This window comes from Jaculus jaculus, chromosome 1, assembly GCF_020740685.1.
Source record: "Jaculus jaculus isolate mJacJac1 chromosome 1, mJacJac1.mat.Y.cur, whole genome shotgun sequence".
NCBI lineage: Eukaryota > Metazoa > Chordata > Mammalia > Rodentia > Dipodidae > Jaculus > Jaculus jaculus.
In genome coordinates, this window is record NC_059102.1 from 21958384 (window position 1) to 22097600 (window position 139217).

General features: G+C 44.4%; 2 protein-coding genes across 3 annotated transcripts; one reads left to right on the forward strand and one right to left on the reverse strand.

The window, feature by feature from the left end:
* Positions 1–8245: 8245 nt before the first annotated feature.
* LOC101602013 (guanylate cyclase 2G-like) lies at positions 8246–73991 on the forward strand. The gene is given in 26 exon segments (XM_045145753.1): positions 8246–8653; positions 9916–10159; positions 12708–12817; positions 14431–14616; positions 15927–16068; positions 17399–17440; positions 17443–17533; positions 18125–18150; positions 19153–19218; positions 19221–19315; positions 21535–21576; positions 21578–21673; positions 24788–24871; positions 25522–25626; positions 42758–42911; positions 44297–44452; positions 50797–50811; positions 51423–51427; positions 53653–53701; positions 53704–53809; positions 55657–55797; positions 57171–57363; positions 61012–61186; positions 71881–71888; positions 72703–72819; positions 73887–73991. Coding segments are annotated over 26 exon segments (2961 nt in total).
* Positions 73992–78771: 4780 nt separating this feature from the next.
* On the reverse strand, positions 78772–94672 carry Tectb (tectorin beta). 2 transcript variants are annotated; one of them, XM_004659341.3, is made up of 10 exons: positions 94597–94672; positions 93550–93740; positions 91769–91911; positions 91593–91665; positions 84903–85006; positions 84684–84767; positions 83253–83415; positions 81908–81980; positions 80447–80479; positions 78772–78821 (listed from the first exon to the last, which is right to left on the reverse strand). In XM_004659341.3, exons 1-10 carry the CDS (start codon positions 94670–94672, stop codon positions 78772–78774), a joined length of 990 nt encoding a protein of 329 aa, XP_004659398.1. The 2 variants fall into 2 exon arrangements, with proteins under 2 accessions (XP_004659398.1, XP_044999672.1); XM_045143737.1 differs by lacking the exon at positions 80447–80479 and having other exon boundaries at positions 78772–78850; positions 81904–81980.
* Positions 94673–139217: the final 44545 nt, after the last annotated feature.

Consider the following 139217-nt stretch of genomic DNA (forward strand, 5'->3'; position numbering starts at 1 on the left):
ATCCAACTATGCTTCTCACACTTGCACAGCAAGCACTCTTACCCTCTGAGCCATCTCTAGCCCTGCTTTCAGATATTTGTTATTTTGATTTCAAGGTGGGGGTCTCTCTGTAGCCCAGTCTGACCTGGAATTCACTATATGTAGTCTCAGGGTGGCCTTGAACTCACAGTGATCCTCCGACCTCTGCCTCCTGTGTGCTGAGATTAAAGGCGTGCACTACCATGCCTGGCTGCTTTCACTCTTTTAAACGCATCATCTGGAAAGTTTCAAATAATACATTGCATTATGTAATTTTTGGAGTGTGTTGACTCATTTAGAAGCCAAAGATCCTTTGTCTGAATGCCTATGGAATATAGGCAAAAGTTGGTGTTACCAAAATATTGTAATTGTCCCAGAGAAATTCTCTTTTATTTTTCCAAGGTCCAGTTAAAGCCTAATCATCCTCTGTAGTATGTCCCAGGTACATATGTCCATGTGTGCATACATTAGAAGCTGGTAAGGCAGACACCTGCAGAATCCAGAGCAGTGAGGATTTTACCTGCTCCTCTGGTTTCTGCAGCAGAGGGTTTGGTCCTTGGAGTTAACACAGTCTCCACACAACAGAATTTACGATCTCGACTGCAGCCATAGTCCTTTGTTATAAGACTGTGCTATTTATTGAGCATTGTTCCATACCAGACACCGTGCTCTGTATGCTGCGTCTATTACTTCCTTTAACTGTCACATAAGGTCATCCCCAGTTAATTACAGATGAGGAAATTGAGGGTTTAACTTAACTAATCCAAGAAAGTTTCAAGCCCATCCCATAGCCTGTACTCTGAACCGCTCTGTTACACTGCCTCCCACAGGAATTCTGGCCATGAGGAGCCTGGCTCCTTGTCACAGACAGGCAGGGACACTGATACTCCAAGGAGATTGCCCATGCCTTTCTCCACCTCAGGCCCTTAAGGATGCCATCTTAGCTTTTTTGGCCTTGGTCCCTAAGCTCATAGGATGGAGGTCAGGCAGAAGCCTTTAACACGAGCTGAGAGGAAGTGGCAGGAAATGGGAGGGCTCCTGGTGTCTCCAGACAAGAGGCAGAAAAGGGTGGGGGAACAAAAGGGACATCCTGCCTCGCTCTGAAGGACTGCCCAGCAGAGCAAAGGGCCAAACGACAAGTCCAATGACATAGCTCCTTGACTGGTACAGATGGAGAAATATATTTTCATGGGTAAAATGCATGTCATCACCAGAGCGTGACATAGTAGGAAACATTCTATTTGCTTAGTGTTTGTGATATTATGAGGGCTGGGAATTTGGCTCAGTGGTATAGTGCTTGCCTACCATATACAAGTCCAGAGGTTCAATGCCCAGTGCTGAATAACAACAATAATAATAAGTATATTGCAATTAACTACCTCACTGTTAATTATTAAGTAAGCTTGAATACCAAGTATCTGGAGCACACAGCTTTCCCTCCACCTCGCTAACTTCTATACGATGTTTCTCTAGACGCTCTGGCTTTAAGGGGCTGGGATGCAAGAAGTGGGACCAAAAGCTATGAACTAAATAGTCACTTGGGTATTTAGGCCAGACTAGCCAGTTAAACTTCAGATGCTACTGGTAGCTACAAGAAAACTTGATTATCAAAAGCAATGAGGAGACCTCGTAATTTTCAAAAGCATCCGCTTGGGTGTCACAGCCCCATTCCTGTGGAAACAGGCGCTGGCCATGCATAAACATGAGAGGGTGAAGTACCCAGTGTGCAGAAAGAGAAGCAAAGAGGGAAGGATGTCCTCCTTCTCAGATGGGTGCTTTCAGAACCACCCTCAGCCCAGGTCCGGCCCTGGACATCTGTCTTCCCAGAGCAGTGCACATGGCTACCTTTTAAAGGAGAGGCCTTTGAATCCTCAACGGTTTACTTTGTTGCAGATACACAATCTCCCCATTCAGTCTTCACCAGATTTGATTCCTGTGCCTCCCCGAACCCTTGCTGAGTAGAAAACATCCTTCGGAGACTGCATCTGTCTCAGCTACCAGCAAGGCTGGAGGGCACAGCAGAGAAGTCAGAGGTCGCCAGCTAGACAGGTAACAACAGCTGCTTGCCCGTGCTCCTGGCATGGTTAACACAAAGTCTGCTCTGCCTTCAGGTATGTCCCTGGGAGAAATCAGAAAGAGAACTTGAAACTTCCTCCACCCCCAGCAGGGCATCTCGTAGGACTTATTCAGCTAGGAAGCTGTGTTCTTAGGACAAGGAACTGGGAAGGTCAGAGGTGGCTCTCTTCCATCCCTACCCTGTTTCACAGAAAAGCAGACAAAAGCTTCATACAGCCCCTGTGACCAGGGAAGCCTGAAGCTGGACCTTTCCCCAGCACACACCAGGAGTGTATACATGCTGGCTGGGAAGGTGTACATGGCCCCCAGCCCATCACCCTCTGGCAATTGCACACCAGCCTTATTGTATCTTATTCAAAGCAAGCCAAATGCCTTTTTCGCCCCTCCTCTTTTTACTGGAGGTGAATTGAGAGCAGACTCATTGCATACCCTTCTTTTCCTTATAAATTTGACCAGACTACTTATTTTTTTTAAGAAATATTTTATTTATTTGCAAGCAGAAAGATGTTGGGAGAAGAGAGACAGACAGGCAGAGAGAATGGGTGAGCCAGGGCTTCCAGCTACTGGAAATGAACTCCAGATCCATGTATCACTTTTTACATCTGACTTTATGTGGGCACTGGGGAATCAAACTCAGGTCACTAGACATTGTGGGTAAGCACCCTAACCACTGAGCCATCACTCCAGCCCCCAGACTTCTGATTGGCCAAGGGAGGGGAAGAAGACATGTAGGAGAGAAGAATCGGCAGCCAGGGAGACGCTGGGCTTTTATCTAAAGCCCTACCGCCCTGGAGACTGCTAATCTTATCTGATCGCAGCTGCTGCACAGCTGTCCTCATATGTGGTTTATGGCCCACACTGGTATCTGGTTTATGGCCCAGGCTGATAACTGGTTTGTAGTCTAAGCTGGTCAGCACAGCAGAAATCATAAATCAGGTCTAGACCTTTTCTCTGAAAGAGCTCTTTCGGGAAACAGGGGCATGGATCACCGAGCTAACCTCCGTGACACACTCTGGATCTCTCCTGGTCAAGAGCAGACCACTTTTGTTTCCAAGTGTTAGTGGATGAAACGGTATGGCCTCTTTCCTCAACCGCTGTGGTTGACAACTAGTGGGCAGATGAATTTTCCAGGAAGGAGGAGGATTGGACAAATGAGGGACAACCATGGCAACCACTATCCCCACCACTCTTCCTAACCCGGACCTGACTTTAGGGCTTTCCACTCCAGGTGGTGGAGTCACACAGGTTAGACCTGTGACTAAGGCAACAGCCTTCCAGGTCAGGAGAGGCATTCACAGATAGCTTTGTCTCTAGCTAGTCCCCCTGCACCCTGGCAATGGAGAAATGAAAGGGCTGAAGTCAGCAGAGAATGCTTAAGACCCACAAAAGTGAACCAGGTGTCTAGAAGTATGAGAGCCCTGAGTGCCCCTGACCTGGTGAACTAAGGCTTACTTAAAAAATTAAGCTTAGCTTCCTTTGATTTTACCCACAAAGTTCAAGTCCATAAGGTTTGTTTGTTAATTAAAATGTCTACTTTATTTATTATTGTAAAGACAGTAACGTAAAAGTGCAAAAGTTAAACTAAGCAAGGAAAAATTATCTATAATTCTTAGCCCCTAAAATATTATTTTTGATGACTGCATGATATTCAATTATAAAATCACTACATACTATATTTATCCAGGCCCCTTCTGTTGCATATGAAGTTTGTGCCTAATTTTTGAGTGTTAGAAATGGAACCATCACTAAATCTGATTATCTTAATTTCTTTTGTTTAACATAAAATTCAGAAGTGGTATGTCTTTTGTTAAATAATATGTTTATATATGTAGTTGCAAGCATTGAGAGATAGAAGACAGAAAGACAGAGAGAATGGGCACAGCAGGGCTCCAGTTGCTCCAAATGACTTGAGATGCATGCGCCATTGTGCATCTATCTTTATGTAGGTACTAGAAAATCGAACTCCAGTCATTAGGCTTTGCAGGTAAGTGCCTTAACTCCTGAGATAGCTCTCCAGCCCAGAAATGGAATTTCTGAGTCAACAATGAACATATATGTATATATATTTTGGTTAGTTTGAGGTAGGGTTTTACTCTAGCCCAGCCTACCTGGAATTCACTAGGTAGTGTCAAGGTGACTTCGAACTCACAGCGATCCTCCTACCTCTGCCTCCCTAGTGCTGGGATTAAAGGTGTGTGCCACCACGCCCAGCTAACAATGAACATATATTTTTTAATTATTTATTTATTTATTTGAGAGCAACAGACACAGAGAGAAAGACAGATAGAGGGAGAGAGAGAGAATGGGCGCGCCAGGGCTTCCAGCCTCTGCAAACGAACTCCAGACACTTGCGCCCCCTTGTGCAGCTGGCTAACGTGGGCCCTGGGGAACCGAGCCTCGAACCGGGGTCCTTAGGCTTCACAGGCAAGCGCTTAACAGCTAAGCCATCTCTCCAGCCCCAGAGAACATATTTTTAAGGTTTGTGGATGAACACTGAAAAGTTGCTACTGATAGTCTATGTCTATGTCTGTTTTACACTCTCAATGTACCAGTTCCTTTTAAAAAAAAAATTTATGTGAGAGAGAGAGAGAGAGAGGAAGGGAGAGAAACTGGCACACCAGGGACTCAGCCGCTGCAATCGAACTCCAGACGCTTGCGCCACCTAGTGGGCATGTGCAACCTTGTGCCTGCCTCACCTTTGTGCATCTGGCTAATGTGGAATCTGGAGAGAAATTGAAGATGGGCCTTTAGGCTTTGCAAGCAAGTGCCTTAACCACGAAGCCATCTCTCTAGTCCCCCTTTTTAATTTTTTTTAAATTCTAGTTCCTTTTTCATCGCTGTCAACAAATACCCCACCAGAAGCAACTTAGAGAAGGAAAGTCTATGTTGGCTGGCAGTTCCAGAAGGTACAATCCATCATGACAGGGAAAGCGGTGGCAGGCCAGAGCTGTAGTCGAGCTGGTTACAGTGCGTCATTGTGTTCACAGTCAGAAAGCAGAAGACAAACAGCAAGTGGTGCCCAGCCACAGAGCCTCAAAGTCACCTTCCAGTGGGCCACTTTCTCCAGCAAGGCTACACCTCACAAACAGTCCATTATCTTTCCTAGAAACATCACCAGCTGAGAACCAAATGCTTTAACAGGTGCTCCTTTGGGGGATGTTTTCTACTCCAATCGCAGCACTCCCACAAAACAGCACTGATGGTCTCTTCTAGTTGGGGTCATGCTTCTTTGTAAGCACTTTAAAATTACAAAGTGCTTTTATGCTTATTATGGTTATTAATTTGTGTGCCTAAAAGCTCAACATGATACTAGATCTGAGGCTTGAAAGAGAATGGCACACTTACCTGGCTCTTTGAGCTAAAGTTTCGCAGGAAGAAGGTGACCCAAAGATACAAAGAACCAAGGAGTATCCAGAGCAGGAAGACACATTTGTGAGAGGACATAGTGAACAAAAAAGTGTTGACCCCAGAATCCTAGTTTTGAAAGAAAGTATGGTTTGTACGATGGAACGCCCATTAATGGCTGAGAGTGTTGTTATGTTCTCTTTGTGAAAATGGAGACAGTGAGTCCCAGGATTACTTGACTTTACACAGGGCTCCACACATCTCATGAACATCTGACCCTAAAGAATCCATGGGAGGCGTTGGACTCAGGATTTTGCAAGTTAACTCCAAGGCAAGAGAAAGAATCTGAAGCTTGGTACAAGTGGTTGTGGTGAATTTGGTTTTGAGAAAATTGATCCTCCTGTTCTTCACGTTTAGAAATTTACTTCTGCGTTATACCAGAGCTAAAGGTCTTTAAGGGCTAACCAATGAAGGAAGAGAAGCAGAGACTAGCTATTGGCTATTCCTTCCTTCCCCTCACTTCAGACTGTCAGAGAGTTCTCAATAAGGATAAGAGAACTGAGCTGGAGAAGTGGATCACTGGTTCAGGTGTTTTACTGCAAAACCTAACAGCCCCAGTACCCATGAAATGGCAGATGTACAAGTGTGCAAATATCTGCAGTTCATTTGCAGTGGCTAGTCTCCAACATGCCCACCCATTCTCTCTCTTTGTCTTTGTCTCTGTTTGCAAATATATATATATATATATATATATATATATATCAGAACTTATCCATTGCAAATTTCTAGAGCAAACTCTGGCTTACAGAGTCTGGAGTAAAGCCCTGGAATCTATATGTCTTACATATAGAAATGCAGTACCTTGGGCTGGAGAGATGGCTTAGTGGTTAAGGCAGTTGCCTGTGAAGCCCAAAGACTCAGGTTCCATTCTCCAGATCCCACATAAGCCAGATACAAAAGGTGGCACATGCATCTGCAGTTTGTTTGCAGTGGCTAGAGGCCCTGGTGTGCCCATTCTCTCTCTGTCCTTCTCTCTGTCCCTAATAAATAAATAAATTTAAAAAAAATTTAAAAAAGAAAAAGAAATGCAGCACTTTTTCATTGCTTGCAAAGTTACCCTACCAGAAGTTGCTTATGGAAGGAAAGGGTTTATTTTGGCTTACATTTTCAAGGGGAGGTTTCATCATGTCAGAGAAAGTGCAGTGTGAGCAAGAAGCAGCCTCACGCCCTCACATATCAGCAGCAGGGAGAAAGCAGCAAGAGTAAGGTAGCTGTACACACCCAATGGCACTGTGGTAATAAACCTCAAGGCCTGCCCCCAGCAACATGCCTCTCCCAATGTTCAATGTCCCAAAGACTCCAACAGCTGGCGATCAAGGATGAGGCTTAATCACAAACACATGATAGCTAGGGTGGACATTTTTCATTCAAACCACCACAAGAAGGGTGTAGATCAAGCTTTGAGAATCATAGCAAGTCTCCCATGCCCGATCATGAGATGAGTGTGAGGTGCTAGCCCTTTCCAAAAGGAAGACACAATGGAAGATGAGAAATTGACTGGTGAGATACACCTGGGTAATGGCTGGGCCATCTTAAGTGAGGATAGCAGTGGCTCAAGAGCCATTGCCATCTCTGTGACATGTCAGACAATTCAGAACTGCCTAAGGTACCTTGCCCTGGCCACTGTAGATAGACAGTTAATACCCATTCGTTACCAGTCAATCCATGATCCTCTAAGCCTGGCTGAGGGGTGTTGTACACAGTTTCACATTGTTGGGATAAACATCCAGACCAGGCACAGTTTTGGGGAGGAAGGGATTATTTTCAGGCTTACAGATCCAGAGGTTAAATTCCATCATTGGCAAAAGGAACTGCTTCCATACATCCACGTAGGGAGAAACAACCGAACAGCCAGTAGAAACCAAAGGCAGCAAGCGCTAAGGGTCATCAAGCAGCAGGGATCCCACCAGAGCTCAGATCTCTCTGCATGCTTGTGGGCTGGAATGCAGACCCACTCCCAAACATACCTTAGGGCTGGACCCCAAGATCTGCTCCCAAGGATGCCTCCCCAAGCCAGGCCCTGGAGACCCAAGTTACAAGCTTTAATGAAACACCTGAGTCTATGAGGAACATACATTGAAACTTACCTTTGGGACAGAGGACATACTTCCACAATAATGAATTTAGTTATTCTGAAAAATTCTGCAACACAAATAGAGCAGGTAATAATAATTATTACTGCCGTGATCATCGTTATATCGACTATTGTCATCACCATTGTCATGATCAAGCCTAATATTGATAGAGTGGCTCTTTGCCCAGGGCTTGAGCCACCGTCAGCACTTGTGTGGTGTCTTTTCATCCTCACCGTATCACTCTGGGAAGATTTCTACCATATACCTTCACTTTATAGATCAGGACTTAAGGACACAGAGAGGGGAAGGAGCACATTGCAGAGTGCACAGCTAACATGCATGCAGACTTCTAGTTCAGGCTGTCTTATTACATGAGTAACCTCTGTGCTTCCCACTGCTGAAGTGGGGACAGAGGGTCCTGTGACCTGCCCAGTAACAGGAAGGTTATCAGTAGCATTACCAAATTAATATCCAGGGACTTGGCGACTTGCCAACTTGGCGGCTTCTGCAAGGCTGCTGCTTCTGGATTGTTAGAGCAGGCTCACAAAGACAGGATTTCAGTTAATTAGTGACACTGAAGAGAAAACAAGTTGGGGTCCTCAGGGATTCTGCACTAGCGTATAAGTTCCTGGCACGAGTGGTCAGGAGGCCGAGCCCGCCAGGGTTCTGCAATGGTGCAACGTCAGGTGCCGCCCATGGCTCCCAGAACTCGTCCCGAGGTCCGTCTAGCATCTGGGCTCTGCCGTGGGGCTGAGTGCCATGCTGGCCACCCAACACCGACTCTGATAGTGTTCGCCAGTGTGCTGGTAACCTGGCTCGAGGCCGCTACGCTCACTGTAGGATCGCATGCCCCCTGGAACGTCTCTCATCCACACAGCGTACAAAGGCTGGGGTCAGGGCTCCAGATTGCTCTGGACAAGCTCGACCCAGAGCCAGTGGGCATCAAGAACTTCAGCGGGGAGCTCACCTACACCAACTCAGCATGCGGTGCCAAGGAATCCCTTGCAAATTTCATCGACCTGGTCCAAAGAGAACAGATTCCTGCCCTGTTTGGAGCAGCATGTCCGGAAGCAGCAGAGGTAGGCTATGTAGCTTTCTAAAAACGTGGGCTGAGTTTGTACTGGAAGGGGTCATCACACATCTCACACCGCTGATTTCGTTATTCTCTTGACAAGAGTCACACTTTTATAGCAACTGATGCCTGGGTATTGGGTACTATTTTTTTGAGATGTCATTATACTGTGTAATAACATTCTTTAAAGAAAGCCTCTCCCCACCCCCCCCAAAAAAAAACTTCAGTCCATCTACCCTATTCCTGCCTATTGTTTGAACTTGGGGGTGGGGTACGTAGACTGTTATGACTCTTACATTGTCAACCACATGGCTTAGGAAACTTCAGATGAAAACAAGTGTGTGGTTGTAAATATAACATTATCAATTGTTGAAGAAGGTTTTCCTTTGCCATGTAGAACCCATTGTTCAGGAACGATGCTGGCAAGTTGGAAAGAACCAAGTATGACCTTGCTATGAGCTGCAGCCAGCAAATGCGGACATAGGTCCCAGGAATTGAACTCAGGTCCTCAGACTTGCAAGGCGGGTACTCTACCAACTGAGCCGTCTCCCCAGTCTCGAGGACATTTTTTTTTCACTTCTAGAGCTGTTGTTATAAATCTTAGTGAATATAGGCCACAGACTTCTTTAAGATAAACGTCTCCACAGTTATTTAAAAAGTGCAGGATCTTAAAGAGCACGCATAAGAAGTGAGCACGAAGCAACTTGAGGAGGAAGGAGAATGAGCAGCTGCAAGTGTCGGTCTGGAAACGACTGTTTGAATTCTGCCCCCGCTTTACTGTCTCCTACCGTGTAACTTACATCCCCGAGGCTCCGGGTGCTCTCTGTCAAAATTGGAGTAGTTGGTGTACCTACCTCATGGGAATACCATCAACGTTGAGATGGAATATGTAAGCCCCTAATAACATGCTTAGCACATAATACATGTTCGATAAATTCCCAAATTTATTATCTTTGCCCTCTGAGGTTTTGCATTTGCAAATTGGATTCAAGACACTGTCAGCAACATTCTAAAAGAGAAGATCCTATGTGACCCCTATACTACCTGAGGATGTGGATGCTTGATAGCAAGGTTTGAATGATGTATAGACTCCATATGTGAAGACATCCTTTTAAACTGTTTCTGAATGCTTTATACATCTATTTATTTATTTGGGAGAAATGGGGAAAGAGAGAGAGAGAGAGAGAATGGATGTGCCAAGGCCTCCAGTGCCTGCAAACGAACTTCAGACGTGCGCACCGTCTTGTGCATCTGGCTCTACGTCTTGTGCCACCCAAGCAGGTAATTGGGGACGTGCTTCAGAAGAGCCTCCGGTACCTGGGCTGGGAACGCATTGGGATGCTTGGAGGCTCCTCTGGCTTTTCCCTCTGGGGTGGAGTGGATGTGCTGTGGAGGATTGTGGAGGACGAACTCCAGTTCCGCTTCACCATCACTGCCAGCGTGAGATACACCAACAGTAACAGCCCAGACCTCCTGCAGGAAGATCTCAGAAACGTGTCAACCACTGCCAGGGGTAAGTAGGCAACAATGTTCTTTTGGTTACATTTGGAGATTGTTTAGAAGCAACAAGAGTAAGAAATCTTCATTTTAAGATTCATTTTCCTATGAATATAAAAATCAGATGGCAGAGCTGGAGAGATAGCTTAGTAGTTAAGGCACTTGCCTGCAAAGCATAATGACCAGGGTTCAGTTCCCTAGTACCCATGTAGAGCCAGATGCACAATGTGGCACATGCACCTGGAGTTTATTTGCAGTGGCTGGAGGCCCTGGCATGCCCATTCTCTCTCTTTCTCTCTCTCTCTCTCTGCTTGTAAATAAATATTCAAAAAAATCAGATGGAGAGGGGTACAAAATCAATGATATATACAAGCAATTTCATTCTTGTTTGACATCATTAACTCTCTTCTGGTTTGGTCTGATATAAAAATCTCAGATTATATGGTGTTGGGATGCACATTCTAGAAGCATAGCCCAAGTTTGGCCTTTTTTAGTTGCTCAAAGCCTGGGCTCTAGAGACAGACACAACCTAGTTTTGACTCCAGCCCCTCTCCTAGAAATCAAGAACCGTAACCCTTCTGTGCCATGAGTGGAAACTTTTACCTTATCTGAAGGTAGGGTCCTGACAAGGGCTTAGCCCTGTGTTTGGACAGGTATTTAGCCAATATACGATAGCAATTATTTTTGTGGTGCTGCTTAGAAGGCCTAGACTAGTCGCTACCCACTTTTTGTTCTTCACAGCCTTGTGACACTGAGGTTTTCCAAATCGTTGTCCCAGAATGGCCATCCTTTTCCCAGCGCGCTCACTCTTCCAGACTCAGCCCAGAGTCCCACGGAGCTGCTCCCCTCCTCCATTCGGGTCACACCCTCCTTTTCCGCAGCGATCAGTGTTAACCTTCCTGCATGTACACGATCTGTTTATGACTTCCTGTTGCAGTTTGAATATGAAATGCCCTCCCCAGACTCATGTGTTAGGTGCCTGGTCCCCCAAAGGGTGATCATCTTTTGGAAGGTCCTGGAAACTTTAAAGACGTGGGATGGTGCGGGAGGGGATTGTGCCTTTGAAGGCTATGCCTGGCTCCCAGTCTCCCCGTCACTCTCTGCCTGCTGCTTGTCATGATAGGAACCATCTCCTCCTCCACACGCCTGCCCTGTCATAATGATGCTCTGCCTCATCAGGGCCCAAGTGACCATGAGCTGAACTCTCTGAAATTGCCAGCCAAAATTAATCTTTCCTCCTTATGTGTTCTCACATGCATTTTAGTAACAGCAATGAAAATAAAATAGCTCGTGCACCCTCTAGGGGTATGGACCCTCCTCTCCTATTCCCAACTACCTCCACCGTGGAGAGCATAGCGCCTGGCACATCCTTAGAGCTCACCTAATTATATCATATTATGCTATACTATATTATATATCAGATTACCATTACCTTATTTAAAAACTAATCCATCACCTCAGTTGTGCAACCTCCAAAAGGATGGTGACAGGATGGAATGGAAGAGAGGTGCCTGGGCTACCTCCACACCCCAACTCCGAAGATCTGAACGCCCTTCACTGTGCGTCTCCTTTGACCTCCTCCTCAGTGATGCGTCACCAGTCACATCCCTGTTCTCCCTCTGTGTGTGCACGAGGCGTGTATGTGCGTGCGTACAGGGGCCTGTGTGTCACAGCACACATGCAGAGGTCAGAGGACAACTTTGGGTGTCATTCTTGTCTGCCTTCCTCCTTGTCTGAGGCAGGCTTGCTCATTTCATCACTCACAACTTTGCTCCCCAGGCTAGCTGGCCCACAGGCTTCCAGGTGATGCTCCTGCCTCCACTTGGCTCTTGTGCCAGGCTTGCTGAGGTTCGAGCACATGGGAGGGCAGCACGGGGGCTGGGAATGCAAGCTCAGGTTCCCACGCTTGCAAGCACTTGATGCATTGAGCCACCACCCCAGCCACAGCCAGGACATTGTTCTGATCTCTCCATCCACTAAATGAATGAAACGAAGGCACAGAAATAATCTCAATGTTTTTGGGCTTGTGCATTTTGTGGTGGTGGGGAACTATAGCAAAGACTGGTTTCTGAAGGACAAAGGCAAATAAAAATTAAAAAAATACAAAGCTTGTATATTGCATATTCTGTTAAGGAAGTATACTGCCCAGCAGTAGTTTAAGCATTCCAATTCACGAAGAATGTTCAAGGAAATAACAAGTTTGTGTGTCTTATTTGGAGTGGCTAGACTTTTAAAAAACATTTTAATCTATTTAGGTGTGTGTGAGGGAGAGAAGGGAGCAGAGAGAAGAGAGAATGGGCACACTAGGGCTTCTAGCCACTGCAAGCAAACTCCAGATGCCTGTGCCACCATGTGCATCTGGCCTGTGTAGGTTCAGGGGAATTGAACCTGGGTCCTTAGGCTTCTTAGGCTTCACAGGCAAACTCCTTAGCCACTGAGCTATTTCTCCAGCCCTAGGCTAGACTTTTAAAAGAACTTGTGTATATGAGCATGTGTGTGTGACCTCCTCCTCCAACACACATGCAAACATGCATGGCTGGCTGACTTTGTTTTCTTTCTTACAGCCATCATCTTAATCTGCAGTTCAGACAATGCAAAAAGTATTCTGCTTGCTGCAGAGAACCTGGGACTCAACACTGGAGAATTTGTCTTCATCCTCTTACAGCAGCTGGAGGTGAGCATTGACCGTTTCAGTGGCTCTGGAGGGAGAAGTGGTAAGAACGTAGTGTGCTAAGTACCAGCATGCGTGTGGGCATCACATCCTCACCACACTCCTCATGGGCAGCACATTTGACTGCGGTAGCAGTAACCGTCTCACTGCTGGCACAAAACGCCTGACCAGAAGTAACTCATGGAAGGGAAGGTTTTTTTTTTTTTTTTTCCCACCTTACAGTTTCAAGGGGAGCATTTATCATGGAAGAGACAACATGGTAGGAACAGACAACTGGGCATCACGTTTTGTTGGTCAGCAGGGAGGAAATGGCAAGAATGAACCGGCTGGTACTGACCAAATGGGGGTGTCCTATAAAAGCCCAAAGCCGGGCTGGAGAGATGGCTTAGCGGTTAAGCACTTGCCTGTGAAGCCTAAGGACCCCGGTTCGAGGCTCGGTTCCCCAGGTCCCACGTTAGCCAGATGCACAAGGGGGTGCATGTGCCTGGAGTTCGTTTGCAGAGGCGGGAAGCCCTGGTGCGCCCATTCTCTCTCTCTCCCTCTATCTGTCTTTCTCTCTGTGTCTGTCGCTCTCAAATAAATAAATAATTTTTTTAAAAAAGCCCAAATCCCACCCCTAGTGACACACCTCCAGCAAGGCTCCCCCGAAACTCCATCAGCTGCAGAGAGAGAGAGAGAGAGAGGGAGAGAGAGAATGGGTGTATTAGGTCCTCTAATCACTGAAAAGCACATGAACTCCAGATATATGCACCACCTTATGCATCTGGCTTTACGTGGGTGCTGGGGAATTGAACCTGGGTCCCTTGGCTTTGCCTGCAAGAGCCTTTACTGCTAAGCCATTTCTCTGCTCCTGGAAAGTTATCATTCTAATCATATCTACCTTTCAAGACTATTGAAAATACCCACCTTTTAAGGGATACTGGGAATGTGGGGCAGCGACGCTTGTGAATCATGTAACTTTGTTCCCATTAGCCCTTGTGGTATTTGCTACTTCAGCCATTTACATTGTTAACAAAGACCCAAACTACCTCAGAACTCTTCCACTGGGCAAGAATTTTGGTCTCTCTAGACCATTGAGAGATTTCAACATGGACACAGGGAGATGGCTGTGGAAGAAACAGAAGTGAGAGGTGCTTTTCTGGAGGCTCCCTCACAGGGGTCTCAGCCGCCAGGTGGGATGACAGCTCTTCCTCAGCTCTGTCTCCTCACCTGGAGGGCACAGCTGTCAGGCTCTAGAGCTGGGTAACTTCACCCAAGGCCTGGCCTAACCATATGGATAATAGTTAACCTCTCTCTATCTCTTAACCAAATAAATAAAACATTTTTTGAAAAGAAAAGAATTAAAACTTCCCAATTCAAGTCTTAAATAAAGCAAGCAAGATACTTTAACTAAGATCTCAGCACCTCTAGCTGCCAAGCTGGGGTTCCAGACTGTGTCTTTTGCCTTTCACCTTAACCGCTAAGCCTTCTCTCCAGCCCCCCGCTGGTATGCTAGCTAGAAAACATGGGGGGCTTGGTATCCCAGGCCTCTGGAATCATCGTTTCCAACCTTAAATGCAGTTATACTGCTTGGGTCAGTTCTTACAGAATGGTGACATTGGTCCATTGCTTTTTAGGACAGCTTTTGGAAGGAGTTCTTGACAGATCAACAGAAGACATACTTCCCAAAAATCTATGAGTCCGTGCTTCTCATTGCCCTCAGTTCCTATGGAGAAGGCACTGGAGATGACAACTTCCGGAGACAGGTCTGCCAAAGGCTGAGGGGCCCACCCTTCCACGGCCCCATTTCCTCAGAGAAGCAGGTCTGATGGTGGCTTCTCTACTGTGTCCTTTCTCCCCTTCTTTCACCATATTTGGTTTGCAAATACATTTCTTTCACTCTCTTCTTCCTACCCCCAACACCCCCCACATACTTCCTTAATCTTCTACACCCCCAGATAAACAGTAGTTTGATGCCCTTTGTGAAATCTATTGAAACAATCACAGAGAGGGGCAGAGGTTATGGGGTGAAAAGCCTTTGAAGTCAGAATCCTGACCTCCCAGCCCATTTCTGCTACTTGTTAGCTGTGAGAACTTGAAGTGAAATGAATTCCCTAATATCCCTACAGCTCTTTTCTTTCTTTCTTTCTTTTTTTTTTTTGGCCTATAAAAGGGAACTGTTAATGATATGTGGCACTGAGTGTCTGATAACATACTATATAGAAGGAGAAATACAGATGCCACTGGGTACTCCGACCATGTCGTTTTCTTTGCCAGGATGATGATGGCAGGACTGAGAACCGGGATGGGCATCCAGAGATGTGGAGCCAGGAGAATTACCACCAGCAAGGGGGCTGGGTCAGGATAGGCAGGAAAGCAGCCATCAGCCAGTAAAAAAGTCTCAGCGTGTGTAGACAAGGAGCGAAGGGGCTCCCACTGTGAATCGTTCAGAGAGACAGCACTGGCTGGAGGCAGAGATAGTCCCAGTGTGGGCCACACTGAGCCCTCCAATGGCAACTGGTAGTAGGAGATCGATCATGAATGAGGGGTCGGATTGCAGCTCCTAACCCACAGAAGGAGAGGATCATTTGTTGGATGTGTGGAGAACAATTTACAATCATTAGCTTGGTGCCAGCTGCTGGAGCAGAAAGGTGCTTGGCACCTTAGTAGGCACTTGCCCTCTCCTTGACTAAACCAAAAGGTACTGAAGACTCACTATGGGCCATCACTCTCATAATCGATTGTTGACCTCACCTAGCTGTCCTCTGATTCATGGCTGGTTTTGTCCCCATGTGATGAGTGAGTGAGCTGAGATTGGAGTGGTTCACGGAAGTTTCCTGAAGCTCATAGCCAGGAAATAGCAGCACATTCTGGCTCCTAACTCTCACCTAAGCCATGCTCCCTCCCAGTGACAGCCTGCAGAGCTGCCCATATCCTATGGGGTCATGTAATATAATTGGAAAAGCAAAGCCAGGAAGGTAATGTGTTCACTGACAGCAGAGGTTGGGGTATGAGGTGGTCTCCCCGCTCCTCTCAGTGGATCGTCCCGTTCTTAGAGGACGGAGGGAGATTCCTGCTAGCTGGGTGATGGAGCTGCGGGCTCTGCACTCCGTGTTCGCTCCCCTTGTTGTAGGTGAGCCCCCACTCTGCCTACCTCCATGATGCCCTCCTGCTGAACGCACAGACCGTGGAGGACATGATCACATCCGGGAGAGATTTCCGGGATGGGCGGCGGCTGATCAGCACTCTGAAAGCCAATCACACCACACTGCAGGGTAAGGGGGTCTCTGATCTCAGACTTTGATGTGCTGTGCAGGCGTTAAAGACCCCCTAAAGGTCCTGCTCCACTCGGTGCTATAGAGTTATCACCCTGTGGAGAGTCTGGTTTTCCATAAGCTGCTCAGAGGCTGCCCACACAAGGGGAGGAAGCCTCTGGAATCTAATCCTCTTTCCCCTGGGAAGTCTCTTCCATAGCTGCTTCTAATGGCATCCACCCAGAAGGGGAGTCCTACTGCTGGACTGTGGTGTCCTGGGAAGAACAGAGCAGCGGTAGGAACAGTAGCCCTGGGCCGCGTCCCAACTCTGCCTCCCTTGGCTCTGAAAGGCATATTTGGAGGCCTGTCTGCAGGCCACACTTGTTGGGGGTGGCTGCCTCCTTTGCTGGGTTAACCAGAAGTAGGTGTGTGAGGCTAAGAGACCACAGAGTGGAGTACATGGTAGGTGCTTCACAAATAGTAACATCGTGTCCTGTCCACGGTGCTTTTTCTCAAAGCAGGGCTGGTGGTTTGGGCTGAGGAGGCGTTGCACTTTATTTCCTGTTCTGAAGTCCCAGATGTGGTCTTCGATGCCCAATGCACGGTGTTTAGCACATCCCAAGCAAAGACAGAGAACCGATGGGCTAGGATTGTGCCAAAGCGGCCCCACATAGCATAGTCAGGGTTAGGGCCCAGCCTCAGCCCAAGCCCTGCATACCTGCGTCCTGGGGCATGTAGAGGGCCGTAGCCGGTATGGCAGGGACTGGAGGAGGCAGCTGTCCATCCTTCAGCCCCAGCCAAGTGCTGCCCTGTGGCCATCCGACCTCCGTTGTCACGCTTTCTTTCTGACTCCCAGTGAGCATAAAGCTGAGGTGGTGGCGCACGCCTTTAATCTCAGTACTCGGGAGGCAGAGGTAGGAGGGCCGTTGAGAGTTCAAGGCCACCCTGAGACTTCATAGTGGATTCCAGGTCAGCCTGAGCTAGAGTGAGACCCTACCTAGAAAAACCAAAAGATTTAAAAAAAAAAAAAAGCTGAGGTTTCATGAGCAATGAGCGGAACTGTCTTAACTTTTGTTTTCAATACTGAATGGGCCCCGCCATGTGGGTCTACCAAAAGACATCTGTCTGCCTGTCATCATCTGCTCTCTGTTGCCCTTGAGCACTACCAGGATGCCAGGTCTAGACTGTCTTCTTCCCGGTGCTGTGCCTGTTATCCCATCTCAAGCATCCCTGAAACGTCCAAACCTGGCCTGTGCATTCGACGAGGAAGCCACTCTCTGAGAGTCCAGTGGTTGTCATTGCTGGACACAATGCTGCTGGGCCCATCACTTTGTGCAATCTCTCTCTCCAGGAACCAGGGGTTCTGTATTCATGGATTCTCGGGATGAAAGACACATGATTACTCGGTCTATGCACTACAGAAATCTGGAAACACGTCCATTTTCCTTCCTTTTCTTCATTATGACAGTGTTCAGAAAATAATCAGGTATCACAGGCCATGCTGCAAGTTTGGCTCATACCATAGGAAGTGTCCCTGGAGGAGGTGGGGACCAGGAGCTTGGGAATTCAGCTCCTGAATTCTCCTCCAAAGAGTCAGGTGCTTTCTGAACTGGTTCAGTTTGAGACTTTAGGGTGCGGTCATTAGCGGGGCAAGCTGGGTCATGGGTGTGTGGGAATTTGCAGGTTCTACAGGGATCACAGGAACACTGCCCCAGGGGAACCACACCTCTGTAGACCACACCTCTAATGGCTCAGCTGGGTCCTAGCCTCATGGGCTGGGGTCTCTATGAAAGCCCTGAGCCCTGTAGGTGATGGAGTGGGGAGCGTCCTGCAGGACGGGGTGCACATTCAGTAAAAGTGCTCACCTATCAAGTCTGATTCCCAGAGTCCTGTTCTGTCCTAGGCTCTTGGTACCCAGGATTCCCTCGCAAAACCTCTGACTTTGTCTCTCAAGTACAAACCAATGAGAAAACTAAAAGAAAACTGAACACTTGATCCAGTTTCCACTTGCTTCCACTGTCACCATCCAAATTCAAATTCCATTTGAGCCTTTTTTTTGTCCTTCCTCACTTTTCAGGAAACTTAATGTACCAAATGAGCCAAGTACAGGAAACAAAACAAACCAACAAAATACTACAGCAAAGCAGGTCATAAGAGTCACAGGAAGGGGCCTAGTCCATGCAGGGGAAGATGATTGGGTGTATAAAGTATCAAGGTGCTTGCCATGCAGTGAGATTCATCTATATCAACAAGGGAAAAATTCCAGGGAAAATTGGCACATGATCTTTATAAATCGAGAGACATATGATGCAGACAAGTAGAATCAATGGGCCAAATATTGACCTTTGTCTCTTTTTTTAAGACCCTTGAGGAATTTCTCCAATGTCACTTGGCCCCACAGCTCTCCCCCTGCAGACAGGTCTGTCTGTGGGTTTCACAAGGAGCTCTGCAAAGCTGACCCTACTTTAACAAGCAAGTATCTCTCAACAGCAGTTCATTTGGATCCAGAACATCTTCTGGGGAGGTGGGGGTGCTTCCCTGTGTTTCGTAGCAAGTTGAGCAGCACCCCCATGAGGTGTCAATAGCCACCCTCACTTGTAACAACCCAAAGTAGTTCTAGACTTCGCCAGTATCCCCTAGAGGGCAACATTATCCACTTTCCTTGTGGAGGACTATCGCTGGGAAATGTGGCTCCTGAGTTTTCAGTCTTAGGAACTTCCTTTCGAGGGAGACAGAAACAGGCTGGGCAGGGAAGTATGGCTGGGTAGTTAGGAGCCTGGCCCTGGAATTGGGTGGATCATGTCTAAAGAACAGCTCTACTGGAAGTGAACAGCAAACAAAAGTTGTGATGGTGTGAGAACCCATTGGTATTTTCCTGTTGTGTGAGTTTCTATATAAAAAAGGAGGTGAGTATAGTTGCCATGAAAACATGAGCCAACCCCAGAAGGATTCCTGGAAGACGTTAAGTCTGAAGGGATTCAGTGCGTCCTAACCTGGACCACACCCGGGCAACCTTTGAAGGATCTGTTTAGAAGGGCCAGACTGGGTCCAGATGTGCTCACACCTGCTCCAGGACAGCCTGAGTAATGGCCTTCCTGCCTCCAGCGACAGCTGCTGACATTCTCACAGTGCTGCTCCTGAGTCTGGCCTCAGGAGCCACCACCGTAGGTGTGGTTTGATGATGCTGAGAGGAAAACTGCAGAGGCCTCCTAAAGACACCTGGTGGCAGATCAGTTACGATAGCATCACCATTCTGCCTCAGAATAAGGTGAGTCCTCACGTGACCTACGTCTGGGTTCCTGGTGAAATGTGGAAGAACTTTCACATAGGAACTGCCAAGAGCAAGGGGCTGACATATTGGTAATGAGAGCACTTAAGAAGGAGTCTTGAAACCTGAGTGAATTTTAGGTCTCCTGCTTTGCTGGGTACATTCCTGAGAATTTCACTTCACCACCCTGAGACTTGGTTTCTACTTAGAAATGACCAGTGATAGTCTTAAAGTGTCCTCAGCTCTGTTATACTGTGGGTTACAAATATTAAGGATGTCCCTGGATGCATTTAATTATCTTCGAATCTGCATTCGTTCCTTTAAAAAAATATTTTATTTACTTCTTTATTTGAGAGAGAAAAAGAGGCAGAAAGAATGAGACAAAAACATGCATGCACCAGGGCCTCTAGCCACTGAAAACAAACTCCAGACATATGTACCACCTTGTGCATGTGTGGGCACTGGGGAATCAAACCTAGGTCCTTGGGCTTTTCAGGAAAGCATCTTAACCCTAAGCCATCTCTTCAGCCCTGAATTCATTCTTTAATCTACTGACAACTGGTACAAAAGTTTCGCCTGCATAGCAAACACTTAATGGCCATCTACTGTAGGCCAAGGTCAGTGCAGGGCTTGTGGATATTCTAGAGGAAGGCAGGTACTCAGAGTGTTGGTCTCCTCGGTGAGATGGAACCCCTACAGATGGAAGAACTACCACTGTCAACATCATGAAGGCTTCTGAGAACAGGGGACATTAAGAAAGAGTGAGGGGCTGGAGAGATGGCTCAGTGGTTAAGCGCTTGCCTGTGATGCCTGAGGACCCCGGTTCGAGGCTTGATTCCCCAGGACCCACGTTAGCCAGATGCACAAGGGGGCGCATGCATCTGGAATTTGTTAGCAGTGGCTGGAAGGCCCTGGCATGCCCATTTCCTCTCTCTCTCTCTCTCTCTCCCTCTTTTGCTGTCTGTTGCTCTCAAATAAATAAATAAGAATAAACAAAAAATTTAAGACAAAAAGAAAGAGTGAGATCGCAGCCAGGCATGGTGGCACATGTCTTTAATCCCAGCACTCAGGAGGCAGAGGTAGGAGAATTGCCGTGAGTTCGAGGACACCCTGATACTACATAGTGAATTCCAGGACAGCCTGAGCTAGAGTGAAACCCTACCTCGAAAACAAAGCAAAACAAAGAGATTGCTAGTAGGGGCAAGGAGAGAAACCACATGGGCTATGTCAGGGTATGGGGTGCTGGAGGCTGGGCAGTGCAGCTGGCACCAAGTCTGTGAGGCTTCAGTGTTTTAAGGCTAGGAGATTGGGGTTCATTCATTACTCATTTCCAAATGTCCCTGGGACTTGAAAGGATCCTCCAAGCTCAAGAGAAAGAAAAGCACACACATAAGGAACCAGGGGGAAAAAAATAAACCATACTCAAAAAATAGTTAACACAAAAGAGTAAAGGAAAACCTGGAAGAACTACAAAGCAAAAAGAATGGCAAGAATACATGCACACCTTTCAATGGCCTCAGATCCCCAAACGAAGACACAGATTTGCAGACTGCGTTAGAAAGGAGGATCCTACTATTAATTGCCTCCAGGAAATCCACCTTTCCATAAAAGACAGACACTGTCTTAGTGTGAAAGTTTGGAAAACGGTGTTTCAAGCAAATGGGCTTAGAAAACAAGCAGGTGTCACTATCCTAATATCTGACAGGATAGACGTCAATCCAAATGTCTCTGGGGATTTAAGCTTCTCTATCTCTCTCTTCCCTTTCCACAACTTAGCTTTATTCAGATTTACATGGTTAGTACACTAGGTTTCCATTAAAGTTTTCTTTGTAAAGCAGGGTTGCTGTGCTTTGAAGATGCCCTCAAGATGTTGGGAAAGGTGCTGGAGGTACTAAATGTGTGCCAATGGTATTAAATATAAAAGTCACTGAGGTTCCTTAAGGGAAATTACTCTGAACCCATCTCTAGTTAAATGCCACATTTAGAACTTGAATATGGGTAGTCTGACCTTTGAAACTGGGCTCATAACCAACCCCATTCATGGTGGCACATAGGCCAAGAGGGAGGCATATAGCAAGTAGGCACACGCTCTTTGGGTCGGGAAGATCAGAGTTCGAAGTCCAGCTCTCCCAGATATTGACTGTGCGGCCCTGGAACTCACCTTCTTCATCCACGTGGCCGTGCTGCTGGGAACGCCTGACCTGCGTCTTGTCTTGCAGCCTCCCTAGCGAGGCACGCCGGTTTCAAGAGGCAACGTTAGCAAACGCGTCTTCCATGGAGATCGCAGCAGATGGCAGCTCCTTTGCTAAGAGCCAGCAGGGTGGAGAGCTCTTGTACGCCCCAGCAGGGCTTTACCAGGTACCTCTGCGTCCAGACAGCCGCATGGACCTGTCAATTCTGTTGGGCAGGGTGTTCAGAATATGATGACATTCTGTAGGAGAACTCTAAGTTTTGTTGTGTGTGTGTGTCTTACCTTGCTGCACCTTTAATTTTGAGAACTGAAATACTTGTTAAAAATTCAAGTAAGCTGGGCGTTGTGGCACACGCCTTTAATCCCAGCACTCGGGAGGTAGAGGTAGGAGGATCTCTGTGAGTTCGAGGCCATCCTGAGACTACATAGTGAATTCCAGTTTGGCCTGTGCTAGAATGAGACCCTACCTTGAAAAAAAATTCAAATAAATGTGTCCAAATATTACATGTAATGAGATCTTTTAAACAACTATTGTGTCCCTGAGGAAGTAAATGTTAAACCCAATTTAAATTTAATTAGCCTCAGGTGGCTAGGGGCAATGTTAATGGACATCTCAGTCCAAGGCTATGGATAATTTTTATTTATTTATTTTATTGACAACTTCCATGATTGTAAACAATGTCCTATGGTAATTCCCTCTCTCCCCCTCACTGTACTCTGAAACTCTACTCTCCATCATATTCCCACCCCCCACAATCAGCCTTTCTTTTATTTTGATGTCATCATCTTTCCCTCCTATTATGATGGTCTTGTGTACGTAGTGGCAGGAGTTCTGAGTTCATGGATATCCAGGTCATGTTGTATCTGCAGGGGCACGTTGTAAGGAGTCCTGCCCTTCCTTTGGCTCTTACATTCTTTCTGCCACCCTGAGCCTTGGAAGGTGTGATAGAGATACTGCAGTGCTGAGCACTCCTCTGTCACTTCTTCTCAGCACCATAGTGCCTCCTGAGTCATCCCATGGTCACCGCCATCTCAAAAGAGAAGGTTCTCTAACCACAAGTGAGAGGAGCGTCAATATATGGGTGTGAACATTAGAAGTGCCAACTGGGCAGTGTGGTGTGCATAGTACACACATTTAATTCCTAGGTTTTAAATGATTCATTCATGGCAGCTACTAAAGCACAGACATTACTTCTGCCTATCTGTTCTCACCTTCCCAGACATGAAATTGCCTGTGCTTAGCAATTCCTTAGAAATTCAAGCTCCCTGAGGGAAAGTTATATAAAGAAAAATCCCAAATATTTATTCTTTTAGGTAGAGGTTCTGAAGGGTGGAGGTAGAAAGAGCCAAGCAAGGGAAGTGTTTGATCATCATTCTAAAGTGAGGTTAGGAGAGATCCAAACCAGCTCAATCCCTGTGCAAGCAAACTTATTTCTTAGTCTCCACTTAGTTGAATTTGCAAACAGCAGAAATCTCCTGGCATATTATCAAACACCTTAGGACCACCTTTCATGAAAAATTTTATGTCACGTTTTTCTGGTCATTTAGAGAAGAAAGTCAGCAGCCTGCAGCACTGTATTGTTTGACTGAACTCCCTAAAGTGCGTCCTCTCCCTGCCCTCAAACCCCACCAGTGATTCCTCACCTGTGGTGCTTACACATCAGTGTCCAGAGTCTTTAACGAAGGACTCAAGTCTACTGAGTACTTGGTCCCAGTCTTCTTTCAGAAGCTTATACTTTCCTGCCCTAAATCCTCTGATCATCTAATTGTTCTCGCTGGTTATGTCATGTATGTTTCACCTGACAATGCCCTGCCCATTTGGCCTTCCCCACCCCAGTGGAAATCTCATCCTTCAGAGACCAGCATAGGAGTTACCTCTTCCAAAAGTCCTTTCCCTAATCCCATGGGCATCCCTTCCTCCATGGTGATCCCATCACCAACGAGTCCTTTGTGGTCACTGTTCCACTGAAAGTAGAGAGCATCTGGGGTTGATGCTTAACCCCCTTCACCTGGACTTCTTTCTCGCCCATTTTCTAGCTTTACTTCTACTCATGTTTTCCTGTTGACCAATTTAGTGATTCTAACAGCAGACTCCGTAGGGACAACAATAATGTATTCCAGTTATGGCAAACTTAACATGGGCCAGCCATTGAGCTTCCAGTGATATATATATATATATATATATATATATATATATATATATATATATATATATATATATATATTCTATCTATCTATCTATATATATATTACAACCATTGCCTTTGTAATTTATTTCTGGAGATGTCTCATACCATCATTGATATTTATGGACAAGAATATCTTTCATTATTGACAAAATAAAGAATATAGACTCATATCCACCTTGGTTAGAGCTACAGGATAATACTGTGAAGCAATTAACAATCTTGGGAAAATATTTTAAAACTATGTCAAAATATAGTTTTTTTATTTTTAAAAAATATTTATATATTTATTTGACAGAGAGAAAGAGGGAGAAATAGAAGGAGAGAGAGAATGGGTGTGCCAGGGCTCTAGCCACTGCAAAAGAACTCCAGATGCATGCACCCCCTTGTGCATCTGGCTTGTGTGGGTCCTGGGGAATTGAACCTGGGTCCTTCAGCTTTGCAGACAAATGCCTTAAGTGTTAAGCCATAACTCTAGCCCTTATTTTTATTAGATATGGACATATTTTGTATGTAAACATCACACTTTAGTACCATCCTTTCTCTCATCCCTGCCCCTTTTCTGAAGATGCCTTCCTCATTGGGGATGCAGGTCAACCCCAAGGGGATTGCAGGTCATTAGTGCCACATATTTTAGTGGATGTAATCTTCTAACAACCTTATGAGTTTGGTGGGTTTTTTAATTCCCATTTTTCAGATGATGAAATGGAGTCTTGGAGAAGTTAAGTCTCATGGTCACAATGGTCTTGAACTATGCATCTGACTCCAGACTCATGACCTCAACTCACTGTTTCCTTGTGGTAATAGGCCATTTTTACACTTGGGGTGTACTTCTTCACATGTGCCACCCCAGAAGGTTACCCAGCCTCAGGGATCCTATCTGGAAGTAGGCTCATCATTCCAACCTTAGTGGGATGTGATGCCAGTTAAAATGAGGTCTCACTGCTGAGCAGTACCCTTCCTCTCTAAGGGCTGATGAGGCTGATGAGGACAAGGCTGAATGCTCTTGTCCACAGTTGATGTGCCAGTGTTCTAGATCCCCTCCTTGTAGCTATTTCTGGGGTTAAGAGCATTTCAATTTGTGTCTGGTTTCAGGGAAACCACGTCGCCATCCGCTATGTTGGTGAGCAAGCAGAAGCCTGGGTTAGGAAGCCAACTCTGCTTCAAGAAGTCTGGCTGGTGAGGCTCCCCTCTATCCTGCCTCTGCCCCATGTCCGCTGTGAGGGACAGACTCCACCCCAAAGAAGCAATGGTGGGGGGCTGCTTCTCAAGTTGGCCCACCAATACAACATCCAAGGCTTTGGATCACAGACCTGTGGCTGGAGACAGACATTTGAAGCGTGGCTCCCTTTTAGGTCTACCTCCCCACTCCCTTAGCTACTTCTGGTCTTAATTTTGAACCTTCACCCTCTCTGTGGTGGATATCAACCTGTCCTGAACTTGAACTTTGGAAAAGGTCTGACTTCTTGTTCTGTCCCAATCACCACTTGGGATGCCTGCCTTGACATCAACAGCCACAGCAGGGAAGCAGGGTTGGGCCTGTTTGTTGTGATGTGGCTCAGATACTTCTCATGGCTAAAGTTAGCCTTTGATAATTCCTCTTGTTTACTTGCGGGAGCCAGACTTCCCTGCTCCACCACTTACCATTCAAATGTTGTTCAATAACTACTTCACCTTTTAGTCCTCTTCTCCCTTGTCTGGAAGCTAGCAGTGAGTCTCACAAGGTCTTAAGGACAATCTGGAAGTATGTAAATATGAAAAGCATATAGTATTGTCCCTGGCTCAAAGTCATTCTCTACACATGTGTTGTAATTACTTACTATTTCCAGATGTGTGAGCTGAAGCACGAAAACATTGTCCCCTTCTTTGGTATTTGCACAGAACCACCTGACATTTGCATTGTCACCAATTATTGCAAAAAAGGAAGCCTGAAGGTAAGCAAAATATTACGTCTTACCTCAGACTTCATTAGTGCCTGCTAATAAGGAACTTTATCAATGCTTTCTCTGGTTCATCCAAGGGCAGTTCCTTTTTAAATGTAATTGTAATTATCTTGGGCTGCCTGCTGGGAGATCATATTAACAGTAGGATTGCCGAGTATCTGGTTTCCTTTGTTCTCGGTGGGAGCTGGAAGAGCTTAGTTTCTTCTAAGATGTCACCACTGCTCCTGAATTTGGTTCTTGGATCCAATGCTTCCCATGTGTTGAAGTTACCTTTGCATTGCTGGGATACAATCCCAGACCAGAAGCAGATGATGCAAGGAAAGGGTTTATTATGGCTTACAGTCTTGAGGGCAAATTTAATCATGCTGTGGCAGAGCAGAGGTTGGGCATCACATCTTGCCACAGCAGCTCGGAAGTAGCAGCAAGAGTGAGCTGGCTAAGACAAAAAAGGCTGCCTATAATACCCGAAAGCCTTCCCCAAGCAACATACCTTCTCCAGAAAGGCTCCATCTCCCAAACTGTCACCAGCTAGGAACTCGGTAAGAGGCTTAATTACAAATACGTAAGACTATGGGGAACATTTGACATTCAAATGACCATACCCTCATATGTGGCCATCATTTCAATGTTAGAAATTAAAAAAAAAAAAAAAACCTCAAGATTGTCTCTTCTTCTTTTCTTTCTTTTTTGTTTGTTTTGTTTTTTTGAGGTAGGGTTTCACTCTAGCTGAGGCTCTCCTAGAATTCACTATGTAGTCTCAGGGTGGCCTTGAACTCATGGCAATCCTCCTACCTCTGCCTCCTACTAAACCTCTGGATTGAAATTCTTCTCTTTCTACTATACCCTGAATTCTTATGTTTGATCGTTCCATAGTGTCCCAGATATCTTGAAATTTCCATTCATATCTTGCTATTAGCTTGTCTTTCTCTTTGTTGGACTGTATTAGATCTGCCACTGATCTTCTAGTTTAGGTATTCTGTTCTTTCCTTCATCTACTCTATTGGTGAGACTTTCCCCAGACTTTTTTTATTTGGCTGACTGTGCTTTCCAGAGCTAGAATTTCTGCCTGGTGTTTCTTTAGTATTTCTAATTCCTTACTCATATCTTGTAATGACCTCCTTATTTCATTAAGCTGGTTTCCTGTGTTCTCTTGGAATTACTTCATGAGTTTGTTTTCTTCTTTAATTCCTTTGTTTTCTTCTTTGAGTCCTTTGAGTATAGATAAAATTATTGTTTTTTGAAATATTTATCAGGCATTTCATCTAAAACAGTCTCATTGGGGGCCATTTCTGATGGATTTATAGTTTTTGGTGGGATTGTATTACAGTGTTGTGAATTTTGCATCCTGAGTCAATTTGATGTTTTGGTTTTCTAATAATTTGTGGTACTTTTAGATTTGGAAGTCCAACTTTGTATGCTTTCAGAGTAGGAAGTTAAGGTGCCTCATGTAGCTATTGTGCTCCAAACCAGCTGCAGAAGTAATCCTAGTGTTGAGTTTGCCTGCTATCCAAGTGTCCCAGTGGGTTGGGTAGAGCACTGTACTGGCAGATTCTAAATTTCAACTGAGCAATATACACAATCAGTAAAAGCCAGTGCAGGGTTCGCAAGTGTGGGGATTGACAGAAACAGATAGCCGTACAAAGCCACAGACCCTAAGGGTATGTGTTGCTCTACACCCTTAATCCTGTCAGCTGGAAGGCTGAGATTTCTGTTCTAAAATGAGTTCCAATTCAGCTTGGTTATGAATCAGACCCTGCCTCCAATAATAACAAAAGAAAAAGACCAAGGCCCTAAGAGTCTGAAAGCATTAAAAACAATAGACAACCACCAAATACAGCTTAATTGAGAATAGTAAACTCAACCAAGAGTATGTAACCCATAACTTGCTCTGACATAGAAAGAGAGATTAGCACTTCCAGTGCAGGCCTATGTACCTCCCTTTTTATTAGTCGGCCTCATTACCTTTTGGGTTGGCTTCAAATCACCCCAATGCTGAGTGCCCACCTTGATCCCTCCATGTTGGGCTGTGAATCTGGTGATCTGATCAGCTGTGCTCTGACACTGGGAGCTGAATGCGTCCTCTGGAGGTTTGGGGGTCTGATGGTTGGGGGATGGGAGAGTGCAGGAAGCCTGGAGTTGTTTGGGAACTACTCAGCTCGCGGTCATGCCTGAGTCCAGCTGACTCACCTTCAGGTTTCTTGATTTTTCAAGGAGACTGTCGAAGTTGGAAAACCTCCTTGTTTGGTGTCTGCTCCTGCAGCTGGGCACCAACTGGGCACTCAGATCCACATCGGTCCCATGGCTCAGGTCTGCAAGCTCCTCAGTGGAATTCTGGCCGATTTTCTCCTTCTCCACTCTGGTGGGACAAAACTTACCCACTTTCACTTTTCAGATGAAGAGTGTATTTTGCTGTGGTTTTGCTCACATCCCTCCTAGGCTGGATTAGTGTGATCCTATGTCACCATCTTATCTGGAAGTCCCCCACAAAGACTTTTGGCCATCACGCACCAATCCTTAAAACAAGCCTTCACATCATGTCTATTGGACCAAACTCTCCTCTGTACCACATATCAGAGAGCTTTTTGTGCCAAAAGCTTTTCACACCAAGAGGTAAAGTTAGGTTATTGAATATTTTGTTTGGGTTTTATTAGATTCTGGGCATGGAAGGCATAGAAGAAGGAGACTCGTTTTCTTGTCCCCAAGGAGTTCAAACAATGGGGTGAGTCTGGAAATGGCCTTGGAAAGTAAAACTGTCTTCCTGAGTGGGGGATGGACATTGTTTTCTAAGAGAAGTCCTGATGGATTCTGAGGAAGAAGGACAGTTTGGTATAAAGTTGTCTTAAGGGTTTGAATCCTGACTCTCATGTCCTGGCCTTAACCACTCTGAGCCTCAATCTGTCTGGGTATAAAATAAAAATAATTCCAGTGTCCATGTCATAAAGTGGCTGTGAGAACTAGGGTATGTAAGAAACTTACTATCATAGCTACTCCATAATGGATATCCAATTAATGTCTCTTGTTATTAATAGCATGACTGCTAGTACTACCATGGATAACCCCATTATTAGTACTAAAAAAGTACACTTTCTTATTGAATTTGTTCAAGAATTCTAAGGGCTATAGCAGCTACCACCTACCTATTCTAGTGAACACTGGAAATGTAGATAGTCCAAATTTAGATATGTTACAAGAATGAACTTCACATGCCTTTTGAAGACTTAGTTTCAAAAAGACATAAACCATCTCATAGTTAATTTAATGTTGAGTGTATCTTAAAATAATACAATTTTTGGCAGGAGAGACAGCTTAACAGTCAAGATGCTTGCCTGAGAAGGCTAAGGATCCAAGTTTGAATCCCCAGAACCCATGTAAGCCAGATGCACATGGTGGCACGTGCATCTGGAATTTGTTTGCAGTGGCTGGAGGCCATGGCATGTCCATTCTCTCTCTCTCTCCTTCTCTCCAATAAATAAATATTTAAAAATATAATAATGTAATTTCAAATACTTTATGTCAAATACACTATATTATAAAAATAAACTTCATGATTGGGCATCTGCGTGAGAAGGGAAATTCTTAGTAGCAGAGGCCAGTAAGTTAAAAAGGAGATATAAAGGGAAGAGACAGGAAGGGAGGAGGGTACTTAATAGGGTGATATTGTATATATGTAAGTACAATGATTGAGATGGGGAGGTAATATGATGGAGAATGGAATTTCAAAGGGGAAAGTGCTGGGGGGGAGGGAGGGAATTACCATGGGATTTTTTTTATAATCATGTAAAATGTTAATAAAAATTAAAAAATTTAAAAAATGAAACAAAATACCAAAAAAAAAATAAACTTCACCTTTTTTAGCTTATATAACATGAAAACGTTTAAATGCACATGCAGGGCTGGAGAAATGACTCAGTTGGTAAAGTGCTTGCTATGCAAGCCTAAGGATCTGAGTTCAGATCCCCAGCATACTTATAAATGCCAGGCATGGCTATACATGCTCATAATCTCAGTTCTGGGAGGCAGAGGCAAGTAGATTCCTGTTGTTTTGTGAATACTGGGTTTGATGAAAGCCTTTCTCTAAAAATGCGGTAGATAGCCATACAGGGGGACACCTGACACACATGCACCTGCACATACACCTGCACACTCATGTTCCCACACACATGCGTGCACGCCACATAGTCATACACATGCAAAAAAGTATACAACTTGCATCATCTATTTTTGGACAGTGATCTTAATTAGCTGTTGTCAATTTATTTTAACTCAAATATTAGTATTACTATTTACTCCTTTTTCAAGAGAAAGTAAGTGAGGCTTAGTCAGGTAAAGCCACTTGTCCCTATTGGGATTTGTGGCCTATCTCAAAGGCTGTCCTTATCCCATGTTATACTCCCTGCTAAGCACCAAAGAACACAAATTTGGCATCCAGAGGTAGGAGCCTCAAGGCCTTGCAGAAATTTCCAGTAGGACAAGAAATACGAGTAGCAGTCAGGTGGTAGGACTGTCTGGTGTGCATGATGTCTGGCCCATGAATCATGAACACTCTCCTAGTGCGCTTGTTGTTCTCTGACAATATTAATTACCTCACATAGTTTCATTAAGACAGAAAATGAAGCAAACATGTATGCTGCTTTTGGAGAAGACTGCATTCCTAGCATCCTAAAGCATGAAGGTTTTGCCCTCATGGCATGAGCTCCCATAATATCCCAGAGTGTAACACGTCTCTTGCCTGGAGGGGTGGGTGGGGGACTAGAACTAGCAAGAGCAGAAGACAACAGAAAGTGTTGGGTATGTTGGTGAGGTGACACTCAGAGAGGTGCCGGTGAGGTCAGGGAGAATCTGGATTGGATGCAGGTCTTACCAGACTGTGAGCTTGGACATCAGCCCACTGGAAACAAATGTGATCCAACTTGACCTTCTCCAAAGCACAAAGTCCCAATGATAATACAACATGACACTGTCTCCTGATCTTCAGGTGGTGGTGGCGGGGGCGGGGTGTATTTATTCTCCTAGCGATTTATTATTTTCTGTATTAGTCCACATTTCCTGAGGGCTCTGGCTAAAGCAAGAGGAAGACTCAGCCTGTCAGCACTTGAACTGGTGGCCCAAGAGGCTCAAGGTAAATGGAACCTGCTAGTTCATGTAATAATCTTTCCAAGATGTCCTTCCTCTGGCCTCCTTGCTGTGCCATCCAATGTCCTTCTGCACTGATCCTGATATCTGGCTCCCTTTCCCCTTTTCCACTGGTTCTGAGTCTAATTAGATTTGGGTTGCTCTTGAGTAATGTGCAAGGGTATGTGTGTGTGTGGCTCCCTTCCCCACTCCCCATAGCAACTTCCCAGAGCCCAGGAATTAGAAAACCTACTGGCTTAGAAGTGGCTAGGCTTTGAAAACTCAGCTCTGTTCCTGACTTCTTGTGAGCACTATGAAATCCTGTTTTCTTATGTTGAAACAGAGAATAAAACTTAGCCATGTATGCTGGCATACACCTTTAATACCAGCACTAAGGAGGCCAAGGTAGGAGGAGCATTATGTGTTCAAGGCTAGCATGAGACTACATAGTGAATTCCAGGTCAGCCTGAGCTAGAATGACACCTGTAGCAGACAGCTTCAGGTTTGCTGAGATGAACTTTCAGACCAGACACAGTTATGGAGGAAGGGATATTTATTGAAGCTTACAGATCCAGGGTAAGTTCCATAAATGGCAGAAGAAGCTGGCCTGCCTTCACAGGTCCAAGCAGAGAGAGAGAAGTACTAGCCTAAAGCCAAAAGTCACACAACACACTTCAGGAACTCCAGCTAGGCACACTTTGCATATCTTTAGATTGAAATTTGAAACCCACCACCACACCTTAAGATCCACCCAGTGACACTGCCTCCAGCCAGGTGGCTGTAGATGCAAACTACAAACAATAGAGAACTGAATATATTGGGGGACATCTATTCAAACTTCCACAACACCCTACTTTGAAAAACAACAACAACAAAAATAGTAACCTGGGGTTAAAGAGATGGCTCAGTGGTTAAAGGCATTTGTTTGCAAAGCCTGCTGCCCAGGGTTCAATTACCCAGTACCCACATAAAGCCAGATGCACAAAGTGTCACGTGCATCTGGAGTTTGTTTGTAGTAGTAAAAGCCCTTGAGGTGCCCACTCTTTTTTGAACACACACACACACACACTTAAAAGAAAATAGTAACCTGTTACAGCAAAGGCTAAATGTTATAAAATATATGGCGTACATAGTACAAAGTGCTAAAAGCATTTCTTTGTCCATGATAACTCGATATCGCAGTGTGAATTCCCATGCAAGCCTCTGTAGCTCACAACCTGCCCCTTTCAAGCTTCTTTCCTTAGCAGTGGCAGAGCTGGGCAGGGGCATGGGATGGAAGTGGAAGGCAGGGCTCCCAGCCCCACTCCATCACTTGTAACTAGGTAACCAGGGCATGTTTATTTCTCTTCCTATCTTTGCTCACCTGTGTGATAAGGTTGAGGGCAATACCACCCTGACCTCAAGGGTCCCTAGGAGGATTTCATGAGTTGGTTTAAATTAAGGGACTTGGGCTGGCACCTCGAAGAAGCTAACACCAAAAAAAAAAAAAAAAAAAAAAAAATCCAATGGGACTCTTGAGAGAGGCACAGTCATTTGTCACTGTCACTCTGACACCTGTTGTGTGAGGCATGTGTGAGGGAACCATACTGCCAGGCAGATGTGGGTATGCATGCTCCACAGTAGACTTGCATCTGGAAATGCTATTCCTGGGGCTATTGCTTTGATCTTAGCTCCTGAAAAGGAGCAATTCTGCAATTCTTGTTAAATAATATACAGAGCTTTTACAGCAGTAACTGAAATTCCAAGCAGCTGGGTAAATATTTTTCAATTCCTTCTCAGGGATGCCTTAAAGAGTGGTTAGGAAAGCACAAGTTAGGACAACTAGCCTTCTCCCCCAAACCCTGCATTGTTATGGCAACTGTGAAGCGCACTGGAGCCTTGCCTCATGACCTTCATCTCTGCACTACATTTGCCTTGGGAAATTACAAACAGAAACATCCATTTCTCTACCATGCTTAAAATATTATATGTATTTGTGTGTGGGGGGGTGCATGGTCATGGAGCCTCTTGTATGCCACGGGGAAGACCTGCAAGCCTTAGGGTTCTTCTGACTCTAGCTCCATCACCATAGGTGCTTTGAGGTGACAAATAAGTCCATCTAAAAGCATTTTTATTTATACATTGGATATGTATATGTGTGTGTGTATGGATAGATAGATAGACAAATACATAGATACATAGATAGAGACAGAGAGAGCAAGAATTCAGTGGGGGGCATGAGAATGAATGGTTGTGGCAGAGCATCTTTCCACTGCAAATGAACTCCATATGCATATGCCACTTTGTGCATTTCCCTTTACATGGGTACTAGGGAATTGAACCCAGGTCATCAGACTTTGGAAGCAAATGCCTTTAACTGCAGAGCCATCTCTCCAGCCCATAAGTCCATTTTTATATGGGTGATAAGGATCTTAACTCTGGTTGGCAGGCTTTCAGAGAAATCACTTTAACTACTGAGTCATCTTCCCAACACTGGATATATTTATTTTCTAATTTTTTCCCTCCTATAGTGAGTATTTCCCTTCTCAGCCCCAGACAATTCTTTTTTAAAATTTTTTTTTCTTTTCACAATTTTTATTACCATTTTCTATGATAATAAAAAATACCCCATGGTAATACCCTCCCTCACCCCCCTACACTTTCCCCTTTGAAATTCCATTCTCTATCATATTACCTCCCATCTCAATCATTGTACTTATATATATACAATACCAACCTATTAAGTATCCTCCTCCCTTCCTGTCTCTTCCCTTTATATCTCCTTTTTAACTTACTGGCCTCTGCTACTGTGTTTTTTCCTACTCAAGCAGAAGTCCAATCATCTGCAACTAGGATCCACATATGAGGGGAACATGTGGCGCTTGGCTTTCTGGGCCTGGGTTACCTCACTTAGTATAATCCTTTCCAGATCCATCCACTTTTCTGCAAATTTCATAACTTCATTTTTCTTTACTGCTGAGTAGAACTCCAATGTATAAATGTGACACATCTTCATTAGCCACTCATCAGTTGAGGGACATCTAGGCTGGTTCCATTTCCCAGCTATTATACATTGAGCAGCAATAAACATGGTTGAGCACATGCTTCTAAGGAAATGAGATGAGTCCTTAGGATATATGCCTAGGAGGGCTATAGCTGGGTTATATGGTAGATCAATCTTTACCTGTTTTAGGAACCTCCACACTGATATTCACAATGGCTGGACCAGATTGCATTCCCACCAGCAGTGTAGAAGGGTTCCTCTTTTTCCACATCCCCGCCAGCATTTATGATCATTTGTTTTCATGATGGTAGCCAATCTGACAGGAGTGAGATGGAATCTCAATGTAGTTTTAATTTGCATTTCCTTGATGACTAGTGACGTAGAACATTTTTTAGATGCTTATATGCCATTTGTATTTCTTCCTCTGAGAACTCTCTATTTAGCTCCATAGCCCATTTTTTGATTGGCTTGGTTGATTCCTTATTAGTTAACTTTTTAAGTTCTTTGTATATCCTAGATATTAATCCTCTATCAGATATATAGCTGGTGAAGATTTTTTCCCATTCTGTAGGTTGCCTCTTCACTTTATTCACAGTGTCCTTTGCAGTGCAAAATCTTTGTAATTTCATGAGGTCCCAGTGATTAATCTGTGGTTTTATTGCCTGAGCAATTGGGGTTGTATTCAGAAAGTCTTTGCCAAGACCAATATGTTGAAGGGTTTCCCCTGCTTTTTCCTCTAGCAGTTTTAGAGTTTCAGGTCTGATGTTAAGGTCTTTAATACATTTGGACTTAATTCTTGTGCATGGAGAGAGAGAAGAATCTAGTATAGATTAAAATCAGGTATACCACCAGCCTTATTTTTGTTGATCAGTAATATTTTAGATATTTTAGGTTTTTTGTGATTCCAAATGAATTTTTGGGTTGTTTTTTTCTATTTCTGTGAAGAATGCCTTTGGAATTTTGATAGGGATTGCATTAATGTGTAGATTGCTTTAGGTAAGATTGCCATTTTCAAAGTATTGATTCTTCCAATCCAGGAACAAGGGATGATTCTCCACTCTCTAGTGTCTTCTGCAATTCTTGCTTGAGTGTTTTAAAGTTCTCATTGCAGAGATTCTTTACTTCCTTGGTTAGGTTTATTCCAAGGTACTTTATTATTATTAATTTTTTTTATGCAATTGTGAATTGGAGTGATTCTCTGATTTCATCCTCTGTGTGTTTGTTGTTAGCATATATGAAGGCTACTGATTTCTGTGTATTTATTTTGTATCCTGCTACATGGCTGTAGGTTTTTATCAGCTCTAACAGTTTGCTAGTAGAGTTTTTAGGGTCCTTTATGTATAGAATCATGTCATCTGCAAATAATGATAACTTGATCTCTTCCTTTCCAATTTGTATCCCTTTTATGTGTGTCTCTTGCCTTATTGCTATGGCTAAGACTTCCAAAACTATATTAAATAAAAGTGGGGACAGTGGACACCCTTGTCTTGTTCTTTATTTTAGTGGAAAAGCTTCCAGTTTTTCCCCATTTAGTAATATGTTGGCTGTAGGCTTGTCATAAATAGCCTTTATTATATTGAGATATGTTCCTTCTATTCCCAGTCTCTGTAGGACTTTTATCATGAAGGGATGTTGGATTTTGTCAAATGCTTTCTCTGTGTCTAATGAGATGATCATGTGATTTTTGTCCTTCAACCCATTTATGTAATGTATTACATTTATAGATTCGCGTATGTTGAACCATCCCTGCGTCTCTGGGATTAAGCCTACTTGGTCAGTGTGAATGATCTTTTTGATATATTCTTGTATTCTGTTTGCCAATATTGTGTTGAGAATTTTTGCATCTATGTTCATGAGGGAGATTGGTCTGTAATTTTCTTTTTTTGTTCTATCTTTGGCTGGTTTTGGTACAGGGTGATGCTGGCTTCATAGAAGGAATTTGGTAGAATTCCTTCTTTTTCTATTTCCTGGAAAAGCTTAAGAAACAATGGTGTTAGCGCTTCCTTGAAGGTCTGGTAAAATTCAGTAGTGAATCCATCTGGGCCTGGGCTTTTTTAGCTGGGCGATTATTGATAACTGTTCGAATCTCCATGCTTGTTATATGTCTATTTAAGTGATTAATCTCATCTTGATTTAATTTTGGTAGGTCATATAAATCAAGGAAATTATCCATTTCTTTCAGATCTTCATACTTTGTGGAGTATATGCTTCTATAGTATGTCCCTATGATTTTTTGAATTTCTCTGGAATCTATTGTGATGTTACCTTTTTCATCTCTGATTTAATTAATTTGTGTCTCTTCTCTCTTTCTTTTGGTCAGATTTGCTAAGGGTTTATCAATATTTTTTATCCTTTCAAAGAACCAAATCTTTGTTTCATTAATTCTTTGGATTGTTTGTATTGTTTCTATTTCATTAATTTCTGCCCTAATTTTTATTATTTCTTCCCGTCTACTGATTTTTGGTTTGCCTTGTTCTTTTTCTAAGGCTTTAAGGTGAAGCATTAGGTTGTTTACTTGCAACCTTTCTAATTTCTTAATATAGGCACTTAAGGCTATAAATTTATGTCTTAGATCTGCCTTGATTGTGTCCCAGAGGTTTTGGTATGTTGTGTTCTCATTATCATTTGACTCTATAAATTTTTTTATTTCCTTCTTGATTTCTTCATTGACCCATTCATAATTTAGTAGTGTATTGTTTAGTTTCCATGATTTTGTGTATGCTCTATAGCCTTTCTTGCTACTGATTTGTAGTTTAATTCCATTGTGGTCAGATAGAATGCTAGGAATTATTTCAATTTTCCTGAATTTGTTAAGATTTGCTTTGTGTCCTAATATGTGGTCTATTTTAGAGAATGTCCCATGTTCTGCTGAAAAGAATGTATATTCTGCAGAATTTGGATGAAATTTCCTGTATGTATCTGTTAGGTCCATTCCTTCTATGACCTCATTTAGTCCAGATGCCTCTCTTTTTATTTTTTCCCAGGATGACCTATCAATTGATGAGAGTGGGGTGTTAAAGTCACCCACCACCACTGTGCTTGGTGTTATCTGTGACCTTAGTTCTAATAGTGTTTGTTTGATGAATTTGAGAGCCCCCATGTTAGGTGCATTTATGTTTAGAATTGTAATACCTCATGTTGGAGTGTGCCCTTAATCAATAAAAAGTGACCTTCCTTATCTTTCTTAACTAATGTTGGACTGAAGTCTACCTTGTCAATATTAGGATAGTAACCCTTGCTAGTTTTCTAGGCCCATTTGCTTGGATCACTGTTTTCCAACCTTTCACCCTAAGATAATGTCTATCCTTTGTTGAAAGGTGAGTGTGGTGGTTTGATTCAGGTCCCCCATAAACTTAGGTGTTCCGAATGCTAGGTTCCCAGCTGATGGATATTTGGGAATTAATGCCTCCTGGAGGGAGTGTATTGTTGGGAGCGGGCTTATGGGCTTTATAGCCAGTTTTCCCATGCCAGTGTTTGGCACACCGCCCTGTTGCTGTGGTCCACCTTATGTTGGCCAGGGGGTGATGTCTACCTTCTGCTCATGTCATTGTTTTCCCCTGCCATCGTGGAGCTTCCTCTTGAGCCTCTAAGCCAAAATAAATCTCTTTTTCCCAGAAGCTGCTCTTGGTTGGGTGATTTCTACCAGCAATGCGAACCGGACTGCAACAGTAAAGTGGTACCAGAAGTGGAGTTGCTGCTAGACACCTAACTATGTGGTTTCAGCCTTTTGGAGCTGATTTTCAAGAGGAATGTGGAAGGAGTTCAAACCTTGGTCTAAGAGATGCCTTGCAGTGCTGTAAGTACAGCTTGATGGACTGTTCTGGTCGGAGCTGCAAGACCTGAATGCAGTAACAACTATGGACTGTGAGGTTTGGTTCATGAGGGTGAGAAAGAGCTTTGCCTGGACTGGGCTAGCAGTTTGTGTGAAAAGCTTACTCTTATGCCCATGTCCTGAGAAGTTGTGCAGGGTTGCTTTGCATAGAAATGAACTGGTGTGTGCAAAGGGATATGGCACAGAAAGAAAAATTTCTGGGTGAACTGTTGCCTGTTCAGCTGCAACTGAGAGATTACAACCTTTGAGAGTAGGCTAGCTGACCTGCGCTGGGGCAACAAGAAGAATGTAGACTCTTTTGAAGGGGCCTGAGTGCTCAAGGTGTCCTGTTCTTCAAAGTCTGCTTAATCCCCACTGGATTAACAAATTGGCACCCTACCTGGTATTGTGGAGTATAAGAAATGCTGAAAAGAGGGTCATTGAGTTTGCAACACAGTCTTGTGTTTTGGAAATGGCCATGGGCAGTGTGAAGTGGGTTTGGTGGTTGCCTGCATAGAGACCCCATGGGGCCATGAGGATGAACCGTGGCTTGCAGTGGAGACCCAGTGGAGATGCTGGGACCATGAGATGGCTTCCAAGGAGCTGCCGCCCTGATGAAGTTTTCCAGGACTGTGAGTAGCCTAGCTGGAGGGGCGGAATTGGAATGCCAGAGACTTGTTGCTGGTTAGAATTATCAGACTTGAAGATTTGTCACTGGCTAGAGTTGCTGGATTTGAAGCTAGAGTTTGATGTTTGCCCTGGTTGTTTTAAATCTTGTATTGGTTGAATGTTTCTTTGCTATTCCATCTTTTGCAGTGTGAATATTTATTCTGTACCATTATGGGTTTTTTGAGGTTATTTTTTGGTATTATGGCTCAGTTAAAAGAACTTGGACTATGGGGATGTATGAACATCATTGGGATTGATAAAATCTATGGGGACTTTTAAAGTCAGACTGAATGCATTGTATTTTACATCATGTATGGGTATCAGTTTATGGGGACCAGGGGCGGAATGTGGTGATTTGATTCAGGTGTCCCCCATAAACTTAGGTGTTCTGAATGCTAGGTTCCCAGCTGATGGATATTTGGGAAATATTGCCTCCTGGAGGGAGTGTATTGTTGGGGGCGGGCTTATGGGCTTTATAGCCAGTTTCCCCATGCCAGTGTTTGGCACACCCTCCTGTTGCTGTGGTCCATCTTATGTTGGCCAGGGGGTGATGTCCACCCTCTGCTCATGCCATCGTTTTCCCCTGCCATTGTGGAGCTTCCCCTTGAGCCTCTAAGCCAAAATAAATCTCTTTTTCCCCGAAGCTGCTCTTGGTTGGGTGATTTCTACCAGCAATGTGAACCGGACTGCAACAGTGAGTTTCTTGGAAACAACAAATTGTAGGATCCTGCTTTTTAACCCAGTCTGCAAACCTATGTCTTTTGGTTGGGGCATTGAGGCCGTTGATATTAAGAGATATTATTGAAAGGTGTGTATTTATGTTTGCCATTTTGTGTGTGTGTGTGGTTCTGGTTCTACCTTTGCTCTCTTGTGTTAATTAGTATTTTAATATTGCTTGTTTTTTACAGGTTACTTATATGTGTGCTTTTCCTTTTCTTCAGCATGGAGGATCCTATCAAGTATTTTCTGTAGAGCTGGTTTTGTCTTCAAATACTCCTTTAACCTGCTTTTGTCATGGAATGTCCTTATTTCTCCATCTATTTGAATGGATAGCTTTTCAGGATAAAATAACCTTGGTTGACAGTTGTTATCTTTCAGAACTTGGAATACATCACTCCAAGCCCTTCTAGCTTTTAATGTTTGTGTTGAATAATCTGCTGTAATCCTGATGGGCTTGCCTTTGTAGGTAACTTGATTTTTCTCTCTAGCTGCTTTCAATATTTTTTCGTTGGTTTGTGTGTTTGGAAGTTTGATTATAATATGGCAAGGAGAGGTTCTTTCCAGGTTTTGTCTGGCTGGGGTTCTAAAGGCTTCCTGTATTTGCATTGGCACCTCTTTCCCAATTTGGGGGAAGTTTTCTTCTATGATTTTGTTGAAGATGCCTACTATGCCTTTGGAGTGGAATTCTTTTCCTTCTACTATGCCCTGAATTCTTATATTTGATCTTTTCATAGTGCCCTGAATATCTTGAAATACCCACTCATACTTTTCTATAAGTTTGTCTTTCTCTTTGTTGGCCTGTATTAGATCTGCCACCTGGTCTTCTAGCTTAGATATTCTGTCCTCTCCTTCATCCATTCTACTGGTGAGATTTTCTACAGAGTATTTTATTTCATTAACTGTGTTCTTCATTGCTAGTAATTCTGACTGGTTTTCCTTTATTATTTATATTTCCTTGTTTATGTCTTGTATTGCCTTCTTTATTTCATTAAATTGGTGTCCTGCACATTCTTTGATTCCTTTGATTTCCTCTTTGATTTCTTCTTTGATTCCTTTGATTTGTTCTTTGAATTCTTTGAACATGTTTACAATCATTCTTTTGACATGTTTCTCAGGCATTTCCTCTAACTCGTTCTCACTAGAGGTCATTTCTCATGCATTAATACTTTTAGGTGGATTTATATTGTCTTGCTTTTTAGTGTTTCTTTTTTTTAAAAAAAATATTTATTTATTTATTTATTTGAGAGCGTCAGACACAGAGAGAAAAACAGATAGAGGGAGAGAGAGAGAATGGGCGCACCAGGGCTTCCAGCCTCTGCAAACAAACTCCAGACGCGTGCGCCCCCTTGTGCATCTGGCTAATGTGGGACCTGGGGAACCGAGCCTCGAACCGGGCTTCTTAGACTTCACAGGCAAGCGCTTAACCGCTAAGCCATCTCTCCAGCCCTTTAGTGTTTCTTGTGTTATAATGTATATATTTTTGCATCTTGGATTAAGTTAATGCTTGGATTTTCTAGCTAGCTGGGTATTCTTAGCTGTATCAATTGATTTGATGTTATATATCTTCAGGGTAGGAGCTTAAAGTGTTAGGTGTGGCTCTTAAGACTCTCAGAGTATCTACAAAGGTGCTCCTAGGAGTTGAGTTTCCCTGCTATGGGAGTACTCAAGTAGGCTGAGTGAAATAAAATACAGGTAGATTCTAAAATTTAACTAAACACTGTATACATTCAATCAAAAACAGCACCGAGTATTTATTCAAGAGTAGTTATTATAACAACCAGATCCTTTATCAACAAAGAGGTTACGATTTCTGGTCTGTTGAGGGATCCAAGTCAGCTTGTGACCAAGTGAGACCCTTCCCTGGTGCAATCCCAGTTACCTTTTTGGATGATTTTTGGTCAAAAGTTGATGGCTGGGTCATTGGGCTGCTGTTCTGATTTCTTGAGCTGGGTACTGGCTTTTCCTGTGGGGCAAACCGAGCCTGGCAACTGTGGCCCTGCAGATTGGCACCCCTGCTGCTGGAACCACTACTGCTGCTGCTGAAGCTGCCGCTGCTGGATCTAACGCCGCTGCTGCTAAAGCTGCCGCTGCTTCTAAAACTGCTGCTGCTGGGTCCATCTCTGTTGCTGCCACTGCTGCTGCTGCTGCTGTAGCTGCCACTGCTGCCTCTGAAGCTGCTGCTGCTGGATCGGCTGCTGCTGCTGCTAAAGCTGCTGCTACTGGATCCGCCGCTTCTGCGGCTGCTGTTGCCAGTGCTGGAGCCGGACTCTGCTCCTGCTTGGGTCCCAATGTCGGCTCAAATTGGCGTGGCAGGGTCCTGGGATGCTGCCTTGTTCGCTGGAGCTGGGTACAGGTGGTGGGGGTGGGTAGGGATCTGCAGCTGCTCTAGTTCTCTCACTGTTCCACGTGTTCTTCTACCTTGTGATCTGCTCCTCCGTTGTTCACTGCTGCTCTCCCTTCATGTTTCTAGAGTTTGCAGAGAGCTCCGGTGTGAGTGGAAGCTCCCCTCATCCGGCTTTTCCTGTGGCTCGAGCTGATCCTGGTGGCTTTTGCCGGCCTGTGCGGGCTCTGGATGCTCAGGATCTCTCCTACTTCTCTGCTGCTGTTTCAATTTCCTATACACCTCACTTTTTAGTATAAGTGTGTATTTTGCTGAGTTGTTTTTTTTTTTTTTTTTTTTTGGTTTTTTTCCCCCCTAGGCTGCTTTGGCGTGGTACCTACGCCACCATCTTATCTGGATTTCCCCTGTTTCTTCCCCAGACAATTCTTGAATCCCTTCCCTGTCCATTGAAAGCCCCCTGCCCACTGGAGCAAAACCCTCTGCCCCCTTCCTAAAGGGGAGTTTTCCCTGCTCTGATGAGTCACCTCCTGTAGCAAGTGACTTCATGTCAAGGACTCTCTCCCTCATTCTGAGCAGCCTTCTGCTTCCAGGTTTTAAGCACCCAAGCTTGGCCTGAACTGTGTGCGCCCTGCAACTAACATAGGCTCTTGAAATGACTCTGAAGTAGTGTGTATTGATTTATTTATTTCGTTTTGAAGTCCTAGGAAATTCTAATAGGCAGCCAAGGTTGGGGTCAGCTGAGCAGGACAGGGTGTTGCAGACAGAGTCTCCTGTGCACATGAATCCCTGGGACTCTTGCTAAAACGCACAGTCAGACCCTGTCCATCTGGGCTGGAGCCTGGAATTCTGCACTTCTGCCAGGCTCCTAGGTCATCCTTTAAATAGCAGGTTTCTCAGCCATCTTACCTCACAAAGGGGAAATGACGGTCCACCAAGGTGAAGAAACTTGCTTGAAGGGACTCAGTGGCAAAGTGTAGACTTGAGCATATGTCTTCTGACATAAGTGTTCTTTCTGCTGTCTTTGTATAACAACATACGACCTCTGAAAATTCAGAGGAAGATAAGAATTTGCCAACATTCCTCATTTTATTGTTTCTTCCTGAAAGCTACTCTGACAGGACTATTCAGCACATGATTGTATATGATCTGTGCTATGTGGATAATAGCATTCTTTTTTTTTCAACTATTTTATTAATTTATGAGAGTGAGGAAGATGAGTGTGCCAGGACCTGTTGCCGCTGTACAAACAAATTCCAGATGTATGTTCCACTTTGTGCATGTGGCTAGACATGGGTACTGGGGTATTGAACCTGGGCCATCATGCTTTGCAAGCAAGTGTCTTTAACCACTGAGCACTCTCTCCAGCCCCAATAGTCTTAATTGCATAGTGTTGCTTCTATAATGTGGGCATTCTTTGTCATATTAACATATATATGCACAATTTTATTTATACTTTTCATATTTATACAATTTTTTGCATGTGCAGGGCATGATGTTCCTCCATGGGAGCCCACTGTGGTCTCATGGCAACCTGAAACCTTCCAAGTGCATGGTAGATGGTTGCATGCAAGTGAAGCTGTCGGGCTTTGGGTTGTGGGAGCTCAAGTATGGTCAGACATGCAGAACCATCGATGACTCAGGTAACTCTGGGCTAAGATGTCAAAGATCTCTTGGCCATTTTTCTTCCTAATACCATTTTGTGTGGGAAAGCCTTCCTTTCCATCTTATGGAATGAGGCTGTTCAATTCACTCAAAAAGAACTTGAAAAAATGGCCCTCCCTGTGGCCTGAGCCAATGGTGCCTGTTCTGGGTCGGGATACTACTTCTCCTCCTAGCTTGGCCACCTGAAGCTTCCACTGCCCTTCTCTTTAGTCCTCGGTGTCCCTCCTCATACTTGCATCCTGTTTTCTCAGTGTACTACAGGAGTTCTGTCTTAAAGCTTAAAGCTGCTTAAAGATTTTCTGCTGGCAACCCCTTTCTACTCAAGACATTTTTAAGTTTTTGAAAAATTTATTACAGAGACAGAGAGAGAGATAGAGATAGGGAATGGGTGTGCCAGGGCCTCTAGTCACTGCCAATGAACTCCAGATGCATATTCCATCATGTGCATCTGGTTAACGTGGGTCCTGGGCAATCGAACCTGAGTCCTTGGGGCTTTTGGTGCCTGTTTTAAGGAAGAGATTTTGGAAACCTGTTGGCAGCCACTCCTGATTTCACATTGCCTCGTAGATTTTCCTTTAAGAATTATCATTTATAATTACATAACCCTACACACATCATTGTAAAAAAAAAAGAAAAATATAAAATATCCAGGATATATAAATCTGTATCAACAGAATCCATATTGGTGTTCGCCAGGAACTATAGGGAGACCAGAAAAAGTCCTTCATGGGTAGGGGGTTTCCTTTAGAGTGGTAAAAATATTTGGAGCTAAAAAGAGGTAGTATAAAGCCACATTTCCAGTGTGCTAAATGCCACTGAATTGTTCACTTTAATAGTTAGTTAATTCTATGGTATGTGAACAAGATTACTTTAGTATCTTATTTTTTTATTTTTATTTATTGTTTTTCAAAGAGAGAGAGAGAGAGAGAGAGAGAGAGAGAGAGAGAGAGAGAATGAGAGTGAGAGAGCAAGTGCAGGGCCTCTAGCCTCCTTAAATGAACTCCAGATATATGTGTCCCTTTGTGCGTCTGGCTTTACATGGGTACTGGGGAATTGAACCTAGGTCATTAGTCTTTGCAGGCAACTACCTTAACTGCTGATCCATCTTTCCAGCCTCATCAATCTCTTAACTCTGAACACAGAAAATGGAAAAGAACATGGGAGCCACCTGTCGTAGCCTGCATTCGCTTGATGGAGGTCATCCTTCCTGGTTGGTGTCTCCGCAGTCCCTCACAGGGACCCTGAGAGCTCTTCCAGTGGGACACTCCCAGAACCGACCTCTCATGATGCTCTCATGACAGGGGGAAGCCAAAGGCGTTTGCTTTGTAGTTCTCTGTCCACACCGCGTTCCCTTGTCTTACAGAGCTCTACTGGACAGCCCCAGAGCTGTTGCAACTTCCCGAGCTGCCTTGGTGAGGTACCCCTAAGGGAGATGTTTACAGCTTCGCAGTTCTCATGACAGATCTACTCCACCAGCAGGCCTGTGGCCCCTTTGAAGACATAGACGAGGCCCCAGATGGTAAAGCTGGGGCTCTCTACTTGGAGGCTGTGGTGGTGGTGTGGGTAGCGTCACTATTCAGTGTTTCATCAATTTATTATTTATTCTATTTTTTCATTGTAATCATATTGCTATTTTTAAAAATTATTTTATTTTTACTTACATATTTGGCAGAGAAAGAGGAAGAGAGAGGGGGACAGAGTGAGAGAATGGGTGCACCAGGGCCTCCAGCCACTGTAAATGAATTCCAGACACGTGTACCCCCTTGTGCATCTGGCTAACATGGGTCGTGGGAATTGAACCTGGGTCCTTTGGCTTTGCAGGCAAATGCCTGACCACTAAGCCATTCCTCCAGCTCTCATATTATTCTTTATATTAGGAAATTGCATTTTGGTCAAAAAAAATCCGGGGGCTTAAAATTATACTACTCCCCCCCCCCCATATGCTGGAATGATACTGTAGGAAAACAGCTAGCTTCTCAGAATCCTCCCCTGGCTTCCCATCCAGGGGCGGTTTTAGATCCTTCCCGTGGCTTATAAAACCACCAGAGGTCTCTAAAACCCTGGCCTCTATGGCCTTTGGGATTTCTTTGCTATGACTGCCACAACCATTACTGTAAAGTCAATGGCTTCAAACAGCAGAAATCATTCCTGTGGAGATCTGGAGGTCAGAAGCCCACAATCAATACACCAGCTGAGCTCAGCTCCCCACAGAAGCCCCAGGGAATGTTCTGTTCTTGCCTCTTGCAGCTTCGGGAGATGGCTCAGCATTCCTGCGCTTGCATCCAGCCACATGGTGTCAGTCTCTGCACCTGTCCTCGCATTGCCTCCTCCACTCGGTGTTTGTCCTTGTGCCTCTCGTAAAATCACCTGTCACTGGATTGGACCACCCAGGTAACCCAAGAGGATACCCTCAACCCAAGACTCTTAGCAGTGTTTTTTTTTTTGTTTGTTTGTCTTTTTTTTTTTTTTAATACTAAGACCACTTTCAAAATAAGGTAACTTTGACATATTCTGTGGATTAGGACTGACTATGGCTCTCTGGAGATTATCATTCAGGCCACCAGACCTTCCTTATTCCATCTCTTTTGGCTGAGGCTTTGCAGTTGTACTGGCCACCCCCATTTACCTTTGCAGTGCCCAGCGCTCTCACCCCAGGCCAACGTTGTTTCTTCTTTCTGGACATGCCCTGCCTCAGATCCCCACATACAAATCTCATACTTTCTTAGGAACTGGTAAATGGTTACTATAGTCCATATATTATTGATTGATACACATTTTGATTGTTTCCCATTTTTCTCTGTTACACATTGCATTTTTTTTAAATTTTTTTTTTTTTTTAATTTGAGAGCGACAGACATAGAGAGAAAGACAGATAGAGGGAGAGAGAGAGAATGGGCGCGCCAGGGCTTCCAGCCTCTGCAAACGAACTCCAGACGCGTGCGCCCCCTTGTGCATCTGGCTAACGTGGGACCTGGGGAACCGAGCCTCAAACCAGGGTCCTTAGGCTTCACAGGCAAGTGCTTAACCACTAAGCCATCCCTCCAGCCCACACATTGCATTTTTATTTACATGGTGAATATTTCTTCAGAGTAGGTTGATAGCTATGAGATTGAAAAGATAGAAATATTCCAAGTATCTTGAAAATTTGTGATAAGCTGGTTAATTTCACTCACAAACAAAGGTTATATTTCAGGTTTGATTTCTTTTTCCCCCGTTTCTCTAAACAAATGTGAATGCCTGCCTCTCCATCCCAGGAACTTAGTGTTGTTGGGCTTGTGTGCAGCCAAGTATTTGGGTTACTTTTTAGAGAATTTATTTTTATTTATTTATTTGAGATAGGGAGAGAGAGAGAGAGAGAGAGAGAGAGAAGCAGGTAGAGAAAGAATGGGTCAGGACCTCCAGCAGCTGCAAACAAACTCCAAATGTATGTGCCACCTTGTGCATCTGGCTTACCTGGGTCTTGAGCAGTCGAACCTAGGTCCTTTCTTTGGCTTTATAGGCAAGCACCTTAACCACCTAGCAAACTCTACAGCCCTTGTTTTTTTTTTAATTTTTTTGTTTATTTTTATTTATGTATCTGAGAGCAGCAGACAGAGAGAGAAAGAGGCAGATAGATAGACAGAATGAGTGCGCCAGGGCTTCCAGCCACTGCAAATGAACTCCAGATGCATGCACCACTTTGTGCATCTGGCTTACATGGGTCCTGGGGAATACAGCCTCAAACTGGGGTCCTTCGGCTTCACAGGCAAGCGCTTAACCACGAAGCCGTTTCTCCAGCCCTGGTTTGTTTTTTAAATAGGATCTTGCAATGCAGGCCAGGCAGGCCTTGGAGTTGTGCTCTTATGGCCTCAGCCTCCCGAGTGCTGGTTTCATATGCAAATGCTGCCACGTGCACGTGAAAGCCAGATGTTGATACCGGGTCTCTCCCTGAATCACTTTCCATCTTATTTCTTGAGACAGGGTCTGTCACTGAACTTAGAGCTCACTGATTTGGCTAGATGAGCTGGCCATCAGGCCCCATATATGTTCCTATGTCCACCTCCACACTACGTGTGTGCTGTGCCACACCCGACAGATGTGTGGGTTTTCAGGATCCAAACTCAGGTTCTTGTGCTTGTCTGATAAGAAACTTCTCTTGCTGATGGGCGCGGTTTTAGCCCACCCTGGGTTGGTTTTAACCAAAATGACCCCATAGCCTCAGGCATTTTTTTATGAGACAGAGAGATAGGGAGAGAGAAGGGAGGGAGGGATAATTGGTATGCCGGGGCCTCCAGCCACTGCAACCAAAATCCAGACGTGCACCACCCTGTGTGCACGTGTGACCTTGCACCTGTATCACCTGGTGTGTCTGGCTTACTTGGGATCTGGGAAGTCAAACATGGGTCCTCAGGCTTCTCAGGCAAGTGCCTTAAGCCCTAAGCCATCTTTCCAGACCCCCAGGTATTTTTTTTTTTTTAAATGAAGCTTCCTACTTAGTCTCCAGCAGGCAGAGCCCTGCTGAAGAGGGTGAGTCCAGCCTTGTGTGTTTGGAGTGAGCTTGTGCTTGCCGGTGCTGGCTGTTGCGTCTCTGCTATGGATGTATGATGAAGTATGACAGCTTATTCTGCCATGGTGGAGCTTCCCCTGTAATCTGTAAGCCTGAAACAAACCTTTTCCTCCCACAAGTTGCTTCCGGTTTGGTGTTTGTCCCAGCAATGAGAAGGGGACAGAAACACATTCCTACAGTCCTATCTCAAGCTTCAGTTTTAGACCATCATACAAAACTCTGATGACTTTTATAGCCAGGAGCCTCTGTGAGTATATGAGTTGTTTTAAACCAGATTCTAGGCTCTAAGCAGTGGAAATGGTGATGAGACTCCCTTAATAAAGATAACTAGGGATCCAGGTGCATCTGAGTTTGGAGCTGAGCCAATACACACATATCCCAGGCTGAGACAAAGTGTGAACCTCCTACAGTCCCTGAAAGCCCAGCTCCCATCTGTTTTTTTTTTTTTTCTTCCCCCAATGGGGTCTGAGTGTGCTGTGGGAGAAGTCCAGGGTAATCAACATGTTCCTTCTCATTGAACCATCACGGGGTGGTCATATGGGCTGTGTGGACACAGCCCTGCGACCAGGAAGAAGATAGTGTGTACTTAATTTATGGGCAAACACAGGTCTTCTATTAACTTCCCATACTTCCCTGCAAATAAACCTTGTTCCAGGAGCTGAGTAAATATTAATCTCCTGAACAACGTAGAGGTTCTTAAACTCTAGTGGGAATCAGAAGCCTCTGGAAGCTTGCTAAAACACAGAATAGTCCTCATTCCTCTCACGGTTTCTGACTCTGAGGTCCGGGTGAGGCAAGAGAATACATACTTCCATCAAGTCCCCAGGCGAGTCGCAGCATGAGAAGGACTAGTCTTGGTCCTCATCATCCTTGGCGCAGCAGCACCAATTCCACCTGGGAACTTACCAGAAGTGCAGTTTCAGGCTCCTGTTTACAAGTGTTTGTGGATGCACATGAGGGGGGTACATAAAGAAATCTGTATGTGTTTCAACCCCTCCTCATGCCCCAGGTGAGTGTTGTGCCCATTGCAAAGACAAAGACCCACAGCTTAAAATGGCCAGTTCCCTGATGGAGTTTATGGGATGGAAATGGCCGGCCCTTGTCCTTGGAGGTGCAGACCTGTACTCTAGATCTGCTCTCAGAATTCCTTATCATCTTATTGACTTTACTCCTGAGGCATTTCTTAGAGCTAAATTAAGGGCAGCAGGAGATGCTATACAGTCTTTCTGTCACTGCTTTTGAGGACATTGTTCTCCTTATTTTAAGCTGCTTCATTTGAGAGGTAAAACACAATTGCTCAAGGTAGATGCATGTGTGTGGTGTGCCCGCCAGTGCCTGTTCATATGTTTGTGGGTGCACATGTGTGTGCAGGTGCATGTGTGGCAGAGGTCTGTATTGGGTGTCTTCCTCAATTGCTCCCCATTTTATTTTTTATTGTGTGTGTATGTGTACATATGGTGTGTACACGTGTGTGCATATGTGTACATAGACCAGAGGAGAATGCTGGCTGTCATCCTCTATCACTCTCCCACTTTGTTTCCTTGAGGCAGTGTGCTGGTTTGAATCAGATGCCCCCTGTAAACTCATGTGTTCTGAATGCTGGGTCCTCAGCTGATGGTGACTTGAGAGGAGGGGACTTGCTGGAGCAGGTGTGTCACTGGGGGTGGACCTTGAGGATTATTAGCCCCTAGCTTGCCAGTGTTAGTGGGCCTCCCTCTCCTACTGCTGTTTCCACCTGCTGTGGCAGAGGTGATGTGCAGCCTCTGCCCATGCCATGCTTTCCCCTGCCGTCATAAAGCTTCCCCTAAGGCCTAAGCTGAAGGCAAAACCTTTCCTCTCATCAGTTGCTTTTGCTTTTGGTCAGGTGCTTTGTCCTAGCAAGGAGAAAGTAAGACAGAGTGTCACACTTCAGGTTTTTAAAAATTATTTATTTGAGAGATCAAGAGAGAAAACAGCTGACAGAGAGAGAGATAGAGAGAGAAAGAGAGAGAGAGAAAGAGAGAGAGAGAATAGGCACACCGGGGCCTCTATCCACTGCAAATGAACTCCAGATGCATGCGCCCCCTTCTGCATCTTACATGGGTCCTGGGGAATTGAACTGAGGTCCTTTGCAGGCAAACACCTTAACCACTAAGCCATCTCTCCAGCCCCTTTCAGAATATATTAGGCATTAAATTTAGACTTAAGGTCCTATTTTAAATATAATTTTATAACTTGTATTTTTATTATATTAGGTCATACTTTATTTATTTATTTATTTATTTATTTATGATTTCCTAACATCCCTTTTCTGTCTCAGCATCCCATCTTGGATACCAGATTGCAGTTAGTTGACTCCTAATTGTCTCTAGGAAAACTCCTGAGACTTCCATGTTTTGTGTGTGTGTGTGTGTGTGTGTGTGTGTGTGTGCATGCGTGTGGTATACATGTAAGTGGGGTATACTGGTTTATGTGTGGGAGGCATATGTCATGTGCTCACCTATGGCCAGGTGTATTTGCCTACTTAGCTAGTGCCCAGTGCACCATGTTGGTGCCCACTCCACACTCTTCTGCCAGTTCTTGTTTGAAGCTAGAGGCTCTTACCGATCCCAGCGCTTGCCATTTTTTACCATGACTCCAGCAATTTCTGGGTGTCTCCCGGCAGGGCTGGGGTTTCAGCCGTACACAGTCATGCCAGCATTTGGACTCCAGAGGCCTTAGGCCCCCTCAGGCCTGCATGCTTGCACAGGAAGTACATTTAACTTCTCGGCCATTTCTTCAGCCTGGACTTTCCTTTTTTGATGATTTTTGAAACTTTTGAGAGTCCTAGTGAGATATTTTATAGAATGTTTCTAATTCTGGAATGTCTGATTTTTCCTCCTTTTCTTATGATTATGCTAGAACTGTGGGTGTTTAGGAGGAACTTTGTGGAGGTAGATTGTCACTTTGTCCCATAACAAGGCACAGATGATGAACAGGACTATGAAGGTTGTAACTGACCTCAGTCACCCACTGAAGCAGCCGTATCTCCACTGTAAAGTTCCTCTTGCTTTCCCCTCTCATAGTGGAAGGAAATCACTGTGTGAAGTCCATATGAAAAGGGGAATTCCGGGGCTGTAAAGATGGCTCAGCTGTTAAGGTCTGGCCTGCAAAGCCTAACAACCTGGGTTCAATTTTCCGGTACCCACATAAAGCCAGATGAACAAAGTGGTGCATTCATCTGCATGTAGTTCATTCCCAGTGGCTAGTTGCCCTGGCATGCCCATACTGTCTGTCTCTCTCTGCTTGCAAATAAAATTTTAAAAAAGTCAAAAATTAAAAATGGTGAATTCCTGCAGAAATTATCCACTGTGGTGGGTTTATCTACTTGCCTCCATTTACCTATTTCTTCAATTATTTATTCTGATCAGAATAGACTTGTGGGAATTGTCTACTTCCCTTCATTGTGTTGCTCAAATGTTTCCATTTCTGGCCATTCAGTTTCTTTGACGGGGGAAGGCTGGGGAGATGGCTCAGTGTGAAAAGTTGATAATGTCTGGAGGACCTGAGTTCAGACTTCCGGCTCTCGAGGACGACGGGATGCCTGGTGGGGTGCCTCGGTCATAGCAGCACCGGAGAGGTGGAAACGGGACGATATCTAGACCTTGCTGGCTGGTTTATCCTAATTGGACAGTTCTGGAGTCATGGAGAAGTCCTGTCTCATAAAAAGAAGGTGGAGAATCAAAGAGAAGGACAATGTTGACCCTTGGCATCCACATATGCATGCACACTTGTGAACACCCAGCCACCCACATGTGCACTCATACACATGCAAACATACACAACACATGCAAAAATAAAATAAAATAAAACTACTTCAGCTGATGGGACATGGGAAGTGTCATGTTCTGCTTCATTTTCGGGCACTTTCCTACCTTCTGGTACTACCAATGATCCAGGTTCTTCTTGTGCATCCTAGCACTAGTTAAAGTTTCCCATAAGCCCTGGCTTCTTTTCTTAGGGAGTGGCATTAGGAACTTGGACCTGGACTAGGTATGCTTCTTGCTCCTAGAGTGCTGTTTCCAGGCCTTCTCCAGTGGACAAGACAGGAAGATGCACGTGTGCATACCTACCCATACGCACGCGTGTGTCACTAAACATACATGGATGCATCTACATCTACATTAAGCTAGTGATCTCATGCTGACATTGCCAGCTCTAATTTGTCACCACCTTGCTTCATTCTAGATACCTCCTTGCTTATGTGTTTACCTTCCTGCCCAACAGCAAGAGAATCTGGGCTCTTGCGGTCCACTTACGTTTTTGCTCAATCCCTCAGGCACAGTCGTTGTGCTTGCGAACCTGTGCCTCACGTGAAGCGATTGGAGTGGACTGATTATGAGGAGCCCTCTTTATCTTCCTGTCCTTATTCAGAAGTCACTCAGGCCCATGTGCTTCACCTCTCCTCCTCGATGAAGTTTTTTTTACATATGTGTTGCATAGTTAGATCCTTTCTTCACAGTCTACATCCCCATTCCAGCTTCTCTGACTTCTTCGTTGACACTTGTTTCAGGTTTTTCTTCCTTAAAACTCCACTGTGCTGCCAGGCATGGTGGCACATACCTATAATCCCAGTACTTGGGTGGGTCAATAGGATCACTATGAGTTCAGAGCCAGCCTGGGCTACAGAGTGACTCTGCCTCAAAAACCAGCCAAGCAAGCAAGCAACCAACCAAACAAACAAAAGAACTCCACTCACTATGCTATAAAGTTCTCTCTGGGTTTTATCAAATGCACAGTGTCATGTGACCACCATTTATAGTGTCATATAGAGTATGACATCCACCGTACTCTGTGCTTCACCTACTCAGTCCCCGCTTAAACTCTTGGTCGCTCGGGGCTATTTTCCATCTTCATAATTTTGCTTTCTCCAGACTTTGTTAACACAATACACACACATCCTTTGTAATTTTGCTTTCTCCAGACTTTATTAACACAATACACATACACATCCTTTACATGATGGCTTCTCTTACTTAGTAATATGCATCTTAAGATCCATCCATGCTGAGCACTGGTGAGATGTTCTCATGGATAAAGTGCTTGCTGTGAAAGCACAAGGACCTGAGTTCGGGTCCCCAGAACTCACATAGAATGCAGAGCATGGTGGCATGTGCTTGCAGTTCCAGGGCTGGAGAAGCAGAGATGGGGAGTCCTTGGTGCTTACTGGCTGGGCTGTCTAGCTGCATCTGTGAACCCTAGATATAGCAAGAGACCCATGCTCAAAGGTAAAGAAGGGAGATAATGAAGGAGATGCCTGACATAACCTCTGGCTTCCACACGCATGTACACAAATGTACTCACTTACCCTCATGAACCAGCACACACACACACACACACACACACACACACACACACACACACCTCTCTCACACACACATCAAACACACACATCACACATACAAACTCACACACACACATACACACATCTCACACACACAGACACACACATACATACACATATGCACACACAACACACACATCACACACATACATCACACACATACACACACATGCACATACACACAACACACACACATGCACACATCACACACACCCATGCACACACATCACACACACACATCACAGACAGAGATTTATCTATGTTGTTATAACGTAGTATTTTTATATTAAAATAGGCATGCATTATTCTCAAAATACTATTTTACTTATAAAATTTGGGTAGCGGAATGCTTAACAAATGTTGATGGAAAATCCAGTAAGAGTGAAAGGAGGTAAGGTGATAAAAGCGGACAGACAGTCTCTTTTATTTGTTGGGGCACTTTCATGTCACATAGCACATATGTTTGCATAAAGCTCTCCTTGGGCATTTCACTATGGAATGATTACCATTTGCATCTTATAGATGTGTATTTACTTCTAGAAAAGTTCTATGTTGAAAAAGCCTTGATTTAGAAATGATGGATCATGGTCTGCATCTGTGTTTCCAGTAGACTGTTTTCATTGTCTAGAAAAATTCAGGATATCTATTAAAATAGGTAGATTTTTCTGGAATGGAATTTGTTCTGTTTATTTAAAAACTCAGGTTACATTAAGAGCACCATTACTGTGTAGATGGATGAGTGCTAGGGGCAAAAGGAGCCATTAGCTTATCTACACCCCAAATGAATTTCAGGAATCATCAGTCGGATCAGAGCCTCCGCAGCACTGGTCCACTGCGGCCCTCGCTGTCTGAGGAGAAAGGCAGCGGAAAGCTGTGGCTCTGGTGAGGGCATGCTGGGATGAGTCTCCAGAGAAAAGGCCCACGTTCCCTGCCATCAAGAAGATGTTACGAGAAGCAAGTCCCAAGGGGTGAGTTAGATGTACAGGACATGCTTCCCTCTAGTCACTTAATGTTTAGAAACTGGAAGTTAATGGCCGTGTGTGGCTGTCTTCTCTAACGTCTGCTATGTGCGAGGGACCGTGAGACATGCTGGTTAAGCGTGTGACAAAGTCTCCCTTTGTTTCATCAGAGTGGGTCTGCTTGCTTGGTCCGTGTTGGAAATCACTGTCAAGGCTCTCTTTCCTTGGAAGTTTTGACACGACCATACCATCCTTTCAAATCATTCTTCCAAGTATCATGACTAATCAGTTGAGGTCAGACTAAAGGGCAACCATGATTTAAATTATTATTATTAATTTATTAACCTATTCTATAGAACTAAGGATTGAACCAGGACCTCAGGCATTCTAGGTAAAAATGCTATTCCTGCTGGGTGTGGCGGCACACGCCTTTAATCACAGCACTCAGGAGGCTGAGGTAAGAGGCTTGCTGGGAGTTCAAGGCCAGCCTGAGATTAATTCCAGGTCAGCCTAAGGCTAAAGCAAGACCGTACCTTGAAAAACAAACAAACAAGCAAACACCCCCCCCCAAAAAAATATGGAAAAAAAGAAAGGAAAGACAAAAGGATGCTATTCCTGAGTTCCCCCACCCACCTGAGAGGAGGTTGTTGACTGTGGTAGCTTACATGCACTTCTCAAGTCATTTTCTCAATAGCAGCTTCTTTCACACTAGGCTAATGACGTCATTTCTGATGCAGTGTGTGTGGTGATACCAGGTCAGAGGTAAGTGTGGGTTGGCGGAAACACACTTGTTGGCCTAGAAGTGTCTATATCTAATTTAACCATTAAACTAAACTTTTCAGTCTTTTTTTTTTAAAAAAAAATATGTATTTCTTTACTTAATTGAGAGAGGGATACAGAGAGAGAAAGAAGGTATGGGAACACCAGGGCCTCCTGCCACTGCCGGTGAACTCCAGGCACATTGTTGCTTTGCCCATCTGGCTTTACGTGGGTATTGTGGAATCAAACACCAGGCTTTGCAAGTAGACCCATTTAACCGCTGAGCCATCTCTCCAGCCCCAGATTTCTATTCTGAACATAATTGGCTGATATTCTGTATTTCCCAGATCATAATAGTTTTCAAATTTCTGGTGTTATATATTTTTAGTTGGTAAGTGATATTTTTATTTGGGGTATAAAATACGATGTTTCAAAGTCTGTCCAGTTTGTGAAATGATTGAATCAAGCTAATTAACATCCTGTTATATCTCAAGCCAATTGATATGTCCTGGCTATTAACTCACAAAATATGGTTTCAATCTTAAGACAAACCTATTTCTTATGTGAGCCTTGGCCTTCTCATCTAAAATACAAGGAGTGCAGATGATCTCTCAGAAGGTACTTGTAGAAAAAAAACCGTCCATGTGTGGAAGTGCCTTGTGATGGATAATATGAAAAGAACCACTCAGCCTGCATTGTTTTTTTCAGTTGGCCATGACCATCCAGCAATGGAGCATGCTGGGAAGTGAGGCAAGGGCTGCCAAAGGTTTCCATTGCTGAGTGCCTGCTTGGTGCTAGAATTACCCCCCTAGGCATTTCATACGCATCAATTCCTCAAATTCTCAGAAAAACCCATGCAAGGTGCACACAGTTCTCATGTTTCAGATGAGTAAGCGAACTGAGGGTCGGAGAAGCTCAGGGCTCGGTGGCTGCGCTCTTGCCATCTGGTCTCCCTGTTACTGTCATTGTACTGCTGTCCACTGGCAAACTCTCAGTAGGAAACCTTGAGGGCAAGACATGCGTTCTTGGCATGCGAACTTGGAAGTTTTCCTCCATCATTCTTGGAAGAAAATGTTAACGATTGTGCTGTTTTCAAGCTGTGTGAGCGTCCTGGATAATATGATGTGCAAACTGGAAGTGTATGCCAATCACCTGGAGGAAATCGTGGAAGAGAGGACCTGCCAGCTGGTGGCAGAGAAGAGGAAGGTTGAAAAGCTTCTGTCCACAATGTTGCCCAGGTATGCCACAGCTTTGCAGGACGGGACAAAGAAGCCCAGGGAAGAACAGCATGTCTAAGAGGTTTCATGTGGAGGGAATATTATCACTGTTCCTTTTCTAAGACACCAAGCTCTTCTAAAAGGGATCAAGCATTGTATAAGACACAGAGAGAGGACTGGAGAGATAGCTTAGTGGTTAAGGCACTTGTCTGCAAAGCCAAAGGATCCAGGTTTAATTCCTCAGGACCCATGTAAGCCACATGCACATGGTGGCACATGCTTCTGGAGTTTGTTTTCAGTGGCTGGAGGCCCTGATGTGCCCATTCTCTCTCTCTCTCTCTCTTTCCCTCTCTTTCTCAAATAAATAAAAATAAGAATTTTTTTAAAAAAAGTAAGAGAGACACTTGGCCCATCTTATTAAGGGACATGGAGGCAACCCCAGAATGCACAGGAACTGAGAATACCTATGGGGTTAGGGTTAGGGTTAGGGTTAGGGTTAGGGGTATGGAAGGTGGTGGATGCAGCAGCATCTGACCACTAGATGGCAGGCTAGTTTCATCAGCCCAGCTACGGACCACACGACAGCGCTTGTACCTCTGAAAATTTTGTATAGTACACTATGTAACCAGGATATCAGATTCAAGTTAGTTCATTGTTGTTATTCTAGCACCTGCATACTCTCTACACTAATATTATATACTTGCGTGCCATCCAAAGATAAAGCAGTGAAGTGGAGATTTAAGAGTGTTAAGGTTGAAGTAAAAAATATTGATTTGAGTTGCTGAATGCTCACATTTACATCCTTTACCATCAAAATCTATGAGAAATTGAGAAACTGAGATGTCTTCAGTGAGAAAATCCTTTTTGGGGGCTGAAGAGATTGCTTAGTGGTAAAGATGCTTGCCTGCAAAGCCTAAGGACCCACATTCGTCTCCCCAGTTCCCACAGAAGCCAGCTTAGGTGGCAAGGTGACGCAAGCACACAGGGTGGTGCACGGAGGTCGAGCGCAGTGGCTGGAGGCCCTGGCACGCCAACTCTCTCTCACTCATATATATACACGTGTGTGTGTGTGTGTGTGTGTGTATAAAGGCCGGTCTGCTGAGCTTGCCTCAAAAAGAAAAATTTTAAAAGGAAAAATAAGAAAATTCTTCAGTGCAAAAGTAGTTATATGACAAGCCCATAACATGTACACTACCACCTTTAAAAATATCTCTTTCAAGGAAATGCGAGGGAAATGGATGCCTGTCAAAGGCAGTCCTCTAGCTGGTAAATTTTGTTAAGCAAGCACCTATGTTATTAAGCTAAAGGATATGCAGGAATTTGCAGGTATCTGGGGAGATGAGATGAATAAAATTCTGTCAAAACAGAAAAAAGACATTTCTGTCTGGTTTCAGCTTTGTTGGAGAGCAGCTCATAGTCGGGAGGTGTGTGGAACCAGAACATTTCGAGTCCGTGACGATTTTTTTCTCAGACATTGTGGGGTTCACAAAACTGTGTTCTCTCAGCTCCCCATTGCAAGTGGTGAGGGTCCTCCACAACCTGTACAGCTTCTTTGATCACATCATACAGGCCTACGACGTGTACAAGGTGAGCCACATGCTGCTGGGAAGCGCTCCTCGTCAGGTGCTCCTGGGTGTGACTGAAGATGGACCTTCCCGGAATATTGCAGCACATTTCACCTTGGCATTCCGTCTCAATTCACGGCAGAATCTCAACATTTTATTATTCCTGTTGGTCTTCTTGGACAGGGGTTTAATTAGTCACAGGTGTATGTGCTTGTCAAGAGTTACCATGTGAAGACCATTTCCTCTCAATATCTCATAGTAAATAAGTTTCTGCACAGGTATTGACCAGTACTGGCCAGTGTCCCCCTTCTCTTCTGGGTGTGTTTTTCCTCTGGATTCCAAGAGGCTCCTACCTGTTGCCTTTGAATCCACTGGGAATTTTATTTTAGTTGTTAAGATCTTTGACAATCCATGGTAAAAGTAACTTCCCCAAATTTAGGCTGTTTGAGAGGAGATGGCAGTATGACTTGCTTGGTGAGGCTTAAGGAAACCTGTTGAATATATGGTCACCCAGCATGACAAAGAGTTTGGGGAAGACAGCAGAAGCAGAAACAATGTGGCTTTGTTTGGGTGTTGATGTAGATGGCTGCTGTGTGTGTTCTCTCAATGATCTAATAGGTTGGGTCACAGCTCCAGGGACAATACTGTGTCCCCGCGGCCACACATACTGGATGAGCAGCCACAAATGCACCCCTGTGCTCACAGCTCCAGGACTCCGCTCTGTCAGTGCCCTGCAACTAGCAAGATTTAAAGGACAGTGTGGTCACATCCCTTGGTGGTAGGCCATCAATATTTATTTGTCATTTTCCCACACAGAGAACGCCTTGGTTCCAGGTGAAAATGTTATAGTCCACATAAAGAATTATGGACCACCATGTTACTTTAATATATATAATATATTAACACCATATATATATGTGTGTGTGTGTGTGTGTGTGTGTGTGTGTGTGTGTGTGTATAATTTATTTATTTGAGAGGGGGTTGCAGATAGAGACAGAGAGAATGGGCAAGCCAGGGCCTCTAGCCACTGCAAATGAACTCCCTACACATGTACCACCTTGTGAATCTGGCTTTATGTGGGTACTGGGGAGTCAAACCTGGGTCCTTCAGCTTCATGGGCAAGTGCCTTAAATGCTAAGCCATCTCTCCAGCCCCACCACATTTCTTTTTTTTTTAAATTTTTTTTTTGTTCATTTTTTATTTATTTATTTGAGAGCGACAGACACAGAGAGAAAGACAGGTAGAGGGAGAGAGAGAGAATGGGCGCACCAGGGCTTCCAGCCACTGCAAACGAACTCCATACGCATGCGCCCCCTTGTGCATCTGGCTAACGTGGGACCTGGGGAACTGAGCCTCGAACCGGGGTCCTTAGGCTTCACAGGCAAGCGCTTAACCGCTAAGCCATCTCTCCAGCCCCCCACCACATTTCTTAAGTGAATTAAAAATCCCTTTTTTAACCTGGTTACCCAGAGGGGCTGATGCCAGAAAGAACTCTGGGGGAAGAAGCTCAGGGGTAGAACATTATAAAGACCCCTCCCCCCCAAAAAAAATCATAATATCAGTGCCAGAAGTAGGTTAGGATAACCTTGGAACAGCCATTATTTTGATTACACACCAGCAGTTGTTTAGTTCATATATCCTGGAGTTGCCTTGGGTTTATACATCGGGCTATGTTTGGGATCATAGAAAGTCCTTAATGTGCTGCCAATGCAGATGTGGCCTTTCAGGGGAGTTAGAGCATTAGCAGCTGAAAGCACCCATGCAGGGACAAAATGGAGTCAGGGTGTAATCAAAACAAGGCGGCATTACCTCAGCTATTTGTTGTGGTCAGGTTCACATTGCTGGCAGATATCACCCAACCAAGAGCAGCTTTTGGGGAAAAAAAAGAGGGTTTATTTTGGCTTACAGGTTCAAGGGGCAGCTCCATGATAATAGGGGGAAATGATGGCATGAGCAGAGGGTGGACATTACCACCCCCACCAACATCAGGTGGACAATAGCAACAGGAGAGTGTGCCACACACTGGCAAGGGGACAATGGCTAGAACCCCCATAAGCCCACCCCCAACAATGCACTCCTTCCAGGAAGCGTCAATCCCCAAATCTCCATCAGCTGGGAACCTAGCATTTAGAACGTCTAAGTTCACGGGGACACCTGAAACAAACCACCACGCTATTCCAAAAGAACGGATGGCATGGGTCGGATGGCATGGGTCGCCTCCAAGAGCACACTGCCGCACCTCAGCCTGGCAGCACCTGCTTTGCCCAGGACAGCATGCTCTGGGACTTCTCCCCCTGGAGCCTCCGTCTAGGTGACACTTCTCATGTGCCAGTCTTACATCTGGTACCTCCTTCTAAAGGATGTTATCTGGTGAGGAGAGGTGACCTACAACCAGGGTAGATTTGTTGAATAGTTAACATTTTAAAAATAATTTTGGGGTAACCAGGACAGAGATGTTCCTATAGAATGACAGTGTTCCTACCTCCTGACTAATCCAGTGACTTTGCATGTCAGCCTTGGCTTCCACTAGCTACAGTTGTGTTTACCAGGGGCTAGCCCCAAGCTTCTATTAATTGGTTCCTTTTATTTTATTTTATGTCTTTCTTGTGTTTGGTGGTGTGCATGCATGTGTGTATGTATGTAGGTGCATATATGTTTGAAAATGTGTGTGTGCCTGTGTATGCATTCATTGGAGATCTGGGGTTAGAACCAGAGGTCTTCTTCAGTTGTTTTCCACTTTATTCTTTGAGACAGGGTCTCTTTCTGAACCTGGAGCTCACTGGGCTAGACCATCTAGCCAGCGAGCACCAGAGAGTCCCTTTCTGCACCTTCCCAGTATTGGGATTACAGAAAGCACCACCATGCCTGGAAGTGAATGTGGGTTCTGGAGTTCTGAACTCTAACCTACACCCACCAGTGATTACTTTTCTATTGCAAATGAAAGATCAAGTGCTAGGCTGGAGAGATGGCTTAGCGGTTAAGTGCTTGCCTGTGAAGCCAAAGGGCCCCAGTTCGAGGCTTGATTCCCCAGGACCCAAGAAAGCCAGATGCACAAGGGGGCGCACGCGTCTGGAGTTCCTTTGCAGTGGCTGGAAGCCCTGACGCGCCTATTCTCCCCCCTCTCCCACTCTCTCTTTCTCTCTCTCTCTGCCTCTTTCTCTCTCAAGTAAATAAATAATAAAGAAAGAAAGAAAGAAAGAAAGATCAAATGCTGGTTTTATGAGGAGGACATGGGGAAAAGAGGACAGATCACAAAGATATAAACATTTATATAAGTATAGGTCAAGGCCTTGCATAGGGCAAGGAAATTTCAGGTTGGGTAAGATGAAGTCCACTCGAGGGAGTCACCTGCTGCTTCCACATTTGCTCCATCAGCACACTGCTGCCCTTTGCACAGCAGCAGATCTTGGGCTGGGAAGAGACAGTCCCTACTAGCAGAACTCAGGGGCAGAAGCGGTCTCCGTGGGGGTGAGGAAGGCTCTGTGGAAGAATCAAGGAAAGAGCAGAAACTCGGGGAAATGCTGGGACTCGGGTGGGGTAGAGGTTAGCAAGTGTGAAGCTTGGCGGCAGGGGAGTGGCCTTGTTGTCCCTCCTCGCATCCTGCCCCTCGCTGGGCTTTCCTCATAGAAAATGAAGGACACTTCTTTTTTTCTTTCTGTATCATTTTCAGGTGGAAACCATTGGTGATGCATACTTGGTGGCCAGTGGGCTTCCCATCCGCAACAGGACCCAACGTGTGAATGACATTGCCACCGTGTCGCTGCACTTACTCAGCGCCACCATCAACTTCCAGACTGGGCACATGCCCACGGAGAAGCTCCAACTCCAGATTGGCCTCCACACAGGTCGTCAGGACTGACGGCAGCATGTAGAATAGAAGAGGGACTCCTGGCTTTACGGGATGGTGTCCCCAATACACGATCTCAGGCAAACAGAGTTAGTAACTGAGTGTCCTCACAGGGCGATCTCTGACTGCAGAAGTGACTTAAAGAAGGCTGAAAGGGGAGCTCACCTTCGTCAGGGAACGTTTACTGTCAAGGTTATAGGTAAAACATCGAAGTAGTAGGTAACCAATTAGAGAACTTAAGAAAGCATACCTGGGATTGTTTATAAAGATGAATCATCAAAGGGTTTTACACTGGAAAGAGAGTATATATCTGTGGACAGAGCAGGGCAGAGCTAGACTTGCTGATTCCAGAAGCATGCACAGGCAACAGAGATTAATAAGGTAGCCGAGGGGCTGGAGAGATGGCTTAGCGGTTAAGCGCTTGCCTGTGAAGCCTAAGGACCCCGGTTCGAGGCTCGGTTCCCCAGGTCCCACATTAGCCAGATGCACAAGGGGGCGCACACGTCTGGAGTTCGCTTGCAGTGGCTGGAAGCCCTGGCGCGCCCATTCTCTCTCTCTCCCTCTATCTCTCTTTCTCCCTGTGTCTGTCACTCTCAAATAAATAAATAAATAAATGAACAAAAAATATATATATTAAAAAAAAAAAGAATACCATTGTCCACAGGAGACTACTCACCAGCTGTGTCGACAGGGCTTTTGAACTATGCTGTGTCTTCAGAGCCATTTTAGCATGCATGGCTTCCTCCTTATTTCTTTTTGTTCTTCTTTTTGGGTTTTGTGTGTGTGTAAGCATGTACACATGTGTATGAGTTCATGCAGAAGCCAGAGGACCACCATGGGTGCTGTCCTCGGGGATCACACAGCATTTTTGAGAGGAGATCACTCAGTGGATTAGAACTTTACTACTAGCTTACACTGGCAGGTCAGCAAGCCCCAGGCATCCTCTGTCTGTGCCTCCTCACTGGAATTGTAAGCATATGTTGCTTTACTTAGGCTATTTTTTTTGGCATGTGTATGTGTGTGATATACATACATACATACATACATATATATATGCTCATATATGTGTGAAAGCATGAGTGTTGGGGGTCCACATGTCTGTGTGAAGGTTGGAGGTCAATGTTGGCTGTCTTCTTCGATTTCTATCCACTATGATTTTTTTAAATTTAATTTATTAGCTTTCTTTTCAGCAAATACAGGCAGTTTGATCTACCCCCTCCCATTAGGCCCTCCTTGTTAATGAAAATGGGTTGTGCATTGTGGAGTTAGCCCCCAGTTATTGGTATGATAAATGTCTCTGCAAATCATGACCCAACATGTGACTCTGACATTCTTTCCGCCCCCTCTTCCGCAAGATTTCCCTGAGCCATGTTGGGTTCATTTTTGGTTTGCTTCAGTGCTGAGGTGTTGGGGGCCTCTGAGGCTCTGGCTCTCTGATTTGGTAGGAGTTGATTTTTCTCTGCGTTGATCTCCTTCCCCTTTGTGCTGGTATCCGGTTCACAGGAAAACATCACCCTTGCTAATTTCGCCAGTTGTCCTTAGTTTCAGTTGGGCCCCTTTTGAGGTATGTTGGGGCAGCTCTCTTCTTAGGATCTGCATCTATCTGGAAAAGAGAAGCAGATTCTCCAACGGAGAGTAAGTTAGCACCCGGAAAATTGAGATAACACTTACTTTTTTGATAGACAGTTTGATAGGTGTAGGCTCTCTTATACCCTGTGATTGATGGTAGCTTGATATTGTAGAGTGGGCTTGTGTTTGGGTATGGTTCTGACTTGTTTCCCAGCTCCAGCTATGGGTCTAGTACCACTGCGTGGATCAGTTAGCCAAATCAAGAGCAATTGATTCCTCACCATGGCTGTGTACCACTATTGCACTTGTGTGGGCATCACATCCGGTTATTTGTTGCTAATTAGGTTAAACAATGTGTTGCTTGGATAGATCTTGGTCATTTCCCCCAGTCGCCTATGTAGCGCCTTCTGGCACTAGACACACTGACTGTCCGGGGACTGACTCTCTCCTGGCTTCCAGCCATGTCATTCCATTTTACGCATCAGCTGCGTATGGAGTCTTCAGCAATAGTGTCTTACCATTGGCCTTTGGTGGGTCATCAAGTACTCTGACAGAAGTCTGTCATTGTTTTGGGAAACCTCGTAGGTTTCTCTGACCAAAAGCTCATTGTGGATGGTAGGCCCAAGCTGGAAGTGGGGGTTACAGGTCAGTGTCCACTAAGAAATTGAGGAGAAAGATAACTAATATACAAGAGTTAGAGAGGAGAGAGATAGAGGGGAGAGGGGGAGAGGGAGGGAGGGAAGATGCAGGAGATTTAGGTCAGTCTTGATCCTACCCTCTCCAGTGTCTTGTGGTTCAGGTGTTTCCTGTAAGGGTCTAGTGAAGGTTCAGCCATTTGCTCTGTCTTTTAGGAAGTAGAATTTTATGGTACCATTGCCGTTTGGGTCCGGATTACTGTTTTCCACCCTTTGATTCCCTCCCCGCCCTCCCATCCATCTTATTGTCTAGTCCATGAGGTGCTTTCTGGGTATGTAAGGCATCTTGGGCAGATTCAGGTTAGGTGTTGCAGATGAGTGAGACTATGTGTCGATTTTTTTTCTGTGATTGGGTAAGTTCGCTGAGAATGATCTGTTCCAGGTTCAACCATTTTTCCTCAAATTTCTTTATGTCGTTTTTTCTTACTGCTGTATAGAATTCCATTGTGTAGATATACCACATCTTTGTTATCCATTCTTCTAATGATGGAGATCTGGGTTGATTCCAGCTTTTAGCTATTACGAATTGAGCTGCTACGAACATGGTTGAGCAAATCTCTCTGGCTTTTGGTTTGAAGATTTTAGGGTAGATGCCCAGTAATGGTATAACTAGGTCTGTTGGTATTTCTATAGCCAGCTTTTTCAGGAGTCTCTATATTGCTTTCCAAAGTGGTTGTACCATCCTGCATTCCCACCAACAGTGAATGAGTGTCCCTGCTTCACCACATCCTTGCCAGCATTTATTTTCATTTGACCTTTTGATGTTGGCTATCCTTATTGGGGTAAGGTAGAATCTCATAGTTGTTTTAATTTGCATTTCTCTGATGATTAGGGATGATGAACATTTTCTTAGGTGTGTGTTTGCCATTTGTATCTCTTCCTTTGTGAATTGCCTGTTTAACTCTGTGCCCCATTTTGTGAGTGGGGTATTTGTCTTCTTATTGTTTAGACTTTTGAGTTCTTTGTAAATTCTAGAGATAAGGCCTCTATCAGTTGGATAACCTGCAAATATTTTCTCCTATTCTGTGGGTATTCTATTGGCTTTGCTTATTATATGCTTGTCTGTAAAGAAACACTTCAGCTTCATATGATCCCAATGGTTGAGTGACTGTTTAAGAACTTGAGCCACTGGGGTTTTATTCAGGAAGTCTTTTTCCATTCCTATATCATGGAAAGTACTTCCTAAATTTTCTTCCAGTAGTTTTCAAGTTTCTGGTCTTATGTTGAGGTTTTTGATCCATTTGGATTTGAGTGTTGTGCATGGGGAAATGTGTGGATCAAGTTTTAGTTTCCTGCATGTGGTTATCCAGTTTGTCCAGCACCATTTGTTGAAGATGCTATCTTTTTTCCAGCCTATATTGTTTGGGCCTTTGTCGAATATCAAGTAGCTATAGTTGCTTGGCCCAAAATCTGGGTCCTCAAGTCTATTCCATTGGTCTATACTCCTGTTTTTATGCCAGTACCATGCTGTTTTTATTACTATGGCTTTGTAATATAGCTTTATATCGGGTATGGTGATGCCACCAGAGGTATTTGTTTTGCTGAGGATATGTTTGGATATGCGAGGCCTTCTGCCTTTCCATATGAACTTTGAGATCATTTTTTCTATCTCTGTGAAGAACACTGTAGGGATTTTAATTGGAATTGCGTTAAATCTATATATTGCCTTTGGTAGGATTGTCATCTTCACAATGTTAATTCTGCCTATCCAGGAGCATGGGAGGTCTTTCCATCTTTTCAAGTCCTCCTCAATTTCTTTTTTGAGAGTTTTTATATTTTCGTTGTATAGATCTTTTACTTCCTTGGTTAACGTTATTCCAAGGTATTTTATTTTTTTTGTTGCTATTGAAAATGGGACTATGTCCTTTATTTCTTTTTCTGTGTCTTTGTCATTTGCATACAGAAATGCTACCGATTTTTGTGCATTGGTTTTGTATCCTGCTACTTTGCTATAGGAGTTAATCACCTTCAGGAGTTTTGGGCTGCAGTCTCTTGGGTCTCTTACATATACAATCATGTCATCAGCAAATAGAGCTAACTTAACTTCTTCCTTTCCAAATTGTATCCCTTTTATTTCCTTCTCCTGCCTTATTGCTTGGGCTAGGACTTCCAGAACTATGTTGAAAAGCAGAGGTGAGAGAGGACATCCCTGTCTTGTTCCTGATCTCAATGGGAATTCCTCCAGTCTCTCTCCATTAAGTATTATTTGGGCCTTTGGAGCTTTGTATATTTCCTTTATTATGGTAAGATGTGAACCGGCCATGCCGATTCTCTCCAATGTTTTGATCATGAAGTTATGTTGTATCTTGTCAAAGGCCTTTTCTGCATCTATCGAAATGATCATGTGATTTTTATGTTTAAGCTTGTTTATGTGGTGTATTACATTGACAGATTTTTGTATGTTGCACCACCCTTGTGTTCCTGGGATAAATCCTACTTGGTCAAGGTGGATAATGCTTTTGATGTGTTGTTGGATTCGGTTTGCTAGTATTTTGTTGAGGATCTTTGTGTCTATGTTCATTAGGGAAATAGGCCGATAGTTTTCTTTTCTTGTGGCATCTCTGCCTGATTTTGGGACTAGGGTGATACTAGCTTCATAGAAGGAGTTGGGAAGCTTTCCCTGTTCTGCAATTGTGTGGCACAGTTTTAGGAAGATTGGTTTGAGTTCTTCCATGAAGGTTTGATAAAATTCGGCTGGGAATCCATCTGGTCCTGGACTCTTCTTTTTTGGGAGGTTTTTTATTACTTTTTCAATCTCCATGAGTGTGATGGGTTCATTGAGGTGGTTGATCTGCTCTGAGTTTAGCTTTGGTAGATGATATGCATCCAGGAATTTATCCATCTCCTCCACATTTTCCAGTTTTGTGGAGTAGAGGTTTTTGAAATAAGTCCTGATGATTCTGCCGATTTCACTTATGTCTGTTGTGATCTCTCCTTTTTCATTTTGAATTTTGTTAATTTGGAGTCTCTCCTTTTTTTGCTTGATCAAATTGGCCAGAGGTTTGTCAATCTTGTTTATTTTTTCAAAGAACCAGCTCTTTGTTTTGTCAATTGCCTTAATTGTTTCCTTGGATTCCAATTCATTAATTTCTGCTCTGATTTTAATTATTTCTTTCCTTCTGGAGCTCTTTGGGTTGGGTTTTTCTTGTTTTTCCAATGCCTTTAGGTGGATGGTTAGGCTATTGATTTGGGATCTTTCTGTCTTTTTTATGAAGGCATTGAGTGCTATGAATTTTCCCCTGAGGACTGCCTTCATTGTGTCCCATAAGTTTTGGTATGATGTGTTCTCATTGTCATTCAATTCCCGGAATTTTTCAATTTCATTTTTTATTTCATCCACTATCCATTTATTGTTTAAGAGTGTGCTATTCAGTTTCCAGTTACCGTTGGGGTTCTTGATGGTTTTTTGGTTGTTGATTTCTAGGAATATAGCATTATGATCTGATATCATGCAGGGAATTATGTCGATTTTCCTAAATATGTGGAGGCTATCTTTGTGACCCAGTATATGGTCTATTTTAGAGAATGTTCCATGGGCTGCTGAGAAGAATGTGTAGTCTGTGGATTTGGGATGGAAAGTTCTGTAGATGTCTGTTAGGTCTAAGTGCTCTATAGTTTTGTTGAGCTCTCTTACTTCCCTGTTGAGCTTCTGTTTGGATGATCTGTGTATTACTGATAATGGTGTGTTAAAGTCCCCAGCTATGATGGTGTTGGTAGTTATTTCTGTTTTATTGTCAAGTAGGTTTTGTTTTATGAACTGTGGTGCCCCTGTGTTTGGTGCATACAGATTTATGATTGTAATATCCTCTTGATGGATTGTTTCCTTTATAAGTAGGAAGTAGCCTTCTTTGTCTTTTTTGATTGTTTTTGGTTTGAAGTCAACTTTATCTGATATTTATATAGCTACACCTGCTTATTTCTTATTCCCATTTGCCTGGAATATTGTTTTCTACCCTTTCACCCTGAGAAGGTTTCTGTCTTTAGTGGTAAGGTGGGTTTCTTGAAGGCAGCAGATTGAGGGGTCTAATTTTTTGATCCACCCTGTTAGCCTGTGTCTCTTGATGGGTGAATTAAGGCCATTAATGTTTAGGGTGATGACTGTGAGATTTGATTTGATCCCTGTCATGTTGTGGTGGTAGAGGTGTGTTGGCATTTTCACAGAGTTTAATTTTTTTTTTTTTCTATCTACTCTGGGTTTGGTTGCTGTGATCTTCTTCTTGTAGGCATTTGTGTTTGGTTATTTGTTTCTTCTTTGTGGAGAATTTCCTGGAGTACTTTCTGTAGGTTTGGTTTTGTGTTCATATAATTGTAAAGCTGAGTTTTGTCATGGAAAGTTTTCCTTTCACCATCTATTATAAGGGAGACTTTTGCCGGGTAGAGTAGTTTGGGTTGAAAGCCATAGTTTCTTAGAGTTTGGAGAGTTTCATTCCAATCCCTTCTAGCTTTCAGGGTTTCCATTGAGAAGTCTGAAGTAATTCTGATGGGGTTTCCTTTGAAAGTGGTGTGCTGTTTTTCCCTAGCTGCATTTAGGATTTTTTCCTTGGTGTCAATGTTTAGAGTCTTAATGATAATATGTCTTGGGGAGTTTCTCCTGTGCTCTAGTCGGTTAGGAGTTCTGTTTGCTTCTTGAATCTTGATGGGCCTTTCTTTTAAGAGACGGGGGAAGTTTTCTTCAATTATTGTGTTGACTAGGTTCTCCATGCCTTTGGTCTGAAATTCTTCTCCTTCTGGTATTCCAATGATTCTGATATTAGGACGTTTAAGTGTATCCCACAATTTTCTCATGTTCTGTTCACAGGAACTTTTGAACTTATTGAAATTCTTGGACTCTCGAATTGTTTCTTCCATCCTGTCTTCCAGATCAGAATTTCTATTTTCCACTTCGCTGACTCTATTCTTGAGAGCCTCTAGTGAGTTTTGGACTTGTTCAATTAAGTTTGCATTTTCTACTACTTTCCTATGTATCACTTCCATTGCTTTGTCCAGCTCCCTTTTTATCTCATTTTCTGATTTTCTTGATGATTCTTGGAAATCATCCTTGCATTTCTTTATATTTTCATTTAGTGTGGCCAGCTGATTTTTAAGGTCCTCTTTTTTTACACTCTTCCTCAACTCTCTTAGCTCTCTTTGAATTCCTTCCAGTGTCTTATCATATTGCTCTAGCTTAGTGATGGTAGCATCCATACGATTATCTATCCTTTGTAGCTTTCCTGTCAGTTCTAGCAGTAGTTTGGTCAGGGTTGCATTGTTCGTTGCTTCCACTTGATGTTCTCATCCTAAACACTCTTCTATGTTTTGGTTAGTTGTGATCCTTGTTGGACTGGGTGATCTGTCTAGATTTTCTTCCATTTTATTTTTTGTGTTATTTCTTTTGCGCTGTGGTCTACCCATGTCAGTGTATGGGCAGGTAGGTGGGTGGAGCAGCCTGGGATCTAGCTTAATGCGAATCCAAGGCAGCCTGGGACCATTGCAAGCAGACTGGGTTTTTGCTCACTCTTGCCAAAGCCACCTATCTATAGCCTGACAGGGGCACCAAAGTTGCCTAAATTCTTACCCAGTAATGCACCTAAGCTGCCTGCCTTTGAGCTTGAAAGGGGACTGAGGTAGCAAGCCCTGAAGGTGCCCAGACTCTGGCTTGGTACACTGGGGTCTGTAAACAGTCTGTGCTCTCCTGCCTCAGGGGAATGGGGGGGGTGGGTGGCGATGTACAGGTAGGGGATGGCACCTGCGCTGGCGCTAGTGACTCAGTGTGGACTTGTGTGGCTCTTGCTGTGGGAGTGGGCCCATTGCACATGCAATTGTAGTGCAGAGGCAGATGATGTGGGTACGGAATCAGGACACAGCAGAGGCTGACCAGCGGCAAGTGATGTGAGCACAGCCGCAGGGGATCTGGCAGCCACCTATTCACGGCAGGGGTGGTCCCCACAGGCCTGCGAACCGAGCACCACGTGGCTGGTCTACTCGCAGGATCAGAGAATGAGGTAGGAGGTCTCAGCTTCAGTGCAGCAGGCTGGCAGGCGTGACTGGTGGGTGCCCGATCAGAGCACAGCCACGCGGGACGTGTGGAGGGTGCGTGGGCAGGTGAGCGGACGGGGGGCGCAGGGTGCGATGGGGTGTATGGAGCAAGTGGGGCATACGGCGGGGGGGGGGGGGGGGGGGGGGGCGTGGGGCACACCGGGGCACCGGGCAATCAGGAGCAGGGGGTGTGGGGCGCGCAGAGTGGGTGGGGCCGGAGGCGCCGGGGCAGGCGGGGGGGGGGGGGGGGGGCTGGGGGCGCCGCGGGGCACATGGGGTTGGGGCATGCTGGATGCCCCGGGGCGCATGGGGGTGGGGGCGCTGGGCGCGCGGGGGGCGGTGCGTGGTGGGGCTGCTAGGAGCACAGGATGTGTGCTCCTAGCGCATGGGGGTGGGGGCGGGACGCTGCGGGACGCCACGGGGTGCTCTGGACTCGCAGGGGTGGGGGTCAGGGGCGGGTCGCGCGGGGGAAGGGGTCGTGGGTCGGGCGGGGGGTGTGGAGCACGCTGAGGTAAGAGGGCGCAGGACTCCGCAGGGTGCTCTGGATGCGGGGGGGGGGGTGCGTGAGCATCTTGGGGCGCGCGGGGTCACGGGGTCGCGGGGCACGCCTGGGCGCTCGGGGTGCGCCTGTCGCGTGTGAATAGGGAGCGTGGGGCGCGTGGAGGGGTGGGGCTCAGCGGGGTGGGGGGCTCGAGGCGCGCGGGGGGGGGGTGGGCGCCGGGGTCTCGGGGCACGCGTGGGGTGTGGGGGGTGCAGGGCACGCCTGCTGCGTGTGGATAGGGAGCGTGGGGCGCGTGGGGGGGAGGGGCGTGCGGGCGTGGGGCCTGGGGGTTGTGGGGCGCGCAGGGCCACCGGGGTGCTGGGCCGCGCCAATGCGGCGGGTCGCGGGGTGGCGGGGCGTGGGTCGCGGGGGGGGGGGGTGTGCTTCCCTCTTTTACCCCAATCTGTGCCCTCCCTCTTGCAAAAAATTTCTAATTTCCCTTGAATACTTGCCTTTTTTTCCTTGTTGTCTGTAGTGCAGCTAGGCGGTCACCATCTTGACCAGAAGTCCTAGGCTAAACTCCACTATGATTTTTGAGGTGGGCTTTTTCTTTAAACCCAGAGCTCACCAGTGCAGCTAGAGTAGCCAGGCCCCACAGGCCGGGGGGATTCTCCTTCCTCTGCCTCTCCAGCACTGCCAAGCTGGCATTGTGTGGGTGCTGTTCTGGAGACATGACATTCGGGTCCTTGTACTTCCAAGTGCTTTGCCAACCTGAGCCATCTCTGCAGCCCTACAGCTGGCTCGTTAAACATGGATTCTGGGGACCACAGTTAGGTCTTCATGCTTGCCAGGCAAACTCTGTCATTTCCATCCTTGAAATCTTTTCTATGTATACAAGGCCAGAAAGCAAATGTTTTAGGCTTCAGGGGCCATAAAGCCTCTGCTGCAACAACTTAATTATGCCATTCAGTCTCAAAAGGAACCTTAGGGCTAGAAGGATGGCTTAGCGGTTAAGGTGTTTGCCTGCAAAGGCAAAGGACCCTGGCTCAGGACCCACATTAGCCAGATGCTCAAGGGAGCACATGCATCTGGAGTTCATTTACAGTGACTGGAGGCCCTGGTATGTCCATTATTGCTCTCCCTCTTTCTCTGTCAAATAAATAAATAAAAATAATATATATATATGTACGTATATATATAATATTATTTTATTATTATATATATTATAAATTATAAATATATATTTTTTTAAATAAAGGATCCTTAGTGTGGGTGTGGTGGCATACTCCTTTAATCCCAGCACTCCGGAGGTTGATGTAAGAGGATTGCTGTGAGCTCGAGGTCACCCTGAGACTACATAGTGAATTTCAGGTTAGCCTGGGCTAGAGCAAAACCCTACTTTGAAAAACCAGAAGAAAATCAAAAAAGAATCAGCAACCTTAGAAATATGTGCATGAATGGCATGACATTAAATAAAATTAAAATAAAGCTTTATTTGCAGATATGACTAGTGGGCTGACTCTGGACTGTAGGTGGTAATATTCCCACCCTTGAGATATTCTCAGTAGTACAGAGGACATCCATGACCATTAACTATAGGAGACATCACACTAATTTGCTGCCTAGTAATTTTATTGCATTAGCTGTAGCGAAACTGATCTATGACATTTGTCAGTTGAGGCAAAGAAACAAGATTTCCTCAGTGATTTCAAGTTTCAAAGAATTTAGATTAACTTTGGAGATTTTTTTCCACATAGAGTAGAGAAACACACACAAACAATTATACTGTCTATTTAACTAAATCAATAAAGTTGTAAACACAGATTGAAATCCATCTGTACCTGTTTGAAAAGGATGTTCAAATAAATGTAGAAGCTGGCTGCTTACATAGGCTCTAAACCTGATTCTAGATGTATTTCTGGTTGTAATCAGCATTTTCGGTAATATGCCTGTAGTAGACAGCTTCAGGTTCACTGAGATGAGCGTCCAGACCAGGAACAGTTATGGAGGAAGGAATTTATTGAAGTTCACAGATCCAGGGAAAGTTCCATAATGACAAAAAAAGCTGGCCTGCTTTCACAGGACCAAACACAGAGAGAGAAGCACAAACCTAAAAGCCAAAAGCCACACAGCACAGCACACTTGAGGGATTCCAGTTAGGCACACTTTGCATATCTTTAGATTGAAAACTCAAACCCACCACCGCACCTTAAGATCTGCCCAGTGACACTGCCTCCAGCCAGGTGCAACTAGATGCAGATGCAAACTACAAGCTAATAAAACACTGAATATATTGGGGGTCATCTATTCAAACCACCACAATGCCCCAGCTTGTCTTGGAATGCCTGAGGAACCCCGTGAATCTAGTGAGCAACTTAGATGGCCATCTTGTTTACTGAAAGTAGTTCTTCCCTGTGTTTCTGGACTAAATATGATAAATTGTGAGTAGCACCCAACAGCATCTGATCAATGCCTGGATGGTAGACTTCCGATAACTATTTGTGCTTTAAAGATTATTTATTTATTTATTTTTATTTGAGACAGATTTTTATCTAGACTAGGTTGGCCTCCAATTTGCTATGTAGCAAAATCTGGCCTTAAACTCCCAAGTGCTGAGATTATAGGCATGTGCTTCCATGTCTGACTGTGTGCTTCATTTAATGAGAGGTTCTAGGGATCAAAGAATCAAAGAAGAGTAGTTACCTTCTCCAAGGAAGCCCCCACTTGCTGACTCCCCCAGTGACAAGATGCTAGCTAGACAATTCCTCATCTCTGGCAGCTCTCTGGATCCACATTTCTCAGAGCGCTGCAGGGGCCCTCAGGGCAGCAGCAGGGTACCATTTACAAAAAAGAGGCACAATTCCAGTCAAGGTAAGTCCAGGCCAACTGTCCTGTGATTTGGGCTCTTGATGGACGTGTTGAAGAGTGGGTAGGATGAATGAATCTCAGGGGACACCTCAATAAACCCAGGGAGTGGAATTCTGAAGCCCTCTTTGCCAAATGGTCAGGTGTGGATGTCCAGTAGGAAGCATATCACCTATACCAAAGCCTCTTAAGGAATGCCTCCTTCCTCTTGCCTCCAAAGGCCAGTCAGCTTCCACCCCAGAGCAGTTTCTCACATGAAGCACCAGTGAACCCCACCCCAGGAATTATCATGCCCACTTTTCCTTTGTGTCCCTTCACTGGGGCTAAAGTGACCATTGATTTGGCCTTGGAGCTCCTCATCTGTATATATTCAGACTAGCTCTTCCTCTTCCTTCTGTCTTTTTCTCTCCAGCCTCTATCACTGAAATACCCGGATGATACACTCTGATTGCTCCCTCAGACTTCCCTTTCCTGAGGAGAGGGAGGGGAGAAGAGGAGCATGGGTGTTCTTGTGATGTTCTCAGGAACAGTGGGTGATCACGATGACACTGGGCAGGGGAGTGGCCTCCCTTCCTATGCTTGTTGAACCTAGCTCTGAGTACCGCACCCCTTCAAGTTACTTCCGGTAGAAGGAAAGTCCTTCTGGAAGGCAGCAGTGTAGACCTTGCCTGGCAGCCTAGTCTATCCCTTCATAGCTGTCTGATTTAGGAACTTGATTTTGTCATCTGAAAAATGGGCATAGTGATAATACTCGCTGTGAGGAGTCAATGTAAACATATACATGAGGTGCTTTATCTGGTGTTCAACTCACACTAAGCATTTAATAGATTTCAATATTTTAAAAATATTTTTTGCTACAAATTTAGTCTCTGTGGCTTTCCCTATCAAACCATGGCTGACTGTTCATGTGGGCTATTAGCATAGCCCAAGAATGTCATCAGGCTTTCATCTGTAAGGAGGACTTTACTTCATAGCAGTGGCCACTGCTGTTCAGGAAAGCATGGTGGACACAACCAGTCTTCCCAGGCAGCCTCCCCTTTGTGACTCACCAGTTTTTCCTCCACCTCCCACAGGGCAAGGGAGATCAAACGACTTTCTGGTTGAAAGGCAAAGAAGGCTTCACAATACCCTTCCCAGAGTTTACTGAGAAAGACGCTAATGTCCTGGAGAGCTTGTGAGGTGGGTGTGTTTTCTCCAGATGTTTGTATAGCTGTGTGAAAGTCTGTAGGGATCCATCTTTGGGATGCAGCCAATGCCCCACTGAAGAGATGCTGTTCTGGGAAACTGAGTGAGTCTTCCACTAGAGGATGCTGTTTAACTTAACACTTCTTTCTGCCATGGCCTTTGCTCCTAGCCTGTTATATGGAGCGGACATTGGATGAGGTGGATATGGTGAACTCCTTTCCTGAAAACCACCAGTCAGCCTGTCCTGACTGGCAGAGATTTACAGCCTAGCTCATGAATTTGTAGCAAACCCATTTCATTCTGGGAGAGGAGAAGGGAACGATAAGGCCTGGGTCACAGCCCATCTCCCCTTTCTCCTGCAAGACAATTAACCTTATCCTCTGGTGCTTATTTCTCCTCTCAGCTAACCATCCCACCAGGAATAAAAACCCAAATTAAAAGGCCCCTTCAGTATGTGCTCAGGACAAAAGTCCTGAGGTGTGAACCATCCTAGAAGCCTAGCGGAGTGAGATTATTACAGGCAGACATGCCTTGGTAGGGCTGGAAAGCCTGATTCTGAGCCCTGACTTCCTGTGAGCACAACAGATAATGACCTGTCATCACTTTATTGTCTAATTTATTTCCTCTACACTGAACAACATCCCTTGTACTCATGGCTTGAATTTTAAAATGGAATTTTCCATCCACTTATAAAAAGTTTAACTAAACATCATTCCAACATACAAAGATGATCCTGTCTATCCATTCCTGTAATGACTATTTTCCCCTCTTCACACACACACAAACATAGTTCTGTGTTGTTTCCTTCAGGAAATCTTGGGATATACTCCCTGCCCCACTAATATGCTTACAGTGTTTCTTTCTTTACTCCTTACAACTCCTCTCTCTACACAGATTCCATCAGATGACCCCTGAAGGTGGGAGAGCGGTGGAATGAAGCACTGCTTTTGAGACCTCGTCCTGTTGAACTTCCCACAACTGAGAACCAATGAGACCAGTGAGATTGTAATTGTTGCCGGGAAGATCTGTGGAGATATTTTTGAGTACTATACTGGGAAACAAGCTACCATTTGATTTACTGAGGGACTTTCATACCAAATTTTGTAGTAGGCTTGGTAGAATTCTCACCTTTCTATAGGAAATACAATGGTAAATCAGGGCCAAGGACAATGCTTCCCAAGTAAGCCCATCTTGATTGAGGGTCTATGTATTCCCTTCTGCAGTATTTCACTTCTTTCCGAAGGTGGATGAGTTGTTCCTGTGACCTCTGATTGTATAATTCTGTTTTCTGGGACATACACTGCTTCTCTCAGAAGCCCTCTGCATCAAAGACTGATAGCTTCAGGCAGGTGTTTAAAAAGGAAGGCAGAAGTGCTTGCGCTGGGGACTTTGCTGCTTCCACTCCAGTATCAAGACAATGGACGGGAATTTGTCTTCTTAGGCTCCATGCCTTTTTGCCTTCTTTAGCATCATACTTCCTATAGCCCAAATGCTTTGCTCAACCATGGAAAGAAAAAAGTCAAACTCTGTCATGAAACTTCTCACATGAATGGGCTAGTCTCCATCCATCCATCCATCCATCCATCCATCCATCCATCCATCCATTCCTCCACATATCCATCCATCCATTTGAACATTTCATTAAATTGAGAAGCATTTAGTAAGCTTATAGTTTGCACTAACTACTGCAATGGGGTATGAAAGAAAATGAAACTTCCCTTGATCTTTAGCATATAGTTTAATTGGAATAAGGAAACATTACGAAGTAGTCATAGAGGGCTGGAAAAATAGCTCAGTGGTTAAAGTACTTGCCTGCAAAGGCTAAGGGCCCAGGTTCTATTCCCCAGTACCCATGTAAAGCCAGATGTATAAGGTGGAACATGTGTCTGGAGTTCATTTGCAGTGGCTAGAGGCCCTGGCGTACCCATTCTCTCTTTCTATCTGCCTCTCTCTCTCTCTTTCCCTACTTCTCTTGCTCTCTTCCTCTCTCAAATAATCAAATAAAATATTTTTAGAAAGTAGTTTAATCCCAGCACTTGGGACGTAGAGGCAGGAGGATGACCATGAGTTTGAGGCAACACTGGAAATACAGAGAGAATTCCAGGTCAGCCTGGGCTAGAGTAAAACCCTACCTCATCCTCCCCCCCCCAAAAAAAAACCCCAAAATAAAAGTAGTCATATAATATTAAGGACTAGAAGAGCTATCAGCAAAAGTGAAAAACAGGTAACTCAATATTGTCATATTAAAAGGACATTAGAAAGCAATACACAGCTTCAGAGATGGCATTGTATAAAATCACTGTGTAGTATTATCCCACCTCCATATTTGTGTTAGAATGTGTGCTTGTTTCTACCCCTAGCCCATGTGCTTTATCTGGGTCATATTCACATAATAAAGACTCTGTGTTGATGGTACAATGGGAAGCGTAACTGCCTCCCAGATAATAAAGATTCTGTTACTTCTGCCCCCTCCACTGACCATGGTAACACAAACATTTGGTATCCAGATATGTGCATACACACAAAACATATACACACATACAATGCTTGCACACACACACACACACACATAAATATAGGGAGAGAGAGAGAATATATGCATATGTGTGTGTGTGGGGGGGGAAACAGTGAGAAGGAGATTGAAAGCGGATATTAGTGTAAGGATTACAACCAGGAATTTTAATGAGTATTTTCCTAAAACCTATATCCATTGTTGAATGTTTTTTTTTTTCCTATGTAAGCCAAGGAGACCTAAAGAGTGCCTTTCTCTTCTCTGAAAGTGTGTTATATGTTAGCACTAATGAGAATTTACGTTAGGTAGTGCAGTGAGTGTACTTGCTCTTAATCCCTGAATAGAGGCATCACAGAGCAGAAAAGATAACCAGCCACAGAGGGGCCATTAGTTTACCTAAAGCCCAAACACACCCAGTTGCTGGCAAGAGACTTTAGAGCTTCCTAGGCAGCAATGACCCAGGGCATTTCTCTCTCCACGCAGCTTTCCTTCCTTTGCCTCTTTGCTTGGGAACAGTAGGGCTAGGTGCTGACGTGAACCGGGCGGACAGGATGGTCAAAAGCCTGCAGGATGCATGTGATTCTCTGAAGCTCCAAGCAGAAGCCCCCGGAAGGTTGAGGAAGTGGCTTTCAGCATGATATAGCAACAATATAAACGGTACTCATAGATTATTCACTTTAAGGCATTTTATTTATTCCGTAGCACCAGGTAGAGATACAAAGTCGTAAATCATAATGATAAAATTTAACTACAACATTGTTTTGCTCTGTCAAAGTCTTTGGAATTATGTTCTAAGTATGCTATTTTTTTAAAGAATTTTGACTGAACCAATAAAACTTGTCTTCTGACTGAGAACCATCTGAATTTACATTAAGAGAAGGTCCTAAACTGATTGGAGAACTACCTTAGAGATCATATTTAGACTTCACAGAATCATCTTCCCCTAGCCTAAGGCTAAACATGTCCTTTGCGTCTTCCTAGATTAGTAGCTAATTCAGGGCTCACTGAAGCAAGCTGTAAGAGAACCACCAAACTGCAGACTTCAAGACTTTTCAAGTACACTAAGTACAGAGGGATAATTGGAAGTGTTTCAAATGACAAGCCCAGAAATTAAATCTGTGTATGACTAATGGGTAGATCCTATCACACTCACCAGTTTTCCACTAGGGTTGTTTTATTCTGTTTATGTTTTGTTGACAAATGTAAGTCATCAACACTGGCATACTTGGAGCACTGTGGTGGCCAGATATAAGGGCATCTTATCATGTGACTTCATTGGCTAGCTTTTCTGAGATCTTTTTGTTCCAAACTCATGATCATATTAATGAGACAGACTGGCTTGAATGTTTTTAATAAAGGTGAAATGAATTGCCATTGTAGACATGAAAATTTCTAAGAGCCAATGAGAAGGGACAGTGAGATCATCGAGTGTCACAAGGTATCTGGTAGGATGTGTCATAGAGCTCAGCGAACCTGCACTAAGGAGGTCCTTTCATTGTCATGTTGCAAGGACATTTCATTGAGACAGCACCACATTATTGTGGTAAATGAATGTGAGTTTTATTCCTCCTGCAGCCTACCTCCTATTTATTTTGTAATATTGTTTTGATTCTAGAAGTTTATATCAGTTACAAGAATACAAGAATAGGAAGTTTATACCTACCTAATGTTTATGCATATTTAAGCAACCCTCTACTAAAAGCAAATTAAATTAGTACTAGGGGCTCTCAAAAATCCATTCCCTGTCTATTAGAAAGGTTTGAAAAAAAAGCATTTCACTTAGAGTTCCACATTGTTGTGTGAAGATTGGAAGCCTCTGCCTGGGGGCTCAGTTCTGGTCCTTGGATAGAATTACACAGTCTCGGTGAAAGAGTCCCTGTTGAGCAAAGTGGGTTGTGTGGTCTGTATTGGGCATCGATTTTTGTGGTTGTGGCTTACGTTCTCCTCAGAATGCTCAGCTGTGTGTGTGCATGCGTGTGTGTGTGTTTCAAAGTGATAGTAATTTTCAGACTCCTCCCCAGTTTCAAGGGAGGGACTATCAGAATCTACTGCTTCCCCCCCCCCACCCCCAGGAAGTAACAAGAGGAAGTGGGCCACCAAATGAAACCAATCACTGAATTCACACATATTTGGCAAAGCGCTATCCTCTGCTCCCCTACAATGGAGTCTTGTTTGTCCTTTTTGGTAGCACAAGAAACAAGAGTTTGTTGTCATCATTAGGAGGACCTTGCAGAGACTTGCTGCAGCTGTCTGGCTAGCTCCTATAGCACAGCACAGATCCCCAGCATCACGAGGAGGTGGTAGAGAACATCTGTGAAATAGAACAGGCGGGAAACAGCACTGAGAAGGGTTGTGCAAGGTCAAGGACACCTCATTTAGAATTCACTCAGTAAGAGCATGCACCCAAGGGTCTTAAGAGGGCTGTTGTAAACCCCCAACATTTTATTCACAATCATTTCTGGCGGGTTCCACAGCTCACTTTCGCCAGTACAAAGAGCCAAACACAAAAACCTAGATTGGGGACCTTTGTTAAACAGGCACCTGAACTCGGGCCAGATAGCGATGTCATATTTCACTGTAACACTTTGGAGGGAGAACTTCCCTTTAAAATGAGAAACCAGGGCTGGAGAGATGGCTTAGCAGGCAAATGCTTACCTGTGAAGCCTAAGGACCCCAGTTTGAGGCTCGATTCCCTAGGACCCACGTTAGCCAGATGCACAAGGGGGTGCACGTGTCTGGAGTTTGTTTGCAGTGGCTGGAGGCCCTGGCGTGCCCATTCTCTCTCCTCTCTCTCTGTCTGTCTTTCTCTCTGCCTCTTTCTCTCTCTGTCTGTCGCTCTCAAATAAATAAATAAGAATAATTAAAAAATTAAAATGAGAAGCTAGCATTGCATTTAAGAGTTGAGAACAAAGTCTACATCTGTGAGTTTGTAAATCAGTGGAAGTGTGTTACCCTCATTTCCTTTCATAATTACTTTCATCTCTCCAGTGAGATCTCGGGTCTTAACTGAGCCGATTTTTTCACCAGGGGCTTCCGTTGATGCTCTCCAAATTCTGTCCCTTCTGTCCCCATGTTTCACACATACTGGGAAGGGCAGGGACCTTGCTTGTCTTGCTCACTTCATGGTTTGGAGGACTTGCTTATAGTTAAGTAATTCAGACAATTCGGGGCAGTTATTAGCCCAGCCTTGCAGAGGAAACTGAGGTGTGGAGAGAGGTGAGGCCTCAGGGTCACTCCATTAATGGATAGCAGCAAAGCCATAACAGGCTCTCGAATTAGGATGGATGGACAGGACATTGAAAATCATGTTCTCCAAATGCAGGAATCCCACTGAAGCCACCTGGTGATGGCTCTGACCAGACACTGTTGTAGGTCTGATTCTGGTGTATGCACTTGAACCCCAGCTCTTCCCGCTAGGCTCAAGGGCCGGTTGGAGAGAGGCCTCGTTACCTCTGTCCCTCTCTGCCCCACACAGGTGAGTTTTAAAGTGTACATTTCAATTAAAAGTTTTGCTGCATCTAAAGTAAGTGTGTGTGTATGTGTGCATGTGCTTGAGAGTGGGCACATGCATGTGTATGCGTACGTATGCAAGCCAGAGATCGATGTCGGCTGTCTTCCTCAGACACTTTCCATCTTAACATTGGAGGCAGGATCTCTTGCTGAACGAAGAACTCACCATGTCAGCTAGACTAGCTTGCCCCAGCCCAAGGGTCCTTCTGACTCTGCCTCCCCAGTGCTGGGATTACAGGCACATGCTGCCATGCTCGGCTTTTGTGTGGGTGCTGGGGATCCGAACTCAGGTCGTCATGCTTTCAGGGCAAGCACTTTACCCGCTGAGCCACCTCTCCAGCGACCGCTACTAAGCTTCTTTAACATACATATTCACTTTACCAAAGCATCGCCCCACTGACATTTCCAGAAGCCCCTCTTCCTTACCTGAAAAGCTGTAGAACCTGGAGAATCCCCTACCTGGAGTGAACAAAGACAGAACGCAGGTTTAAGAAAATGATGAAAGGACCCGTCTCAGAGGCGTGTCTCTGAGATGCAGACCTGACCGCATCCCACCCCTGATCACACCATGACCTGACGCCTGTGGGGCAAAGTTTCTATTGAGGTGTCCAAGACTTCCTCACACATTTTCTCCTTGGCTTTCGAAGGTGAGAGTTGGTAAACTTGTTGGAAAAGACTAGATATTAAACACTTTAAGCTTTTCAGGAGACCCTACAGTCTTTTTTTTTCTTTTTTGGACACAATTCCGTGTTATATAGCCCAGTCTGGCCAGAAACGTGTTCTCTTTCTTCCTCAGCCACCTGAGTGCTGGGATTACAGGTGTGTGCCACCATATTGTCTCAGTTGCCACGAGTCCACATTCTCATTGTAGCATGAAGACCCCTGTGGACAATACAACCTAAACGAACAGTGTCTCTGTGTTCCAATAAAACTTTATAGGTATTAGAATTTGAATTTCATCTGATTCTTATGTGCCATGAGGTTCTCTTTTCGTTTTTGGAACCACGTAAAAACGTGCAAAGCCTTTGTTAGTTGCAGGCCACAGAAAATCAGGAGGCCACCTGGGGACTTGGTCTGGGCTGTGGTTTGCTAATTGTACCCCAACATACAGAGGCTGGAGTTCCTAGGCTCCCCACAGACCTGGTCACCCATCCTTCGGGTCATCTTAGTTTTCTGACAGAGAAGACTTCTGTCCCTGTGCTGGGTTGTTGTCATACGCCCCTATGACGCCCTGCTCATCCCCACTCCTTACCAACCATCTCCCTTTTGCTTAATGTCTGTGTCTCTGTCTGTGTTAGGTGGTAAGTTCCTTTTTTTTCTTTCTTTCTTTCTTTTTTTTTTTTTTTGGTTTTTCGAGGTAGGGTCTCACTCTAGTTCAGGCTGACCTGGAATTCACTATGTAGTCTCAGGGTGGCCTCGAACTCATGGCGATCCTCCTACCTCTGCCTCCCGAGTGCTGGGATTAAAGGCGTGCGCCACCACACCCGGTTTAGATGGTAAGTGCTTGAGGACAATTCCCCACAGGTCCTAGTCCTTCATTTCCAAACCTTCAGTGCCTAGTGGAGGCCAGGAGGCGGGTGCTTAGTAGACTGGCTGAGATGTACCGGACGTTCCTAAAACATGCTTCTCTGCTCCCATTGCTCCCTGCACACTCAGTTTGGAAGCCCAGTACTTGAGATTTGGGCCCAGGTGAGACTTCTCAGGGTAGTCAGCGAACCTCGCCGCCTTGTGTCCACACGAGCTGCCCTACCCCTGCTGGAGGACGCGAGGGTACTTGAGGGCTGTGTGCGCAGGCACGCCTGGTTTGACAGTTCCATCAAAATGCTCAAGCCGCCGCGCCTGTGCACACAGCCCGGAGGGCACCTGACGGCCGGGGAACAGGCTTACTCGGCAGAGTCAGCTCCACCACAAGGACGCCCCCTGTCTGGTCCCGCAGCAGGCGCTTCCGTTTGTCACAGGTCTGAAGAGGGAGGTGGCATGAGAAGTGAAAGCAGAGGAAAGAAGAGAACAAATGAGATTGCATGGAGTCCCAAGTCCCCTGACATCCCATCCCGGTTACCCGCACGTACATATACGGGCAAGCCTAGAGCTGATTGACGCCCCCAGGCTGGAAAGGTCTTGCTGGAAGAGTTCATTGTCATTGCGGTGGGAGGAAGGGCCACTGTGCCTTTTGATCGGAGGAGGACTTTCACGACAGTTATTCTTATCACAATGATTTGAGAAGCAAACACTTGTAAAATGTGTTTGGCTCCCTTTTCTTTTCTTTAAATGTAGCATCAATGCACATCCTTTGATGAACTGCAACATATTTCTCTCCTCCCATCCCTGTACCGCCTGGCTCCTTTCTTTTTCTTCTTTCCTCTCTGTGCTCATCTATGCCTGTTTTGAGGCCAAATGAATTGATGCAAGTAGAGATGGTAACCTCATGTCCCCCGGTTCCTGTAAGCTGTGAGGGCTGACAGCCACTCTGGAGCCTCTGAAAACTCCAGTCCAAGTAGACCAGAGAGGACCACAGTTTGGAAGTCAGCACCCTTCAGTCTCAGCACCTTCCAAACCATCGGATGGCTTACCAGCACAGGGCGTCAGCCTTCCCCCTCACCGCCCAGTCACACTGGATCCGGAATTTTGACAGCAATTTTCGGGACAGTGTCCAATCAAGACTAACCCAGGGGCTGGGGAGATGGCTCAGTGGAGCAAGGGTGAGGACTGGAGGTGGACTAAATAGAGCCATTGAGGAAGATCCCTGAAGTCAGCCTCTGGGCTGCATGTGCACGTATTTGCACACTCCCGCACACACGTAAGTCTACATGAATATGAACACATGCTTGCATTTCATACACCTGCACACACATACACTTCCAAAAAAAATAAACAAAAATCACTCTCATTTTTGAATTTTTTTTCCAGTCTTTGGATTTCTTGCATACTCTTAGCTCTGCAAAGCATTTACATGACATTCAGTCACTGTTTTCATTTTACCTTACCCTGATCTCTGAAAGGGGCCATTGGCACTAATTGCCATTGCTGAAAGGTGAGACCAGGCCAAGTGGTGTCGGGTCTGGTGGGGTAGGTTGGGAGGCAGGATGGACAGGCCCCGGGCTCCTGCCCATGCACCTAGCTAGGCCCTTTCTTTCAGGAATCCCACTGCACACACTCATACCTCCCAATTCAAGTCCGAATTTCCCACTATCAGACTCTTTAAACAATCTCCTCCCGGAGACAGATGGCTCACCACTGGGCAGGAGAGCTTCTCACTGTCACAGATGAATGTCTCGCAGTGCAACCAAACCTTGGAGAGTTTAGGGATGTTCTGGAACCGGAAGGCATTGAATTGGAAGGTTGCCCTGTGATCCTTCCCATTCTCATGCACGAGGACTGTCTCATCAGTGGGGCAGCTGATGTACATTGGGGAGGGAAGAGAGAGCAAAATGTCACAGGAGAAGCCTGAGGCAAGTTTACACACAGCAATACTCCACTAGGTTCAGATGTGGCCCTCTGCTCTTCTGAAGAACTTTGATGGGATAAGTGCCTCACTTGCTCTTTACAAGTATAAGGACAGTGTGAGGGGCTATGGGCTGGTTATGACTGTCTCTGTCCTAAGGTACAATAAGGAGGGAGGGAGTTATGAGAAGCCACATATCTAGTAACTAACACCTCTGTCCTAAAGAACTGAAATCTCTCTTCAGGACTGAACTATAGAAGACACTCAGAGTAACAGAGGCTAAGGACCATAGTGATGGGAGCATCAGTTTTTCAATGTTGCCATGGATACCTAAGCTCAAGTCACACTCAGTGCCTATCTCTCTGTGTCCTATGAGGTTTTTGCCATTGGAAATTTGAATTCATGTTCCATCCCTTAAATTATGCATAATGTAATTGTCCTTTTAAAAATGTAATGTATTTTTTTTCATATAAGTAGAGAAAAATGACTAGAAGGAAGTATGCAAATGTCTGTTTACTGAAGCAGAGGCAGGAGCTAAGCAAAGTCACCTCTGAGAGTTTGCCACAGTGAAAGAAGTGGCCAGTGTTATTCTTTTATATATCTGGGACAAGGGTCAGCGCTGTTTCTGTTCTGCAGTGGCCTCAGCAATGATGACAGCCTGAAAAATCTTCCAACTTATGAAACGAGAACCTTACAGGATTGTTTGGCTGATAAACCTGAGATCCTCACATGAACTTAAGACGGAGAGGTCTTAAAATAGCTCTTTGCAGCCGAAGTGCCCCAGGTGTGGTGTTAGTCTGTGGAAAATAATGTAAGCGGAGCTTTGTGGTAGAGGGAGGGAAAGACATAATGGGCAAGCCTAGAGGCCTTGGCACCACTGCTTCTTGGCACCAGCCATGGCACCTTCCTCTCAATGACAGCTATCTTTGGAAGGTAGCAGCCTGCTGGCAGGTCTTCGTACCATGGTGCACGCGTCTCCTTTCCCCACGTGGGGTCATCCTCTGAGGTAGGCGCGCCATTTCAGGCACATCCGCGTGCACAGGGAAATCCCTGATAATGTATCCACTGTGATCTCTCTGGGCACTCAGGAAAACTGGAATTTCCTCCCAGTGGGTACAATGTGAACAAAAATTTTTCCTCCCAAGCTGCCCTAAAGCATAGCAAAGGAAAGCAGAAAATACCAGGCCCACTGCTCAGTTCGGACTCCAGAGCGGCACCTACCCCTTGTTGATCAGCTGCCACTGCAAGGGGTACATGAAGTCAGCCGAGGGGGTGGCCCAACAGCTGTTCAAGACCACCTTAAACCTGCAGACCAGACAACAGAACATCACTTTGAGCCATGAAATCTTATGCCAAGAAATAGCTAATGATTAAGTCTCTCGGCTTTTTTTTTTTTTTTTTGTACTGAAAAACACATAAGCACAGAGGAAATGTACTTACCGAATGCTTAGCCCTTTGGCTTCTACTCCTGCAAATAGATCTGAACCAATTTCAGATGTCTCCAACACAAAGGGAGCTTCCTTCTTGGTGGAGAACTTGGCATTCTTTGGAAGGAAATGAACACTGGGCATTACGACCTCTCACACAGAGCAGCTGTTCTGGCAGGAGCAGATAAATTGGGAGGGGATATGGTGGGGAATCAGCTAAAAAAAAAAAAAAAAAAAAAAAGACACAGAGAGACGTCTAGACCCAGAGCAGCCACACCTCTGAGGATACTGGCCTTAGAAGGGATGAGGACATCCTGTATTTGAGGTTTGCGGGTCATGGGAAGACACACACTGTATGCCTCGTCTATGCCAAGAAAAGTTGACAGATAAGAAAAAGGAATTCGGGCTGGAGAGATGGCTTAGCGGTTAAGCGCTTGCCTGTGAAGCCTAAGGACCCCGGTTCGAGGCTCGGTTCTCCAGGTCCCACGTTAGCCAGATGCACAAGGGGGCGCACACGTCTGGAGTTCGTTTGCAGAGGCTGGAAGCCCTGGCGCGCCCATTCTCTCTCTCTCCCTCTGTCTGTCTTTCTCTCTGTGTCTGTCGCTCTCAAATAAATAAATAAAAAATCTAAAAAAAAAAATTAAGAAAAAGGAATTCAGGGATGTTGAGACGCTGAGTTTTACAAAACCACTTAAGGACCAGAGGGACCAAATGCACACAGCTCCACTCTGACCCGGCACATCTGTACTTTTTGTCTAAGCAGATGTCAGCCTGGGTCTGAAAGCTTATGATTTGGTTCCCAGTATGATTAGCATTTTGAACACAGCCATGGGAGACCTCGTTGAGGATGTAACACGAGGAGGAAAGCCACGTAGCTGTCTAGGAGAGAAGGCTTCCACTAGGGCATGGGCCCTGGGGCACGAGTGTGGCTGACATGCCATCTAGGATGCCAGTGTGGCTGTGGTTCGTGCCAGTGAGGGTGGGCAGGGTTGGAGACTAGAGAAGGGGTCAAAAAGTAAGAATAGAGGGGCTGGGGGTGGATCAAGGAGACAGAGCCTTCAAACATGAATACAGCAGGAAATCAGCACCATGTCTGAACACAGGGATGGCAGGTTCCCATTACTGGCCCAGCTGTGCGGTCTACACCTGCCCTCCTCTGCAGGTAATTCACAGGGAGTTGCTGGAAATCACAGCAGTGTTTCTAGTTGACTTACCCAAAGGAAATGCATTTCTCCCTTCGTCCCTGATGACAACCTTAAACTTCTTTCGGGATTCAGCCACCAGAGACAAAAATCATTGGAGGGAAGAGCAAGAATCTCGCACAAACCCTGCCTCCCATGACTACCTTGGGACACACTAGAAGGAACTCAGACTTCGCGGACTCAGTTTATCCACTTGGAAAATGGAAATAGTCCCTGTGACATTATGGAATGGAAACATAAAACTTAAACCAGCATGCTATTGTAAGAATTGCAGTTCTGAGTTTGGAGGTTTGTACCACTGCCCTGGGTAGGACTTGGACTTTCACAAGGAGTTTCCGTGAAAATGCATCACCTCTGAACACCACACGCGTGCGCGCGCGCGCACACACACACACACACACACGCAGACTTTGCTATGAAGACCCAGCCTCTCTCATCTTCTAGGAACTCCAGTGCTGCCAGGGCTCTGACACTCACCCAGAAGCCATTGCTGCCAGCGGGTCATTCAGGCCCCTGTACCAGCTTAGTGGTGACAGCAACTACATAATGATGTGCTTAGTTATAAATGATGGGCTCATTTACCATGCAGATTGGAATGGCACATTTCCATTGGTTTTGAATGTCCCCTGTAAAATGTTTCCTCTTTTAAGAGACCATTTCTGAACATGGGAACCAAACTAGAAACTGCTTCAAATTCCCCAACCTAGTCAGAAGCACTTCTACCAAATCTTCCTCCTTGGAATCAGCCAGGGGGGTGCGAGGATATTGTAGTGATGTCCCTGCTTGTAAAACTGTTGCCTGATTCTGCAGCAAAGCAAAGAGCAGAACCTGCACTATTAATTTCTGAAATAGAAAAGGAAGGTTTTAGGGTTTTGTGTGTGTGTGTGTGTGTGTGTGTGTGTACATGCTTAAGTGTATGTAGTATGTATGTGTGTGGGTGCATGTGTGTGGGGGGGATGCACATGCATGTGTGTAGAGGCCAGAGGACAATGTGGGGTGTAATCTCTGATATGCCATCCACCTGTTTTTGAGACAGGCTCTCTCATTGGCTTGAAGCTCAACAATTAGGCTAGGCTGGCTGGCCAGAGTCCCAGGGATCTACCTGTTTTTGCTTCCCCAGAGCTGGGAGTACAGGAGTGTGCCACCACAGCTGACATTTACATGGGTACTGGAATTTGAACCCAGATCTTCAAGTTTGTGAAGCAAGCTCGTTACCAGTTGAGCTGTCCCCCAGGTCAGAGACTGAAGAGTTTTAATGGTGGGTGTTTTCACTTTCTTACTTGATATCTACAGTCATACTTGCCATGGCTTTAATACTTTCCTTGTTCACTATGAAGCTCTGGCTAGCCTGGAACTTGCTATGTAGGCTAAGTTGGCCTCAAACTCAGATGATTTATGCCTTTGCCACCTAAGAGCAAGAACTAGGATTACACAAATGTGCCACCAGGCCCAGCATCTATTTTCTTCTTCATATTAAAATTAGAGACCTGGGCTGGAGAGATGGGTTAGTGGTTAAGGTGCTTGCCTGTGAAGCCTAAGAACTCATGTTCCTATCTCCAGGTCCCATGTAGCCAGACACACAGTGACACAAGCGTGCAATGTTGCACATGCACACAAGGGGTCACATGCATCTGGGGTTCGTTTACAGTGGCTGATAGCCCTGCCCATTCTCTCTCTCAATATAAATAATTAGCTGGGTGTGGTGGTGCATGCCTTTAATCCCAGCACTTGGGAGGCAGATGCAGGAGGATCGCCATGAGTTCAAGGCCACCCTGAGACTTCATAGTGAATTCCAGGTCAGCCTGGGCTAGAGTGAGACCCTATCTCAAAAAAACAAAAATTAATTAATTAATTAATTAAAAATAAGATAAAATAAATAAAATTAGAAACCCATTTTCAGATCTCTTCACCCTGGAAAGCTATTATATGTAAGGAAAGTTTATTTTGGCATTCTTAGAAACAGGCATATGACATAAACTACTCATCTACCCTACAGACTAGATGAACACCTCAAAAAAAAAATCATGCTATCAAGCCCCTTCACTTGATAAAGAGGATGAACTAGTTGGAGAAGTTAGGAATAGGTATACTGGGTTGAGCAACAGTTCATGTGGACAATCCAGTAGGTAGTTTGGCTCACAGGCTCACTGGGAAAGAAGACCGCTTCAAGGTGGATACCCTAGGACATGTTCCAAGAGTCTTCCAGAACCCAGAAGATCACCTTCTACTCACTATGCCCCACATTGACCCAATAAGGACTAGTATAGAACATTTCAATTCTGGGTTCCACTTTATCCAAGGCCATTAACCAAATGACTCATACTCAGAGAAGAGTGACTAGGGCAGTACAATCGATATAATGAGACGCTTAGCCTGGGAAAGATGAGAGGCATGTGAAGGACCACGGTCATCATAATTACAAGAAATTCTCTCAGAAAACACAACTAGGACAAATGGGCAGAGCTCAGAGGTCAGACTTCACATGCTGTTCTTAGGCGAGAAGGCCCAACTCATCAGGGTCACTGGAAGAGCTAGAGAGGCCACCCATCAGTGATGGTGCAGAAGTGCTGTGGACTCTGGATGGAAGGTCAAGGCTGGGCACCTCTCTGGGTACTGGCCCTGGGATGAGGTGATCTCAGCCTCTGTTGCTTTCATTTGTTCTGTCCTGAGCTTTTCCATTTCTCTGAGAATAATGGTCAGTACTTTTTGGATGGAATAAAGGTTAGCCAAATGCCATATGGACATGGGACACTTTACCTTCTAAAGGTAATGTTCCTGAGAACTCAGTGTTTCCATGTTAAATCGGGCCAAGATCTGCAACTATGAGAATAGCTGTTTTCTGGGCAACTTACCTAATGCCAGGCCCTGTGTTAAAGATTATTTCAGTGAATCTTCACAACAGACCTAAGGGATACATAACTGTTCTTATTTTACAAATTCAGAGATGAAGGCATGAAAAGGTTAACTAACTTTCCCAAGTTTATAGAACCAGTCAGTGGTAGGACCAGGCTTTTGGGCATGGCATGGGGCATTTTCTGAAGCACAGTGCTGGGCTGCTTCTATAAGCCAACTGCCTTTCTTTGTTTCAGGCAGGGAATCAAAGCAACTTTTCTCTGAGAATACTAAGTAGGGGTCCTTGGCCAAAGTGAATGGGAGGGGCAAGGGAGGAAGGAGAGAGGAATCATGCTGAGTAGAAGGAGGGCTTCAGGGGCCCAGGCTTTGGACTTCTGGAATCCTGGGCAATTAGCAGTGTGTCGCTTCCATTGTGCTATGTAGGGCACAACTCTGTTTCTGGTAATGTGATGGAAATATATGCAGGGGGCACTTGTTGCTTTAGAAACACACAAGGATCTCTCAAAGCAGAGACAGAGAGAAGTGGGAAAAATACCAATCACACAGCTCAGCCATAGCAAGCGGAGCCCGCAGGGGAATCTTAATCTGAATTAAAGTGTCTGGCATCAGAGCCCCCTCTTTACTAAAGTCCCTGAGAGGTCTGAGGGAGCAGAGGCTTAGGGGTAGACCTTGGTCTCATTTATAAACAGTTCAAGAAAGTAATTTGTCCATCTGTCTCTGCAGCCCAGAGGATGGTCGGGGTGATTCTAAGGATATCTTACTTGTTTACTTACTCGAGGATAATAAGCTCCCTAGTTCTAAGGTTTCATATCTATGGCTAATGGCAGAAGTTTTTTTTTTTTTTTTCCTTTAATCTTGGTATCTCCCTATTACCAATGGTTGGAAAAATCTTTGTAGGAGCAGACCTATAATTTTATTTGGTTAGAAAAAAATTATTTACTGATGTACTTAGCAGCAAAGACAGCCTGTCATCAGGATGTCCCCGAGATGCTTGCACATGTTTGAACAGCTGTTTTGTCACCCTGGAGGCCCACACTACATTTAACCCCTGGTGATAGGTCAGGTGGCTGTATGAGATGCCTTTTCTCGGCGCCAGTCATTAACGGTGTGAGGCCAGGGACAGATCTAGGCTTTAATGTTGAATTTATATAATTTGGAGAGCCTTCTTTGAGCTAAATAAAAATTTGAGCCAGGCATGGTGGTGCACACCTTTAATCCCAGCACTCAGGAGGCAGAGGTAGGAGGATCACTGGGAGTTCGAGGCCACCCTGAGACTACACAGTGAATTTCAGATCAGCCTGAGCTAGAGCAAGACCCTACTTCAAAAAAAAAAAACAACCAACAAATAAATAATAAATAAATATCTGATGCTTGAGCTCATGCCCTCCTCACTGCGGAAATCACAGATGGGAGATGTGTGCTCTAGAGTGGGTGCTCTTCCAAGGCACCTGGGCCGTCCTTTTGTTGAGTTTCCCACCCCCATCCATAAAATGGGCACGGCTATTTACGATCCACCTGGTGCTCATTGCTGACTTCATCAGGGTTAATGGCTTCTAGGCAACAGGTGAAGCAAGTTCAAGGTTAATGGAGTTCCAGGAAGGTTAGTATTTTCCCTTATAAAATGAATGTTGGCTGTGTTGCCCTCCAAGGATGCCTTCCAGTTCTAATGTTCGGCACATAGGTTTATATTTTTGCCTGCATCTTCCTTTAGCCAGCTGGGCCAGTAACCATTCTGTGTGCACGTGCTCTGACTGGAAGCTGCAGTTAAAAAACAAAAAAACAAAAAAAAAAAAACAACAAAAAAAAACAAAGCGCCCTTTCTAACAAGAGAGAGGCTGGGCTAATGGCCATTGCATATTTGGTTTCTTTGGGGCACTTTATTTTGAGACAAGACTAAAGTATGTCTTTAACTGTGATGTAAACATAGGCAACAGGCCCATTTAGACAAGGAGGAAACCCACTTACTGAGTGATTAAGAGACGAAAGAAGTAGGCGGCAGTGGCCAGCCCTAGGTCTTCTCTTCTAGTAGAATTAGAAGACCAATAGTCTGGGCCAAATGCTTTTTTTTTAGTTTTTTTTTTTTTTTTTGTTTATTCTTATTTATTTGAAAGTGACACACAGAGAGAGAAACAGGCAGAGAGAAAGAGAGAATGGACACGCCAGGGCTTCCAGCCACTGCAACGAACTCCAGATGCATGCACCCCCTTGTGCATCTGGCTAACGTGGGTCCTGGGAAATTGAGCCTTGAACTGGGGTCCTTCAGCTTCACAGGCAAGCACTGAACCACTAAGCCATCTCTCCAGCCTCCAAATGTTTTTAAAAAGAACTAAACCCCATGAGTAAGTAAATCTCTGGACTGGGTTGTAGGGGAAAGTAATTTTGATTGAGTCAGACATTGGATGTCCGACTTGCTTGTCTTGTGACCTTGCCTGAATTTTCCTATCTGCGAAATGGGAAAGTTAGCTGTACATGTTTGTGACATCATCTTTCAGTGCTTCTATTCAAGCCCATGAACCTGACCCGTGCTGCGCCTAGCTGTCAGACTTAAGGCCAAACCAAAGTTCATGTCACCACTTAAAGTCTAGAACGGGGCTCTGCCCAGAGCGTCCCAGGAAGGCCACCACATGGCCAAGGGAACGGGGACTTACGGTGTAGAAGTTGAGGGACAACTGGCTTTCAAATGTGCCCATGCTCCCGTTCTTCACATGGACAGTGGCCACTCTGTAAAGGGGAGAGAATTTTGCATAAGGACTGAAACATGCCTGATTGACAAGGACTGGGACTTCTGTAAGGAGGCCAGCCCTCCGTCCCCAGGGCAGCTAACCTCTGGTCAAAGGCAGCCTGGTTCACCAAGTAGGTGGAGTGGTAGGTGCAGGAGAAGGAGTAGTTCACGGGCTGGTTCTTCACAACCACTGTGCTGTCGTTGGAGACGATGTGGCTGTAGAAGTGGTAAATGGGGGGCTTGTACTGCAGAGGGGAAGAAGGCCGTTAGAGTGACCCCTGTGTGCCCTGAGGAGAATGAGAATTCTGGGAAAAGTGAATGAAAGTGGCTCAGGGTCAGGAGAAAGCCCAATGAGGAGACAGGAACATTTTCCAGGGACAGCAGAACTCGTTCTCTCTCTGTTCATACACTTTAAAAAATATATTCTTGGGCTGGAGAGATGGCTTAGCGGTTAAGCGCTTGCCTGTGAAGCCTAAAGACCCCGGTTCGAGGCTTGGTTCCCCAGGTCCCACGTTAGCCAGATGCACAAGGGGGCACACGCGTCTGGAGTTCGTTTGCAGAGGCTGGAAGCCCTGGCGCGCCCATTCTCTCTCTCCCTCTATCTGTCTTTCTCTCTGTGTCTGTCGCTCTCAAATAAATAAATAAAAATTAAAAAAAAAATATTTAAAAAATATATATTCTCATTCTAGCCCAGGCTGACCTGAAACTCACTCTGTAGTCCCAGGCTGGCCTCGAACACACAGCAATCCTCACACCTTTGCCTAGGATTAAAGGCATGCACCGCCATGCCCAGCTTCAACCCATTCTTTTTTTCTGTGCAAAGATGATGATTTTTGCAAATGGTTTTAGAGTCCTTTCAATTAAATTGTCTAAATTAATGTAAGTTGATATTCTGTGTTTAGAAAAACACCCAAATATCCACTGGGCTTCTGACCAAAGAACTGGCTTGATTATCTCTATTTCCTAGCATCAACATTTCATGCATTTTCCTTGTACTGTGCACCCTAAGTAAATACCTTTTCCCATCTCTCACCTCTAGAATCACAAGCGCATCTTCCAACTATAAACTGTTTGTGAAATTCTTCCCCCTGGGATGTTGAACTTAAAAATGATGGACTGTTAGGGCTGGAGGGGACCTTGAGAAGAAATCACTTGAGAAGAAATCAACTACACTTGAGAAGAAATCAACCTGACACCACCTTACCAAGATATACTCTGAGATTAATGCTTTGTCTGTCTGCCCATGGCTGTGCCCCCCTCCATCTCCGAATCTTTATGGAGCTTCAGGAAGAGGAGTCAGAAGGTCCTTGCTTATAGCTGTAGAGTCATCTAGTAGTTAAGGCAGTGGGAATGTGCCAACACAGAGCGGAGGGAGGGAAGCCTCCTTCCTGACTATGCTCCTACCGGTCTGGGGCTGAGGACTAGTGACTATGAGGAAGGTGGGGATGGTTCCCTTTGATCCCATGATTCCCTGTCACGGGTACTTCACATGGTTGTGTTATTCTCTGGTCACTGCTTGAAAATGCCTGTGACTGTCACTTCAACCCTGGGAAGAGGTTAGTCCATCCATTTACTGATCCAAGCCGGGGCGGATGGTGGTTGTGAGGCCAAGCTCAGAACTTGAAAGGTCAGAAATGTGCTTTGTTCTCTTTGCAGAATGTGGCCTCTCTGGCACAGCAATAAATTAGGAGACTACGAGTCGAATCAAAGCAGTCCTCTAAACTAGGGGGAAGAGAAGATTTGTAGTCACCCCAGCCTCCTTGGAAATTTGAACATCAAATTCAGAACTTGGTGTTTCGAGTCCTCTCAGAATGACAACAAACACCTTGGTTCTTGGGTCCCGGGGCCTTTTCTTAACTCTGAAACATGATGCTTAGACTTACCTCTGACTGGGTTCCACAGTAGGACTTGTTTTTAGGTGATAAATCCGGAATGACGAATTGGTAGTAGCCACCTTCGTGGACCCCATTGTAGCACAGCCCCCCAAGGGCCAGCTGGTGCACTTCCCATCCATAGGGACACTCGGGGATTTTGGTGATGATGGTTTTGGGATAACAAAACACAAGGATGACATCTGGAAGAACATCCACAAGGAATGAGTCAGAAACACGAGCTTGGCAGCGTATTTGAGGAGCCATGGATTCCGGCCACACAAGTACACGCAGGGCGGTTGGTCAAAAACATGTTCATGTTATCCGTCTCCAGCTGCCATGAGTTTCCTCATATTCCAACCACTGGGGTTCTTTTATCACTTATGCTACATCAATTTAATAACTGTACTATTTAATAATATTTATTTAATTCAGATCATTTTTAAAATGTTCACTTTAGTTTAAAGTATGTGTGGGGCTGAAGAGATGGCTCAGTGGTTAAGGCACTTGCCCATAAAGCCCAAAGGTCCATGTTTGATTCCCCAAGACCCCCATAAACTAGATGCACAAGGTGGCACGTGTGTCTGGAGTTTGCTTGCACTGGCTAGAGGCCCTGGTACACCCGTTTTCTCTCTCTCTCTCAAATAAATAAGTAAATAAAACAACAAAGTATGTATATGTGAAATCACAGATGGGGACCCCAGCCTGTGATTTCATAGATATATATTTTTGAAAATGAGCATATAACTTAAAACTTTAAATATCTGCTTCATGCACAATATTGTGAGACATTGTTTTATGACATAGGATAGACATTTAACAGTCAAAAAGATAAAAAGCATGAACATACAATATATAAAGAAAGAGAAGGAAAGAGTAATTTCTAATTTTAGAAAAGTTGTTTTTTTATACCTATCAGGAAAGTGGTTGACACTGAGGGTCTGTTACCAGGTAACATTTTTGCATTTTCATAACAAAGCCAGCACAGAACTTTTTCATTGCAAAGTGAAGATTCGGGGCACTTTGCATTCTAGGAGAGCAGCGCGGCGCCAGGCGTACCTGCTTTACTTGGAGTGCATGATCTCGCTGACGCCTCTGCAAAGATGACGAGCAGGACGAAGGCCCTCACCACCATGGCTCCTCAGAACCTGATCTTTGCCAAGCGGCCAAACCAAACTGGCCAAATGCTCACGTTCCACCCAGGCCCAGGCCTCGATCATTCTAGGTGAGAAATATGAGGGAAACATTAAATTCAAGAGTATCACACACAGGGTTGGGAGAAATGTCCAAGGGAGATCAGCCGTGATGTCCGGTGGGGACTCATACCACTGGGGACGTCAGTGTCACAGGCTGTGGCTCATGTTCCCAACTTTTTCATCCTCTCTGGACTGTAGATGCTGCCTCGCAGGTACGCGCCAAATCTCCAGCCTCACTCCTCGTTCCACTTTATATAGCCCAAGAGTGTAAAAGAAACCGGCCCCAGATAAGTCACAATGGCCACGCATTCTCCACTGGGTGGGGGGTGGGGAATGAAAGAGAACTTTGCACAATAAGCAAATGGGAAGCTCAGTTACCACCTGAGTCTAATTTCTTCTACTTTGCAGAATTGGAAAACTGTGTCTTATTTTTTTTCTTCTTCAACTAGAACTGGATAAAGGAGTTGCATTTTTCTTCCTTATACAAAAAAAAAACTAACCAGAGGCAAATTATTTCTACATAGTTCCAGGGAATAACTTTCTTTATTTTACATCTTTCTTCCTTCATCTTATTTTTTGCTTTCTTATTTTGTTTTGGGTTTTTCAAAGTAGGGTTTCGCTGTAGCCCAGGCTGACCTGGAATTCAATATGTAGTCTCAGCCTGTCTTTGAATTCACAGTGATCTTCCAACCTCTATCTCTCCAGTATTTTCTTGTTTTTGAATGTAGATGAATGAAATTATGAATTTTTTAAAAAGGCTCTAGGGCTAGAGAGCTAACCCAGTGGTTAAAGCACTTCCCTGCAAAGCCTAATGACCTGGGTTCAATTCCCCAGTACTGACGTGAAAACAGATACACAAAATGGTGCATCCATCTGGAGTTTGTTTTCAGCAGCTAGAGGTCCTGGTATGCCCATTCTATCTCTTTCTGCTTGAAAATAATTAAAAAAAAGAGGCTGTAGTCTACTATCTGGCAAACAAACCACAGGCTGTGTCAATGTGAACTTTTTTTTGTGTGTGTGTGGGGGGAGTTCAAAGTGGGATCTTGCTCTATCTAGCCCAGACTGACCTGGAATTCACTGTATTGTCAAGGTGGCTTTGAACTCATGGGGGGTTTTCCTACCTCTACCTCCTGAATGCTGGGATGGATTAAAGGCATGAGTCACAACACCTAGCCAGTGCAACCTTTTTAATGGTGATTTTGCTCAAGTGTTGTATTGTAAACTCTGAAGTGTATAACTTCACCCTGCAGCACAACTTCAAACTGCACTGCCTCTGGACTTCTAAACTTTATTCCTATTCTGGAGCAATGACCATGGAAGGGGGACCATCCAGAGGCTCCCCTGTAAATCAGTCCTTAGTGACCCAGCCAGATCCTGCTTGAAACAACAGAGGGACGCTGCTCTTGCGAAGTGTTAGGTTATAGCTTCACGTTGCTGAAACATCAAGACCTAACAAGCAGTAAGCCTACATACTATAAAAGAGTTCTCCTTATTTCCTCAAAACCTATCGCCTGCATGCTTTCCAATGATGGTGTCAACGCAGTAAGGAAGCAGTGACATGGCAAGCCAGTAAACATTTCTGGGACTCAACATCCTTCTTTGTCAAATGGAGGCCATGACCCTGGACTAGTCTCCAAACACAAAGAAAACAATGAAGTGAAGGCTCCTGCAGAAACCATGAAACACGAAACAAACAAATGCGTGTGAAAAAGCAGTGATAGGGCAGGAGAGGTGGCTCAGAGGTTAAGGTACTTAACTGCAAAGCCAAAGGACACAGGTTTGATTCCCTAGGACCCACATAAGTTGGATGCCCAAGGTGGCACACGTGCATGAAGTTCCTTTGCAGCAGCTGGAGGCGCTGGTGTGCCCATTCTCTCTCTTTCTACCTGCCTATTTCTCTATCTGTGTCTCTCAACTAAATAAATATATAAATAATTTTTATTAAAAGACAATGTTTCTGGTAACATGTATGTTCCATGAGTTACATTTTTTTCCCCTTAAAATTGCCTCAAAGTATCTCATTGAAGGCTGTGATTCATGCTGCATGAGGCATCTCTGTTTTACACACGTGAACTATAGTTTATGGATTTGGACCTCATAGGCTGAAGGGGACCGAAAAACACTATGATTGAGCTCAGCAGTGCCTGGAAGCATCACCAAGTTTCTTCTGCTCCCCACAGTTCATTTATTCCTGAGCAAAAAGACCCTTGACTCTCACGTGCATCACTTTAAAAAAATATGTAATTGATTTATTTGTTTGAGAGAGAGATAGAGAAAGAAAGAGGGAGGGAGAGAGAGAGAGAGAAAGAGAATGATGAATGGATGTTCCAGGACCTCTAGCCATTGCAAATGAACTCCAGACTCATGTGTCACCTTGTGCCACTAGCTTATATGGGTACTGGAGAATAGATCCTGGGTCCATAGGTCTTGCAGGCAAGTTAACCACTAAGCCATCTTTCCAGCCCACATGTGTCAATTTTGAGAGTCGTTCCCCCGGGGTTTAACATGAACTTCCCGTGTTTCTTCTTCCCTCCTTTTTATTGAATGGTTTTGAGTCCCTGTGTTACACTAGTCACTGTACTCAGCTCTGGAATATTCGGACAGCTCAGAGGTCATTTCTTTCTTTAAGGATCTGTGTGCGTGTGTGCGTGTGTGTGTGTGTGTGTGTGTGTGTGTGTGTGAGAGAGAGAGAGAGAGAGAGAGAGAGAGTGTTGGGGTGCAGGGGATTCAGAGAGGGAGGGGAGTCTGTACTGAGAATGTGGGATTCTCAGGGAAAGACGGAGCCTCAGGATGTAGAGAAAAGCCAAGGCAACTCTAGAGGCCTTCGAAAGTCCAGTTACATCAAGAATGGGCCGCTTGTCCGCCCTTCAATGATAATTCATCACTGACAGCTCAGCAGTGTGTGTTGGATTACTTGTTCTCCATTCAGAAAGATCTTTCTCACTTGTCTTTGAATATGTGCTGCTTCTCAGCAAGCTTTGGTCCAAGCAGGCCCATAGTATCACCTTACCTCTGACCTAGGAGATCAGAGCTCACTCATGGCGAGAGCTGCAGTGGAGGTGAACATCTTTTGGGTCGCAGGTGGAAATGCATGATGGGTGCTGGAGAGGAGCTGAGGGTGCTATAGGGTAAGACTGTTAGATAACTTCCTGGAACCCAAAGCCCACTTTGGCCACTTGTATATGGCTGTGTGTTCTTGGATAGGTGTTAAGTCCTATGAACCTAAATTTCTTCCTCTTTTGGAAGGCTATAATAACAAGAATATTAAGTGAATAATATGTATGATTTTAATATGCATATTAGTATAAACATATCTTCTTTTCCTCATTGAGGACAAGGTAACCAGTAAATCTTTTGTCTCTATGCTACATTCTACGTGGAAAAGCCAAAGAGGGGAGACGATTGAGAATACGCCACCACTAGAGAGCAAACATGATTGTCACCAGGACTGGCTCATATCATATGTCACTAAAAGCATCGATTCTGGAATTAGGCATCATTGTTCTGTCATATGTCCAGCTGTGTGATCTTGGGCAAGTCACCTTATCTTTAATTTCAAGTTTATGAAATCAGGCTTCCCATCTCCCATGGCTGCTTCAAGGACAGAAGAGAGCAAGTCTTGTCAGGGGCTCAGTCGACACTAAAACATCAGCCCCGTGAAGAGTGAGCCCCAGCGTTGGTATCCTCAGCCAAGGAGGAGACGTCTGTAGTGTTCCCGGATGAACTCTGCGAGTTCTCTATGGTAACAGTTCTCTCTTTGGAAGCCCACCCTAACAAAAGAGCAGGTGCTTTTGATATCTAGACCGCCCTGATAAGGATAAGATTCTGAGACAGAGAAAGCGATTGCGCCTACAGTTTCTTGGAGCGGAGAACCAGCTAACACACAGGTACATGATACTCCTTTCAAGGTGAGCTGAATGAAGTTGGGGGAAGTAGATTCCGCTATTGTGACTGGCTAGTCTCTAGATGTTTAATTTACATAAGAAACAGAATGGGACAAAATGTGCTTGGGCCAAACAGTATTTGATACTTGCTTTGATTAAAAAAAAAAAAAAAAAGGGCAGGAGGCTTGTATTTTCTCAGGTAATTACCCTCCATTCTGATGTCCCACCCAGTGTTCTCTTGGTTTCCATCAGTCCTTCCCTCACCCCCGCCCCATCCCTGGATGTGGCTAGAGTGAAAGGGACACCAGTGGGAGATGGAATCCAAAAGCAGATCTCTGAGACCATTGTTACTTCTTCAAACACACACATGAAACTGACTAGAAGATCCTTGTCAACCCCAAGCTTTTGAAAGAGTCCAGTAAAGGCTTTAAAGAAGACTCACGCAAAGATGAGCTGGGCTGTTCTTTATCTTTGTTTCATGAATTGCTGGGCAATAGAGGGGACTTTTTCCACCTGGAGGCCCCCGGGGTGATTTGTGAGATCTGGGCCAGGAAGAAAAGGATTGCAAAAACTCTAAGTGACATTTTTCTCTGTGGCTGAGAAACCACATTTAGGTGACAAGTCATTGGTGACAAGGAGCATCAGTGAACTCTCTGAGGGATGGGACTTCAAAAGTGAAGCTAAGAAGTGTGTGCTGAAGTTTTGGAAGCTGTTTTCTTGACTTGTTTTTAAAGATGCACTGTTTTGAGTTCATTAAATGTGTGATTTGTTAAATGGACTCTATTGTTTCCCGAAGCCTCTGAATGGAGCCTTCTCTCACTCCGTGGGAGGAAGTTTGCCAATTTGCAAATGAGTGGGTGTTCCCTTCTAGAGTTCAATGGCTCAAACCTCACAGCACTCCCCAGGAATGAGCAGTTCCTCAGGGAACATAGGAGAAAATATCTCCTTCAGGAGAACTGGGGAGGGGAAAAGCTCCTCCGCAGATAGCATCTTGTCAACTCAGAGTGAGAAGCGCCTCCTCCCCCAGCCTCACCTGCCCTGCAGCCCCCAGCGGCACAAAACCCAGGCTCAGACAGTGGGGTGGGCCTACCCAGGAAGTCCTGGGGTCTAGTCTGATCACCTCTAAGCAGGACACAGTGCTGCTACCTCAAACGAGCAGTCCTTACCTTAGCTGTCTCTTGAGTATCAATGGGTTCAGTAGCACCCCATGGAGGAGTTCCAGGTCATGTGTTCCCAGAAGGAATTAGACAAGAGACATATGGACAGCAGCAGAAACCAGGACAGTTTCTTAGAGAAGATAACTTTCAAGAGAGATCTAAGAGACTATTCAGCAGCTCCTAGAACATCAGTGTACGGAGTTAGGGCTTTTATGTCACAGAACAGGAGGAAATTGGGGGCCATTTGCACAGGGCAGATTTTCTTTTGCATTCTCTTTTATAGTTCACCAAACAACTTCTTGCACCACGTGTCTTACTAACATCTTAAATCTCTACCCAGCATGTGCATTTTAGTGCCATGATGAGTTAGAGGCTGCTTCTAGACAATCTGGAGGGCATTTGCACCTGCTCTAATGGCTGGATTTAATGGGCCTCAGCCAATTCCAGCATTGCTTTGCTATCTAATTTTGCAGCCTTTGTGCAAGGCTCTCCTGGAACTCACTCTCAGCCCTATTCTCCTGCTTCACCTCAACCATCCTTTTCACCACCACTGTTAATCCTTCAGATCAATAACAATGTCTCACTGCATGCTGGTCTAACGTAGCCAAGGCAAATCATTTATTCTGCTCCTGAAACTTCCCAGATCACTCCTGTATTCTTTCATTCATTCACCAATGGACTCATTCATCAAATACGCGGTGAGTATATTTATTATAAGAATCAACCTGCCTACTTGGATATCTATCTTCATATAACTTCAACATAGCTGTAGATGTAAAGATAGTGAGAAAGGATGCACATGAACCTTCGAGGTGAAGAGCAATGGTCAGAGAGGGAATATTTACTTTAGAGATCTGAGTCAAGACAGTCTCTTGGAGGAGGGATTTAACATAAGGCCTGAAGGATGAGATGAAATTGAATGGGTGACGATAGGCTCTGTGTTTGTGTGTGGGAGTATCCGCGAGCATGTCACGTGTTCACCAGTCCATGTATCTGTAGGAACAGAGGGTTCTGGGCAGGGAATAAGACATTCCAGAGACCTGAATGCAGGATTCATAATGTACATTTATCATTGCTCACGTACAACTTTTCTTAAAACTCTTTTCAGTGCTCAGTTTTCTATTCAAGCAACTTCCCCTATTTGAACAGAAGCACGTTTCTCCTTGTTTCACCTTCCACGAGGAGCTTGATCGTGTGAAGTAATTATTTTTTACCTTTTTTTTTCTTTTGGCATATTGGTGTCGCTTTCATTACAGATTCGTATTTTAAGATCATCTTAATAGTCCCATGGATCTGTGGAAACTGGAACTGATAGACAAACTTCGCAGGACCTATGTCTGCTTTTGCTGCTCGTCCCCAACCCCAGGAACTTCATGGGAGACCAGTCTTCACTCCAGGAGCGACTCCTAATGCTCCTTCATGCACAAAGACCGGTGACGTGAGGTTCCTTTGTCATCACGCTGTAATGATCACTGGCACAAATGTGTTTCTTTTTCCTTTGTGCCTATCACAGTTTATTGTAGAGGAGCCGTAAGTGTTCAAGATAAGGAGACGCAGCAGCAGAAATGAGTCTATTACATCACCACCATGGGCACTGCCACTCCATGAATGTGCAGTCACAGCCTCACTTCACTTTGTTCTGAAATGCCCATCTGCTCTCCATGAAGGCAAGGCACATCAGATATCCACAAATCATACCTATGGTCACCTGCTCCTCTTGCTGGACATCTCTCACCAAGACATCCTTCCTCTGGGATCTCTAACACGGCAACTGTAGCATTCTCAGCACTGTCTCCAGTCACCATCAATCAGTTAGAAGTAGCACAAGAGTTGATTAAAACTAATATGCTAGACCCAAGGGAAGCAGCCACATTGCTTTGAGGGTTGAAAATGTTTGCCGTTCCAGCGCCATGTTTTTGCTATAGCTGTGGTAGCTGCCACCTTTCTGCATGAAGATCCTTGTGCTGGACGGGAAGCGTCATCAAAGCAAGGGGTGCGGCTGGCCTTGTGCTCAGCGCGAAAGCTTTCACTCCAACTCAGGGCTTAGTAGTACCTAACTGAGCGACGATGCAAAATTCTTGTTGGAGACAAGCCAAAGTGCGAGGTCCAAAGTCATACAACTAGCCCTGTCAGCCTCCAGTGACAATATTTAACCTCTATATTTCTTAGCTGTTGGCCAGACAACATATGGAGACTCAGGCAAACTCTTTTCTCCCCCCTTTTACATATCTTTCTTTTTGTTTGTTATTATTTTATTTATTTATATGCAAGGACACATACAAGAGAAAGAGAGAGAGAGATTGAAGAAGACGATTGGGCATGCCAGGGCCTTTGCCACTGCAAAGGAACTCCAGATGCATGTGCCATTTTGGGCTTTAGATGAGTACTGGGAAATCAAACCCCAGAATAGCGGCTTTGCAAGCAAGTGCTTTTAAATGCTGCACCATAGCCATAGTCTGTATGCATTTATTTTAATTTTTATTATTAGGAACTTTAATATAGAAATATGCAGTGATTTGATCATGCTTCCATTCCATTATGTTTTTTTGTCCTCTCTCCCCTGCCCCAATCTCCTGAGGTCCCGCCTCTTTCAAGGTCCCCTTCCTCTGTTTCATCGTCTCTTTCCTTTTGTCCTCTTCTGTCCTTCACGGCAAAATATTGACGGGCTCAGAACCCCGCTCGTCTTGTGGGGGTATTGGTAACCACTGAGGAATCATGATGGAACCAGTTGGTTCATGTCTCACGTTGTCAGGACAGGGCACCATGTGTGTCTATGCATCCTGTGGCTCTTACCTTCTTCCTCTCCCTCTTCCACAGTGTCCCCTGAGCCTTGGAAGTTGTGATAGAAATATGGTTTAGTGCTGAGCTCGTAGCAACCCTCATTTTCTGCTTTGGTGAGTTTTGAGTCTCCTCGGCGTGTTCGGCCATCTCCACAGAGAAGTTTCTCTGTCCAGCAGTGAGAGCAACACGCAGTCAGTCTGCCACTTCCAGGGTGATGCTCCCTGACCCTAGTGTATGTGGTGAGATGACTCATCCAATGCTACACACTGGGCGTTCTCTTCTCCCTGTTATTTTGGTGCATCTGAGGGTCTCCCTGGCATTCTCCTGCTGTAAAAGGAATGTTCTTTAACCAAAGATAAGATCAGCATTAATCAAAGAGCATAAACATATGCAATTAAAAGGTTTTTTAATGGGCACAATGCTTTAGTGTAGCTAAAGAACACTGGATGCGTCCTTCTAAGCCATAGGGTTTAGACGTGGTTCTCAGTGCCAGGCCTCCCACTGAGTGGGGCCTCATATTTTATCAAAGAGCAGTTGATTACCCCCATAACTTGTGTACCACATTTGCACCCATGGGTACATCTTGCCTGGCTGGTTAATTTTATAGCTTATAATATCTACTGCTTATTTAGACTGTAGATGACTTTTCTCCCCCAGAAGCTTACATAGTGTTTTTGCTATGGCAGCTAGCCAGCTGAGTCCCAGCTTGATTTTTTTGAAGTCCTGTGACCACAGCCCTGAGTGTCAGGCAGACGCTTGAAGCCCTCTCTTTGCAGTCAGTAATAGTTCTCATACTGACTTTGATTGCTGCAGTTCCTGGGGGCCCCACTGTTTCCATATTTCACAAGAGAAGACCCTGTGCACATTGCATCAAAGAGATTTCTGCATAACCTAGGTGCGTGAACCTGCTAATGTTTCCTTTTCTCAAAGCACCAAATGTATCTTGAGAAGAGAGTTGGGGCTGGGGGTGTGGTAAGCATCCTACAGCTCCAGCAGCATCTATCCTGAAAACGCGCTTGACACTCTGAGTAAATGTTTCTCCTACCAAATTGTGAGCATTCCCATTTTTTTGCCTTCTCTCTGATGCTGCCACATGAAGTCTCATTTGTTTCAATCTGGACTTGTGTGTTAACACTTTCAGATCTATTTCCCATGTCTATAAACACACTGACTCAGGGGAATCACAATGTCTGTGCTAAGCATTACTGGCAAAGTTGAAAACTTGGGAAGTAATGAAGGGAGTTTCTGATGTTCATATGAAATATGCACTCCATCTGTTTTTAAAGACTAAGGGCAAGAGTTTCGATTGTTGAAAGAAAATGAAGTTATAAATCATAGCATAATTTCTATTATATAATCTACACCTCATTATCTGGTAGAGGGAAATATGAGTAATAAATATGTTTCAGGCCTTGTTTGTATGATGACTAAGATACAAAACTCTTTTGGTCCTTTGATTATAATATGAAGTTTTTTGCTTATATGGCCTTGAAGTTGACTAGAGGAAAATGGTAATTAAAAATGTATTACTTGGGCTGGAGAGATGGCTTAGCGGTTAAGCGCTTGCCTGTGAAGCCTAAGGACCCCGGTTCGAGGCTCAGTTCCCCAGGTCCCACGTTAGCCAGATGCACAAGGGGGCGCACGCATCTGGAGTTTGTTTGCAGAGGCTGGAAGCCCTGGCGCGCCCATTCTCTCTCTCTCCCTCTATCTGTCTTTCTGTATCTGTCGCTCTCAAATAAATAAATAAATAAATAAAATTTAAAAAAATGTGTTACTTGATCAACAGTTGCAAGAAGCATAGAAATATAAGTACAAAATTACAGTTTCATTTACCAGCCACATTCTTAAAAGTCACAGAACCAGTGCTGTGGTGTACCTAAGAGTAATGATATAAAAATTTCTGAAACTGGCAATAGACAGATCTCAACATAATAAAAGCTATTTATGACAAACCTACAGCCAACATAATGCTAAATGGGGAAAATCCTGAAGCTTTTCCACTAAATTCAGGAACAAGACAAAGGTGTACACTGTTTTTACTTTTATTTAACAGGGTACTGGAAGCCTTAGCTATAGCAATAAGTCAAAAGACATTCATATAAGGGATTCAAATAGGAAAGGAAGAAATCAAATATGATTATTTGCAGATGATATGATTCTGTATATAAGGGACCCTAAAGACTTGACTAGCAAATTGTTAGAGCTGATAAACACTTTTAGCAATGTAGTGGAATACAAAATAAACACAGAAATCAGTAGCTTTCCTATATACTAGTAACAAACAAGTAGAGGATGAAATCAGGGAATCTCTCCTATTCACAATTGCCTCAAAAAAAAAAAAAATAAAGTACATTGGAATAAGCCTAACCAAGAAGGTGAAGGAGCTCTACAATGAGAACTTTAAAACACTCAAGCAAAAAATTGCAGAAGAAACTAGAAAATGGAAAGACATTGCATGTTCTTGGATATAAAGAATCAATATTGTGAAAATATCAATCTTACCAATGGCAATCAACACATTTAATGCAATCCCCATTACAATTCCAATGGCATTTTTTATGGAAATAGAAAAAACATTCTAAAATTCATTTGGAAGCACAAAAAACCTCCAATGACCAAACAATTTTGATCAACAAAAGTAAGTCTGGTGGTATCACCATATCTGATTTTAAGCTATATTACAAAGCCATAGTAACAAAAACAGCATGGCACTGGCACAAAGACCAACTTGTAGATCAATGGAGCAGAACAGAGGCCCAAGATGTTAATCCAGGTAGCTACAGTCATCTGATTTTTGACAAAAATGCAAAAACTATACATTGGAGAATGAGAGCCTTGTCAGCAAGTGGTGCTGGGAAAACTGGATATATATATGTAGAAGGATGAAAATAGATCCTTGTTTTTCTTCATGCATAAGAATAAAGTCCAAAGGTATCAGGGACCTTAATATCAGGCCTGAAACTCTGAAACTGCTAGAGGAAAAAGTAGGGGAAACCCTTCAATGTATTGGTATAGGAAATTATTTTCTGAATATAACCCCAATTGCTCAGGACATAAACCACTAATCAACTATTGGGATCTCATGAAATTACAAATCTTTTGTACAGGAAAGGACACTATGAATAGAGCAAAGAGACAACCTACAGAATGGGAGAAAATCTTTGCCAGCTATACATCTGACAGAGGATTAATATCCAAAATATACAAAGAACTCAAAAAAACAAAACAGGGGCTGGAGAGATGGCTTAGCGGTTAAGCGCTTGCCTGTGAAGCCTAAGGACCCCAGTTCTAGGCTCGATTCCCCAGGACCCACGTTAGCCAGATGCACAAGGGGGCACACGCGTCTGGAGTTCGTTTGCAGTGGCTGGAGGCCCTGGCGTGCCCACTCTCTCTCTATCTATCTGCTTCTTTCTCTCTCTCTCTCTGTTATTCTGAAATAAATAAATAAAAATAAACAAAAAAATTAAAAAAAAAACAAAAAAACAAAACAGTAAGAAATCAAACAACTCAATTAAAATATGGACTATGGAACTAAATAGAGAGTTCTCATTGGAAGAAAACCAATGGTGTATACACATCTAAAAAAGTGTTTTACTTCTTTAGCCATCAGGGAAATGCAAATTAAAACTACTTTGAGATTCCATCTCATTCCTGTCAGAATGGCTATCATCCAAGAAAAAAATGATGATAAATTTTGGCAAGGATGTGGTAAAAGGGGAACCCTTCTACACTGTTGGTGGGAATGTAATCTAGTACAGCCATTGTGGAAATCAGTATGGAGGTTCTTAAGACAGATAAAAATAGAGTTGTCATATGATACAACTATAGCACTCCTTGGCATATATTCTAATGACTCTTCTCACTATCTTAGAGATACTTGCACAACCATGTTTATTGCTTCTCTATTCACAATAGCTAGGAAATGGGACCAGCCTAGATGTCCCTCAACAGATGAATGGATAATAAAGATGTGGTACATTTACACAATGGAGTTCTATTCAGAGGTAAAGGAAAAATGAAATTATGAAATTTGCAGGGAAATGGATGGATCTGGAAAGGATTATATTTAATTCCAAATATATATATATATTGGCAGAGACAGGAGAATTTTCCAGAAGCTTGTGAAAGGAACAGTGAACAATAAAATGAAGTGGAAGGTAAGGGCAAATAGCATAGTTGTTCACTGATTCCATACATCCTGTACACATGTGTATACACACAATAAATAAATATTAAAAAATATAGAGAAGAGAATTTTCAAAGTTGGATTGCAAATATGCTTAGTAAGGTACTTTGGAGTATTGGAATTCTAACTGAGTTATCAATATTACTTGCATGCACTGATATATTTACTTTTTGAGGCACTTATTCTTAGGAGGGTGAATTGTGTAGTTGAGTATGATGTAAACTCTTGCTTAAATAGGAAGTACATGTCTGATTGGGTCCTTAAACTGTGTGGTTCTAGGCTAGCATTCATTCAGATGTTTAGTAATTCATTTGTAAAGCAAAAAAGAAAGTAAAAAGTTCCATGAGTCTTATTAGCAGAATTAGTTGCTAATAATTATATTAGCATAAATCTTTATCAGTTAATAATTACCTGTTGAATGAAATAAAAATAATGTGGGCAGCAGGGCATGGTAGCTCATGCCTTTAATCCCAATACTTGGGAGGCAGAAGTAAGAGTATCACCATGAGTTCGAGGCTACCCTGAGATTACAGAGTGAATTTCAGGTCAGCCTGGGCTAGAGAGACCCTACCTGAAAAAACTGAAATAAGAATAATAATAATTACAATAGTTATAATTATAATGAGGGCTAGAGAGATGGCTCAGTGGTTAAGGTGCTTGCCTGTAATGCCTAAATACCCAGGTTTGTTTCCCCAGTACCCATGTAAAGCCAGATGCACAATGTGGAGTGTGCATCTGGAGTTTGTTTGCAGTGGCTAGAGGCCCCTGGCAATCCCATTTTCTCTGTTTCTCTTTCTGCTTGCAAATAAATAAATAAAAATAGTTTTTAGGGCCGGGCGTGGTGACACACACCTTTGATCCCAACACTTGGGAGGCAGAGGCAGGAGGATTGCTGTGAATTCGAGGCCACCCTGAGACTACAGAGTGAATTCCCGGTCAGCCTGCACTAGAGTGAAACCCTACCTTGAAAAAACAAAAACAAAAATATTTTTAAAGTTTAAAAACAATGGGAAAACATTGAGGGGTTGGAATTGTCATAGATAAGTTTTTTTATGTGGTTTCTATCTCAAGACTAATTTTGTTCTTGACTGTAGAGGCCTAAGTCAACACCACTTCTTAGACTTTTTGAGATCAGAATGCCTTTATGCTCCTGAAAATTGTTGAGAGGGTCTGAGGAGATTCCTCAGTCAGTATAATCCTTCAGTGTCTACAAGTAAGAGGACCTGCTTCAATACCCAGAAGCCATGTAAAAACTGTGTGATGGTGGGCACTTGTAATTCCAGCATTAAGAAGGCAGGGGAAGCTGGGTGGGATGGCGCATGCCTTTAATTCCAGCACTTGGGAGGCAGAGGTAAGAGGATTGCCATGAGTTCAAGGTCACCTTGAGACTTAAGTATTGAATTTCAGGTCAGCCTGAGCTAGAGTGAGTCCCTACCTTGCACAACCAAAAAAAAAAAAAAAAAAGGAGAGGACTGGCAACTCCTTGGAACTTGCTGGCAAGCCAGTGGCCAATCTAACCTAATTAGATGTGTTCCTTGACAATAAGAGGTTCTTAAAAGATGAATAGCATTCTTGAAGAAATGTACCCAAGGTGTTCCCTAGGCTCTGCATGCACAGGCACACGTGTGCACACACGTGAACACGCATGAACATGCATTGATTGTTGAAGGGCTGGATAGATGGCTTAATGGTTAAGACACTTGCCTGTGAAGCCAAAGGACCCAGGCTCAATTCCCCAGAACTCACATAAATCAGACGCACATGGTGGTACATGAGTCTGGAGTTTGTTTGCAGTGGCTAGAGGCACTGGCGCATCCATTTTTTCTCTCTCTCTCTGTCTCTCTTGCTCTCTCTCATTCTTTCTCTCTCATAAATAAATAAATATAATAAAATAAAAAATTATAAAAAAAAGACTGTTGAAAGCTTTATGTGATGTGTGCCCATTGTTGCTTAACTCTATGAGAAATTAAGATGAGAAAATTTAAAAATGCCTGTCAAGGGCCTGAGGAAATGGATTGGCTGTAAAGGCACTTGTTTGCAAAGTTTGGCCACCTGAGTTCAATTCTACAGTACTCATGTAAAACCAGATGCGCAAAGTAGTGGGTACATGTATATGGAGTACATTTGCAGTGGCAAGAGGCCCTGGTGTGCCTAAGGTCTTTCTCTCTCTTATATAAACAAAAATATGTTTAAAAATGCCTATCAAAATATCTGCATATAGCCGGGCATGGTGGCGCATGCCTATAATCCCAGCACTCGGAAGGCAGGGGTAGGAGGATCGCCGTGAGTTCAAGGCCACCCTGAGACTCCATAGTGAATTCCAGGTCAGCCTGGGCTAGAGTGAGACCCTACCTCAAAAAACCAAAAAAAAAAAAAAAAAATCTGCATATAATAACACTAAACCCACTAAATGCTAACCTAAGTGACATATGCTAATTAAAATAAGCACAAAAATTTCCCGTGTGCTACGATTTTAGATTATCATTAATAATTTTTATAATGCAGCTTAATTAAAGACAGCAGTATTTTATATCTTGTTTGCATCCAGTCTTTTCGTGATGTTGTTTTGATAAAAGCATATGAAAAATATAAACTTCACTCAGATTTGTAGTTAGAAAAAGGTGAGGTAAGCCAGGTGTGGTGGCGCACGCCTTTAATCCCAGCACTTAGGAGGCAGAGGTAGGAGGATCACCATGAGTTTGAGGCCACTCTGAGACTACAGTGAATTCCAGCTCAGTCTGAACTAGAGTGAAACCCTACGTCAAAAACAAACAAACAAACAAAGGTGAGGGGCTTTAATAGGCTTTTAAGATAATTGTGGATATTCTCTTTGGATAGCTACACAAAAAGCTAAGCAATAGTTTCTTCTAGAGCAATAACACATGGACTCAGGAAGTAAGCATCATGCTAAAATCATTGCTTTGTCTTATACTGGACACTAGATTTTGGAAATTTCACTTCCATAATGGAAGTTTAACATTTTTGTTCTTGGTGGTGGTCTTTTGGGATAGAGACTCATACAGCCAAGGCTGGCCTTGAATTCCTCATCTTCCATCTTCCAAGTGCTGGTATTAGAGGCGCGCACCACTATGACTGGCTTGGAAATTGACTTTTATTGTTATTGACGACAAACCCCATCAGTCCTTATCTTGTAATGACAAGTTCATTTTGCTCATCTGATTTTATTTTTTACTTCTTTAAAAAATTACAGAGACCTTGTTAGTGTAAGAGAAGGAAAGAGAAGCTAGCAAGAAGAGTTCCTGGCCATGAGAAGGCAGGGGGAGGACAAGCCCCCTTTGCTCATTTTAAAGAACCTGTCCGCCAATCAATCTAGGTTTGAATAACTCGATCTTATCTGACGATTGTTCGAGTAAAAAAGATTGCTTATGAACAAGTGATTGGTTTAGCCTTGTGTGTACATGTGTGTGTGTGTGTTCTATTACATGTGTGTGTTCAGATGTACGTGCCCTATGCATATGCACGTGAGTGCAGAGGAAGCCATTGGGTGTCCTTCTCCATTGTTCTTTCACCTTGTATGCCTGTGACAAAGTCTTCACTGGGCCCGAAGCTGCCTGTTTTTCATAGAGAATGCCTGACCAGGGAGCCCCAGCCAGCCTCCTGCCGCAACTCTCTCAGTGCTGGGGTTCCGGGCATGAAGGGTCATGTCTGGCTACGGGTGCTAGGGATCAAACTTAGGTCCTCATGTGTGGTGGGTTGAATGTTAATGTATGTCTGCCATAGCCTTGTGTATTTTTACTAATATTTTAATTTACTCATTTGGAAGGAGGGAGAGGGAGAGGAGAGATAGAGATAGCTAGATAGAGACAGAGACATAAAGAGAGAGTGTGTGTGTGAGTGAGCATGTCAGGGCTTCTTGCCACCCCAAACAAACTTCAGATGCATGTGTCATTTTATGAGTCTGCCTTTATGTGGGTCCTGGGGAATTTAACCCAGGCCTGCAGGCCTTGCAAACAAGTGCCTTTAACCTCTGAGCCATTTTCCCAGCCCACCTCAAGTAACATTGATTAAAGTTAAGCTTCCTGATTAAGTCTCTGGCAGTCTGTTGGAGGAGAGGTCACTGGGGTGGATCCCGGATTCCTGCCCAAAGGTGTGGAGAGAGTTGATTGAGCTCTGGTGGGTTTGTGTTTGCTGGTGTTGGTGTTTTGCTTGCTGTAGTAGTTCCTCTCTGCTTGGATCTATAGAAGTCAGCAGCTTCTTCCGCCATTGATGGCATTTCCCCTGGATCTATAAGCTGAAATAAATCCCTTCCTCCACCACACTATGTCTGGTTGGATGTTTGTCCCAGCAGTGTGAAGCTGACTGCAGCATCATATTTGCTCAGCAAGTGCACATGTCCAGTGAGATGTCTCCTCAGCCCCCTAATTCCTCCCGTAGTTCAAGGAAGTGCTTACACTCGATATACAAATCAATCATACTTTAATATATATTTCTTTTTAAAAAATATTTTATTTTTATTTATTTGATAGAGAAAGAGGGGGAGAGACAGAGAATGGGCGCACCAGGGCCTCCAGCCACTGCAAACAAACTCCAGATGTGTGCGCCCCCTTGTGCATCTGGCTAACATGGGTCCTGGGGAATCGAGCCTGGGTCCTTTGGCTTCTCAGGCAAATGCTTTAACCTCTAAGCCATCCCTCCAGTACCCATGCTTTAATATCTATTTCTTTTTTTTTAAATTTTGTTTATTTTTATTTATTTATTTGACAGCAACAGACAGAGAGAGAAAGAGACAGATGAGAGAGAGAATGGGCACACCAGGGCCTCCAGCCACTGCAAATGAACTCCAGATGTGTGCGGCCCCTTGTGCATCTGGCTAACGTGGGTCCTGGGGAATCGAGCCTCGAACCAGGGTCCTTAGGCTTCACAGGCAAGTGCTTAACCGCTAAGCCATCTCTCCAGCCCAATATCTATTTCTTTATGTGCACTTACCACTTTACTATATGCTATATTGACATTAAAAATGTATGTACTCAAGAATGGGGATCTACTTAAATTAATAACTTGCTGCTTCATTGAGGATATAGTTAAGTAAAACCTGCAAGTTGGGCTGGGGAGATGGCTCAGCAGATAAAGAGCCAGATGGGAGGCAGAGACAACACGCCCACATGAACACACACAGACACACACAGACACACACACACACACACACACACAGAGCAAGTATACTGTGTTGACAAAATCGGCCTCAGTTATGGGTCAGTGCCCCTGCCTTGATCTGGTTAAGGTGGCGTCGTCTTTACTCACTACCGCCTTTGCTCTATCAGTGCAATTGTCAACCCAGTGAAAAATGCAAATAACGTCCAAGTGTTATCATGAAAATGGTTTTGAACTTGCTGACTCCTGAAAAGGAACTCAGGAACCCATAGGGGCCTGTACAATACACTTTGAGAACTGCTATTCCAACTTAATGATTAAAAAAAAAGCCTTCATGTGTTATTTCTCTAAGCCTTTCACGACTTGGAAGTTTATATTAGTTGGTATGATAATCCTATTTCTTGTTGCGTCCTGGCTTCTCCCAGTGTGTTGGTTTTTCTCTTTCTGCTTGGACCTGTGAAGGCGGGCCACCTTCTTCCACTGTTATGTAATTTCCCATCTATCTTCAATACATCCCTTCCTCCATAACTGTGCCTAGTCTGGAAGTTCATCTTGGTGACCTGAGGCTGCCTGCTACAGCTGGGGTCCTGGAATTTAGCAGTAACTACATATTAAATAATGAAAAAAGCAAGAGTCATGATGTCTGAGTTTTCCAGGAAACAGGAGAAAGCATCACGGCCTTAGTATAGGAGTATGACGTAACTGTTTCAGTGATGACGTAAATAGAGGTGGGGGGGCGAAGACGTGGGAGTGGTTAGGAGTCTGAGCGTAAACATGAAACTCTCACACGAAGGTGGAAAATGCTTAACCTAGAATTGGCACTTATATATTTATATATACCATTTGTATAATATCTTTCACTGAGCTTCAAGAGCTTCTGCTGGTTAGTCGGGGAACGGGGCACACCCTGTGTGGGCGCCTGCGGTCTTACCTTTCCCCACTGCCAGCTCCTAAGAGAACACTGCCAGGAATCTGGGTGAAGCATGAGCCCCAGGTTGCTCCTGGCCTCATGCTATTGTCTTTGTGATGCTACTCTCAGTTTTAATATTTATTTTTATTTATTTGAGAGAGAGAGAGAAAGGTGTAGATAGAGAGAGGAAATGAGTGTTCCAGGGCTTCCATTCACTGCAAACAAACTCCAGACGCATGTGCTACCTTGTGTATCTGGCTTTACGTGGGTCCTGGGGAATAGAACCTGGTTCCTTTGGCTTTGTAGGCACATGTTTTAACTGCTAAGCCATATTTCCAGGCCTCCTTTTACAAACCACACCATGAGTCACTCACTAACTCCACCTGATCAGCTGGTGTCTGCTCATACATTGGGAAATAAGATGAAAGCAGACCCCAAGGTCCAAGCCCTACAGGAGGAATCTGGGTCAGGCCGGTATCGCCTGTAGAACTGGAATTCAAGGTATTTTGGGGGTTGTGATCCCATTTGCTTTGTGTTGACCAACTCGCATTGCAGAACTGAGTGAGTTAGTGATTTTGTGATTATGAAATATTTTCCTATCTCATCAATAGTTCACAACTGAAAGGCTTTATTTGATAGTGACCAAATATGCCAATAGATTCATCTGAATGATTGCTATTTGGGGAGCATCCAGAATTGAGTTTATGTATACACAGCTGCAAGATCTTTCATGGGAGAATATAGAACAATGATTGTGTGCTCTTTTTTAAAAAATTTTTTTTGTTTTATTTATTGATTGATTTGAGAGCAAGAGAGAAAGACAGATAGAGGGAGAGAGAGAATGGGCGCGCCAGGGTTTCCAGCCACTGCAAACGAACTCCAGATGCGTGCACCCCCTTGTGCATCTGGCTAACGTGGGTCCTGGGGAATTGAGCCTTGAACCGGGGTCCTTAGGCTTCATAGGCAAGTGCTTAACCACTAAGCCATCTCTCCAGCCCTTGTGTGCTCTTTTGAAATAAAAATTCAAAGCCAGACATGGCGGTGCACCCTTTAGTCTCAGTTCTTGGGAAGCAGAGATAGGAGGATTGCTGTGAGCATGAGGCCACCCTGAGACTACATAGTGAATTTCAGGTCAGCCTGAGCTGCAGTGAAACCCCACCATAAAACCAGAAATCAACAACGACAGCAAACCTCAGACAGTAATCCAGTTGGCTGAATTTGAGTAAATAAGTTACTGCAAGGGCACATGTTCAATTTTTTCACCAAATATTCAAATGCTGAGTGAGTCTTTTGTTTCTTATCCTGACCTTTGTGCTTGGTGACCTCTACTGGGTCCCTTGGACCCTTAGCATTGCTTCAGATCCTTGTTTGAAATCAATTCTCTGTTTTCCTGTAGCTGGGTCCAAAACCGATAGAAACTAATCGTAGAAGATTGACAAGATGGCTAAAATAGAAAATTCATTTACAGTTCTGTGAATACCTCTAAGATCAACCCGAAATTCTCTTGAGGTGGGAGGGGGGGTGCGCTACGGAAGATTCTGGGCTTGGGAAGCACTTAGAGTCTCTCTTACTTCTAGCTCTGCCTTTAACATGCTGCATGACCTCGGGCTAACATCTCTATTTGCTCATTTATTTTGGTCAAGGACCTTATAACGTTGGTGATAGTCATAGGTGAGAGATTCAAACATTGCTTTGAAAAACAAGAAGCTGCAAATCAGAATATTTCCGACAGGGCATCACGCTACTCCATATCTACTTAGATGTTGGTATATCGGCATCTAACCACGTGCCTGTCACATGTCTAGCTCATTCTTGTTGCTAACTCGAGAGGCTGGCAGGTAGACAGAGGTTGGGGAAGCATTGTCAAAACTGCAAGGTTACTCATACAAGGCATTCTTAAGGCTCACCATCTTTTCTTGCATGTGTGTGTAGGTGTGTATGGTATAGGCAATGTGGTGCATGTGATATGGAGTATCCATATATGTGTGCAGATGCATGTGTCCCATGCACACACATGTGGAAACTAAGAGAAGAATGTCAGGCATCCCACTTTATTGTCCCTCTCATGTTTCTCTGAGATGGAGTCTCTTGCTGAAATAGAGCTGCCATTTTTAGTCAGACTGGCTGACTAGTAAATGCCAGCAATTTCCCAACTTTTGGGGGGACATACCTGCTGTCCCATGAGTCCCGGTGATTCTCTGGCCATTGCTTCCCCTAGTTCTGGAATGATACAGGTATGTTTGGCCATGGCCAGCTGTTTATATGGGTGCTAGGGGATTGAACCCAGGGCAAATCAGGCCATCTTAGGCCCTCATGCTAACGTGGCAAGCTCCCCTTACCTGTTGAGCCATCTCCCCAGCCCCCAGGGCTCACTCTCTCTAATAGTGAAGTTGACTTGTTGGCTGATAGTATTTTATCTTGAGGAAAGACAGCCAGTTAGCGGCTGCAGCGGCACAGTCCGTGATCTATTGGGTGTGAAGTGGAGACAGCCATGAGGCCGGGAGTAGTGACTGCGCTGAGGCTAGCTGCCGTGAGGCTGGGACCTGCTTGTAGGCTCTTCCCGTCCTCTTCCAGTCTTCCATTTTTGTTTCTTACCCTCATCTTCCTATCTTCTCTTTTCTTTCTTTTTTGTACTATAGAAAGAACACTTGATCATTGCAGAAATATTAGAAAGTATACAAGATACTAAAGAACCAGAGAAAATACAGAATTCTATCCCCTTGAAGCAAGCTGCACTTGAACTCTGACCTAGTTCTTTGCTTGTATTATTGTCACTATGTATTTTATGGGAGAGAGAGAGAGAGAGAATTGGCATGCCATGGCCTCCAGCACCTGCAGTGGAACTCCAGATGTGCACACCATCATGGGCACATGTGCAACCTTGCGCACCTGGGTAACCTTGTGTGTCTGGCTTACTTGGGACCTGGAGAGTTGAATATGGGTCCTTAAGTTTCACAGGAAAGGACCTTAGCCACTAAGCCATGTCTCCAGCTGTGTTGTTACTACTTTTTATGTATTTATTTATTTGACAGAGAAAGAGGGAGAGAGAGAATAGGTATGCCAGGGCCTATAGCCTTTGCAAATGAACTCCAGAGGCATGCGTCCCCTTGTGCATCTGGCTAGTGTGGGTTCTTTGGCTTTGCAGGCAAACGCCTTAACTGCTAAGCCATCCCTCCAGCCCTGTTTCAATTTGTAATCGTGAGTTTCACTTGCACTATTGAGAGCTTAGGCTTATAACATTTTGGTCTTCTGCCACTCTCACTTCCTGTTACAGCATAGTAGACCCTTGATGATCTCTGGGGATGGCTCGATCCCAGGATCTTGAGCGCTTTTATCTACTAACACTTATGTAGAACACAATTACCCATTAAAGCTCTGTTCCCTATTTACCAGACCATTCTTCTCATAGCAGCTGACTCTCTATTCAGGGTCATGCCACACTACTTTCCATTGAGTGTCCTTCTTGATCTTTTCTCAGATGAGCTGGAACATTAGAGTCTCAGAAAATAACCTCCCTTAGCCTTTCTGCCATCTGTAGAAAAACTCCTTGTTTTCAGTCTGGCAAAATGGGTTTAGGAGGGGTTCACAGCAACCTGTGGCCCACCAGTCTCTCCCTTCTGGCCCAGCAGAGGACCCTATCAAATGGCTACTAGAAAGATGCAAATGTTGCCCTCTCCCCTCTTCTCTTGAACTTATCGTGAGTGGGATCGGCCTTCTCCTTGTCATGACTCCATGCCAGGGCCTCCTTTTCAGTACACTGAAACCATTATCCTACTGGGCAATCCCTATTTGTCTACATAAGTGATTTCACGGGAGCAGATAACATTCTCATGGATTAAGACCCATTGTCCCAGGACTTTTGGTACCTGTATTAAGTAACTTCAAGGTGTCCCTTTAGAGGTAGCTTACACATTACAAGTGAGAGGATGACAAGAAAGTGGCTTGAGGCGGGGAGTGGGGGAGAACACAGTTGAGTCAGTGAATCCTTGGAGCTGCTTTGGGCTCAGGTTTCAGCTGACCCAGCACAGAAGGGCTGCAGCCCTCCCCAGCTCCTCCTGTGATTACCCACTCATTTAATTAATTGGGGGAGGGAGAGAGAAAGCCCTATTCCTTGAGAAAGACGATTCTATGGGAGGCATGATTTTGTATGACTTACATAGCCAAGCACCCATGATGCCCTTGCTCAAACATTCAATTGTTTCCAAGAATTCTTTCTTTTTTTAAAATTTTATTCATTTATTTATTTGAGAGCTAGAGAGAGAGAGAGAGAGAGAGAGAGAGAGAGAGAGAGGGAGAGGCAGATAAATAAAGAGAGAGAATGGGCACGCCAGGGCCTCCAGCACTGCAAATGAACTCTAGATGTGTGCGCCCCCTTGTGCATCTGTCTAACGTGGGTCATGGGGAATCGAGCCTCGAACCAGGGTCTTTAGGCTTCATGGACAAGCACTTAACTACTAAGCCATCTCTCTAGCCCCCAAGAATTATATCAAAGAAATTTCAGACGCTAATATTTGATCCACCTATGACTTCCCTTAACTGATGCCTCCCGTTTTTATTTTCTGCCTCTCCACCTGTTTTGCTGAAAAAATAAGAATTCTGTCTTTTGACCACTCCCTGTGAGTTCATACATATATGCTTCTCCCCCTTCCCTCTCTCACACTCATACTTGGCCTTTGTGTTTGCAACTCCTGCCGTAAATAAAATGACAGTGCTTTACAAAGTGAGTACTGTATTGGGTAGTTTTCTTGTTGCTGTAACAAGATAATCTGCCAAGGCCAAGTGAAGGAGGAAAGGGTTTATTTTGGCTTGTTCACCAGCGCAGGGAAGGCACGGTGTCCGAGCGCGAGGTGGCCGGCCACATCCTACGCACAGTCATAAAGCAGAGATGCATGCTGACGCTCCTCTCCCTGGATCTTCTTTCATTGATTTTGAGGCCGCAGCTCATGCATAGTGCTTCCTACATTCAGGGTGACTTACACTGCCAGGGAAACCTCTCTGGAAACACCCTCATAGATACACCCAGAGGTGTGTTTCCTGTTGATCCTAATTCAGTCAGATTGACAATGAAGATGAGCTACTGCAGACGCCACAATATGTCATGCAGATAGTGAGGGATGAGGTGGGATGTGTGACAGAAAGGAGGCAACGGTGACACTCAGGCTTTTATTTATTTATTTATATTTATTTTATTGGGCTGGGACTAGGCATGTAGCTCCGTTTATAGAGCTCTCAGTATGCATGACGCACTAGGTTCTATCCCCAGCATCACAGAAACTGGCCATGATAGTATATAGCTGTATCCTAGCATTTAGGAGGTGGAGGTAGGTGGATCAGAAATTCAAGATCAGGGGCTGGACGGATGAATTAGTGGTTAAGGCATCTGCATGCAACACCAAAGGATCCAGGTTCGATTCCCCAGGACCCATGTTAGCCAGATGTACATGGGGACACATGCATCTGGAGTTCATTTGCAGTGGCTGGAGGCCCTGGTGTGCCTATTCTCTCTCTTTCCCTTCCTCTTTTTCCATCAAATAAATAAATAAATATTAAGAAAAAAAAAGAAATTCAAGGTCATCCTAAGCTACATAATAAGTTCAAGACCATGGAGTTGCCTTGTGCTGCAGTAGTGGTAGCTATGAGAATTGCTAGAAAAGATACTATAGCTTGGCTGTGAGTCTGTTAGCTTTGCTGTTCCTAGCAGATCTCTTAGGAATTTAGTTATACCTGACCCTCCAGAATGTGATCTTCTGTGAAGTCCTTAAAGGTGCAATTAGTTAAAGAAAACAACACGTGATTAGTTATGATGTCACATCTCACTGTGAAAGGCTGGAGAGTCTGCTCAGTGGTTAAGGCCCTCGCCTCATTGTGATGTTGGGACACCTTTCCACCTCCATGTGTGTTTGTAACTACGGTGCCAGTCTACGTCTCATAGCACACTGAACACTGGGTCACCCTCTCAGTCTGGAGGCACATTAGAGCAGGACTTGGCTGACTACAGCCAGCTAATGTTGTGACAACTTTCAATAGGCCCTGGGACACAGATTTTCTATTATTCTGGGTGACCTTTCCTGGTGGCTTTGTTTATAATAGTAGGTCGAATCGGGGGGGAGGAGGGGAGGAAGAGACTAAGGGGGTGGCTGGTTTCTATCATTATGGGAGGGGAGAGGTTTATGCATCAGAACCTTGTGGGGGAAGCCTCACTCTTCACCTAGGAAGCTTGGGGTGGGGTGAGGGACAATTGCCGTGGGTGCTATCTGGTCCAACTCATTCAGTGGTGTGGTCAGAGGGACTGCCCTGGTTGACTGGTTTCTTGTTTTCCTTTTGGAGCCAGGAGTTTTATGCCTGAGCCATTCCTTACCAATAACTATAACCCTCATCCTTTATAAGATACTGGGGAGGGAGCGCTGAAGAGATGGCTAAGGCACTTGCCTGCAAAGTGTAAGGACTCAGGTTTGATTCCCCAGCGACCACATAAAGCTAGATACACTAGGTGGTGCATATGTTTGGAGTTTGCTTGTGGTGGCTAGAGGCCCTGGCACAACTATTCTCTATCTGCCTTTCTCTCTCACACACAGAAATATAAACAAACAAACAGAAAAACAAATAAATAAATAAAATGTTTTTAAAAAGATACTGGGGCCCGTGGGACAGGTACTCTCTTCAAGTGTCAGGATTTGAGGTGGGCACAAGGCCGATACAGGCTAGGGAGTCCTGAGTCGAGTCCTGCTCTATCCAAAGGAACTTGCATCTTGCTTTGGGGTTCTGTTTCCTCATTAATACCATGCCAGAAGGAGTCTGGGAGATCTTGCTACTAATATCACTTTCTCTCTGTGTATTCCAACTCTCCCACCCAAGGCCAAAGGCAGCAGATGTTATACCCTGGTGCCTTCCTTTCCCTCCCTGTTCTCCAGCTTCCACTGTTTTCCATAGCTGGAGGTCAGGGAGAGTGTCAAGGACAGCCTCCAGAGAGAGGACAGTGCCAGAGAAGGTCAACACGCAATGGGAATGGACTGAATGTGAGTGTTTAGGGGCGTAGGGCAGGTAATGAGAGATGATGGCTGAGGGTTTGGAGGTTACGGAGAGTAAAGCTACGAGAAGTCCTGGCTGAGGAACCTAATGGCACATCCCTGCTATCTATTACTAAAACTACAAACCCTGAATAGTAAGATAGATATCAGGAACCCAATATAGTACTGGGTTTATATTGTTCCTTTGAAAATATATAACAACAAATAAAACTCTCTCTTGGGCCTAAAGAGATGGCTCAGTGATTAAGGGGCTTGCGTGCAAAGCCTAAGGACCAGAGTTCAACTCCCCAGTACCCATGTAAAGCCAGATTTCCAAGGTTGCTCATGCGCCTGAGTTTGTTCTCAGTGGCTGGAGGCTCTGGTGAGCCCATTCTCTTGTCTCTTTCTCTCTCTCTCTTTCCTTATCTCAAATAAATAAATTACATATTAAAAAACTCTCTTGCTTTCACTGGGAAGGAGTGGGGGTTGGGTAGCCCTTGGCAGTTGGGATTGCTGCCATAGCGCAGATCTGTAGGAGCTGCCTTCCTTTCTTGTTCACCACAGCCGTGTGGGGTCTAGAGGAAGTCACTTCTTTCTGACTCTCAGGTGTCTCACTTACCAAATGAGGAGCTTGGAATAAAAGTTCCCAAAGGATACTGTAGCAGTCTGAATTAGATGTAAAAACTCATGTGTTTGCTCCCAGCTGATGGTAATGTGGGAGATGGAGCTTGCTGGAGGAGATGTGTTGTTGGCGGTGGACTTAAGCCCGTTCCCTCTTGCTAGAGTCTGGCTCACTCTCTTGCTGCTGTTTTCCACCTGCTGCTGTGGCAGAGGTGATGCCCAGCCTCTGCTTATGCCATGTGCTCTCCTGCCATCCTAAAACATCCCTTTGGGACTGTAAGCTGAAATAAAAGACTTCCCTCTCATCAGTTGCTTTTGGGCAAGTGCTTTATTTCAGCAATGAGAAAGTACAACAGACACTATTGCTTTATTCTCACCAAAGAAACTATCAAATCCAGGCTTTAAAAAGCTATACAGTTTTGCACAAGGAACAATTAGGCTGTATAGAAGCCAGTGCAGACTGCCCAGGTTTGTTGTAGAGAATGTGGCTTAGACAAAGGACAAGTACGCATTTAGTTATTATTGGATTTTTCTGCAAATGGATACACGTTTAGAGAGAAACTGTGGGAACATGTGAAACATTCCAGTGCAATATCCAGCTCCTGCCCTGCCACGATCAGAGAGCTTTTGCAACAGTGACAGCCTTGTTCCTCGAGGCATTTCATTATTTTCTTCCATCCTCCCCAAAGCTCCCTTGAGTCACCGAAAGTGGTGGTCAGCGCAAGTTTGGTCTGCCCCCTTGCTTCAGTTCAGCGAGCCCTTCTGGATTCTTTCTCAAGGTCAAAATAGAGAAAGGCCCACACTGACCTCAGATAGAAACGTGCTTTCAGGGACTGGTGGGAGGCCAGGGAGGTATGTGGCACAGTGGCTACTTCCCACCCTCTGAGACAGTTTCCTGTGTTAGAAGGGATGAGAAACCAGAGGAGTTGGATTTTTAATCAAAACAGTGGTGTTGAAGATAGATGGCAGAACGCAGCTCAGTAGTTCCTTGTGTCTGGTCCTAGGACCTCCTGTACACTGGCTGCGTGGACATTTGCAGGTAGTTCAGGGCCACCAAATCAGCAGGAAGTTGGTGAGTTGGTTCAGCAGCCATGAACTGCCTGTAGGGAGGGACAGCCACAGTGACGCCTTCTCGTTTCTTCTACGTAGGTATCATCCCGAGGCACCTTCGTCTACTATATAACCCTGCCTCCTAAAGGAACCGGTGCCCTACTATGATGGTAAATTCTGATGGTATGAAAATATCCAAGGAGAAAATTCTCTATCTTTCCCTTATGGTTTGTCATAAAATAAAACTTTCTTTTCTGTAAGAAGTCTGTGGTTATGGATTACTGGAGACCTTGAGAGGGGACAGATGGTGCTTAGTGCCTGCTTGTCCTTAGTGTCAGTCCCCTGTTCAGGAGCAAGCATTGCTCCTCCCCTTGCACCTTGAACCCTCTTTAAGCTCTTCTCTGTGGATATGGTCTGGAGGGGCCAAGTCTCCACGTAGCTCTGTGACTGGCAGAGAGCTCATCCCCACCAGCCCCTGGCCTGGGGGGCAGGGAGAAGGACTGATTGCTACACGTGGCCAGAAACTTCCAGTGAAATCCTTTGTTGTAAATGGTAGAATGCAGGTGAATGAAGCTCTTGGGGTCACTTGGCTGCTGCTTGGATTCGCTTATTTCTAGAGCTCTCCATCCCATAAGGCACCCACCCATTGCTGCTGCATTACCAGGAGGGTTTAGAACTAGATTGGTAAATATTCTTTCACTAAAAGTTATCTATGTCAGGCTGGGCATGATGGCACACGCCTTTAATCCCAGCACTAGGGAGGCAGAGGTAGGAGGATCACCATGAGTTCGAGGCCACCCTGAAAGAGAATTCCAGGTCAGCCTGGGCTAGAGTGAGACCCTACCTCAGAACAAAACAAACGAAAAAGTTACCAATGTCACCAGTTGTAGAGTACTGTGGGATGCACCTAGCTAATAGTATCTCAGCTATTTCTCAAAGCACTCAGTGAGAGATGATTCTCGCACCCCAGTTTTCAGATATGAAATTAAGGCATAAAAGCATAAGATGCTTAGAAGTGGTGCTGGGATGATGGATCCAGGCAAGTTTGGTTACAGTCAACACTTTTATCCCTGTATCATCTTCCTTAGAGATTAATGGATTAAGTGATATGTGTAGTTGGAAGGAACTTTCCATACTGAAAAATAAAAAAGCTTTCTGCAACTTGCTAGATGTCCTTTCTTTTTCTTTCTCTAAAAATATATTTTATTTATTTGTGAGGGGGCACAGGTGCACCAGGGCCTCTAGCCACTGCAAATGAGCTCCAGATGTATGTACCACCTTGTATATCTGGCTTTGCATGGGTACTGGAAAATTGATCCCAGGTGGTGAGGCTTTGCAGGCAAGCACCTTGCCCTCTGAGCCATCTCTCCAGCCCCCCAGACAGGCTCTTTCAGATTGCTCAGTGGTAATGGGAATGCTTGGGTTCATAGCCTGCCTTCAGGCCCTACAAACTTTGTAACTTCATGCAAGTTACTTAATTTCACTCTGCTCTGTTTCTGCAACTGTAAAATGGGGATTATAACAGGATCTACCTCATGGCATTACTGTGAAAAATAAAATAATCCTTACAAAGTGCTAGTTCTGATTAAAAGAAAAACTATTTTGTTGATATTGCTCATGATGGTGAAAAATTGGAAAAACATTCCCAATGAAATTGGCCAAATAAATTATATAATAATCAATAGAATATATATTAATATATGTAATGGCACAAATCACACACACATGTATACCTACATAGTTTACTACATATTGAATACACAATGCATTGAAAAATGTGGTAAATCATTAGAAGTTGCAATATTTAGAATAGGTACTTGAGAAATATGCTCATGATTTAATCCATCAGGAGAAAAGTTCTACAACACTGTAGATAGTATGATCCCAAATGTAAGTTAGACATGCATGCACAAACACACATCTTCAACCTATCTTTGTATCAAAAGCCATGCTGAACTATGACCATATATTCAGCTAGGATCTCCTGGAAACCAGGGGGTGATTTTACCTTTCACTCTGATTCATGTTTTCTTACACTTCTCCAATCTTTTTTGTTTGTTTTGTTTTGTTTTACAAGGTAGGTTCTTGCTTTTGCCCAGGCTGACCTGGAATTCACTCTGTTGTCTCAGGGTGGCTTCAAACTCATAGCAATCGTCCTACCTCTGCCTCCTGAGTGCTGGGATTTAAGGCATGTGCCACCACGCCTGGCTTTACTTCTCCAATCTTATGCAATAAAAAACTGCTTTCAAAACATGAGAATTTCCCAGAAATAAGGGTTTTGTCACCCTTAATATCTGCTTGGTTTGTAACCTTTCTTAGTGTGGCTGCGTGTGGCTTCTTGGGCTTCGCCTAGCACCCTGTGAAAATAGTGGTCGTTTCCTATCTGCCACATTGCGAGGGCGCCTACCTCAGCCCATGGGATGTCCATGAACGGCTTTCATCCCGGACATTCCCACAGGACCATCAGGCCCACAACCTGGCACCAGTGAGCTGGCTGCCTGATTGTCTCGTGCTTGCATGCCATGGTGTTACATGTTATATGTTAATTCTGTTACTTCTCTCTGGTTGCTTTGTAGGTCTTGTTTGGAGATGAAGGCCTGAAGCCAGCACAGGGCAGAGGAGGCACAAGATTTAGGGAGATCTTGCTGCCCCCATTTGTTTGGTCTTTCTATCTCACAGGAGAATGTGTGAATAGGTCATGCATCCTCCTTACTCTGGTCTTAAAAACACACAAAAAGGTGTTGGGGAAATGGCTTGAGTTCAGATCTACAGCATCCATGTAAAACAACAGGTGTGGGTTGGAGAGATGACTCAGTGGTTAAGGCACATGCCTACAAAGCCTAAGGACCCAAGTTTGATTCCCAGTACCCATGTAAAGCCAGATGCACAAGGTAGCATATGTGTCTGGAGTTTGTTTGCAGTAGCTGGAGGCCCTGGTATGTCCATTCTTTATTTGCTCTTCTCTCTCTCTCTCTCTTTCTCTCTCTCTCTCTCTCTTTCTTTCTTTCTCTCTCTCTTTCTTTCTTTCTCTCTCTCTCAAATAAATAAATAAAATATTTAAAATGCCAGGTGTGTTGGCATGCCCCTGCCATCCTGACACTGGGAAGACACAGACAGGGGGAATCCCCGAGGCCTGATGAACAGCTAGTCCAACTGAATCAGCGAGCTTTAGGTTCAGTGTGAAGCTCTGGCAGAAAGAAAGAAAGAAAGAAAGAAAGAAAGAAAGAAAGAAAGAAAGAAAGAAAGAAAGAAAGAAAGAGAGAAAGAAAAAAGTGGAGTGGTATTGAGAAAGACACTGAGAGTCTGAGAGTCAAATCTTGTCCTCCAAATGTACCTATGGGCAAATGCTTTTGCACACACATGCACATCCACATACTAACAGTAATTTCCAGGCATGGTGATGCACACCTTTAATGCCCACTTGGGAGGCAGGGATAGGAGGATTGCTGTTAGTTCCATGCAAGCCTGGGCGAGTGTGAGACCCTGCCTTGAATAAAACCAACAAAAAATAGTTAATATAGCCGAGGTTTCAGAGGTAGGAACTGGTATAAAGAGATGTCTAGATTAAATTCTCCTTGTATTATTGTTTATTTATTTCTTTGGTTTTTTTTTCAAGGTAGGGTGTCTCTCTAGCCCAGGCTGATCTGGAATTCACTGTGTAGTCTCAGCGTGGCCTCAAACTCTTGGTGATCCTCCTACCTCTGCCTCCTGAGTGCTGGGGATTAAAGGCATGTGCCACCATGCCTGGCTAAATTCTCCTTTTAAAAGTTTCTCAGATGGCGGGCTGGAGAGGTGGCTCAGCGGTTAAGCGCTTGCCTGTGAAGCCTAAGGACCCGGTTCGAGGCTCGGTTCCCCAGGTCCCACATTAGCCAGATGCACAAGGGGGCGCACGCGTCTGGAGTTCGTTTGCAGAGGCTGGAAGCCCTGGCGCGCCCATTCTCTCTCTCTCCCTCTATCTGTCTTTCTCTCTGTGTCTGTCGCTCTCAAATAAATAAATAAATAAAAATTAAGAAAAAAAAGTTTCTCAGATGGGGTTAGTATGTGTCGCAGTTAGCAGAGTGCTTGCCTAGCATGTGTGGAGCTCTGGGTTCAATCCCCAGCACTGACTGCATCAGCACCTGTGGTGGTACATGCTTGCTGTCCTGGAATTTACAAGGCAAGAGGATGAGAAGTTCATGGTCGTCCTCTATGCACAGAGCTTGCGGCCAGTCTGGCCTACATGAAACTCTCAAGAAATGAGGCTCAGAGAGTACAGGGAGGACCCAAATTCATGGTTTCAAAGACTAACGTGCTGTATTACAATTCAGCTCTTGGGCTGGAGAGATGGCTTAGCAGTTAAGCACTTGCCTGTGAAGCCCAAGGACCCTGGTTCGAGGCTCCGTTCCCCAGGATCCACGTTGCCAGATGCACAAGGGGGCGCACACATCTGGAGTTTGTTTGCAGTGGCTGGAGGCCCTGGCACACCCATTCTCTTTCTCTCTTTATCTCTCTCTCTCTCTGCCTCTTTCTCTCTCTGTCTGTCACTCTCAAATAAATAAATAAATTAATTTTTAAAAATTAAAAAATATAATTCAGCTCTCAGCCTTTTTATTAGCCCTATCCCTTGTATCATTCTGAGTGAGTGTGTATGTGTGTGTGTGTGTGTGTGTGTGTGTGTATAGAAGAAAATGGAAATTTGAAGAAGAAAGTAACTTTTTGAGATAGGCCCAGGATGGCTTTGAACTCCTGATCCTTCTGCCTCTATCTCTCAGCTGCTGGGATTATAGGCATGTATCACTATGCCCAGCTGAAAGTCACTTTTGAGTTCATCACTTAAGAGAGACACTATCTACGATTTCTGGCATCCAACTGTGGGTCCCAGAACATAGCCGCTAAGGCTGGAGGGGTTCCTGTGCATTCTGTTGCACGTCCCCTAGTAAACACCTTTCTAGTTCCAAGGGTGATGGAAATGGCTGGGGACAGATGGACCCGGAGCTCACTTAAGCGAGGAGCGCCTACAACACTACGCCCCCAGCCACGCGAGCCGTACTGTGATGAATCTTTGTGGCTTTACACACTGTCACTAAAATCTGATTTTGAGTAACAAAAAGAGACAGAGAGAGAGAGAGACATTTGGGATGATTGAAAAGATCTCACTTTTCATCATTGCTTAATGCTCCTCACAGGACATGACTTGTTTTGTTGTCCTTGAGGAAAAGGACTTTGGAGAGCTGGCCTTCACATGAACAAGGAATGCTTGCCTACCACAGAACTTTGCCATCTGGATGTCACTAATTGCTCTGACCTGGACTCAGAGCCCAAGTGAAACCTGGAGATGCGGCTGGAGTAAAGCCACGAGCAGCCTGCTGCGGAGGCTCACTGGAGTGGGGTGGGAGCCTGAGCACCCACAGAGAGGCTTAGCCACCCGCTGTCAGTATGTCAATTAAAGAGACAGGTAACGGTAAACAGCTGAGAAAGGAGATTCATTCAAAGTGGCCACAGTGGGTAGAGGAACAAATAGAGAGACCCAGTGACACCAGCTCCCCCGCCCCCCCCCATCAAGTCTATCTTTGTGTACTGACATGAGGTTTAGCTTTAAATATTGGGCAAGAGGTCTCACAGCTAAGCAGTGTTGGTGTGGTCTCGGCTCCAGCCTGCGCCACAAAGGTGGCCTCCTAGTCGTCAGAAGGGACAGAGACAAGCTCCTCTTCTGGTGGTACCAGGCCGCCTTTCCCTTTCCTGGCATATGATTTCTGGGGAAATTCTGATTCCTTGGGGTCCATTGCTTTTTTCAAGGGGTGTGTGTGTGTGTGTGTGTGTGTGTGTGTGTGTGTGTGTGTGTGTGCGCGCGCCAGTACGCATGTGTATGCAGATGCCCTCACCCGACCTGGCAAGAGGAAGCTGTTGGAAGTCCACCTCTGTCCTTCTTCTCTCACTTCCCAGAGACAGAATCTCCCACTGAGCCTGGCACCCCCTGCTTGTCGGTGGGACTGGCTGACCAGGAAGCGCCAGTGACAGATCCTCCTGTTTCCTGATTAAAGCAGTGTCGCATTGTTTCCCACAGCAGCTGTGCCGTTCCACACTCCTGTGCACGGTGTACAAGCGGTTCACCTTTCCAGCTCACTGTTCATTCCAGAAGTAGATGCAAAATGATGTCTCATTGTAATGTCGTGTTTTTTTTGTTTTTTTTTTTGAGAAATGTCTATTTTTCACCTTTGCCCATTTGTTTTTTGTTTGGTTTTGAGGTAGGGTCTCACTCTAGCTCAGGCTGACCAGGAATTCATTCTGTATTCTCAGGGTGGCCTTAAACTCATGTCGATCCTTCTAGCTCTGCCTCCCAAGTGCTGGGATTAAAGGCATGTGCCACCACATTCGGCATTATTGCCCATTTTTAATTAGGAGAAGAATGGCAAGTTTGGGCAAAGACTTGGAGGAAGTTAGAGAGTGGGTTATACCAACTGCAAATAAGAAGTTGTTGAGGCCGAGAAAAAGAGAATCATCTTCTAAGGGCAGAAGTCGGCTTGGAGAGATGGAAGGGTGGTTAGGAGGCTGGTCCAGGTGGGCCTGTAAGTTAGTCAGGGTTGTACGACATGGGATCAGAGCTGTACCAGGGACCAGGGATGAGGAGGGACAAGTCTGGTACTGGATACTTTTTTGAAGATGATATCACAGGAAATCATCCAGTACAATTTTCTTTATTTAAATATACACTAGGTACTTTCTACATTCAAGGTAATTACAGCACAATGTTGAAGCACTCGTTATGAAGGCAATGATAAGATGAGAAAGGCAATGACTAAAGTCCACGTGTGTTCGTTAGACCAAGCAGGAGTGGGTCGTGAGGGTAATTTCCTCTTTCTCTAGGTCTGAGATCATGAAAGGTTTAGGTGACTTGCCATTTGTGATGGGCTTTCAACAGTGCTGGCATTTGTGAAGTCTTTTTATTGCTTTGAAAATACAAATAATATATGTCCATTATAAAAATTGTAAAACACAGAAAGACACAAATATAAGCCCCAATATTCTCATACACATAGTCACTAATTATTTTCATTTATTATCTTTTTTATTCATGTATATATAAAGATATGAAAGTTGGAGCAGGGCTAGAAAGATGGCTTAGCAGTTAAGGTGCTTGCCTGCAAAGTCTAAAGACCCAAGTTTGATTCCCCAGTATCCATGTAAGCCAGATACACAAGGTGGTACATGTGTTTGGAGTTTGTTTACAGTGGCTAAAGGCCTTGGCACACCCATTCTGTTTCTCTCTTTCTCTCAAATAATAAACAAAAATAAAAAATAAAAAAATTGGAGCAAATTGTTTTATATATCTGGATTGTCAGTTTTTATATTTCTTTTTACTGTAGGGTCTTATTTGAACTCAGGCTGACCTGAAACTCACTCTGTAACCCAGGCTGGCCTCAAACTCACAGTGATCCTCCTACTTCGGCCTTTTGAGTGCTGGGATTAAAGGCGTGTGCCAACATTCCTGGTTTATATTGTCAGTTTTCTCTGAAAAAAAAAATGTGAGCTTGTTAAAATATTGCATAATCTTAAAAAATATCTTATCCCTGACTCATTATCTTTGGATTGTACTCAGATATTCAATTTTATGATTATGACCAAAGCACAATACTTATTCTTAGTAATATTTAAGCTTTATAATTGGTTTATTTCATTCCAACCTGGGCCAGAGGATGGATTACATATGTTGACTGAAGTATGGAAACATTAGAACTCTAGAATTTTTTTTTTTTTTTTTTTGAGGTTGGGTCTCATTATAGCTGAAGCTGACCTGGAATTCACTATGTAATCTCAGGGTAGCCTCGAACTCATGGCAATCCACCTACCTCTGCCTCCCGAGTGCTGGGATTAAAGGTGTGCACCACTATGCCTGGATCTCTAGAATCTTTTTTAATGATAAAATTTTTATTTATTTTTATTTTTGAGGTAGGGTCTTACTCTAGCTTAAGCTGACTGGAAATTCACTATGTAGTCTCAGAGTGGCCTTGAACTCATGGAGATCCTCCTACCTTTCCCTCCTGAGTGCTGGGATTAAAGGCGTGTACCACCATGTCTGGCTTGAAAATTTTTATTTTTAAAAGGATGAATTCCCCTCATTAAAATAGAATCTGAATTTTCAAAGATACTTTACATCAAGGAAAAAAATGATATCATTTTAGAGTATTATGGTGCTTTCAATAGAAAATAAAGGTAAATTTAGAATAGTTTTAGTTGCCCTTAAAATAACTGCTTCAGCTGGGTGTGGTGGTGCGTGCCTTTAATCCTAGCACTCAGGAGGCAGAGGTAGGAGGATCATTGTGAGTTTGAGGCCACCCTGAGACTATATTACATAGTTAATTTTAGGTCAGCCTGGACCAGAGTAAGACCCTAGCTCGGAAACCAAAACAAACCAAACCAAACCAAACAAAACAAACAACAACAACAAAAAAAAACTGCTTCAAATTTTGTTTTGTCTAATATCAATATTAATATTAATATCTCTATTCAAGCTTTCTTTTTGTTAGTGTTAGTCCATTAAATTTTTTCCATACCTTTAATTTTCAAGCTTTTCGTATGCATTTGCATGTTTATGTGTATTTCTGCTCATTTTGTTTTTGGGACAAACAGTCTTATGTAGCCTAAATTGGCCTCCAACTATCCTTGACTCCTGACCTGCCTCCACTTTCCAAGTGCTGGGATTAGAAGCATGATCCAGCTTGCATATGTTTGTTTGATCTGTATATTTTATAAGGATGCATAGCTTCTAAACACTGCTTAATCCTTGGCATGTGAATTTATTATCTAATTTTTCAATTATGTGGTACCAGAAGTGATTCACCAATCTCTTACTGTTGGAGATATTGTTTCCATTTCTTTACTTTTAGATAGCTTTCTATTTACGTTCAAGAATGCTTACCTTGCTAGGCATGGTGGCACATGCCTCTAATCCCAGAACTTGGGAGGTACAGGTAGGAGGATTGCTGTGAGTTTATGGCCACCCTGAGACTACATAGTGAATTCCAGGTCAGGTCAGCCTGGGTTAGAGTGAGATCCTACCTCAAAAAAATAAAAAAAATAAAAATAGCTTACTTCACTGAATACCCTTATTCATAAATATGTGTACATGTTTCTCATCATTTCCTTATAACATGTTATTGAGATACAATTATTAGATCAAAAGGTATATAGTTATTGAATATCATATATATGTATATACATATATACATAATATAATCTCCTATTACTTAACTCCTTTTTGAAAAGTTGTAACAATTTATATTAGCAAAATAAATATAAGGAAACTGGGGTGATAATTCAGTGGTTAAAGGCACTTTCTAGCAAAGCCTGACATCTTAGATTAGATTCCCCAGTACCCTCAGAAAGCCAGATGCACAAAGTAGGGCATGCATCTGGAGTTCCTTTGCAAAGACAAGAGGCCCTAATGTGCCCATATTCTCCCTCCCTCTCTCTCTCCTTTGTACATAAATAAATAAAAATATTCAAAAAAATAGGAAAAAATACATTTCACTATGTCAAAAGTAATGATGATGGATGATGGTTATTGTTTAAAGAGAAATATTTGTTTGAAAAGTTTCAAATGAATCTCTTTTATCCTCATGCCAGTTAGATTTTGCTGTATAAGAAGTTTCTTCTCCTGGGCTAGAGTGAAACCCTACCTCGAAAAAACAAAACAAAACAAAAGAAGTTACTCCTATTTCAAGATGTAGTGGCATATGAAACAAGGATTGGTTCAGTGAATGCTCTATGGGTCTGTAATCGGTCACGGGCTCAGTGGAACCATTGTTCTGATTTCAACTCAGGTCACTCGTCCATCTGCGATGAGCCGCTGTCAGCTAAGAGGCTGTGCCCCTGTGGAGACTGTGACTGTACAATGTGCCTTACATTGTCTCTCAAGATAGTCTGGACATCTTTCCAGGGTGGGAAGTGCTTCTCAGCCTAACTAAAGAAGACAACCCTGGCACATAATTCTCTTCAAGTCTCTGTCTGCATCACATTTACCAATAACCCATTGCTAAGTTGAGTCACATGGCCAGGCTGGGCTGTCCTGACAGCATGCTTCTCAGCCATCCAGCAAGGTGTGCATAGGAAGATGAAAAGAAGTTCTGGCTATTTTTCCCATCTAACATACTTGCTATAAACAAAATAGGCAGCCAGCCATGGTGGCACATGCCTTTACTTCCAGCACTCAGGGGGCAGAGGGAGGAGGATCGCTGTGAATTCAAGGCCTCCCTGAGACTACAGAGTGAATTCCAGGTCAGCCTGGGCCAGAGTGAGACCCTACCTTGAAAAACAAAAACAACTAGGCAAGAGATAAGAAAAACTTCCCTGCCCTTTTAACCTTCAGGGGTCCAGTCACCCTAACTCTACTCCCCCAAACTCGGGATTAGTGAGAGACTGTGTCAAGGAAACATGCAAATGAGTGGTAGAGAAGGAGCCTGATGTTCTCCTCTGGCCTCCACATATGCACATACAGGGTGCAAACATCTGCGTGTAACATACACACACTACTATCCACACCAAAACACATCAGTAGAGGGAGAATTGACATCTTCACAATGTTCAGACTTTCAGGTTAGCCATGGTCCTTAATCCTAGCACTTGCAAGGCTGAAGTAGGAGAATCATGGTTTAAAAAACAACAAAAGCCAGCATGGTGGCGCACGCCTTTAATCCCAGCACTCGGGAGGCAGAGGTTAGAGGATCACAGTGAGTTCGAGGCCACCCTGAGACACAGTGAATTCCAGGTCAGCCTGGGCTAGAGTGAAACCCCTTCCTAAGAAAATGTTCATCATCCCTAATCATCAGAGAAATGCAAATTAAAACAACTATGAGATTCCACCTTACCCCAATAAGGATAGCCAACATCAAAAGGTCAAATGAAAATAAATGCTGGCGAGGATGTGGAGAAGCAGGGACACTCATTCACTGTTGGTGGGAATGCAGGATGGTACAACCACTTTGGAAAGCAATATGGAGACTCCTGAAAAAGCTGGCTATAGAAATACCAACAGACCCAGTTATACCATTACTTGGCATCTACCTTAAAACCTTCAAACCAAAAACCAGAGAGATTTGCTCAACCATGTTTGTAGCGGCTCAATTCGTAATAGCTAGTCTTTTAAATTTTTTAAGTATCTTATTTATTTGCAAGGAGAGAGAGAGCAAGCCAGGGCCTCCAGCCACTGCAGATGAACTCCAGATACATGCATCACTTTATGCATATGGCTTTACATGGTGTTGCAGTCAGGTTCGCATTGCTGGCAGAAATCACCCAACCAAGAGCAGCTGTGGAGGTAAAAAAAAAAAAAAAAAAAAAGGTTTATTTTGGCTTATAGGCTCTAGTGGAAGCTCCATGATGGCAGGAGAAAAAAATGTCATGAGCAGAGGGTGGACATTACCCCCTGGCCATCATAAGGTGGACCATAGCAACAGGAGAGTGTGCCAAACACTGGCAAGGGGAAACTGGCTATAACACCCATAAGCCCGCCCCCAACAATACACTCACTCCAGGAGGCGTTAATTCCCAAATCTCCATCAGCTGGGAACCTAGCATTCAGAACACTTAAGTTTATGGGGGACACCTGAATCATACCACCACACATGGGTAATGGTGAATTGAACCCAGGTTGTTAAGCATTGCAGGCAATTGCCTTAACGGCTGAGTCATCTCTCCAGGCTCCATGGCACAGTTTTGAACACAGGTAGAAAGTGAAGAGTATGTGCCAGACAGTACTGGTACCACTGCTGCCAAACATGCATGTGGAGGTCAGAGGACAACCTCAGGACGTTGGTCTTCTCTTTCCACCTTGCTTGAGAGATGATCTTGTTTGTTTGTTGCTGGGAAGACTAGACGAGCTAAGCCACAAGCTTCAGGATTCTCCTGAATCTGCCTCCCATGCCCACGGCTGCATTAGGATTACAGATGCATGTGCCACGGGGTGTCTGGCTTTTCAAAGGTGCTGGGGATCTGAACTGTGGTCAGCAGGCTTGGGGAGTAAGTACCAGTGAGCCATTTCTTCAGCCATCCTATTATTTTTGTTCAGTGAAACTTTATCAAAATAGGGGAGTTAAAAGCAGTTAAAAGCACTTGCTTGCAATGCCTGAGAGCTCAGGTTTGATTTCCCCAGGACCCATGTAAAGCCAGATGCACAAAGTGGCACATGCATCTGGAGTTCGTTTACAGAGGCAGGAGGCCCTGGTGTGCCCATGCCCTCTCTCTCTCTCTCTCTCTGTCTTATTCTCTTTTTGTCTTAAATTAATTAATTAATTAAAAATAGTCATAACAATGCCATGACGTAGTCATTATTATCTCTGTTTCGCAATGGGGACCTCACTGAAGGCCATACAGCTTGTGAGACTTGGAGGCAGACTTCCAAACCCAACGGCTGACTCCCTTGTGCTCCTTCATGACACTGCTGACATAAAGAAGGTAAGAATTGACCTGAAACATACAGACCACTCACTTCTATCAAGATGAAGGAAAGTGAAACACTGACCACCTTCTGGGTACTAGGAATTCTGTTGGCGCTGAGGAAATGGGTGAGGCACAGTAGACCTGATCATGGCTGGATGTTTGAGTAAAGGCAGACAGACATATATCCAATAACTTTATGAAAGGGATGCATAAGTATAAGCCAAGATTAGCACTCTAAACAAAACTGACCCAGTTTTCAGAACCTTTAATTGGGAACTTAATTGGGCGAGAGGGCTACCTCACATGCATGCCTTTCCTAGGGTCCAGATCCTGCACCCTAGGAAGAAGGAAGAAACTCAGCACAGCCCCCTCTCACTGCAGGCCAGCAGTAGTGGGCAGCTCTTCCCACACCCACCCACCCACACCAGGGTGGTGGAGGCATGGCCTGGGGGTGTGTGCACCCAGGTAACACCCCTGGACAGGAATAACAGGCTCAGTACCTGTCCCACAGAAGGACTCTCACGAGTCACATTCTACATAGGGCTCAGATGGTCCCAAGTGGGTCTGCCCCATTTCCAAAGGTGAAAACACACTTTTCACTTCTTTCCCTGCTTTGTCCCCTTCTGCCTAGTCCCTCTGCCATGGTTTTAGTGTGGTCTTCAAAAGTCATGTTGGGTTCCTCCCTGAGGCAGTGTTGAAGTTGGAGCCCTCGCAAGTGGGTGATGTCTTTCTCATGCGAATACACTGGCTCTTTAAGGTTCTTTCCTCTCTACCTCATGTGCCCATTTGCTTTGCTATTTTGGCCCAGTCGCCAAAGCAGTGGAGAGGAGGCACCTACCAGAAGCAGAAAGCCAGCAGATGTTGGTGCCCTGCAACTGGACTTCCCAGCTTCCAGAACAGAGAGCTCAAACAAACCTCTTTTCTTCTCAAATTATAGTCTCGGGCATTCTAGTGTTGCAACCACAAGTGCACGAAGACACCCCTCTCCTAATTCCTGGTGTCTTTTCCCGAGAAAAATGCTTGCCGCTGAGTGTTTGCTTCAAGTTCTTTTCCAGGGAATCCAATGAGCTTGGAAAGTCTTTCTGCAGGATATTCCATCCAACCTGCTCTTACTTCTGGAGACTCATGGACCTGGAACAGGAAGAGACAATAGAAGCTCCCTAACTTCACTTGGTTGTTTGAATCCTCCTCAACTTAACCTTGGGCTCATAAACCCTTCCTGAGTTGAGGAATGCCTCACTTATACCATGTTCTAGATGATTCATTTGAAGTATTAATTCTGGGCTGGAGAGATGGCTTAGCCATTAAGGTGGTTGCCTACAAAGCCAAAGGACCCAGGTTTGATTCTCCAGGACCCACATAAACAGATGCCCGAGGTGGTGCATGTGTCTGGAGTTCATTTATAGAAGCTGAAGGCCCTGGTGTGCCCACTCTCTATCTACCTCTTTCTCTCTCTCCCCCTTTCAAATAAATAAAATAATTTTTAGTCCTCAAAATTTATTAAAAAAATTAATTCAATCAAAACAAACATAAAAATAATGATAGTTATTATTTAGTGAGCAACTACTAAGTCCGTTTTTACATTTCTACTTCTATTAATTGTTACAAGTAAAAATTTAATTAAAAATTAAATTTAAGACTGGAGGAATGGCTTAATGGTTAAGGTGTTTGCCTGCAAAGCCAAAGGACCCAGGTTCAATTCTCCAGGACTCATGTGAGCCAGATGCCCAAGGGGGCGTAAGCATCTGGAGTTTGTTTGCAGTGGCTGAAAGCTCTGGCATGCTCATTCTCTCTCCCTCTTTCTTTGTCAAATAAATAAATAAATAATAAAATATTTTAAAAATTTAAACTTAAATGTTCTTTTAAAATAGCTGTATTAGACTTCCGGTTAAGATGGCGGCGTAGGTACCACGCCAAAACAGCCTGGGGGGGGGAAGACCAAAAAAAACTCAGCAAAATACACACTTTTACTAAAAAGTGAGGTGTATAGGAAGTTGAGGCGGCAGCGGAGAAGTGGAAGAGTTATAGAGCATCCAGAGCCTGCACAGGCGGGAACAGCGGCTCCGGGGCGGCTCAGCTACCCGCCGCAACCGCGGAGCGGCAGAAAACCGCCGGACTCTCGGCTCGAGCCGCAGGACAAGCCAGGTGCGGGATTTTCCCCTCACACCGCGCTCTCCGCAACTCGGGAACCGTGAGGGGAGAGCGGCAGTGAGCAACGGAGGGAGGAGCAGACCGCGAGGTAAAAGCACACGATACAACCAGAACAGCCGCGGCTCCCTCCCCTCCCCTGCCGCCTGAACCCAGCTCCAGCGAACACAGCAGCGGCCCGGGACCCGGCCACGCCAACTTGGGCTGACGGCGGGACCCAAGCAGGAGCAGAATTTGGCAGCAACTTCAGCGGCTCCAGCACCGGTACCAGTGGCCCCAGCAGCAGCGGACCCAGGAGAGCAGCGGCTTCGGGGTGAGCAGCAGCGGTGGACACGACAACGGCAGCTTCAGCAGTGGTGGGGGCTCCGGCGGTGACACCTACAACAGCTGCAGAGGCGGCGGCAGCGACTCAGTTTGCCCCGTAGGAAAAGCAAGTGCCCAGCTCCAGAAATCAGAACAGCAGCCCGACGACCCAGGCAGCAACTTGACTGAGACCACAATCACCCAAGGTAACTGGGATTGCACCAGGGAAGGGTCTCACCTGGTCACAAGCTGACTTGGATACCTCAACAGACCAGAAATCTAAACCTCTTTGTTGATAGAGGATCTGGTCATTATAATAACTACTCTTGCATACATACTCGGGGCTGTTTTTGATGGAATGGGTACAGTGTTTAGCTAAATTTTAGAATCTACCAGTATATTATTCCACTCAGCCTGCTTGAATACTCCTATAGCAGGGAAACTCAACCCCTAAGAACATCTTTGTAGATACTCTGAGAGTCTTAAGAGCCACACCTAATACCTTAAGGTCCTACCCTGAAAATATTTTACACCAAATCAATTGATACAGCTAAGAATACACAGCTAGCTAGAAAATCCAAGCATTAACTTAATCCAAGATGCAAAAATATATACATTATAACACAAAAAACACTAAAAAGCAAGACGATATAAATCCACCTAAAAGTATTAATGCATCAGAAATGTCCTCCAGTGAGAAAGAGTTAGAGGAAATGCCTGAGAAAGAGTTCAAAAGAATAATTATAAATATGTTCAAAGAGGTCAAAGAACACATGAAAACAATCAAAGAAGAAATCAAAGAGGAAATCAAAGAGGAAATCAAAGGAATCAAAGAAGAGGCAGGACACCAATTTAATGAAATAAAGAAGGCAATACAAGACATAAATAGAGAAATAGAAATAATAAAGAAAAACCAGTCAGAATTACTAGCAATGAAGAACACAGTTAATGAAATAAAAAACTCTGTAGAAAATCTCACCAGTAGGATGGATGAGGGAGAGGACAGAATATCTAAGCTAGAAGATCAGGTGGCAGACCTAATGCAGTCCAACAAAGAGAAAGACAAACTTATAGAAAAGTATGAGTGGGAATTTCAAGATATTCGGGACACTATGAAAAGATCCAATATAAGAATTCAGGGCATAGTAGAAGGAGAAGAATTCCACTCCAGAGGCATAGTAGGCATCTTCAACAAAATCATAGAGGAAAATTTTCCCCAAATTGGGAAAGAGGTGCCAATACAGATACAGGAAGCCTTTAGAACCCCAGCCAGACAAAACCCAGAAAGAAACTCTCCTCGCCACATTATACTCAAACTTCCAAACACACAAACCAAAGAAAAAATATTGAAAGCAGTTAGAGAGAAAAATCAAGTTACCTACAAAAGCAAGCCCATCAGGATTACAGCAGATTATTCAACACAAACTTTTAAAGCCAGAAGGGCCTGGAGTGATATATTCCAAGTTCTGAAAGATAACAACTGTCAACCAAGGTTACTTTATCCTGCAAAGTTATCCATCCAAATAGATGGAGAAATAAAGACATTCCATGACAAAAGCAGGTTAAAGGAATATCTGAAGACAAAACCAGCTCTACAGAAAATACTTGATAGAATCCTCCATGCTGAACAAAAGGAAAAGCACACATATAAGGAACCTAGAAAAAACCAGCCATACTCAAATACCAGTTAACAGAAGAGAGCACAGGTAGAACAAGTAACACACACACACACACACACACACAAATGGCAAACATAAATACACACCTTTCAATAATATCTCTTAATATCAACGGTCTCAATGCCCCAACGAAAAGACATAGATTTGCAGACTGGGTTAAAAAGCAGGATCCTACAATTTGTTGTCTTCAAGAAACTCACCTTTCTACAAAGGATAGACATTATCTTAGGGTGAAAGGTTGGAAGACGGTGTTTCAAGCAAATGGGCCTAGAAAACAAGCAGGGGTTGCTATCCTAATATCAGACAGGGTGGACTTTAGTCCGAAGTTAGTCAAAAAAGATAAGGAAGGTCACTTTATATTGATTAAGGGCACACTCCAACAGGAGGACATTACAATCCTAAACATATATGCACCTAACATGGGGGCTCCCAAATTCGTCAAACAAACACTATTAGAACTAAGGTCACAGATAACACCAAACACGGTGGTGGTGGGTGACTTTAACACCCCACTCTCATCAATTGACAGGTCATCCAGGGAAAGAATAAACAGAGAGGCATCTGGACTAAATGAGGTCATAGAAGATATGGACCTAACAGATATATACAGGACATTTCATCCAAAGGCTGCAGAATATACATTCTTTTCAGCAGCACATGGAACATTCTCTAAAATAGACCATATATTAGGACACAAAGCAAATCTTAACAAATTCAGGAAAATTGAAATAATTCCTTGCATTCTATCTGACCACAATGGAATTAAACTACAAATCAGTAGCAAGAAAGGCTATAGAGCATACACAAAATCATGGAAGCTAAACAATACACTACTAAATGATGAGTGGGTCAATGAAGAAATCAAAAAGGAAATCAAAAAATTTATAGAGTCAAATGATAATGAGAACACAACATGCCAAAATCTCTGGGACACAATGAAGGCAGTTCTAAGAGGTAAATTTATAGCCTTAAGTGCCTATATTAAGAAATTAGAAAGGTCGCAAGTAAACGACCTAATGCTTCGCCTTAAAGCCTTGGAAAAAGAAGAACAAGGCAAACCAAAAAGTAGTAGACGGGAAGAAATAATAAAGATTAGGGCAGAAATTAATGAAATAGAAACAAAAAGAACAATCCAAAGAATTAATGAAACAAAGAGTTGGTTCTTTGAAAGGATAAACAAGATTGATAAACCCTTAGCAAATCTGACCAAAAGAAAGAGAGAAGAGACACAA

Bases quoted from the DNA above. Each gene is read 5' to 3' on its own strand.
- Tectb (XM_004659341.3), bottom strand. From the start codon at position 94,672: ATGGTGGTGAGGGCCTTCGTCCTGCTCGTCATCTTTGCAGAGGCGTCA. The intron at 85,007-91,592 runs GTAAGTCCCCGT...TTCCTTCCAAAG, and splicing joins TGTCCCTCAACTTCTACACC to AATGCCAAGTTCTCCACCAA. The intron at 81,981-83,252 runs GTGAGCCATCTG...CTCCCTCTTCAG, and splicing joins AGAAGCTCTCCTGCCCAGTG to ACCTGTGACAAACGGAAGCG.